At 43.0% G+C, this 125,047-nt stretch overlaps 5 protein-coding genes and 2 pseudogenes across 13 annotated transcripts; 2 read left to right on the forward strand and 5 right to left on the reverse strand.

Annotated features, from left to right (window-relative positions):
* The first annotated feature begins 2,042 nt into the window (after window positions 1–2,042).
* Window positions 2,043–13,417, forward strand: PEX19 (peroxisomal biogenesis factor 19). Of its 2 annotated transcripts, none has more exons than XM_023538264.1 (8): window positions 2,043–2,178; window positions 3,599–3,708; window positions 4,115–4,280; window positions 4,734–4,819; window positions 5,036–5,197; window positions 5,817–5,993; window positions 6,222–6,266; window positions 10,476–13,417. In XM_023538264.1, exons 1-8 carry the CDS (start codon window positions 2,109–2,111, stop codon window positions 10,485–10,487), a joined length of 828 nt encoding a protein of 275 aa, XP_023394032.1. In that variant the 5' UTR covers window positions 2,043–2,108; the 3' UTR covers window positions 10,488–13,417. The 2 variants fall into 2 exon arrangements, with proteins under 2 accessions (XP_023394032.1, XP_011371372.1); XM_011373070.2 differs by lacking the exon at window positions 10,476–13,417 and adding an exon at window positions 6,432–8,800.
* A 7,119-nt stretch (window positions 13,418–20,536) lies between these two features.
* Window positions 20,537–56,703, forward strand: DCAF8 (DDB1 and CUL4 associated factor 8). Of its 7 annotated transcripts, none has more exons than XM_023538305.1 (15): window positions 20,537–20,684; window positions 21,753–21,825; window positions 31,805–31,852; window positions 33,922–33,996; window positions 36,824–37,494; window positions 38,435–38,575; window positions 39,689–39,783; window positions 43,539–43,649; window positions 47,192–47,264; window positions 47,728–47,785; window positions 48,300–48,407; window positions 49,752–49,882; window positions 53,546–53,665; window positions 54,070–54,186; window positions 54,765–56,703. In XM_023538305.1, the coding sequence occupies exons 4-15, from the start codon at window positions 33,948–33,950 to the stop codon at window positions 54,879–54,881; spliced, it is 1,791 nt and encodes a 596-aa protein (XP_023394073.1). In that variant the 5' UTR covers window positions 20,537–20,684; window positions 21,753–21,825; window positions 31,805–31,852; window positions 33,922–33,947; the 3' UTR covers window positions 54,882–56,703. The 7 variants fall into 7 exon arrangements, with proteins under 7 accessions (XP_023394073.1, XP_011371374.1, XP_011371375.1 ...); XM_023538304.1 differs by lacking the exon at window positions 20,537–20,684 and adding an exon at window positions 20,691–20,860; XM_011373072.2 differs by lacking the exon at window positions 31,805–31,852.
* Window positions 56,704–57,047: 344 nt separating this feature from the next.
* Window positions 57,048–66,735, reverse strand: PEA15 (proliferation and apoptosis adaptor protein 15). Of its 2 annotated transcripts, XM_011373076.2 has the most exons (5): window positions 66,587–66,711; window positions 64,637–64,716; window positions 60,501–60,674; window positions 59,117–59,272; window positions 57,048–58,966 (listed from the first exon to the last, which is right to left on the reverse strand). In XM_011373076.2, the coding sequence occupies exons 3-5, from the start codon at window positions 60,670–60,672 to the stop codon at window positions 58,902–58,904; spliced, it is 393 nt and encodes a 130-aa protein (XP_011371378.1). In that variant the 5' UTR covers window positions 60,673–60,674; window positions 64,637–64,716; window positions 66,587–66,711; the 3' UTR covers window positions 57,048–58,901. The 2 variants fall into 2 exon arrangements, with proteins under 2 accessions (XP_011371378.1, XP_011371377.1); XM_011373075.2 differs by lacking the exon at window positions 64,637–64,716 and having other exon boundaries at window positions 66,587–66,735.
* Window positions 66,736–69,577: 2,842 nt separating this feature from the next.
* On the reverse strand, window positions 69,578–78,681 carry CASQ1 (calsequestrin 1). The gene is made up of 11 exons (XM_011373079.1): window positions 78,149–78,681; window positions 76,308–76,392; window positions 75,386–75,486; window positions 75,026–75,137; window positions 74,639–74,712; window positions 74,170–74,300; window positions 73,007–73,052; window positions 72,551–72,605; window positions 72,228–72,328; window positions 71,343–71,417; window positions 69,578–70,222 (listed from the first exon to the last, which is right to left on the reverse strand). The coding sequence occupies exons 1-11, from the start codon at window positions 78,425–78,427 to the stop codon at window positions 70,079–70,081; spliced, it is 1,203 nt and encodes a 400-aa protein (XP_011371381.1). The 5' UTR covers window positions 78,428–78,681; the 3' UTR covers window positions 69,578–70,078.
* Window positions 78,682–81,998: 3,317 nt separating this feature from the next.
* On the reverse strand, window positions 81,999–116,854 carry ATP1A4 (ATPase Na+/K+ transporting subunit alpha 4). The gene is made up of 22 exons (XM_011373078.1): window positions 116,705–116,854; window positions 116,466–116,525; window positions 111,502–111,705; window positions 110,788–110,901; window positions 108,929–109,063; window positions 108,525–108,642; window positions 101,225–101,493; window positions 99,573–99,771; window positions 99,246–99,355; window positions 98,919–99,053; window positions 95,661–95,850; window positions 95,352–95,524; window positions 92,101–92,237; window positions 91,560–91,710; window positions 91,090–91,258; window positions 89,710–89,864; window positions 89,443–89,566; window positions 88,081–88,226; window positions 85,220–85,350; window positions 85,008–85,109; window positions 82,617–82,708; window positions 81,999–82,323 (listed from the first exon to the last, which is right to left on the reverse strand). Exons 1-22 carry the CDS (start codon window positions 116,852–116,854, stop codon window positions 82,295–82,297), a joined length of 3,093 nt encoding a protein of 1,030 aa, XP_011371380.1. The 3' UTR covers window positions 81,999–82,294.
* LOC111747314 lies at window positions 96,430–96,548 on the reverse strand (annotated as a pseudogene).
* On the reverse strand, window positions 97,962–98,062 carry LOC111747292 (annotated as a pseudogene).
* Window positions 116,855–125,047: the final 8,193 nt, after the last annotated feature.

The raw sequence follows: 125,047 nt of genomic DNA on the forward strand, positions 1-125,047 counted from the left end.
TAGAATTTTATAGTTTAATACCATTAGTATGACTAATAATGCCAAATCATATTTTTCCTTAATATTCTTCAATATTCTTTGCCTCGTTTGACATTAACACTGCTTTCCAAAGATAAGTAAACCAAGTTTTAAACGTGAAAAAAAAAGTGCTGTAAGTTACTGTTTGCAACAGTGTTCACTATATATTAGAAAGGCAGAAAGTGAGTAAAACTACTGAGATGAGGTGTTAGGAGTATCAGTAGTAAAAAAAGCAGAAGCAAATTTGCTAATGCGAAAGAACCATGCTTGTTTTCAACTCCATCTTAATTTTCTCAATTACAATCTAGTATTTTCCTTATTAACATGATTGCTACTACATTAATGAAAAATGCCTGTTATATTTTTAAACATGCTTGATATAACTATAGTCATTTTAGAGATACACATGTAAGTTTGGAGTTGAATGAGAAAGTTAGCCTGAAATAGATTGTTACAGGTGTTGGGGGAGAAAGCTTAATCAGAAAAATAGAATTAGTACAGCCCAAATGGATCTGCCTTTTGACCCAGCAGTTATACTTCTGGGTATTTGTCCAAAGAAAACCAAAACGCTAATTCATAAAGATGTATGCACCCCAATGTTCATGGCAGCACTATTTACAATAGCCAAGAACTAGAAGTAACCTAAATGCCCATCAACAGACAATTGGATAAAGAAGTTATGGTTCATATATGCAATGGAATATTACTCAGCCATAAAAAAGAAATCCTACCATTTGCAATGACATGGGTGGACGTAGAGGTTATTATGCTGAGTGAAATAAGTCAGAGAAAGAAATACACGATTTCATTAATATGTGAATCTAAGGAACAAAAAGAAACTAAATGAAAACAGACAGAGGGCTTTCTAGTGACTGCCAGAGGGGAGGGGGTTGGGAGGCTGGGAGAAAGGGGTGAAGGGTTAAACAGGTACAAATTAATAGTCGAAAGGTGGTCATGGAAATGGGGAGTACGACATAAGAAATGGGTGATAGAGTAATTGGCGGGATCATTTCATAAACTATATAAATGTCTAACCGATGTAGTATATACCTGAAACTAATAAAATTTTAAAAAGATTAGAGAAGTTTAGTATTGAAAAGGATCTCAGGTTCCCATCTTTATTGTTACATATTTGTAATCTGAGTCCTAGAGTAGTGAAGGGTTTTCAACAAAGTAATTTTTTGACAGAGTTTGGACTAGAATTTAAGTCTTCTGACTTCCAATTCAGAATGTTCTCTCAAGCCACACTTGTGCTTGGAAGAATACAGTAGTTTTTGCACAGATATGATTTTATTAGTTTGTGCCCAATCTGTAAAGCAATGAGAAAGTACCTAATCTGGTGCTTGACACATTATTCAGGTGTGTGACTGGGAAGCTAAGGATGAAAACCACCACAAAGTGACCTTTTTCATTTTGAGGTGATTTCTCCATTTTAAACTTTATCAGACTTTACCCTTAACTCTTTTAAGACACTTACCTTGTGCTATTCTTACTGTGTATATGTCTGTTCCTACCTCCAGCCTAATTCCCAGTCAGCTATTTTACAGCAGGGGCTGCTCCTGATTTATCTCTCTATCCTCCACCATGCACGGCACTGGGTCATAAACCAATTGTAGATGTCTTTAAGTGCTAAAGTAGCCCCGACCCTAGTTGCCAAGAATACAGCAGTGAAGACACAGGACTAAAATCCTTGCCATCAAGGTGCTGAAATTCTAGGGTGGAGGAGTGAGGGCGGGGAAGGGGAGGCAATAAGTAATATAAGTAAGTAAACTATATAGTATGTCAGAAAGTGTTGTGTTGAGAAAAATAATGGAAAAGCTACTTCTCTGGATAATATGGGAAGTTGAATGAAAGCAGGCCAGGCTAGTAAGAAACCTAGCAAAAGATAACAGTAAGTTCCCTTCTGTGGGTTCCATAATTCCTGGCGAAAGTGAAAAAAAGAAAAAAAACAAACCCCCAAACCAAAGCTTCCTGTCCCTTTAAAAATGGCGGTTCCGCACTGGCCGAAATTACCATTGGTCTCAGAGGCGGAAAAGGCGGGGCGTGGCGCCGCGGAGTCCCGCCTCCTACGGCGAGTCGAAGGTAGCAAGATGGCCGCCGCGGAGGAGGACTGTCGGGTCGTGGCCGAAGCGGACCAGGAATTGGAAGAGCTTCTAGAAAGTAAGAGCTTGTAATGGAAAGGCCCGAGGAGGGCGAGTATGAGGACCCATTCATGGAGTCAAGTGAATCTGAGATATTTGGGGCAGGACGGGGAGGCTGCCCAAAGATTGGACGGGGGCGGAGTTTCTGACTGCGAGTCCGAAGATCTCTGAGTCTCCCTCTCCTACCTCTGCTGCGGGAGCTGGGAAGTTCACGTTGGGCCTCTGAGAACCCAGACCGTTGATCTCTCTGCGAGAGGGGAAGCAGTAACCCAGAGTTCTGCGTTTCACGATCTGGCTCTAATCTGGCCCCCAGCTTAGTTCAGATTAAGTTCTTGAAGAACTAACTTCATTCGGTTCTCGGTGGGCAGCGAACCGGACACTCACAGATTGTTTACATTAACTCTTAGCAAGCCTGCAGTGCGTCCTTCTATGCAGTGTCCTATCTTTCTTAACGCAAAAGACACTAATTTCCTTCTCTTAGTCCTTTCATCTTTCTCTCACCAGGCCTCTTTCCAGTTCTTTCATCAGGTCAGAGCTGAAACTGACTCTCTTTCTTTTATTTTTAAAAAGCGAGGATGAGAGGTCTTAGGGGAACACAGTTCACCCTCCCAAAAGAGGATGGATGTTCTTTTCTTCCTTAGCCCTGCCCTTCACTCATCTTGTCCTCTTGCCCAGAGTGGGGCCAGTGCCTCCCCCTAGGCCTGGCAAGCAGAATGAGGATAGGCTTTTCAGGCAGAGGTGAATATTTTTTGTCTCTTGCCAGGTCACAAAGATGTGGGCAGGTGTAAGGATAAACAGACACAATGAAGAGTGCCAAGTGATTCTGTGTGAATTGGCACATAGTTATTTACAGAGTTGGGGCCAGAGGGAGCTAGTTCAAGGAGCTTTGCCAGGGAAAGTTATGTTGGAGGATAAGAGATGAGAATTTGATGCCCTTCCATGGAGTACAGTATGGAGTCCCTCAGTTTGTACTAGTACCAGGGTACATGGGAGGCTAGATGAGACATCTTGTCGCTTATGCCCTTTTGTCAAAGATTATTCCTTTTAGGGTTCCAGAGGGAGTTCAGGGGGTTAAGGACATCTGTGTTCTCTGATCCTGTTGGATATTTGTGTGGCATTCCTAAAGAATCATGAGTGTGGCAGGGAAGGCACTGTAGATGAAGATGTCTCTGTAGAACTTCTTTTAACTCCTTCCAGCTCTGAGAAAGACACCTGTTCCACCTTAAGGCATTTCTTCCCCTTTGATCTTAATAAATTAGGTAATGAGGAGGGAATTGGGAGGCTTACTGAGCAGTGGGCCAAGAAAGGGAGACTCAAAAGAAAAATCTAGGAAAGCTGGCAGTTTGGAAGATTGTTCTCTCAATGCTTTGCTCAGAAACCCCTCAGCCTTCCATCATCGTCCATCTCCAACACACATACCATGTCTCTTATCTCTAAAGGTGCTCTTGATGATTTCGAAAAGGCCAAACCCTCCCCAGCACCCCCTCCTACCACCACGGCCCCTGATGCTTCGGGACCCCAGAAGAGATCACCAGGAGATACTGCCAAAGTATAAATTCCACCTGCTTAAGGGAGGGGGTGGGGATAGCATGCAGCTCTGAGCAGAGCTGCAGCAGGCCCCTGTGGGCCAGAGGGAGTGGGGGGCGGGTGCCTTGACCTCACATTGCTGAGTGCTCTTGCAGGCTTCAGTCCTTGTGAAACAAGGACTTAAGGTGGAAGTGAGAGATCTTAAAGAAGTTCCTTGAGAAAAGAGAAGGTCGAAATGGTTTGGGAATACCACTCCATACCCTTCCCTTTCTTGCTACCCTCATTAAGGGAGGGAGTTAGAATGTCCAATGGAGGCGAGTAGGAGAGAGGCACTACATTTCCTATAGCCTCTGCCTGTGGCTTTTGTCAGAGGCCAGGTGTAGTGCAGTGCCAAATGAGAGATTCATTTGGCTACTTCTCCCTTGCAGGATGCCCTCTTCGCCTCCCAAGAGAAGTTTTTCCAGGAACTATTTGACAGCGAGCTGGCTTCCCAAGCCACTGCAGAGTTTGAGAAGGCAATGAAGGAGTTGGCTGAGGAAGAGCCCCACCTGGTGGAACAGTTCCAAAAGCTCTCAGAGGCTGCTGGGAGAGTGGGTGAGGGGGGCGTGCCCAGACAACTGGAAATATCTAAACAAACCTCTTAAGTCATTGTTGCTTGAATACACCAAAATTCATCAAATTGATACAAATACATCAAATTGATAGCAACCATGAAACCACTGCCATGGGGTGGGGCAAGGAGATGGGAGGAAGGATGGGAACCCTTTTTAATGAAAGGGGTGAGATAAGTAGAAAGTAATGGGAAGGATTATTGAAACCTTTTAAAGGTTACAGTGTTATTTTGGATGTCCTCATGGAGAACAAACTGATATACAAGTTCATGTAGATTTGTGAAAATGACTATAAAGATAACCATAGAGCATTCAAAGATTTGGAGTGCTAGTGACTCACTAGTAAATGCTCCATATCTAAGCTCATAACCAGGCCAGTCTAGATAAGTAAACAGTTAAACTCCTAAATGACTTTGGCTCTTTTGATCTCTACTAGGCAGTGATGCGACTTCCCAACAAGAATTTACTTCTTGCCTAAAGGAGACACTAAGTGGACTAGCTAAAAATGCCACTGATCTGCAGGTGAGGGGGAGGAAGACGTAGGGGTCTACAAGGGGCCCACTCCCAGACACTTCACCAATAGAGTCTCAAAGATGGACTCTTTTGGGTATCATCTCAAGTTTGTCCCTGACACACTGTTTTGCTACAGACAAGTTTAAATGTTCTTTCCCACCTGAAAGGGTAGTAAGCATCCCAATGAGACGTTATACTTGCTCACCTCTCTCTTGTCCTTTCTAGAACTCAGGTATGTCAGAGGAGGAACTCACCAAGGCCATGGAAGGGCTCGGCTTAGATGAAGGGGATGGGGAAGGGAACATCCTCCCCATCATGCAGAGTATCATGCAGAACCTACTGTCCAAAGATGTGCTGTACCCATCACTGAAGGAGATCACAGAAAAGGTTTGTGAACTTCTATTTTTGCTTTTCCTCCTTGCTCTCCATTGTATCAATTCCTGTGGGCTACTTCGTCTGCTTAGAGCCTGCAGAGATAGAGAAATTTGAGTACACAAGTCCATTTGTTTTTTTTTTTTTTCTCTTTTGTTTATTTATTTGGAGTGGAGAGAATTGGAGAGGAATTATGTCTTTAAGAGAATAAAGCTACCACTCTGAGGATATATAAGGTAGAAGAGGAAATCCTTTAGCTCTAGTGTTCTGTAAACTGATTTGAAATTCTTTCATTGTCTGATCAACTCCTTGCATTTCTAAAGGTTGTAGATCCAAAACAAAGAAAAAACAAGGAAAGAAAAATGACAGAGACCATATGTGGCCCTTAAAGCCTAAAATATTTACTATCCGGCCCTTCACAGAAAAAGTTTGCTATCCTCTCATGGTCATGAATGCTCGCAAAGCCAGAGGATCTAGTTGGAGTCAGCGCTACTTCTCACTCTGAATTAGCTAATTTACCTTTTCCTTCTGCTCTGTCCTTCTTCCCTTCATACTTTATTTTTCTTCATATTTTATTGTCCCGTCTTACTCATCATTCACTTAATTCTTCTCCTCCCATTTTCTCTTTCCTTAGTATCCAGAATGGTTGCAGAGTCACCAGGAATCTCTACCTCCAGAGCAGTTTGAAAAATACCAGGAGCAGCACAGTGTGATGGGAAAGATATGTGAGCAGTTTGAGGCAGAGACCTCTGCAGATAGTGAGGCCACTCGGAAAATTCGTTTTGAGACGGTGCTGGATCTTATGCAGCAGGTAAGGCTTTCCTCTGCCTGCCTGCTGGTGCTGTCGCTTGGGTGTTTGGTGGAGGAAGCATCTAGAAAGGAGGCCATACTGCCAAACCCAGGAGGAGGAGGGAGCATAAGAGAGGCCACATAATACAGTCCTCGGGAGAAAGCAGAAAGATCATGGCTCAGATTCTTTGCGGCTGCTATATTCTCTTCTGGGATTTTCTCTGTCTCATTTCCTCTCCTTATTTTCCAGCTACAGGATTTGGGCCATCCTCCAAAAGAGTTGGCTGGGGAGATGGTGAGTATATCTTCTCCTAGATTTTAATCTGAGCCCAAGTTTCCAGAATTTTTTAACCTTTAGTGGTTCTACCTCAGGTGATAATTGTGGCTACTAGGGATGGACCTTCACATACTGTGACCTGAAATATGAGCGGTTGTCTGAGTCCCTTCATCTCTCCTCCAGCCTCCTGGCCTCAACTTTGACCTGGATGCCCTCAATCTGTCGGGCCCACCAAGTGCCAATGGCGAACAGTGTCTGATCATGTGAAACAACATGTTTTTTTCCTCGCTTCCCAGTCATGGGGAACATCTGGAGTCAGCAGAACTACTGGGAGCTGAGGCAGGAGTGTCATCTGCAGGAGTGGTCTGCTCATTGCCCTCTGTCATCCCACCCGAGATTGTGCCATACCGGCTGAGGCTTTTTCTCTGTCTTTTTAGGAATTAGACCTATTGGGCAGGCCATTTTTGTGAGCTCTTTCAATTGTGATTTCTGCTGCTAGCAAAGGTCCCATGACCTATGAGGTGAAGGAAGGCATCCCTTTTGGGGCATGAATCTTCCTTCTTCCAAAGTAATGTTATATTTGGCCACATTGATGTTCACCTTTGTACCCAGAGTCTTTGTGCTTTGTCTCTGCTTTCCCTCTCGGACCTGGGGAAAAGGGACAGAATCCTGTGACTCTATTTCTATGGTTTTCTTGGACAGAGTCTTAGGAAATGAATGGGGAGAAACAGCTTAGACTGGAGTTATAGGTTTGTCACCATGCCATCTTGCCTTCAGACAGACCTTTCAGAATTCCCTGAAGGGAAAGGAAGTGAAGGATTTTGCATTTAATCACAGTAAGGTTGAAAGAGACACCCTGGTATTCCTTCCTCTCTGGGTGCTGAGTCCTCTACTCCCTGTTCCAGCCTGAGAATTCAAGTTGCTGCCTTGATTCTTTCTACAATGCTGTGTGATCTGAGTGAACCCAGCCCTTGACCTTCCTTTGCCCTTTGCCTCTCCTCTTATCTCCTCTCTTTTAAAAAATACCTGTTTATTCCAACTCTTCTCTGAGCCCAAACTGACAAAGCAGGGCCCATCCTGTTTCCCATTCATCTAGTCCATCCACCACTCTCACTGGCCCCGTCTCCCTGGCAAACACATATAATTATAGTATCAGGTCTAGGAAATGAATGACTGTTCTTCCCTAGACATTCTGGCTTACTTGAGCCATCTCTTTCCTTTGAATCCTGTCCCTTGATTCAGAGAGGTAGTTTGGGAAAAGGGTTGGGGTGCAGCCTAGGTCCTTTTTCTTAACTAATAAATATTCTGAGTGAGGAGTGTGGCCTGTTTTTCATCCAGGTCTTTTTCTGATCTTCCTCAGCTTCTGTAAGCTGCAACTTGAGTAATGTTAGACTAGTTCGGCATAACTGCAGTGCTGGATTCCACCACCATCCCCTTTCTCCAGCTTGATCTGCACCTCATTCGGCAAAGGAGAATGGCCTTTCCTCATTTCCTCTGAGTATTTCAGTCTGGGAAGCCCTTTAATTTGTATTGATTTTTAACATTTCACGTTATTAATAATATATTATTAACATGTTTTCTAAATTATTTTTCTTTGAGCTGACCTTGCCCTCCTCTACAGGAGCCAGTGGATCTATGGACCTAGGCCGCCTTATGTTGGTATACTCTGGTCAGACCAGCTGGCTGTCCAGTTCAGCACACAGAAAATAACTACCAGAGCAAATTCACATTCATCATTTGAGTCACTTTGAGCTCCTGACATGTCACTTTCCCCTGGGATAAGACTTTTCACCCCTTAAGATCTCACATGTTCTATGGTATTGGCAAGGAAGGAATCATTCTTGAGCCCTCAGGCTTTTTGGGAAAGTCAAGCTGCTGCTCCTAATCAGAGTGTGGAAGAGCCCAGGTCTAAATCTAAGACTCCTTTATTCTCCATGAGATGGGAGACATACTGACAGATTTGTGATGATTGTTGTGGGCCTAAATGGCCCAAATTCTCTCCTTACAGCTCCAGCCAAAAGCTGAGTGAGGATAGAGAGAGAGGTGGGAGGGAAGCACAAAAGGACTCTGCCTCTTAAACTGTGTGCCTACTGTCTTGCCAGTTTTCATTTACAATTTCTCACTTTTTGCTGGTAGGGGCTTAATCCAGGAATCTGAATAGATGCCCCCATCCACTTTAGTTTTGTTCTCAAGCCATTTGTTTTCATTTTTATTTTGATTGAACATGAACAAATTGACCTCAGGGACTCTCTGTTCTAAAAGCATTATTTGAATTATTCTAGGACTTGTGGTAGAATGGAGCACTCCTCATACTGTCTGTGGTAAAGGACCAGGTTTTTTGTTTTATAGATATCCAATTCTTCATACACCAATGTGTGTTCCTATTTCCCATGATAAGTGTGCAGTTCACACTATATGCTCCCCACAACGCAAGTTTGTTAACACCCAAACTGACCAGACCCCATTTATCAGGATAAGTCCACTGATCAGGCACTTGAATATCAGCAATGTCAAAATGCTAAAAAGTTTCTAAACTCTCAATTTCTAACTCATGTTGCAGACTGGTAAAATGTTCACAGACCAGTGTATATCTTTTAATCACCTTTGAGTAGCACTACTCGGGGGCCCTCCTCAATCTCTGTTAGCTCCATCAGCCAAACATGTTTCTGTTTGTAGGTCTCTCCCTCCTAGGTGAAGGTTGCTTGTAAGTGAACTTTTTCTTCAGCAAGAATATGTCATTGTAAGGACATTATTTTTTTTTCTAGTTTGCATTTTCTGCGACTTAAAAATAACCATTACAAAGGTTATGTTTAAGCTATATTTGAAGTGTTCATGCTACTCTCAAACTTAAAGGAGGTACCTCAGTTCCAAAATTCTGTATGTTAAAAGGAAATTTGTGGTTTGGATTTAAGAATTTAGAGTCAAATTTCTACAGAAGTTGTGATAATAGGGGCATTTTCCTGTGACTGGAACATCCTAGCAAGGCCCCCATGAGGTGTTTATAACATACTTTGGAGATGGTTTTGGGGAGCTTGGGAAACGTGATGGCCCACAGTAAATGAAGTTGAGAATACAGACTGTACAAGAAATGATCAAAAAGTTTAGAGGAAGTGAGCATGTGAGAATTAATGTATATTATTATGGAAAAGCCACCAGCTGACTATATCCCTCAGGAAGGCCTGGGAAAAACTTAAAGGAAAGGCACTAAAAAAGGGATCACCAGCATCTTTGAGAAGTTTAGAAGTATCTGTCTCTGGGTGGAAGCTGATGGAAGGGGATGTTGTTTAACATCTGGTTTTCCTAGTAGCAGTGGGGATGACAGCTCTGGCATAGCAGAGGCCAAATGGCAACACTTAACTCTCAGAAGCAGGGTGGGTGGATTTCCATAAGGGCAGCATGGTACAAGCGGAGATGGCTAATGGAACATGGGTGGTCTTAGGGACTAGACGGGCAGCCAAGGAGGGTATTGATTTCAATATAATTAAAAGATCAAGAATGGTTGACCAGAACATTGAGGTCAGTAACTTCAATGAAAAAATAGAGTTCTCTGCCCAGTTTTTAGGCCTGAGAGAGTTCTCAGACTCAGCCTAGCAATTGAAAGAGCTGTTTACTTAGTTAACCATACGCTAGAGAAAGGACACCCAGATTTTTTGAGTTGGAAAACAGATAAGGGGTCTGAATTGACACTAACCACCAAGGACTCAAAGCACCATCAAAGCACTTCCCCTCCCCCAAACCCCGCACTCCACCCTTATTACAGTAGGGAAGTAACAGGATCAGGTAATAAGTGAAGTGCTTACCCAAATCTGTCTCGCAATTGGTCCAGAAAACCACTTTATGGTCATTTTTTCAGTTTCTAAATGTATAATCAGAATAGATATATTCGACGTAGTTTGAGAGAAAGGCCAAGTAGAAGCCCCTGAAACTGCATTCTCACCTCTACCAGAATAGTAAATAAAAAAATTTTACATTCTGGGGAAATGATAGATTAGTTCCACCCTTAAAACTTAAAAGGATGCAAGGTATTGGTCTCTATATCATTTACTTTCACATGTGTGGCCCTTGCAAAAACTGGATGGCCTATGGTGGATTACAGTGGACTTCTGCAAAATTAAGCAAGTAGTACAACTTCAGTCCTGTATTGGATGTGTTTTCTTTACTGGAGAGAGTAACATAGCTTCTGGTATGGGTATGTGGTATTAATATGTACTATCTGGTCCTTTACAGAAAGTTTGCTGACATTCCTGATAATAGTGAATACAGTAAGTCTTCATTTATTGATGTCAATAGGTTTTGTGACTTTAAGGGAAATGACATATAATGAAACCAATTTACCATAGGCTAATTGGTACAAACAAGAGTTTGATTCCTTTGGCATCTCATCAGTGTTATAACGAAATGTTATTTGAGGACCTGCTGTACTCTGGATTCCTTGGTAAGACACATACACTACAGAAGGTGGGAGACAAACCTTGCAAAGATGCAGGGCCCTGTCACATTGGTTAAGTTTACCAGTCCAGCAATCTGGAGCATTCTGCAACATCCTCTCCAAAGTAGAGGATAAGTTATTGCATCTTGTGTTTTTTACCCCAAGAAAGAAGTTCAATGCCTTGGTAGGCCTCTTTCAGTTTTGTAGGCAGCATATTCTGTACAGGGGAATGCAAGAAAGCTCTCTGCAGCAGGTCCAGGCTATGATACAAGTTGCCCTCCTGCTTGGGCCATATGACCTGGAAAATTCTGTGGTATTAGAGGTATCTGTGGAATGAAAAGATGCTGTGTGAATTCTCTGACAATCCACAGTACAGACTTCTAGGTGTCTGGAATAAGGTGATGTTATCTGCAGTAGAGAAAGTTTTACCATTTGAAAAGCATCTCCTGGCATATTGTTAGGTTCTAATAGAGACTTGGTGCATGACCACAAAATATCAAGTGACTGACCAGTTACTCATATAACAAGCTGGTTCTTGTCAGACCTACCAAACTGTAAGATTGGGTAGATACAACAGCCATCCATGTTACAATAGTAATTGTACATTTGGAAAGAAGCCCAAGCAAACTTGGTGGGCACAAGTAAGTTAATTGAACAAGAGGCCCCAGACCTCCCTATTACCTACATCTGTTGCACTGATACCTTTCTCTTAGTTCATACCTATAGCAACATAAGAATTCCTTCAACCATTTGACAGAGAAGGAAAAAATTCAGGTCTGGTTTGTGGGTAGGTTGGCTTGATATGTTAGAGCAAGCCAAATATGGACTACTGCTTCTCAACAGCCCCATCCAGAGTAATCCTGAAAGACAAAGGAGAAATTCAATGAGTAGGTCTTTAGACAATGTACCTGGTCATCCACTTTGTCTGGAGAGAGGAGTGGCCTGAGGCAAGGAAATACATATGAAGCACAGTCAGTGGGCTAGTTGGTCAGGGGCCCAGAGGAACAAGACAGGAAAATGGGGAAAACAAGTTCTGGCATGGAGCATTTGGGTGATCTTTGAGAGTGGGAGCTATTAAAGTATTCACCAGAAAAGTGCTAAATAATAACCAATATAAACAAGATGATTTCAGGACCACCTAACCTGTCCCAGTTCTTGTACAGTTTGCCCATAAGTCGAATCACCCCAGTAGCAGATATGGAAGCTCTTTACTGGCCTATTAGCAAAGACGCCTCTCTCACTTAAGGCTGACTTTGCTAGCGCTACCAACCTGTCAGCAACAAAGCAATGCTGATCCCTTAGTTCCCCTGCTCAAGAACAACCAGCCACTTGGTGACAAGTTGATTATATTGAACATTTTCCATTCTGAAAAAGGCAACAATTTATTCTGATCAGGACTGATATATGTTTTGCTTTGCCTATCAAACCTAAATGCCTCAGCTAGTACTACCATCCAAGGACTCAAGAGATGTTTGATCTACTGGCATGGAGGTCCTATATAATAATGCCTTGAAACAATGGACCCACTTAATGACAAAGCAGATGCAGCAGTGGGCACATGACAGTATGATCCGCTGTTCCTACCAAATACAATTCCATCCCAAAGATACTTGGCAGAGTAATGGAATGGCCTTTTGAAGGTGCATTTGTGGTGCCAGCAAGGATGGTGTGCTGTCCTTTGCAATAGAGTATAAACCTACATGACCATAGTAGGGTGCTTTATCCCTAGTAGAATTCATGGGCTCTGGAACCAAGGGGTGGAAATAGGAGTGACCCTATTCAACATCATCCCATTTGTGCTTCCCATTCCTGCAACTTTAAATTCTGTGGGTCTGGAGGTCCTGGTTCCCAAAGAGGGGATGTTTCTACCAGGCACAACATAAGAATCTCAATAACCTCAAAGATATTGTTGTCATCTGGTCACTTTAGGCTCCTAATGCCAGCAACTATCAAGCAAAGAAAGAAGTTACCAGATCATCTGGGATAAGTGACAATTCATTTTGAGGAGTTAGGGCTGCTGCTACATTATGAACGCAGAAAGTAAAGTGATGCACATGTGACCCTAGGATATTTCTTGGTCTTCCTATACTCAGTTTTAACTGTAAATGAGTAAGTAAACTATTATGACCTAATAAGGACAACATGTCCAGGGGCTCAGAACCTCTTCTTGTAAGTTTCTCCAGAAATTGTGACTAACCAGAACACTGAAACAACTGCCTGGATAGAGTAAACTTAATATACAAAGCAAATGTGTCTGACCGATGGTAGAGGTGGACTGTAGTAGACATTGCTGGTACCCTGTCTAGATCCCTTTGCCAGGAAGTTTCAGTGTTAGCTGCTAATAGCTTGCATCTGCATCCTCTTGAGAATTACCCTCTGTGTCAAGAGGAGCCATTTCTGGAAACTTCTGGAAGGTTATGCCCTCCCAGAGACAGCACCACAGCCAATGGTATAATGTCAATTCCTACAAAGCAGTCAGCTGAGAGTCTGATAGAGATTGTATTATCAGTGATGATATGTAATAAGTTACCAGCAAATGATACTAGCATACAAAATTCCTTTCCCCTTTACTCAAGGTGGGACAGATGTGCCATTTATGTGCCAAAAGTTCCCAGTGGGGGCTAAACTAATCAGCTTAACCCATATCTTTGTCTAACTTTTCCCCCTGTCCTATCTTTTTCTCTCACTACATTACAGGTTTTACTTGAGAGCACTCCATCAATAAACCACTTGAACAGAATCCCTTTCTCAGACTCTGCTTCAAGGGAATCCAACCTAAGACAGGAGAACAGTGGTGTCAACTAAGAGATAAGAATAGGAGCAGTCAGAGTTTGACAGAAAATAGAGCAAACGTGAGTTCAGTTTGGTAATGTTGATGTGCTATTCATTGAAATAGAAGGGAACATTCTCAACTTGATAAAGTGCATCTACAAAAAAGCTACAGCTAACATCATACTTAATAGTGAAAGACTGGATGCTTTCCCCTTAAGACCAAGAACTCGATATCAGCTCTCACCACTTCTAGTCAATATTTTGCTGGAGGTTCTAATTGCTAGTGCAATTAGGAAAGAAAAAGAAATGCATTAAGATTGGAAAGGAAGAAATAAAACTATTTGCAGATGGCATGATCTTGTATATAGGAAATCCTAAGGAATCCCCTAAAAAACTATAAGAACTAATGTATTCAGGTTGCAGGACATTAAGATCAATATACAAAAATCAGTTGTATTTCTATATATTGAACAATCCAAAAATGAAAATAAGAAAATTCCATTCATAATAGCACCAAAAAGAATACTTAGGTTAAAAAAAAAAAAGAATACATAGAAATAAATTTAACAAAAAATGTGTAAAATTATACTGTGAAAACTACAAAACTTTGTTGAATGAAGGAAGACCTAAATAAATGGAAAAACAGCTCATGTTCATGGAGAAGCCCTAACATCATTAAAATGGCAATACTCCCCAAACAATCTACAGATTCAATGCAATTACAGATTCAATACAATCCTAGCTGACTTTTTCTGTGGAAAATTTACTAGCCCATTCTAAAATTCATATGGAATCACAGTGGACTCAGAATAAGAAAATGATCCTGAAAAAGAATAAAGAAGATTCACACTTCCCAATTTCAAAACTTATTACAAAGTAATGGTAATCAAAACAGTATGTTATTGGCACAAGAATAGACACAGATACCAATGGAATAGAATAGAGCCCAGAAATAAACCCATACATCTGTGGTCAACTGCTTTTTTAAAAAATTATTATTTTTTTTTAATTTTTTTTTTATGGTGACATTGGTTAACGAAATCCAGTAAGTTTCAGCTGTACATTTTAACAGTAAGGCAAATATATATTTACAATGTGTGTTCACCTCCCATAGTTAGATTTCTTTCTGTCACCACATATTTGATCCCCTTTTACCCCATCTACCTCCCCTCTCCAATCTGGTAACCACTAGTCTATTGTCCAGGTCCATGAGTCTCTGTTTGTCCTGTTCATTTGTTGATTTTAGGTTTATATCCCATGTATAAGTGATATGTGGTTTTCAATTTTTTCTGTCTGATTTATTTCACTTAGCATGGTTATCTCGAGGTCCATCCATGTTGTCGCAAATGACAGTATTTCATCTCTTCTTTTGGCTGAGTAATATTCCATCGTATATATATATACCACAGCTTCTTTCACCAATCATCTGTCATAGGACACTTAAGTTGCTCCCATGTCCTGGCCACGGTGAATAATGCTGCTATGAACATCAGTGTGCAAATATCTTTTTGGATATGGGTTTTCAATTCTTTGGTGGGTAAATAGAGGGATTGCTGGATCATACAGTAGATCAATTCTTAGTTTTTTTGAGAAACCTCTATACTGTTTTCCATAGTGGCTGTACCAATTTGCAGTCTCACCAGCAGTGTATGAGGGTTCCTTTTTCTCTGCATCCTCTCCAACACTAGCTATTCTAACAGGTGTGACATGTTATCTCATTGTGGTTTTGATTTACATTTCCCTAATAGCAATGTTGAGTATCTCTTCATATGTTTCTTGGCCATTTGTATGTCTTCTTGGGAGAGGTGTCTGTTCAGGTCCTCTGCTTGTTTTTTAATTGGATTGTTTGGGTTTTTTTGTTGTTGTTGTTACTGAGTTGTATGAGTTCTTTGTGTATTTTGGATATTAGGCCCTTATCGAAGGTGGTGTTTGCAAATATATTTTCCCATTCGGATGTCTCTTTACCTTGTTGACGGTTTCTTTTGCTGTGCAAAAGCTTTTTAGTTTGATGTAGTCCCATTCATTTATTTTTGCTTTTACTTCTGCCTTTGAGGTCAAATTCATAAAATCCTCTTTAAGTCCAAGGTCCATGAGTTTAGTTTCTATGGGGTTTTTGTTTTTGTTTTGTTTTGTTTTTTTGCATTTTATGTTTCACATTTTATATTCAGATCTTTAATCCATTATGTGGTCAACTGATTTTCGACAAGGGTTCCAAAACCATCCTGTGGGGAAAGAATAGTCTTTTTAACAAATAGTTCTGAGACAACTGGATAGCCACATGCAAAAGAATGAATTCAAACCTTACTTTGCACCATGTACAAAAATTAACTCAAAATAGACCAAAGACCTAAAATTAATAAAACCATAAAGCTTTTAGAAGAAAACACAGGAGTAAAACCTTCATAACTTTGGATTTGGCTGAAGATTCTTAAATATGACACCAAAAGCATGAGCAAAAGGAAAAAAAAATAAATTAGACTCAACAAAATTTAAAAAGGACGCCATCAAAACAGTGAAAAGATAACCCATAGAATGGGAGAAAATTTTTGCAAGTCATATATCCGATAAGGGACTTGTATCTAGAATATATAAAGAACTCTTACAACTCAATAATAAAAGGACAAATAACCCAACTTAAAAATGGGCAAAGAATCTGACAGAAATTTCTCCAAAGAAGATAACAATGTTAAATAAACAGGAAAAGATGCTTTACATTGTTAGTCATCAGAGAAGTGCAAATCAAAACCACAATGACATAAACACTTCAGACCTACTGGGATATCTAGAATCAAAAAGTCAGATATCAAGTATTATCAAGGATGGTGAGAATTAGAACCTTTATACATTGCTGGTGTGTCTGTAGAATGTTATAACTTCTTTAGAAGAAAAACAGTCTGCTAGATCCTCAAATGATTAAATATAGAGTTAATCATATGACCGAACAGTTCCATTCCTGGGTATATATACCTAAGAGAAATGAAATGAAACATCCCCATAAAAATTGCACATGAATGTGCAATTTATAGCAGTATTTTTCATAATAGCCAAAAGGTAGAAACAATTCAAGTGTTCATCAATAGACAAATGGACAAACAAAATGTGGTACATCCATACAATAAATATTTGGTTATAAAAAGGAATGAAGTATGCATACATGCAACAATGTGTATGAACCTTGAAAACATTATGCTGAGTGAGAGAAGCCAGTCACAAAAGACCATATACCATATGGTTCCGTTCATACAGAAGCCCAGAATAGGGAAATCTGTAGAGATAAAGTAGACTCGTGGTTTCTTAGAGCTGGAAGGGATGAGAAGATGGGGGGCGGTGGTGATACCTAAAGGGTACTGGTTTTCTTTTTGAGGTGATGAAAATGGTTGAAAATTGACTGTGGTGATGGTTGCACATATCTGTGAGTGTACTAAAAGCCATTCAATTGTACATTTTAAATGAGAGAATTGTATGGTATGTGAATTTTATCTCAAGGCTGTTTTTTTAAAAGTGCCATTGTCAATCAGGTATGTGAGTCTAAAGCTTGAAGAAATCTGGGTTGGAAATAAAGACTTGGGAATCATCACTATGTTGATGGTAGTTTAATAATGAATAAATTCACTTTGAAAGAGCATGTAGAATGAAGAGAAAGAGAAGCTTGAAAAATAAATGGGCAGAGAAATATAAATAGAATTATGGAATATAGTGTCACAGAAATCAGTGAGATTGAATATCTAGAAGGGGTAATGATCACCACAACCTCAAATGTAATAGGAAAGCCCAAAATAAGAGAAGATTTGGTGATAACAACAATTAATTTGGCGGTGTCCATCAAAGCAGTGAGCATAGAAACCAGATCACAGAAGATCTTTATAGCTCTGCTAAAATCACTATTGTTAAGATGTTAAATAACTTCCATGTTTCCAAAGCAGTGGTCAATTTTCAGTCATTTTCAACATCAAACTCTCAAACAGGAATGACAGCTTATAGTGCCCTTCTGGAAACATTTAAAAAGTTTGTTTTATAAGACCCCTTGCTCTCTTGGTTTTTAAATTCTTCCTATTTCCTGGTTGCTCCTTTTAAATAAATTTTGCTGGATTTTCTTTCTCTCTGCCCTCTACTAGTCCAGTGCCTCAGAATTAGAGGCTCAGTCTATAGACAATTTCTCTTTCCTTCCACATTAACAAAGTGAGTGTTCCCCATCCCATGGCTATCTTAGTGACTCCCTAAACAATATCACCAATTGTCCCTTCTGTTAGATTCAGATTCATATTTCAATTGTTTACTCAGTAGCTCCATTTGGAAATCTAATAGGTATCTGCTGCTTAACATGTCTAAACTAGAATTGGATAATTCCCCCTCAAACCTGCTCCTGTCCTCCCACTCAGTAAATGGCATTGCTATTCATCCTGTTGAAGTAAAAAAATAACTGAGATATCTTGACTTTTTATCTTGCACCCAAAGTATATCCTGAATCCAACCACTTCCAACCACTTCCACTGCAACACTAGCCTTGTAGGTCTGCAATAGCTTCCTAACTGGCCTTTCAGCTTCTATTTTGCCTCTCTTCAGGCAGTCAAAGAATCAACCAAAGTAAATTTCTTCATTGATAAAAGATCATAGCACTCTTTCATGCAAAACTCTCCATGGCTTCCTAGCACTCTTAGGGGAAAACCCAAAGTCCTCTTTTTACTAAGTCCATAAGACATCTGGCTCCCATCTTGTTTCTCCAAATTAATTTCTTACCTGCTCTTTTGCCTTCCTTGCTATTCTTTGAATATGCCAAGCACACTCAAGGTTCAGGGTTTTTGTTGTTGTTGTTTTTACCTTCCTGTTTTCTCTGCCTGGAAGGTTATTTTCCCAGTATGTATGGCTCACTCACTTCAGATCTCTATTCAAATGTCACCTCAGCAGAGGGGCCTTCCTTGAATCCCTTATAAAAAAGAGCACACCCTGCTCTCTTTTCCTTTACAGTGCTCTCCATAACTTAATATTATCTGTGTGTCCCTCTCTTCCCCCTATACTCACAACTCCTACACTAATAAATAAGTTCCATGAATGCAGGAATCTTGATTTGTCTTATTTACTACTGCAGCTCCAGCACCTAGAACAGGACCTCATATGTAGTAGGAATTCAATAGTTGTTGATGGAATGAGTGAATGAGTAGGTAGAATGGTAGGGCATTAGATAGCTACTTTGTGCTTTGGCACTTTTCTAGATGTTGGGGTTAGAAGGATGAAAAACACAAAGAACCTGCCCTCATAGAGCTTATATTCTAGCAGTACAGTTAGATTTAAAAACATAATTATAGGTTAAATGTTACAGGTAAAAAATGTTATGGAAAAATGCAGAGTAAATAAATGCAGAGTAAACATGGCTGCCTTATGTTTAACTAACAGGACAAAAAAGGATGGTGGTGTAGGGTCCCATTTTAGTTGGAATAGTCAAGAGCTGCCTCTCAGAGGACGTAGCATTTAAGTAGAGAGCTGATTAAGCAGAGAACGCAAGTCTAGTAAAGATCTGTTAAGGGCTTTAAATTAGTGCAGCCACTATGGAAGAACAGTATGGAGCTTCTGCAAAAAATGAAAAATAGTTGTCATACGACCCAGCAATTCCACTTTTGGGTATTTATCTGAAGAAGACAAACTAATTTGAAAAGATATATGCATCCCTATGGTCATTTCAGCATTACTTACAATATGGAGGTAACCTAGGTGTCCATCAATAGATGAATGGGTAAAGATGATATGGTACATACAATGGGATATTACTCAGCAATAAAAAGAATAAAATCTTGTCATCTACGACAATATGGACGGACATAGAGGGTAGTATGCTAAGTGAAATAAGTCAAAGCGACAAATATTGTGTGATTTCACTTATATTTGGAATCTAAAAAAAAAAGTGAATAAACAAAAAACAGAAACAGACCCATAGATACAGAGAACAAGCTGATGGTTGCCAAAGTGGAGAGATGGGGGGAAAAGTTCTGTTTTGGAAAATAAATAAAACCAGTGTTCTTAACTAGTATACTATGATTAGATATGTAGAAACCCAAATGAACCTACAAATAAACTATTAGAATTAGTGAGCTTAGCAAGGTTGCCGGATACAAGGAGAGTACACCAAAATAATTAGCATTTCTAAATATCAGAAGAAAAGATGAACATTCCCCAAAGAGGGAACACGTGCAAAAGCCCCAGGCCGCAGCATGTTTTGGTTGGCGTGACAAGGGGAAGGCCAATAAAGCTTGAGCAGAACTGTGTAGCGTGAGAGTCGATAGGGGAGAAATAGGTGCCAGATCACGGAAGGCCCACCCTGAAAGCCATTTTCATTTTTATTGTGTCATGGGAAGCTCTTGGAAGTTTTGAGCAGGGAAATATGACCTTGCAGTTCAAAAGGGCACTCTGGCTGACTTATGCTGAACTAGCATGACAATAATGGAAATACACGAAACAGCTAGGTGTCTATTCCAACAGTCTAATACATGAGTTATAATAGGAGGGTAGCAGTAGAGGAGGTGAGAGACGGGGTCATATTCTTGCACCATGGCCTTCTGGTAAAAAAATCCCCCAGCTTGGCAGCTGGGAGTAACTCTGTCAGGGATCTTCTGCAGCTTCCTTAAGGTGTCGGAAGCAGAGTGTACATCACTGGGTCCATTCTTGGGAACCTTCAACACACCACCCCTCTTTAGAGAAAAAGTCTCGAGTAGTTTAGCTGCACTTCAAGCTTCTGACTCCCTTCTTTAAAAATGGGTAAATGGTGATTCTCAGGGGGAAGTCGGCCTCAAAGGTATAGAAACCACTTAAGAAAATCGTCTTCATGGGAAATACGGTTTTCAGAGAAAAATTGGCGAGAACTGCTGGTCCCAGTATTCAAAAACCGGGCAGAAAATGGAAGTCACCTGCCTGCCCGTTAGGAATGAATTTTATTATCACCACAACTCTGAGAGGGCCTTAACTCGCGTTTGTTCTTAATATCGCAAGGGATGCGAGCCTCCCGAAGGACTACAAAAACGACGTCGCCTCCTAGGTAATGCGCACGCGCCCCTCGCCTTGTTTTCCGTTGGCCTTAAGCCCCGCCCCTTACGCATCCTTCGAGGAGAGTTGGGAGCCGTGAACTCGCGCGACCACTCTTGCCTCCGTCTTCTCCAGCACATCGTCGCAAACGGGGCCGGAAAGCGTGGCAGCGCAGGCGCAAGCGCAGAGAGCGGAGGAGGTGGTGGTGGCGGCCGCTGGCCAATGTAAGATGGCGGCGGCGTTGGTGGCGGCAGTGGACAGGGCGGCTGGGCCTGGAACAGTCGGAGCAGCTGCTAGCAGAAGGATGACCCGAAACGGGAAGCGGGCTGCTGAGCCTCGCCGGCTCACATGCTTGTAACTGCCCCAGCCGGACACCCCCCCCCACCCTTTGACCTACCCGGTCCGTGTCTTGTTCCGGCTTGGCCTGCCCCTCTCTACCCTGGCCCATTCCCCCTCAGGATAGGTTTGACTTCTTTCCTAAGCTCCTAGGGCTCAGGTCTTCTTCCCTTGACTCAAGTCTCCGATGGGAGGACTGGCTGCCCTTTCCTCCGGTCAGCCCTGGGGTTGCCCCCAAGAGCCTGCCCCACAATCCACTGGGACGTCTTCCCTCGTTGGGTGACCCATTTGTGTGTGCTTTTTCTCCCTCTTAGATTGAGGGACGCGGCTCGCCCTACGTTTCCCCGTCACCTCGGGGCCACCGGGCAATGCGCCCCCTCCCCCATCCCGAGTTCTCGGGCCCAGCACCTTGTACGGAAGGCCGAGGTCCAAGAACCCCGGAGCCAGTTGTTGCAGGCTGTTCTTGTACCCTTTGTAATATAATTTTCTTAGTTTACCTTCCTTCACCCTGAGATCTTTCAGGACACCGTAGAACGGTCCTGTTTGGTCCCTGTTAGTTGGAAAGCATCTTGTGGCTTGAATTTCTGACTCACGATTGTTGCTGGAGTCTGTAAACAAACCGGCCCCAGCGCTATCACATTCTCTCCAGGATTCGCCCCCACCCCCACCCCCGACTCTGTGGCTTTTTGAGAGGTTTGGTTGTGGGTTAGGGTTGAAAAGATTCAGGTTTTCCTTTTAAATGACTTTTACGTGTTAATGGAGCTGGGAGATGACTTGCCTGGTTCATTTTATTTCTGTAACTTTGTAGGTTATGTACTCAATAGTAAGAATTAGATAAATTACTCTGGTTTTAAATAATTCTGAGGTCTAAAAATACTAAAATATAGGCATAAATATTTTTTTATTATGTTTAGTAGAGGAGACACCGTTGCCATTTAAACTTTAATTTTTCTCAGTCCTTCAGTGAATCTACAGGCTTATTTTCTCAGGAGCTCAGCTTGGCCCTACTTCAGTGATAAAGGAGGAAAGGTGAGTAGGAGTTGAGGGCATTTAAATTCCTGAGTTCAAGATAGAGCCCCTACCCTGGTGCTCAAGTGCTGACCACTAAAGTCACAAAATTCTTACCACAAGTTCCAAAAGAATTGGGATATTGTTTTTGGTTGTGTTCCAGCTCTGGTTAAATTACTTTTACGGGTTTAATTGGCTGTTGGCGTCTTGACTTTTTCTGTCCAGAACTATTGCTGTATATCTTCAAATGACTCAGGCCTAGAAGTGAATGTTTCCCTCATTTGCATTTTGTTTTGCATTTGTGTAGATCATGTTTCTCACATTGTTAAAAGCTGGGAATTAGTTTGCCTGAGTTCTGTTTAGCCTTTTGCCAAATCAGATTTCTTTGAAAGCTTTGCGTTGTCATTCCTTGCACTTTAGAGGGTAATATTTAGCTGCTTGTCAGTCAAAACTGGGGAGTGATGAGTGATGCTACCTTTCTTTAGTTGGTGTCTGAGTTCAGTCCACCAACTTTTCAGGACATAGTGGTAATTTTTGGGTAGAAAAAAGTGGCTGCTTTTTTGTAGCTGGTATGAAGAATTCTTGGTCAGCAGAGGAATCATCCTGTACATTCAGCAGCATGGACAAGTGCCAAAGAAGGAGTCAGAACACACTTGTAAATGTAATTTTTGTAAGACTTTTGGGTTTTGGTAGCAGAGAATAGTGCTATGGTGGAGGTTCGTGGGATGTGACAGAAGAGCTGAGTGGCTCTGGGAGGGAAGCCTGGCTGATTCTTAATATCTTCATGATTTGTAGTAGGAAAAGATTGAGTGTGACACTGGTGAGCTTTATTTCACACGACGTTCTGATTAGAAAATGCTCGTTATGAACTGGAATAAGGTTATTATTGGAGGTATGTATTTGTATCAGTAAGATATGAAGGGAAAAAGTACAGTCTTTAGAGCTAGACAGACCTGAGTTTAAATACTGTACTGAGATTTATTAGCCATGTGACCTTGGGCAAGTTACTTAAACTTCTGTCTTAATTTTCTCTAACGGTAGGATAAATACCACTTACCTCTTAAGGTCATTGTTAGTATTGTATGAGGGAACCTATATAAAGCTCAGATTATGCCTAGCATATAATAGACAAATTTTTTTCCTCTGTTTTTTTGTACATCATCGATATGGCTTTGACTAAGTTAGTTTACACTTATTTGCATTTTGCTTTTTGAATGTGTTTTCCTGGTTATTTTTTCAAATTTGCTTTTAATCGGTCAGCTTAGATGTTTGCTTTGTAGGTGCTCACCTGGGATTGGTTGTCTTCTGAGCATGCTTCAGTTCAGTTTATGACCACAGGACAGCAGGAATATTAGATGTTGGTGTATGTATATTAAAATACGTTTTTAAACTACACATTGATAAGTTTCTTTTGTTCATTTCTTCCTTCCTCTGGTCTCTCTATTAGTACACCTGATCAAAGTTGACACAAGTATTGTGCAGGCATATATCAGAGAGATTATGGGTTCTGTTCCAGAACACCGCAGTAAAGCCAAAATTGCCATAAAGCAAGTTGTAATCCTTTTGGTGGTAGAGAGTCTTGTCTTTAATTTGTAAAAAACACAACATCTGGGAAGCACAATAAATGAGGTATGCCTATAATTCCTTTTCTTCCTGCTTCAGTGTTGTTCACCACCTCTGGTCCAGCTACTACGTATGTTTTTTCCTTTTTTGCCATGCAGGGAATACATTTTTTTCTAAATGTTGGGCTCTGTAGTGATCTTCATCAATAGATTATCAAAGAACTAGACCATGAAAAGGTCTCCTTTCTCTATGAAGTGTCTCTGGGCTAGAGAGTTAGGAATGCAGAGTTTTTTATTTCATCTCCCAGCTAGACCATCTTAATAATATGACAGCACAGACGAAAAGTTTTTAATCTTATTGGCTTTTTTCCACATCTTTTTGGTGTAGGTAAGGGCACGTGAAAGTTAAAGTGTTGATTATATTGTGATGAAAGCAACTATATTCATTCAGGCCAGTGATCAACTTAGAGTTGATCAACTAGCATTACCACCATGCAGGGTCTAAGTTCTCTCTATTGAAAGGTAAAGCCTTGAGATGAAGAGTGGTGAGATGGGCCAAGACTGCATTTTTATTGTTTGTGTTTTTACGAGATCTGGAGATCTATGTTGGGCCAGAGTAGAAAAGAAAATATATTGAAAGAGGCGTAACTGTTCTTTATTACTTTGTATGTTGGTTAAGATTCCCCCTCCCCTGTCCCCGAGGAAGGGTTCACATAGTAGGCTCCAGGTGACATCTGTGTATACAATGAGTCAATATTCTTAGTCTGCAGACCACAACTTTAAGATTCTTATCTTTCCGAAGCTATTTCATATTTCAAGGTGTTGCATAAGAATTATCACATCTTATTAGGAAGTATTATGGCTGAATGGGAGGCTGGGTATACTTGTGACCTTAATTTCTAGCCTGACATGACATTTTATGTAGCACTCTATTAAATGTATAAGATTCAGTTCCATTGCTATGATCCTTAGTGTCGACAGGGATCAACCTAAGACAGAAGTTTGTCTTCAGAGAGAGCTAAAAGAAAGCAGCTTTTTTTGTCGCCAGTTTAAAACAATAGTGGCATTTCAAAAGCAAACAGACGCTATAAGAAGGCATTGTATAGAAATGCACCCTGTTGTGAGAGACAGAGCTCTTCAGAGTTTCATACTCTAGGTCCTGTATTCTGTCAATGAGTTCCAGGCTTTTAAAATCGTGAAGTGACTAGTTAAACATTGTTTTCAGTAAATAGATTTATTTCTGGATATTATCTACTGTAGAAAAGTTATTCTAAACATGTCTAGGAAATGTCCAGATTATAAAAGACAGAGTTAGTTATCCAAGCAGAGCTCTTTATTTAACATTGGTGTTAGAGCTAGTTTTTAAGATCGAATTAAGATTTTTTTTTTCTTAAGAAGATTATCAGTGAGCCAAGATAATCTGTTATTTATCCTTACCCATTTGGAACCTAGGCAACTGAAAGAATTGAATCAGCAACAGGCATAGAGGTAGTGACTATGCATATCTTAATTTCAGGGCCAAATGTCAGTGATTTTAGGTTAGCTATACAGTAAAATGAAAACTTCATCTTTCATTTTCGTGAATGTACCCAAGAAACTTCATCGCTGTTAAAATTGGTCAGAAAAAGGGGCTACCTGTCTCGTTTACTGATTCAGTTCTTTTGGAGTGAGAAGAAAGTCCTTGAAAGCTCTTTAAAAATTAGTGTGTGATGAATTTTATGAATTAGTTGCTTCTTTACAGCAGTCTTTTATCTCTACCTCTATAGGGCATAGTTTCTGGGCCAGAAGCCCAGTTTCTCAAGTACTACCTTAACCCCAGGAAAGTGTATGTGAGAGATAAACTAATGAACTGAGTCTGTTCTATGTTTGCAAATTGAGCATGGTGAGTGATTAATATGACAAAGATGGCATTTTATTAATGAAATATGTTATGTCTGATGGATTGGGTCATCTCAAAAAATTTTTGTCGTTGTATCTGAGAGGTTAGGTATTTGCTCTTATCCTCTGAAGATACTGTTTAAAGAGGTTTGGCCAAGTTCTAATATGAAGCATCCATGCTTGTCTCACATGTCATTTTGTTGTTGTTCTTGGTTTATCTTAGCTATCTGGAAAGCTACTATAGGATTTACTTCTAGTGGTAGCCAAGAGACTGTAGTTCTTTAGTGTACTTTAAGCACTGCCACAATGTCAGGTATGTCTTTAACTTAATTCTGCCCTTTAACCTAGGTAGGAGGGTACTTCTTGATGTTTTTAGCCTCTCTTTCTTTATTATTTCATTGTAAATTGTACCTTTGGAGTATCACCCTTTTATCTCTCTAGTGTCTTTTCCAGCGATTTGAGAAAAATTTAGGATGTGAGTGGCAAAAACTGGTAATGGGGACTGGGTTCTGAAATAAAGGTAAATCATTTCATAGTGGAAACACAGTGGAATTTCCTCAGAAATGGATTTTCTTAAGAATCATTTGAATTGAGATAAACGGGTTTAGCCATTATAAAAAATTCCTTAGCTTTACATCCGGAGACAGCATAAAGGGTTAGAGTTCATTCCTAACATACCGAAATACTGTTATTGGAATTAAAACCAATAAGCTATAAACACAGGGCATTTGGTACTATCAACAGAGAAAGGAAGTATTCATCCAAAGGAAGAACAAATTTCCTTGTTCATAGGATAGTTGTTGTAGGACTTCCTTATCTTTCTTATCATCATCTGTGGTCATTGTTTTGAAGTTCTCATCTTAGCTATCCTTTGAACCTTCTGGAGGAAGAAGACCTTAGTGGGAGGGTTATATCGTGGGTTTCTGGGTATATCGCTTTATCCTGGTTCTTAGAACATGAAAGTGCTCAAAAGATGATGTTGACAGAGCTCTCTGAATTCTTTAAAAGGCCAATGAGAGCAGGTAAGCAGATTTCATAGATTCGAGACTGTGTCCTAAGTTTTGTACCATGTTTGGCGGATCATTGCTGTGTGGCAAAGAAGCCCAGGCTTCTCTAGGAAATGCAATCTGGAACCAGAGATGAGAGGCTAGAAAAATAGTATAAATGCTACCATGTACAGACAGCCTCTTTGCAAACATCATCTTTAATCCTCAAAACCAATTTCTGCAGGGTAATGGCATCATCCCATTTTACAGAAAAGAAACACTCAAAAGTAGGTGGGAGAAATAGAAGTCAAACCTGGGTCTGACTGACACTAAAGCCCTTTTCTTTCTATTATACCGTATGCTATCTTTAAATATGGCTGTTCTGCCAACTGATGAAGCAAATGAGCTGAAAGGTAGAATTCAGTATATTTTTAAAAAGCATATATAAGTTATAAAAGTTCTGTCCAAATGACAGCAGGAATAAAAACGTTTTTGAATTGTTTAAATGTGGGACTCAGGTTATGATTAATTGGTAAGCCAAGGAATTTTTTAAGGAAATAATTTTAATGGACCTAATAACTATACTGAAGAGATGGCCTAATTTCGTTTTTAATCCTTGAATAGGGAGAAAACAAGGATTCTCTCTCTGTAACTGAGGTAATCCCATAGAAAAGCTGTTCTAACTCTTAATGGCCTTTTCTCAGTGTGCATCTTTCTATATTTCTCTGTAGCATTTGAAACATAGACCATCCCTGCCTTCATGAAATCTTTTTATCTCTTGACTTCTAAGGCATTTAACACCCTCATTATTCCTTCTACTTCTCTGAGCATTTCTCTATCTCCCTCTCTTTATTTCCTAAGGGTAGGTATTCCATAAAATTCTTTCCTTGGACTCTCAGAGCTTTCTTGGGTACTTAATTTACTTATTTGTTTTTCAAGTGAGATATTATTTACAAGGTATTTGATTTTGAAGCTTCTCTGTGCAAATAATTTCCAAGTCTGTCTCTCTGGCTGTAATTTATTACTCAAGTTTTCAGGCCATGTAAGTCTAAAATCAGCTTTGATTTTAAACAATTAAAATCAAATTCATCTCTTCCCCCATGTGCCAGCTTCTCATTTTTGGCACTTGATTCCCTCTGGACATCCAGACTCAAACTTGTCTTTTTGACTTTTTGAGCTTTGTAACAGCTTATTGAGCTAATACTATTAATTCTTCTGTAATGTTTCTTACATTGATCCCCTTTTAATTTTCTCTGTCATCAGTCTAAGACAGGTAGGAACTTCATTGCTTCTTACCTCAGCAATGTAATACCTTTTAAACTTGTTTCTCCTTTTTCTGTCCATTTCAGTACACACACCCACCCACCCTTCTACTATACTTCTTAACTAATCAACTACACCCCACCATCTAACCAAACCAGACTAGCCATGTATTTTCTTGAACGTATTAGATTTTTCATCTTTCTTCTCTTTTCTCATTCTCGTCCTGGTGGAATGTCTTTGTCACTCTACTCATTAAAAGTTACCTATTAGCTTTTAAGACCAGCTGAAAGCTAATTTCTCCAGGGAAGCTTTTCCTTTCTCCCTGAAACTAATTCCTCTGTTCAACCACAACTGAATTTATATATATATCCATACATATATATATATATGTGTGTGTGTGTGTGTGTGTGTACATATATAACTTTTTTAATGATACTGATACTTGTATCTCTTGTATCATAGTTGTGTACTCGTTTTTTTCTAATTGATTATTGGCTACAAAAGGATGGTAACTGCCTTGTTCATATTTGTAGCTCCTGTATTGTCTTTGTACATTGTTGCATTACTAGGATGTCTATGTACAGATGGGCCACTGGGTGGTGCCAGATGCCTCTAATTTGGATAAACAAGGGAGGTTAGAGCAGTGATACATTGGGTTTCCCTGTGTTGTCAAATCTGCACAACAGGAATAGAGATGAATTTCCATGATCCAGAAACATTCATAATTTCTTTCTGCTCCTCTGTCCAGTTTACCAGAGGAGATAGTGTAGTATATTTTAACTCCTCCAAGTACTTAATAGAGAGTCACAGAACTAAAGGCCTGTTCCCTTATAAACATGTTTTATATAGTCTCAGCTTCCTGGGGCGGGGGGTGGGGGCCGCGGGTCATCCTTTGAATTTGAGTGCCTGAGGGTCTCTGTCTGATTAATAAACACTGTATTATTAGAGTGGCTGGGTGCCCAGAGGAAATCAATGCCATAAATAGGAAGCTGGCAAGTGGCTGGTGGCAGGAGTCAGGAAAGTTGGCTTGGAGAAGTGTTTATTGTAAAGTAGAAAAATAGCAAGGTAAGAGGAATGAATTTAAACCTCTTTCAGCTTGAAAACAAAAATTGGGCATGGGGAAAGTAGGACTGGTTGATTCCAGATGGACTGTGGGACTTAGGACTGAAAAGCAAATTTGTACTTTGGATGGATCTCAGCCCTGAACAACTGTTCAGTTATGAGTGGTATGGGACATCTGTCCTCCCAAGAGGAACCAGGGACTGTGTGGTTCTCAGATATCTGTCTTACTAATAATGGAAGTATTTTCTACCATTACCGTTTAGTTTCAGAAGAAATTCTAAAACTTTGTATCATGTAAATATGGATGTCTATGTAGGAGACTTGGGCACTTGAGTTGCAGAATGAAGGCAGCCAGACAAGACTGCTGGATTGGCTTGAGAGAATGCTGGGATTATGTAATGCATGGGAACTCACTGAAAATGAGTTTAGATCTTAGTAAAGGAATAAAGGATTAATATTTTAGATGATGAAGTTCTATTGGGCATGAGGTAAGGTAGAGTTATCAGTTTTCAGAGACTATAGACTCCAAAGGACTTAAGATGAACTTGAGAGAAATTTAAGAATAAAAATGAAAAGCATAAGTATACAGAGTGCAATCACTAGAATGACTTTGAACTATTTTAAGCCTCTGATTGTCTTAGTTGTCCATAAGATTGGATGCCTTACGAGTTCATCTTGCCTCAAATGTGATTGTTGCTAAATCCTACAGACAGCTTTGGTTGCAGCAAAAATAATTCTGCACTTTAATTTTTAAATAAGAAGACCTGACATTTTTCTCTCATTTACTGTAGCATATTGACCACTTTAGGTAACTTCTGTTCATAATCACAGCCTTGACAATTTAGTATTTTTAATTGTTGGGTTTTATCTGTCATTTAATACTTTGCATGATTTCTCCCCCTTCTTCCCCTTCTCTCATTCTCTCTCTTTCTCTCTCTCTCTCTTTTTTTGGCCAGATTTATTGGGATATGATATATGTACAGTAGAATTTACCCTTTTTTTAGTGACCCATTCTGTGGATTCTGACAATTACATAGTCATGCAATACCACCTCGAATGAGGCATAGAACATTTTCCATTCCAAAAAGTTTTCTTATGCCCACTTCCCCCATCCCTAACCCCAAGCAAATGATCTGTCCTGTCCCTGAAGTTTATCTTTTCCAGATTGTCCTATAAATGGAATCATATTATGTAGCTGTTTGAATCTTGCTTCTTTTACTTAGCATGATATATTTGAAATCCACATGTGTTGCTCTGTGTATCAGTAGTTCATTCATTTTTATTGCTCAGTAATACTCCATTGTGTGGATGGACCACAGTTTGTTTTATTCATGACCAAGCTGAAGAACATTTGTTTCTAGTTTTTGATGAAGCTAAATAAAGCCACCAAAACATTCACCTACAGGTTTTGGGTAGACATATATTTTCATTTTTGAGAACATGCGTGAATGGGATTTCTGGGTTGTATGGTAAGTATGTTTATAAGAAACTGTCAAACTGTTTTCCAAAGTGACTACCATTTTGCGTTTCTACTAGCAGTGTATGAGAATTCTAGTTGTCCTACTTCTTGTTAGCACCTGATAAAGTAAGCTTTCTAAAATTTTAACCATTCTAATAGGTGTGTAAAGGATTTTCATTGTGTTTTTAATTTTTGTTTCTCTAATGACTAATAGTGTTGAACATCTTTTCAAGTGATTATTATTTAGTTGTGAGAGATTTTAAATATATTCTGGTTGCTGTCCTTAATTAAATGTTTTTTGCAGATGTTTTCTTCCAGTCTGTAGCTCATCTTTTCATTTTTTTAACCGTGTCTCTTGAAGAATAGATTTTTAATTTCTATATATCCAGTTAATTAATTTTTTCTTTGATGGTTTGTGTTTTTTTTGTATGTGTGTCCTATCCGAAGAAATATTTGCCGAACCCAATGTCATAAAGCTTATCTCCTTTGTTTTATTCTGGAAGTCGTATTATTTTAGCGGAAGTTGTATTATTTTAGCTTTCACATTTAGACCGATGATCCATTTCGAGTTAGTTTGTGTATACTGTACAAATGTAGGAATTAAGTTTTTTGTATATATGTTTTTGCATTCGGATGTCCTATTGTCCTAATATATATAGTCTGTTATACCGATCTTTTATCTATATTAGGGAAAGGAAGCAGTCCCATTAATTTTAAATGGGAGACATTGACAGAGTATGCTTACTTATTGTACTAACTCCCTTGGGATTATGTAACACATGGGAACTCACTGAAAATGAGTTTAGATCTTAGTAAAGGAATCCAGGACTAATATTTAGATGATGAAGTTCTATTGGGCATGAGGTAAGGTAAAGTTATGTTTTCATAGACTACAGAATATTACTTAATATTTTGTCATGTATTTGGTTAAAAACTTAAGGCCTTTTTAAATTAAGACAAGAAAAATTCAGATCACTGGAATTTCTTAGGTAGAAATTAAAATGACACCTGCATCTTTTTCTCCCATCCCCCAATAGCTTAGGCTTTAACCTTCAGTTTGACAGGGATTGTAGTTATTTTTAGAGTACAGGCAGTAGAGCCAATCTAATTTAAACTCCCCCAGCTACCTGGGGCAGTGAGCTCATCAACTCTTCCAAGCTCAGATTGGTTTGCTCTGGACTAGATTTTACCTGGAAATTAATCAAGCATTTGTTGGGAATGTAGTGCATTAAAGAATGAGGAAGATAGTTTGGGTCAAGTATGGTCCCTAACCTCAGTTTACAAATAAGGTGGTATTTTTGGTGATGGATGAGATTCTAGAGTGGCCCCTATACTTGAGACAGTCATAGCATCTTAGCTTGCTTTAATGTGGGCACTTAGGCTCTTAATTCCTGCCTTAGAGTTGAGAGTGTTTTAAATTTCTTCATTTTGAGGAGTTTATATGATAAGAGTAACAGTTCACCCCCTAAGCAGTTGAATTTTACTATTGTCATTGTTCTTGGCTTTCTAGAGAAGTGGTCCCTTGAAGTGGGAATGTATGCACCCCAAGGGGTATAGAAGATGATCCAGTGGTATACAGAAAAAGTGTTGAAATTTCTATTTTTTCTAGAAAAATTAAGCTTAATATTTAATGTGAATTGATTAAATGTTTGTATGTATACACATATTGAAAGTTCATGCTCAGAGTTTTCACTGATGGAAGTTTATTAATCAGTTTTGAGACCACTGCTCTAGAGCATCCTTCTGCAAAAGTTTTAACATGTAATTCTGTTTACCTTTACCATCTCCAGAATTACTGATACTATTGTACAAAAGAAGAAAATGAAGTCCAGAGACAAGTAAGCAGCTCATCTAAGGTCACAACATATGTTAATGGCTTAGCTGATACTAGAGTCTTGGACTTTAAATTTTCAGTCTAAGACAATTTTGCTAAATTCTGTGGCCCCTAAAATGCGATCTTTAGAAGCTATCTGCCTATCGACTTACTGATTAAACAGAGTTGACATAAGCATTCACAGGGTTTTCTCTGTTTCTGAATTTAGCAATAAATTTGGTCAACGTTTTTCCTCAAAGAGGAGATCTCTTCTTGCAAGAACCTTAAACCAGTATCTCCAAAAGATGAGGTCTGCAGCCTCTGGGTGTGGGTTAACTAGGCTTTGTTTTCTCCTGGCCATGGTGGCTGGGAAAACAAATGTGTTTTCTAGAGCCAGTGAGTCTAAAGTTCAGACAGTCCGGGCTTCTATAGAAGTTGATGAGATTCAGTTTTGAGAAAGGTTCTCTGGAGCTGATTTTTTCTCTGAGAGTGGATAATAGTAGGGTGAGAAATATAGTATGGTTGACAGTTTTGATTCTGAAGGTGAGAAGACATTAGATGTGTTCCCAATTGACCATGTAAGCTTATGACCTTATTTTTTAATCTTAACAGTAGTGCAGTTTCCCCCATTTTTGCAATTAATGTAATTAATTAAAACCCTATGTGAGTAAGAAGATATTGCTGAGATACTAAAGAATATAAACAGGGACTTCTAAGAGGGAAAAACAAGTGCAATGTGAGGAATGCTGTACAAAAATATATCAGAGAAGTAGGAGGAAAACAGGTTGCTCTGCAAACAGCTCTTCACTGTTTTCCTTTATGTTGCTTCACAAATCTGTTCTTTTTTTTTGGCTTCATCTTTCATCATCATCCTTCCAGGTGTTCCTCCCTCAAATTCAGCCTTGGTCTTGCTCTTGCATTATTTCCACTCCTCTGCCTAGGCCTACTATGAGTAAGCTTTGGGCAGCTGTCTCTTGGCAGAGGACACTTTTTTTGGATTTCTGTAAGGGAAAGGAGGAGATAAGGATAAGGATGGGGATGGTTCTGTGATAATTATGGGAATGAAAAGGCTTTTGAAAGATGAGAGGCCAGAGTGCCTGGGTATAAGGATTGTAGTCATAATCATATTTTATCTTTTACCCAGTGTCTTTTGTCCAAGGCAGTGAAAGGGCTTAACAAAATTCTGGTCTACATAATATTTTTCTTTGCTCTAGGGGAGTGAGGCCCTGAAAAAATAATGTGTTACAGTGACAGAAAAGAAAAAAAAGCTGATTCCTAGTGAGGGCTTTGCCAGAAAGACAGATCTGTCGAAAGTTAGTGGAATTAGGTGAAATAATGATTGTCATTTTATGAAATAGACTGAGATGGTTTAATGGAAATGTCACCTTTTTCTTCAGTTTTGCATTTGGTGACTGACAATTATTAGTCGTAAGTGCGGGGGGGACCCTTTATGTTCTTTCTTAGGTAGGGGGCTTCTGAGTTCTAATTAGGCTCTACTTCGTATAATATCGTTGCCCATAAGTTTCAAGCTAGGCATGTGAGTGAACATAAAGCCCAAGCTCTTACTCCTTGAGCTTGATTTCTTTGATCTGTCGGTTTGTGTAAAATGATATAGTCTGACCTGCCTCTTCATGTTGTGAAGACAGTGTTTTATAGAGTTTGTGGATACATATGACTAATATTAGCAGTGGAAGATTCTTGCCTAGAGGGCAGTGCTGAAGCTAGCTTTTTGTATTGAGTTAAGGCTCTCTTCTTGCAGTACCTGTCACATGATACATGCCTGCTGTTCCAGGTTTTATTTCAGTTCCCTCTTTTCCATCTGAGAAAAACACTACCAGTTACTCAGTGAGTAAAGTAAAGAGATTGCAGTTGACTTCCCAAAGATATGTCTGTCTCTTTACAAAGTTTATACATGGAGCGGGGGGAAGGGAATCTGGTATGATGTTCAGCCAAGAAGCCCTGTTTAAGCACATACACAAAAATCATTTTTATAAAAATGACAAAGGCTATACATTGTTAAATCTCATTATTCCTTTTATCATCTTTTCCAGATTATTTCATGATTGTTTCATTTTCTTCCTCTTCCAAATCCAGGCTGGCTACAGTAAACGTCATTCAAGATGTCCAGCAAAGGGAGCAGCACAGATGGCAAAACAGACTTAGCTAATGGTAAGGGGCCAAAATGAAGGAGAAGCTATTTTTGCTATCAGCTGAGGTTCTCTTCCCCTAGAGAGAGTGGAGACTTGGATTTTAGTGGAGGGAGGGAAACCTTTCCTAAGAACGAACCCTTCTTGTATTGTTTTGAGTACAGGAAACTACACAGGAAACACCTTGCACCGTCTGGTACTTTTGCTCCTTCAACTTTTATCTGATTGTTTTCAGAAAATCAGTAATAGAACTGTGCCTCTAAGAGGTCAGATGGTTTGGAATTCTGAAAGGTAGTAACGGTGGATCAAACCTAGGAGATGCTGTTAATAAAGATGGTGGGAACAAAGGAGTGGCTGGGAAGGTGAGGTTCCCTAGTTATGAGAAGTCTCTTTCCATGATAGATCATAGTTTGATAGAGATGTTAGAGGAGAGATGAAATTATAAGGTAAAACAACTAGAATTGATCCTGCCGGCCTGCCTTTCTCCCTCCTCCCTCCTTCCCTTCCTTCCACCTTTTGCTGCTGCTACTAAGTGTTAAATCAATGGGTCTAGGGCAGATTTCAAGGCAGGATATCAAGATTCTGATAAAGTTAGCTACTACCTGGGTTATGCTACCAATGCTTCAACTCTGAGCCAACTTCTAAACTAGAGAAATGTCTTTCAAATGGATGATATATTTGGGCAGCACAGCGTCCATCCCTCAGTACTTTGCAAGGCAGGATAATAGGCTAAAGTCTAGTCGATGTGATTGGCAGAGTAATGAAATTGAGGAAGGAAAATGAGATTTTTCAACATGCTGTTTTAGTGCCTCCTTTTTCTTACCACTATTTATTCATCTTCTGTAAAGGAAGGTGATTCAGATTTTTCACTGGACTTAGTTGCAAGACATGGGGTTGTACAGGGGTTTGAGGTGTACAATTGATTTAGAGTTTGGCCATTACCTAGATCAGGGATTGGCAGACAATGGCCTGCAGGCTAAGTCCAGTTTGCCAATGTTTTTATAAAATTTATTGGAACACAGTCATGCCCCATTATTTACATAGTCTTTATGATTGCTTTTGTGCTACAGCAGTGGAGTGGAATAGTTGTGACAGAGATCCATATGGCTACCTGGCTTTTGTCAGAAAAAACTTACCAACCCTTGAGCTAGATCTGGCCATTGACTATAGGGTCCTCTTGCTGAGCTTGTGATATGCTCTGGCCTTTATGTTAATGTGATAGAGCCCCCAAAGTTGATCATAATTTTAACAATAAATGCTAGGAGTTCTGAAGTTTTATTTTTCCTTCTCCACCTGAAGTGGTAGGTGTAGTACTTTATCTCTTCTCACCACTCCCAATCTTAAATCCAGTTGCATTTAAAAAAACCATACTATTAGAAACAAAAACAAAACAAAGAAAACCATACTATTAATCTTTCTCAGCATATATTTCAGTCTCAACAAATGTGATTCCTCAGAACAAATTGCTGCACTTTTCCTCTTCTTAGCCCATTTGTTTTCACACTGTGTTCTTAGTTGAAATGCTTTTTGAAGAGAGCTTTGTTTATGTGTCTCCCAACCTTCTATCAGTATTTGAACCTGTTTTCTTTATTGGGTCTTGCCTAAGAGTTCATTGGAAAGTGGTTTTATTGCTGCAGATAGTTTCAGAAATTACTGCTGTAATCCAGATGACTAAGCAATAAGGTGCTTCAATCTGTCGAATCCTTAAACATCAGTGTAGTATTAGAGTTGAATAGCTCATACCAGAGTCATCCATAGCTGGTCTGCGTTTCCTAACAGCCTTTACTTTTGGCAAAGATAAAATTCGTAGTCATCTAAGGAAAGAAAGCCTTGAGCATTGTTTAAAATTCTCCTTCCCCCATCCTTTCTTCACACCTTGACCTTAGGCTAGAAATTGTGGTCTAGAACATTGCCAAGTGTTTATTGGAATATGATTTGGCTGTTGTTTGATAGCAGAATGCAGTATTTAATTGGAAGGGACTATATCACTCAAAATGACCCAGTTATTTTTTAGCTACCAACATGGCAGACCTAAAGATGATGAACTTTTCTCTCAGGTACCACTATAGTACCCTTCCTTTTTAGCATTTTTATGTAGCTTCCTGATAGAACTTTGTCTCAATAAACAGTTTGTATAACTAAAAATAATATTAAAGTTATTTAATTAATGGAAGTAAGAATACATTTATTAGCAAAAAGTGAGCAAGAACCCACTCAAATGATCACAATTCTCATTTGTCACTTCTACTTCCTTCTGGATTCTTAGTGGACTTTTAGGACATTGGGGAAAGAAACTTTAGGATTTAGGAGGCAGAAAGTAGTAGTGGTGCTTTCTTAGGTGGGAAAAAGTTCAACTCCACATCCACTGTCAGAGTGATTTTAATCAGTTGTTTTCCATCCTTCTCTAAGAAGATGGCTATGCTACCTCTTGTGAGGATGGCTGTTCTTTTTCTTATATTTAGTTAAATTATTTGCTGTAACTAATGGATGCCCATCCAGCAGAACAGAGCCTAAGGTAGTTGTATCAAGCATACTTTCATCCAAATCTGCCAATGCTTTGCCTTTCAAGAATTTATCATAATCTTAGGTTCTGCATTTCTTCACTTCTGTTGAAATACCTTTATTCATGTGTGGCTTTGGTCTTAATCGTTTAAATTTCTTGTCCTTTACAAGATTCCCCCTCAAAAGGTACTCTCTATAAGCATTTGTAATGAAAACTCTTTGAGCAAAGTTGGTTTCTGGGCTTTTTCATATGATAATTTCTTAGACTAAGGAGAGAAAATGCTTCTGATCACTTTTGTATTTCTTCCTTTTTTCCTCTCACCTACCCATTTTTCACTTACATGCAGGAAGCCTGTCTAGCAGTCCAGAAGAGATGTCTGGAGCTGAAGAGGGGAGGGAGACATCTTCAGGCATTGAAGTGGAGGCCTCAGACCTCAGCTTGAGCTTGACAGGGGATGATGGTGGCCCCAACCGCACCAGCACGGAAAGTCGAGGCACAGATACAGAGAGCTCAGGTGAAGACAAAGACTCTGACAGCATGGAGGACACTGGCCATTACTCCATCAATGATGAAAATCAAATCCATGATCGCTCAGAAGAAGAGGAGGAGGAAGAGGAGGAGGAAGAAGAGCATCCTCGGCGTCGTGTACAGCGCAAGCGGGCCAACCGTGACCAGGACTCATCAGATGATGAGCGGGCCCTGGAGGACTGGGTGTCCTCGGAAACATCAGCCCTTCCCCGACCTCGCTGGCAAGCCCTTCCAGCCCTTCGGGAGCGGGAGCTGGGTTCAAGTGCCCGCTTTGTATATGAGGCTTGTGGTGCAAGAGTATTTGTGCAGCGTTTCCGCCTGCAGCATGGGCTTGAGGGCCATACTGGTTGTGTTAATACTCTGCACTTTAACCAGCGTGGAACTTGGTTGGCCAGTGGCAGCGATGACCTGAAAGTGGTGGTTTGGGACTGGGTGCGGCGGCAGCCGGTACTGGACTTTGAGAGTGGCCACAAAAGCAATGTCTTCCAGGTGAGGCAAGGGAGCCAAATAGCTATTTAGAAAATCAGGCATGAGTTACACAAACCTGAGCTGTTGCCTGGAGTGGTAGCTGATAGTCATAGGAATTAGACATCAGAACTCAGTCCTACCTTGGCTCCCATGATACTCTAGACGAGCTAAATACACTGAAAGACCAATGGCAACCTTTTGTTTTCTTGAGCACAAAGACTGTCAGAAGTCTCATGATAAGTAGGGTGCTTGGAAATCATCAGGAAGGTACTTAACTATACATGTGCCCTGGTAGGAGGCACTTGAGCCAGACTCCTTGGGTTTAAATTCTGGCCCTACTCCTTACTAGCTTTGTGAATTTAGGCAAGTTATTTAACCTCTGTCTTCAATTTATCTATAATATAGGGCTAATAACAGAATTTTAAGGATCAAATAAGTAGAAGCTAAGCATTTAGTACTGTGCTTGGTACTTAATAAACATTTGATAAATGTTAGTTAATGTTGTTATTCTCTAGAGGTTTTACTCATCAGCCCAATAAATCATACTGGTTCTGGCCATTTATTCCTAAGTAAGTTCTCTTTCCTCCCCCAACATCCTCTCTCGTTTTCTTTTCCTTTGTAGTGAATTTGTGTTTGCTTCCTGAATCAAGAGTTTCCTCCTTTTTTTCCTTACTTTTCTCCCCTAGTAGGTAGAGTTCTAGTTCACCTGAGCATTTATTCTATACCTGCTTAACCTTCCAGAGTCAACTAAAATGCTCTCTTACATCAGAGAAGTTTTTTCTTTTCGTCTCCTTTAAATCTTGGAAGGAATTGGACTTTAGCCAATTATGTGAGAGTAGGAAAGCTAAATTTCCAGCTGTTGTGTAACAAAAGGGGGTGAGTTGGGGTTGTCATCACATTTTTTCCTCTCAAAATTCACCTCAATTTCTTGTATGACCTTTTTTTTATTCTTAACAACCAGGCCAAGTTTCTTCCTAACAGTGGTGATTCCACCCTGGCCATGTGTGCCCGTGATGGGCAGGTGCGGGTAGCAGAGTTGTCTGCCACACAGTGCTGCAAGAATACAAAGCGTGTGGCCCAACATAAGGGAGCGTCCCACAAGGTAAGTAAGCCTTTGACTCAAAGGATGTGAAATCCAGTACCTCTGGATCTCAGCCAAGGCCTTCTCCTATCTCTGCTCATTGTGTCCCCTTTGTGTGGTCACCTGCCTCCCTCCTTTCAGTTCTAAGATTTGTAGATTGGAAGGGAAGAAAAGCAACCACCACCCTAAACTTCTCGGAAAACAAGTATTTGAGAGATCTGTAGATCTTACACATGCAGTATTTAGTTGATTATACCTAATCCCTAAGGTGAGCCAAGGGTTTAGTTTGGAGATGCTTGAGGTCTCCTAGGCCTTCCAAACCTTTAAACTTTACTCTGATCATATTTAGAACATCTTATTAACAACTCCAAGGTGCTAGTGGTTGGCTTCTCGTAAGTAAGAACTTCAGCTTTTCTGCTTACAACTCTTAGTGTACAAACAGCACTGTTTTTGGAAGCTCTATATTGACCAGGGAATATAAGCCAAATAGTCACGGTGGCAGTCAGTGAGGAGCTAAGAGCTGTCTAGTTTCAGAGTGGGTACCAAGTTCTTTCATGCCATGGAAAGAGAATGGTCCTCTCTTCTTACAAAGCCTAAGTAAATACATAGTTGGACCTAGAGTATCCTTTTCTAGATGGCTCTGGCAATGTGGAAATTACCTGTTTCTCTGAATCTTAAGCATACCTCCAACCCACTAGGTAACTAATTTTTAGAACTGAGATGTAGGGAATGAAACTTGGGTGCCATTTCTCTTCCCACCTGAGGGTGCGGAGCTGATTTAATTTGAGAATGAGCACTAATGGCTAATGTTTTCCTTTAGTAGCACTGTTTACAACCTTTGGGTACTTAGTTAAAATAGCTAATCAGCTGTCCTTTTGACTTAGAGTAAATAAGAGTATAGAGTAAATAAGCTGTAAGTAATTCACACGGAGCCAGAGAGGGTGAGCTTATTAAATTATCTCCTTTCCTGAGATTTTACAAAGACATTTTTCTAGATGAGACCTTTTTTTTAAAAATTTTTTTTTTATTTTTTTACTTTTTGATGAGGCATTTTAAATGCAGCTCTTCCTAAAGATAAATGACCTCTAATTCTAAACTTTAAAAACCTCATCCTTTCCCTTTTTTCTCTTTCAGTTGGCCCTGGAACCAGACTCTCCCTGTACGTTCCTATCTGCAGGTGAAGATGCAGTTGTCTTCACCATTGACCTCAGACAAGACAGACCAGCTTCGTAAGTATAGCAACCATATTTTTACAGAAGTGGATCTCTTGGCCTCAAAAATATTCCACGTGGCCTAGGTAATGCTCAACTTTCTGGTCCATCAGAATGGTCCCTTTGTGCCTGTGATAAGAAGCAGATCAGGGGTTAGGGGAATTCATTACTTCTTTGTTCTTATTTGTCTGTTTGTCAGCAGTGAAGTATTATTCAGTCTACCTTTATTTTTAAAGCAAGGTTCAGTTATCTTATATGTGGGCTTTAATAACTCTATTCACTTAGGTACAACTTAACTTCTCCACAAGAAGCATATTACTCTACAAAGCAGCTTAGAGATATGGTCCTATGTAGTTATCAGTTCAGTTACCTATAAAATATGTAAACAAGTAAATGATAAATTTTGAACAAAAGTATTGGTAGCTATAGTAGAACTCTATTATATCATAGTTCATTTTTACATGAATTTAAAACTTATGGGATAAATTATATCCCTTTTAGCTGTGTGATATCATAGCATCTTGTTTGGATCCAGGCAGTCGTGGGTGGGTAGGTGGGTTTGTGGGTGGGTGGGTGTGTGTGTCTGTCTGTCTGCATCTGTGTCTCTCTCACGTAAGAGATTCAAATAATAAAATATATGGACAAAATGTAAACGCTCCCTCATGCACACCTCCTCTGCCCCCCACTTTTTGGGCTACTGGTAATCATTGTTAAAATTTTTGAATTTTGTATATTTTTATGTATCTTAATATATGCATTTACACTTTTCCCCATAAATGGAATACTTATGTATACATATATAAACATGTATGTGTATAGAAACATGCATGTTTCTGCAATTTTCTTTTTTCATGTTAGCATGTATTTTAGAGCTTTTTCTCCATCAGACTGCAAAGGACTACCTCATTTTTAACCATGACATATCTGTTACAGCATTGGCATACTACAGTCTGTTTAACCATGACCTCATTGGTGCATCATCTAGAGTACTTATTGTCTTGTTAGTCTTAAAAATTATAATGACAAATCTCGAATGTCAATACCAGTGTTGAATAAGGGATGCCATTGATTTACGTAGCATACATGTAAAAGACAAGTTAATTTAGAGAACATAATCTTAAGACTGATTAATATTAGATATAAGTATAGAAGAAGTTGTCTAGGGAGTGGAAGAACTTAAAAAACTGATTGAATGAAGGAAATGTTCTAGGTTTGCGGAAAGGATATAGTGGTTACTTATATAAACTTTTCTTCAAGAGCATGAGGGTTGAGAGATACTGGGTTTATACTGGAAAGGGAACAGGCTTGGGTGACAAGGGATCTGCCTTCTAGTACTATCCTGCAGTTATTTAGCTTTCAGAAAACCATTTATTCTCTTGAACTGAATGGTGTTATTATCCGTTCTAAAGTTCTATGGTTCTGTGATGATAATGGGACATTAGTGAATTTTCAAGAGAGGAGGGGAAGGGCAAAGATGGGAAAAATGGTAAGAGTTTATTTAGTCTGTTCTGGTAGAGAAAGTTGTGAAACAGAATGAGATCATATTCTGTGGATCAGGGTCTGAGGAAAACTACTGTTAGGCCACAAGGAATTGGGAATCTGGTTCTAGTGATGGGAAGAGCAGATAACTTTGGCAGATTATTGAATTTGGAATGAAATGATGTAGGCAGAAAAATCTGGCTGAGAGATGACCAATGGGACTAGAAACTAAGAGGGGAAACGTAGGAGAAACTTACAGTAGGAAGAGGCCCAAATTCTGGATTTGGGAAATAAGAGACAGCCTTCAAAGAGATTTCGTTTTAGGGGTTGTAAAAGTGGTAGAAGGCTAGAATGAAGTGGGAGGACTGAATGTGAAGGTCATGGCCAGAAAATTTAAGCTATCCTTGTGTGTTAAGCTGATGCCTGCCTGACATCTGCTTATCTCAGAGGCATTGTGTGAAGTTGGCATAAGGGAATTTTTCTTTTGTGTATATGATAGCTGAGTCTCTGGAAGCTGGTGAAATTGGCTAACATCTCAGGAAAAAGAGTTGGATTTGGATCTGTGGGTAGATAGTCCTTCAGCTAGTGGAAGCCAGTTTCAGATATTCTTCAAAGGAATCCTTTGGTCTGATCTATAATTATTTTTCCATTTTTGCTGTAACATACCTGCTCATTAAAAAACTACAAATTTTAAGGCAAAATTTGGTAATTTATTTTATATGGTTTAATATGCTGCCTTCCTTTGCCATGATTAATTATTTTTATAGCCACTCTTACGTGTTCCCTAGAGAGCTCAAGATACTCTGTGCATTTTACATTGGGAGAGAGAATTACTTGTTTTAGGTGAGTACGTTGAGACATGGAAAGATTGAGCTCTTTTTCAGGATTATATGACAGTGGAGCAGGTACTTCATAATCAATTCTTACACTTTTTTCATTTAGCTTTCATACTTTTATATTTGTCCGACCCTCTCCAGAAAATCCAAATTGCTGAGGAAATAAGATGGTCTTGTGAAAAGGAGCAGCTTTTGCTCCTACTACTTGTCCCTGTCTAAAACCTGACAGAGCTACCTCTTTTCCATTGCTAGTTGTGTTCCTGAAATTCTTTTTTCGATATTTTCTGCCTATTGTTTTGAGGGGTGTGTGTGTATGTGTGTGTTGTCTGTAATGACATTAATTTTTAATGACTTTTATACACTATTCTTTTGATGGAAGGCTATAGAGATTTTAAAATCAAATAAAATCTCTCCACTTTGCCTAGAGCAGGTCTAGGCTGGAGTGACTGACCATGCAGAGAGGATGCTAAAATTGTTTCTTTACAAGAAACTTGTTGTCATGGTTATATTTCTTTCAGTTTTCATAGCAACCAAAAATGAGCAAAACCTTAGATTAAAAACGAAAGCTAAAGACCAGTTCCTTTTTTTTCCTGTCTTTCCTTTTCCGTAAATTTATTAATCTTTATGATGTCATATTTGACTGGTTGAACACTTAGATCTGGGAAAGTATTCTTAGTGTTACCCTTAAGCTGGAACAAATTATAGCTGAAAGCCAGAATTTTCTGAAACTCTGGAATTTCATAGTGTTTCCTCAGGGCCCCATGCTCTTCTAAGGACCTCCCCCACCCCCTTTTTTTGTGGTAAACTAGAAGAATAATTTAGAAATTATTTTCCAGCCTTAAGAACAGCTATCTTCATAAGAACTTCCTCTTTTAACTTGTTTCGGATAAGGGAAGTAGAATGCTATTTTCCTTTGAATTGCCCTTGTGCTAGAAAACTATAGCTTGTCATTTCTCTGCATTTTTAACACTAAATTTTAAGTGACATTCTTCTGGAATCTAAGAGATAGACTCTGACCTTAAAGGTCTTTTATGTCCACTCTGTGATTCATGCTCCCCTCACTCCATGCTCCCAGATGATTGAGAACATGTATTTATAAATGAGGGATGGGAAGATGTGGATAGTATTGTCTGTTTAATGATTGGTTATCATGTTGGACTCCAGCTATACAGACTACTTGAGGAGCTATACTTTCATATACCTTTAACTTATACTTCTTGAGGAACACCAGAAAATGATTTCACTACTTTTTTTTCCATCCCCAAAGTAGTAGTAAATATATGTGAAGGCGGTTTTTGTCTTCCTCCTGTGTTTAGAACAACCATAACCACTTTTTTCTTTTTTTCCAAATGAAAATAAGAATATTAGCCATGTCTGCATTACTCTCTCTGCTCTCACTTGCTGTGACCATCTGGATCTTTTGAAGAATATAACTTTTATGCTTTTCTACTCTTCAAGGAAACTGGTGGTGACAAAAGAGAAGGAGAAGAAAGTGGGACTGTATACAATCTATGTTAATCCTGCTAATACCCACCAGTTTGCAGTAGGTGGACGAGATCAGTTTGTAAGGTGAGTCTGTGGCTCTTTTGTGTCTTTGAGAGTTTGAGACTCTGATGCATTGTGTACTACCAGGTGTCCCTTATGGAAAGGTATGAATTGCCTGTGAATCCATTAACCACCATCTTGAGTTTTTTACCCTTATGAGTTATTCTCCCTAATAGAACAATTTCTGAGGGATAACTTAACATAGAGATTATCAAGTTTTAAAGAAGTTTATTGAATTGACCAAGGTCCCCACATAGCATAAACCCAGGTTTACTAGCAAGTGCTATATTAGTGAATATCTTCTAATACTTTTCAAATATATGCTAACATGCACTAGAAATTTCGAATGTTGGTTTCATGTACAGAAATGAGGTGACTTGGGAGTACTCAGTGTGAACTCAGATTTTTGGCTCCCATTAATTTGAACTATCCGTAGTGATATTTTTGTTACTGTGAACACTGTGTAACACTGGCTGTTGAGGCTTATCCTAAGGAAAACAGTTTATGGATTTGATCCCCATGTGTACCAGTTTCCTTTTGGTCCTTAGTCACAACTGTATCCCATCCCTATCCAATTGGCTTATTTTTAACTATATTTTTTCTTTTGCTGAGAGATTGTCAGTTTGAAAGGGAGGAGGGAGAGGATCATTAGAGAAATGAATGGCTTTTTGCTTTCCTGATGGTAGGTGAAAAGCATTATCTTTTTAAATGACAGCACATTTTGTACAACTATATTCTGAAATTAATTTTATTTAAAAGAAAGGGCAGAGAAGGTAACGATTTCCCCATAAAAAAGAAGGACAAAGAGCATTAGATACTGAAAAACACAGAATAGTCCATACAGCAAAGTATTAAATATTCAAATTTTTAAAACTAATTTGCTGACTTGCTGAAGTTTATGATGGCTTAGTGACATTTAAGAGCTGTGGTTTAGACTTAGTTTAGAGGGGGGGAAAATCTGATTATCAGCTGATGTATATTTGCTGAAGAGTAGTAATTGGTAGTATAGCAGTACTATTTTCTTTTTCTGGTTCATTTAGAACAGCAGTCCCCAACCTTTTTGGCACCAGGGACCAGTGCTCCTCTGAGAATCTTAATGCCTGACGATCTGAGGTGGAGCTAAGGTGGTGAAGCTTTGCTCACTAGCTCTCTGCTCACCTCCTGCTGTGTGGCCCAGTTCCTAAGAGGGCACGGATTGGTACTGGTCTTCAGCCCAGGGGTTGGGGACCTCTGATTTAGCAAATGTTTCCTGGATATTCTCTTTATTCAGGATATTAAACAAGGGATTGGTGGAGAATACAAACATATATTGATTCATTTATTAATCTAGCATTTACTGAGCATCTATTGTGTGCTAGATAGGCACTTGGCTAGACGTAGTCTCTGTCTTCAAGGAGCATTCTGGAGAAACATATAAGGACTACAAATATTAAGTAAGTACCCAATATTACTCATCTAGTAAGTGGCAGAGTTAGTATTTGAACTCAGATCAGACTCCTTAAATATGATAGAAACCATTTCACTATGCTGTTCTTCCTCACAGAGGAAGTATTAAAGACAAGATTGAGATATTCAAATTAGTATTGATATTCAAATGAGAAATTAGTATTTCGGATAGAGGAACAATATGTGTAGAGGTAAGATTACAAGATGTGACATGGTATATTCAAGGAGCATTGTTTTTGTTTTTGTTTTGATTTTTATATAATGTATGAGATCTGTGAGTATTGGTAGGCAGCCATACTAAGGAGTTTAAATTTTATTTAATAGAAAGTACAAAATCACCGAAGAAATTTAATCAAGAAATTTACATAAGATTTTGCATTTTGGTCATAATTCTGGTGACAATATAAGCAACGAAATCAGTTTAGTCATAATTCTGGTGACACTATAAGCAACGAAATCAATATAGCTGCATATAATTTAGGCAAAAATTGGCTAAGCTTGAAGAAAGCAGATACAGTCAAGAAATACATCCAGGTAGTTGAATTGACAGGACAGAAATTAGTTGCATAGGAAAGAAAGGACCTGATTTCTTGTTCGACCACCTCAATTTAGGATATTGCCATTAACAGATTCAGGGGAAGGGGTAGGTTTAGTTTTAGAAGTAGCTTTAGTTTTAGAAGAAAGAGAATGAGTTTACTTCTGGGCATCCTATTACAACATTCATTTGGCACGTAGATATGAATCTAGAGCTCAGAATAAGTGTGGGCTGGAGACACATTTATGAAACATATGTCTGCATATAGGTGGTAGTTAAATTCCATTGGTAATGGAATTTGATCACCAAAGGAAAGTATTAGAATTCTTTTCCCCACTACTCTTTTGATTCTGTGGTCTCTTTGAGAACATAAGGAGAACTGATCTCTTCTCCCTAGAAAATGCACATAAGCACAGTTTCTGGACATTCACATACTAGTTGGATGCTAGGTTACAATTTCCTTAGATAGAGTCAGTTGAGAAGTTAAGATCAAAAACCTCAGGGGAATGTCAGCATTTAAGGGATGGACCCAGAAAGACAAGCCTATGAACAACAGAGTGGTTGGACATCAAGGAAAGAAAGTGTTTCAGGGAAGGAGTAATGAACAATGTCAGGATGAGAAAGGCCTGAAAAGTATCTTGTTGGCATTGGCAGTTAGGTTACTGATGACTTTAGCCAGAGAGGTTTCAGTGGTGAGTAGGTCAAAGCTAGATGAGAATGGATTAAGAAATGAGTGGGAAGTGAGGAAGTGAAAATATTGAATGTAGATTATGTAATTTGACTGCAAGGGGAAGGACAGAAAAAGCAATAATAGGAAAGGACAGTCAGTAGAAGGAGGATTTTTAGGAAATGGGCAAGGGGAGTGATGAGGAAGAGGTTGAGAATGGACTAATCAAACAAGATCCTTGGAGGGATGAGCAGCTGTGGAGAGATGAGACTCTGAGATTGGAGGAGATTGGTAGATGAGGACAGTGATTAGATCTATCTTGCCCTTCACCGTATCTTCAGCACCTAGCATAATACCTGGCACGTAATATGTGTCATAAAAAATTTGAATACATGATTAAAGTTTGGATTTGGAGAGATGAGGGAAAGTTTGATGCTTGATGAAAATGAAAGGAAGAGAGGACTTTTGGGATATAGGTAGTGGTTTATAATAGTTGTGCGGTATGAGAGGGAGAACTGGCCAAATGTTTCAAGAAGAGATTGAAGATCTACTGACATGTAAAGCATGATTTCTTCCCATGAATAATAAGCCCAATTGGGCAGGTAGCATACACACAAAAAACTCTATAATAATGTTATTTCTATGAAAATAAATATTGATATAAAAGCTGAGAGGAGGGCTAACCCATTTTAAATTGATATAAATGAGGCTTGATTACCACTTGAAATGGGAAATACTTGGTTAAAAGAGTTAGGGTTTGGAAAGGGGGAGAGAGAGGAGGACTTTCCGGCTTGGTTGGGGAATGTTCTTTATCTGCCCTGACATCCACCTGACAGCTGTTCCTCCCACTACATTGAATTGCATCTTTTTAAGGGATCAGTTTGTAACTTGACATTTTCATTGCTTTTTCCACCACAGGATTTATGACCAGAGGAAAATTGATGAGAATGAGAATAATGGAGTACTCAAGAAATTCTGTCCTCATCACCTGGTAAGATTCATGAAGGGTCAGTGGCTCCAGGCTTCCCTGACTCGACCCCAAGGTCGTGCCCAAACTTGTTGGTTTGCTGGGAAGAGCTTGGACATTCAAGTCAGATACCTGGATTTGAATCCTGGCTCTACTACTTAACCAGCTTTGTGATCTTGGGCAGTCACCTCACCTCTGTTGGCCAGTTTTCTTATCGACAAAATAGAGATAATTGCCTTGTACTGTGATGGTAAGGCCTAAGGAGATAATGTATATATAAAATGGCTAGCACACAGAAGACAACCAACAGAAAGTCGTCTCCCCCCAGAGGTGGTCACGTTTCATCAGTTGTATTCCTTTCTCTGTCTCTCTCTGTCTCTCAGTCTGGGAGAAGATAGAGGGGAATTTGAAGGAAAACCTGTTTCCTGAAGATGGTATAACAAATGGGGGGGGTGGGGCATCAGTCAGTATCTGCTCCTTATTGCAGGTGAACAGTGAGTCCAAAGCAAACATCACCTGTCTTGTGTACAGCCACGACGGCACAGGTACGTGAGCAGGGCCCAGCTCCTAGGCTGGCACGCCCCCTCTGTCTGGGGAGCTGCTGAGCAGTGAGGCATGTGCCCTCCAGTGCTCACTGCTGTGCTTTGGCTCCAAGTGGAGCAGCTGGGGAGTAGTTGCTGATGGTGAGCACACAGCGGGAGGATGCAGCATATGACCCTTGGAGATGCCAGGCACCACTTGCAAGAATGCTGCAGATGAGATTTAGCAGGGCCTGTCCTCAAGTCCAGGCTATTTGCCTAAGCAGGTTCTTAGACCTTTGACTCATTCCTGAGTTTTGGGTGTGATCTTTCTGAGCATTCTGCTACCCCTGGGTTGGCAGCGTGTTCCTAGTCTACTCTAGACACCTGACTTGCCTGCTATTCCGGTTGTAAGATGGGCGCTATATACCTGGGTATTAAGAGGGGGCACTACTGGCAAGAAGCCCCACCCCAACCCCCAGCTCCTGATCCTAGCTTTTTTCAGCCTTTGCCTTCACTGCTGTGTGCTTGTTCTTGGCAGAGCTCCTGGCCAGTTACAATGATGAAGACATTTATCTCTTCAACTCCTCTCACAGTGATGGGGCCCAGTATGTTAAGAGATATAAGGGCCACAGAAATAATGCCACAGGTGAGGCTGTCTTTCTAGGTTTCTGTAGCCAAGTCTGTTGGCTTGGAGAACCACAGGTTCTCATTCAGGTTTTGCAAATAGGAACTACCTAAAGGAGTATACTGCTTGCCACTGAGGTTGTAGGAGGGGATCCCTAACTGGGCTGGAGTTGCCATGGGCTACTGTGCTAGAGGAGAAGGCTCAGGGGCATCTCTCACCACTGCAATGACATTACTTGGTTTGAGCATAAGGAGACCGATTTTTCAGTTAACTTCAGAATTAAAAGGCTTGTAGGGAGTCCGGGAAAGCCCTCCTCAGTCAGTGGTATTGAACTTCCTAGAACATGGTGAGCTTATACCTCTAGGGAGGAGGAGGAAGTCATTCTTTTGAGTGAGGCAGAGGAGGAGGAATGGTGCAATCCCTTTCCCAAATTTGCAGTGAAGATTGACCTTTTTTTGTTCTGTCTGTGGTTCTTTGCTGTGCAGTGGAGCCACCTGACAATCATAAAAATACTGATGCCTGGCTCCTATCCCCAGGCATTCTAACTTAATTGATATCGGATACAACCTGATTGGGATGTTTAAACTCTCTATGTAATTCCAGTGTACAGAGAAGTTGGGAAATCACCGCCCTTTGTTGTTGCTACCACTTCTAACAAATGTGTCGTAATTCTGACTTGGAGAGAGCAGTTCATTTCTTTTTTCTCTTAGGCTGGTGAGATTAAGAGGGAAAAACCTGTGCTTGGGTCTTAGTACTTGGGCAGACTAAAGGAGTATCAGTCTCGTGACTGGTATGGGACTGGACATTGTAGTTGGGACTCCTGGCTTCTCTCACTAATTTCAGAGAGTGGAGCCCTGTTGTTCAGAGTCTTGGTAACAAGCAGAGTTCAGATGCTTCTTAAAGGTAGTTGTGGTGTGTATCCCTCCATCAGTCTCAGGTCAGCTGATGACCCAGGAAGCATTGATAAGGTACCAATGAAGTACACATCCCAAGGATAATCCTAGGGCATAGGACAGTGCTGGCAGAGCTGGGGCAATTCAGGTTGGGAGAGTAAGGCACTAGTGAGGCCTGTGGTTGCTTCCTAGGGTGTAGACTAATGAGACTTAGGCTGTTGCTGAGAGACTGCCAACTTCTTAACCCTTGGAACTCTTTGGGGGAATAGAAATAGTCTCAGGGACTAGTGTGATTCTTGTTATATCTGTCTGTTATACATGCATAATCCTTTGATTGTTTTGTGAAAATGAAAGGAATTCTTTGGCTCTTAACTGATTTAGAGTTTATGAATAACTAAGTTCTCTATGAGGTAAATATATATAGGCCTGATGCCAACCCTCATGTGGTTTATTCCCTCATTTATCATTTCAGTAAAAGGCGTCAATTTCTATGGCCCCAAGAGTGAGTTTGTGGTGAGCGGTAGTGACTGCGGGCACATCTTCCTCTGGGAGAAATCATCCTGCCAGATCATTCAGTTCATGGAGGGGGACAAGGGAGGTGTGGTGAGTATGATGTGCCGGGCTGGCTTGCTCCCTACTCTCTTCAGTCATTAAGGTAGGTTTTGGCAGGGCCACTGAATTCCCACTGTGACAATGTAATACCATGTCTTACAGGGCTAGCCAGCTAAGAGGCAGTGTGGTCTGGGGGTGCTAGGTTTTCGATGGGATATTTTCTTCCTTTTCCTTTCTTCTGCCCCTCTAAAGCACAGTTTATTGAGAGGAGAAAGTGATCTTAGGGAAGAACCTGTGGCCTGACTGAGATACCTCTAGGCATAGATCTCCCAAAAGAAAAACATTGGAGTTGAGGGCATACCATCCTACACAGTGCTAAAGCTGTCTCCATGTTTTACGCCTGATGAGCAGCTAAATAGTGATCTTGATTACAAGATTCTGGACCAGCAGATACAAGTTGGAAGGAGCATTGTTCGGAATATTGGGAAAATCAGAATATGGTCTATACATTAGATAACGTGGCATTCAATGTTAAATTTATTTAATGTGATGATAGCATTCTTTTTATGTAGGAGAATATCCTTGTACTTAGGAGATACATATTAAGTAGGATGAAGTAGTGAAGTGTCATGCTTACATTCAAATGGATAAAAACATAATGTATATGAATATACAGGGAGAGAGTAAATATGGCAAAATGTTTTTTTTGTTTGTTTGTTTGTTTTGAGAACGACTGAGTAGCCTGCTGTACAACCCATGATCACATCACAATCTTCCTGTCCTTTGACAGACAAATAGGGCACAAAGGAAGCATGAGGATTCTTGAGTTGAGGAGTGAAGCATGGTCAGCTCTTAACATGTATCTGGCTAGCCATGTATATTTTTTCTTTTTTGAGACACAGCATCAGGCAGGAGTTCAGTAGCTTTCAGAAGATATGACAGAGACAGTTTAGGAGATTGCATTACAGTGATTACCCAAGATAGTCTGGCTGAGACAGCTTAGGCTCTCTTCCTTTTCATCCTTCTAAGCTGTGGGGAATTGTAAAGAGCCCAGCCATCTCTTGATGAGTTTTATCCAGAGAGTGGTGTTAGAATTTAGAAGGATTTCTTACAATCGATACCCCATTCCTTGTGTGTCTTGCCTTGGTATGAGGCTGAGATTTTCTTTTGGTTTCGTCTAAGTTTCTGGTACCTGTGACCAGAATAGATCCAAAGCTTTTATGGCCTGAGTTTAAGTAGAGAGGACTCTAGAACTTGGAGGTGTATCTCAGTGTTGCCTGTTTCATTTCCTTCTCCTCCATAAGTTCTCTTGTATCAGCTGCAGTGAACAAACCCAAAACACTGGAGTATTAATGAGAATTCTACAATAGGCATGTAGTCAGAAGGTAGTCAAAAGGGGCCATTAATCCTTTCTTGATCAAACTGTCGTGTTGAATTCTGTTCCAGAGAGATTTAGGGCTGAATGCCCTCCCCCCCGGCCAGTACTTGTCCGTTCTCCAAAATCACTTTGCAGGCCAGTTTGTTTTCAGCCTAGCCAGTATTAGGGTTTGATGATTAAACTAGGTGCTCAGGTGGGGAGGGCATCTGCTTGGGATGTGTGGGCCCCAGACCTGAGTTTTAGTAGTCATAAGAGTGAGGGTCTGTACCAAGAGATATAGAGACTGTACCCTGAAGTGAATTTCCTGGCTTATTCTCATGTAAGCTGAGTGGTCTGTGTGATCCTCACTTGACTTCTTTTGTTGTTTTGTTTTGTCTTAACCTCCCAGCAGTGAGGTCACCAGGCACCAGCCTCAATGCAGACTCACAGCAGTTCTGTATCATAAAGTAGAATATTAGAACTAGAAGGGACCTTAGAGATTGTTGTCTACCTTGCCTAGGTATCTTGACTCTGTTTTTGGCTCAAACACTAGTCGTTTCTTTATTCCCATTCAGGGACAAGGGTGGGAGATGATATCAAGGGACAATTCTTTGTCTCCCAAAAGCACTTTGCTGCTTCATCTCATTCCCTGTATCCCCCAGCCTAGTCCTTTAAGGCCAGAGATCTTTTCTCTGCTCAGGCATTATTGACAGGATAAGTCCTGGCATTCAGACAGGTCTGGTGAAGTGACCAGGTACCCTGGCCCAGAAGCTTTCTGTCGGCTCCCCCTGCAGGCTCCAGCTCAGGTACTGTATGTAATTTATTGTTGTTCCTTTTGTCATTGGCTTTGTCCTTAATCTTAAGTTCCAAGGATTTTCTTCTCTGTGCTTTTTTGTTTTACTGACTTGTCCAAGCAGAACTAGGTCAGAGTAGAGGAGTAATGGACTTATCAGGAGGTGGATGAGTGAATGCAAGTTTGTGTGTGTAAGTTGTCACATTATCTTTTGGTAATGTTCCTGAGCAATGGAGTTTCTCTCTAGTGCCTCCTCATGCTCCAGATGCTGGAACCTCTTCCACACTGCCTTAAGGAGCCCAGTAAAAACTGCATGAGCTGATAATGTGGAGTGAGAGAAGAAGAAGTGGGGAAATGAGGTTTCTACTTTACTCATAGGCTCAGACTTAGCTTCCAGCCTTTTCTCAGCATTTGTTTATTTGTAAAATGGAAGACAAAGAAGATTGGAAGTCTGTAGGTCAGTTTTATTTTCCATACTGGCCCAACTTCCCCTCAGCTGCCTTGTGTGCGCAGGCAAGGCAGAGGTGGTTGGTCCAGAGAGAACTGAGCGAGGCTTTTTGCCAAGGGTTGTTTTCTTAGACTATAGGGCAGCTGCAAGGCAGGGTGGAGTGAGGTGAGGAGTGGGTAGAACCACACCTTCCTTTTGGGTGCCTTTCCTGTCTATTCCTCATCTGACTAAGAGACCAAAAATGCTTTAGCAGCCCGATCTGGACTAGCTCTTTCGGTGGGGATGGGAGCTGCCTTGTGCTTGCCCTGCTTTGTTAGGAAGGCTGAAATTTCCAAGTCAGACAGCAGGGGGCATGGAGGCCTTCAGACAGAAGGAAGCTGCTTAAGGCAGAGGCCTGTCCTAATTCATTTCTCCTGCTGAGCGTGGCTGAGATTGAGGCTGGGGGCACCCCAGGAAGCTGCCCTGCTATGCTGTGCCACCTTATAGCTAAGCCTATTGTGCTTTCAGGGCAGGTAGCAGGATGCTGTCCCCTGAGATGTGCAGGGTCCCCAAGCAGATATGAATGTGCCTCTACTGCCCCACTACTCCCCAGCTCAGACTCTTCCCAGCCTGTGCTTTCCTCCAATTCTAGTAAATAGTGCCAAGTGAATGTAATTGTTCTCTGACTCTTCTCTGGGGGCTCAGTGGCAGCTTCTGCTTTCTTTTTTAAAATTTATTTGCCACTTGGTGAAAACCACTGAGATGGTTTTTTTCAGCCTTGGGCAAATTGGAGCTGTGGACTCCATAGTGAATGAGGTCATCTGGACCTCATTGCCTTTTTGTGAAGCTAGCAGTAAGCTTGGCCAGTCACCCCTTACCCCTAGGGCTATGTCTGGGGATGAGGCCACTCCTGCCTATATGTAGGAAGTGAGAGATGGGCCTGGTATTATATGCAGTCTGTGTCCAAGGTTTCTTCCACCTCCAGGGTTCTTTGGCCTAGCCTCATAATGGGTGGGCCTACCTTTCCAGCAGCTGCCCAGTTCTTATTGAAGATAGTGGTTTGGCTCAAGGTGAGTAGAGGTTTTTAAACCGTGCTCCCACATACCTCAGCCTGTGCTTTCCCTTCCTCTCAATCAGGTAAACTGTCTTGAGCCCCACCCTCACCTGCCTGTGTTGGCAACCAGCGGCCTAGACCATGATGTTAAGATCTGGGCACCGACAGCTGAAGCTTCCACTGAGCTTACAGGTTTAAAGGATGTAAGTAGCTGACTGCAAGTGTTCTTTTTCTTTATTTGCATACTGTTATGAGTCTTCATTGTCACAAGAGAGAATGACTTGCTGCCCAGTTTTTTTAAGGCACCGATCTAACACCCTCTCCCCCACACTTCTAGGAAGTCCTAGTCCAGGGGGCAGCTTCGAAGTGCTCCTAATTCGTGCTAAAGTGGGGATAGGGGGCATTTTTAGGAAAACTCATTCTATTTTAAAGCTGCCTACCTTCTCAGTGGATGAGCCTGTGGCATCATTTCCTAAATTAGCTCCACATCGGCTTAACAGTTCCTAAGGGAAGTTTTTATTGGGATAGAACACCAGCCTTTTCTGATCAGGTCCAGGGTCCCTATTCATTACCTATTCACCACATCCCCAACCCTTTTTGGTTCTAGGTGATTAAGAAGAACAAGCGAGAGAGGGATGAAGATAGCTTGCACCACACTGACTTGTTCGATAGCCACATGCTCTGGTTCCTCATGCATCACCTGAGACAGAGACGCCACCACCGGGTAAGCTGGAGTATAGGAAGTAAACTCCCAAGTTCCAGTGCATACTTAAAGAGGAATCAAGTGGTCTTGGTTGGGTATCCATTGTCCTCCGTCCCCATCAGAGCCTTTTGTAGCCTTAGAAGAGCCACCAGCAGAAATGGGTGGGATCTGTTTTGTTCTGTGTGACCATGCATTCACAGTGCTGCCTTCATAAAGGCCAAGGTCATGAGGGCGGGGAAGGAGTTGAAAAGGATTAAGTTTCAGGGTGACCCTTCTGTTTTTCCTTTCATGCTAGAAGAGGTCTAGGGCAGAGAGGTTAGCAAACCATGGCAGTTTGTTGGCTGCCTGTTTTTATAAATAAAGTTTTATTGGAACACAGCCACACCCATTCATTTATGTATGGTCTGGCTGCTTTCACACTATAACAGCAGAGTATTTGTGACAGAGATATGGCCCACGAGTCTAAAATATTTACTCTCTGGCCCCTTAAGAAAACTTCTGCTGACCCTTGGCCTAGAGCATCTGAATTATAGCTAAAGCACTCAACAGGCTTATCCTCGTTCCAGGGAAGTTACTAACAAGCCTTTCCCATTTTACAGCGCTGGCGAGAACCTGGGGTTGGGGCCACAGATGCAGACTCGGATGAGTCTCCCAGCTCCTCAGACACATCAGACGAGGAGGAGGGCCCTGACCGGGTGCAGTGCATGCCGTCCTGAAGCCTCGTACCCAGGAGGGGCGGGCTGGGGCTGCCAACCCGATCCTGCCTGGGAACCCTTTCCTGTCCCAGGCCCTTACATTCAGCAGAAATGCACTTTGGACTTTTTGCTTTAGATAAAAGAAAGACATCCCAGGAGAAGGACAAACTGGAGAGGAGTGAATCTACAGAGAGTACCTAGGAGTGGGGTTGAGCCCTGGAGTGGGGTTCCATGGAAAGGTCCATAGGACTGAGCAGAAATGGCCTCTCCCAACGCCTTTTTTTGGGAGGGAGCGGGTTGCCTATCTTGTTAACTGCTTTGGGATAGGGAATGGGGTTTCCTTTTCTTTAATCTCTCTTGTTTCTTGGGTGGGGGTTGGGAATATAACTGGCTGTTCAGTACCAAGGGGCCAGAGTGAGGGTGGTAGAAGTGCCACTGTCTCTTTGGTTTAGGTTTTTTGACTTTTTTTTCCTTTATTTTTAAAAAAAATCTATGACAGTTTTATTAATCTTCCTCCCCACCCCCCGCCCTAGCAACCCCATCCCAGGATCCTGTTTTCCTGGGAAGTCCTCAGAGCCCCTAACTATCCCACACTCTTCACTTTCTTTTCCACCCCATTCATTCTCTGTACTTACCACAGTGTTTTGCACTTGATTATGTATCCTTTACTCTCTTCTCTTCATCCCATCACCCCCTAAATATGTCTGGTGAGAGAAATCGGGGGCAAATGGGAGGAGGGGCAGAAGTGGAGGAAGAATAGGAAGGATGTTACCTCTTCTGTTACTTAAAAAAAAAAGTTTGATGGCAGCAATCTCCCCATCCCTATCACTGTTAGAGGCCTAATTTTATATCTATAAATATATTAAAAAGCAAGTCAAACTTGGCTGTATGATGTTAAAATTACTGTCAAAGTTTAAATACCTATATATTCTCAATGATTACAATAAAAGGACTTAAAGGAGAGAGTGAAAATAATGATGTGGACGTGACACCTGGGGTCAATGTACCCTCTCTGTATGGCCATTAGAGGTTGGGGTTTACTCCTTAGGTTTTAGGAGGCTCAAGAATGGAAGGATCCTCAATTTTGCCCTTCCTTCCTTTCTTGCCATGGTTTCAGGGTTCGGGAAATGGGAAATTGCTTTCAGCTCTTTGCCTCAGATCTACCTCTCCTTAAGTCTTGTGGATGTTCCCAGGAAGGTTCTTCTAACCAGAAACTGGCTTGTCTTTAAAGCTTGACCGAACTTTGACTTCAGGAAAGATCTTGCCACTGCAGGCTATCTCTTTTAATATAGTGTGTGACAGAAGACATTCACTCTGAACCTTTAGCTGCTTGATTCTTTATGCCATCCAACCCCATACCAGCTTCCTTCCTAATAATAGAAGAGTATATATAGGAGACGACCTGTCGGATTTGACTTTATACCTTTTCCATCTCTTAATATCTAAGGATTGATTAAGATAGATGGGCCTTGGACACCTGTCTTATCACTGATCACTGAATATGAAAGTCTCAAATGAATTCTTGCCCTTAAATGCTTTTGCTATTTCTTTGCGCCCCAACCAGGAATGCTGCATTCTAGGACAGTCAGATTCTATTAGAACAGGCAAGGTAGGAAGGGAAGAGTAAAAGGATGGGATTCCCTGACACATCATCTTCTTCCTGCCCCTTTTCCTAGCAGCTTTCATACCATATGTTAGCTGCTGTAGTTCCTTTCTGAGGTGGGGAATGTGGCATCCGAATGGTCTGTGCTCCTATTGCAAATGGGGTGATGGAATGGGCTAAAAACCATGCACTCTGGAATTTGTTGTATATTTTCTTTTAGTAAAGCTTCCCACCCACCCACCCCCGACTGCTGCTCTGTGTGATATGTGAGCCATTCACTTGTGATGGGCTAATTTTGCTCCTTCTAACATAGGTACCTGGCTCTGCCCTTATTATGGTGTTAGGAAGCCCAGTCTGAGATAGCCATGTTTCCAGTCTTGGACTCCAACTGGAGACTGCTACATGTGGAATAGGCCCCATAGCTCAGTGATATATAGAAGATCGGGGACTGGAAAGGTACTATTAGGAGTATTTTCCTGGCTTCTCTTCAGGCTGTAGTGAGGAGTTTGGAGGTAAATATTGCTCCCCCGACCCCTTCCTAGTTATCCAAAATCCTGATCATAAAAATTCTAGAATAAGTCAGGTACATTTACAGTCAATCACCTTTATTCCAGGGTTAGAACAAGGCCGTGCACATCACACGCAGGAGCACAGGACGGAGCAGTCTCACAGCAGTACAGGGGTGGGAGGGCAGATTAGTCTTTTTAGATTATTTTGCCTTACAGAGAAATTACTAGACTGCTAAAAATGACTCTGTCTTCCTTCTCCCATCTCATCCTCTCCTCTCTTCAAAGGAAGGCTCCCTATTCTCATTCATGTTCTCTCTCTCTCTTGCTCTTTCATATCCTGACTGGAAAGACAATTCATTTCCCCCTCCCAATTCTATAAGTATCTCTCCTTGAGGGAGAAGCCAGACAGGGTTGGGGGAACTTGGGGAGGTCCTTTAAGGCAAAACTGGAGAACTCGAGGTGCATGTGTTAAGGCAGGTGTCCGCAGCAGTGGCCAGAGGGGACAGACAGGCTGGGCTAGGGTAGGAGTAGAGGGTGCTCTCCAACCAGTCTGGCTTCTTCCTTCTTCCATCAACTAGCCCTCCCCTCCGACTAGAGTTTTGCTCCCACATCCTAAAAGCCCCTAACTTGAACTTTCTCTGAATAGTGTCTTGAGATTGCATGTGAATTTAAAGTTTAAAAGTTTTCTTTTTGTTTTGACTATGTAGCAATTTGACTCTGCCACTGTGGCATTCCCCCTCCCACCTCCACTCTGGCCTGGACAATAAGTTAATGCTAGACACCACAAAAAAGGGCAGACATGGCAGTGCGGGTTTAATATACATATATGTAGAATATATATGTACACACAGTTAGCACGGTCAGGATAGGGAAGGGCATCCTGGAACAGGCAGGAGGCTGGGGTCACTGTACTCTAGCGATCTGTCTCAGAGGCGATCACAAGCCCAAGTCGCCAGAGTATTGGGAGAGTGTTATCAAGTCCCCTACTGGATTGAGCTGGGGATCGGTGCAAAGGAAACACTAGTTAACTTCTTCCCTTCTTTCGAGCTTGCAGTGTTCTAGACCAGGGAGGAAGGGAAGGTTGCCTACAAAACCACACCAGGACCCTGTAGATGGGGGCAGAATTGGAGTTAAATCCTAGGAATCTCATTCCCCAACCTCCCTAGGTCAGTATGTGCAACAGTCTGAGTAGGAATAAAGGAGTGGAAAAGGGGCTCCCTCTCTGTCCCTCAGCCCCAGCTTGCTCAGTGGGGCATTCTCTCAGCAGTCTCTCCAGGGCAGAGGTGGGCGGAGGGTTACCTAAAGATGGGTGCTCAGTGGAGTTTGAACTTTGGGGCCAGGAAAGAATCCAGTGGTCTTCTGTCATTAGATCCCTGGCTTATACCCAGCCTAGGCCCCTAAGAGGGGTACAGTGTGGGTTACCGACAGTGAACTCTGGCTTTTCTTTGCTCCTCCCCGGTGGCGGTTGGGTAGCCTCTTCACCTTCCCTCCCACTGCTCTTTGTTAGATCCACTTACCTCTCCTGTACCTCACCCCCACCTCAGCTGCTCAGTGTAGGAAAATGCAGGTCCTTTCTGCTCCTACACTTGAGAGATGTTGGGGAGAGTGGAGGAAGGGGCAATAGGAGGAATATGCCCATTTCTGTATGCATAGAAGTAGCCCCTACCTCCCCCTAGAGTGGGGAAACAGTCCCCCCAAGCCTCTGACCCCCAGCCCCTCACGAGGAAGAGGAGCTAAATGAGCTAGACATGTAGACAGACAGCCAGAGCGTGCGCACACGCACACACACGCGCACAGTAAGGGGGTTAGGACCAGGTTAGTAAGTGGGTAGATTTAGGGGGGAGGGTTGCCCTTGCCCCCTTCCCTGCAGGATGGGAGAAGGGAGTGGTCCAATGAAGGTCCGACCTTCCTCCTCTTCCTCCCCCTTGCTCAGGCTTTCTTCGGTGGAGGAGCCAATTTGATGATCTCTTCCTCAGAGGGCTGCCGGATAATGTCTGGGGGCAAAAAGGATGTGTCCAGGGGCAGAAGTTGAAGATACCAGGCAGGCCCACTGAACATCAGCGTTCATGCTCCCAGAATTCAAGCACTACAAGGATCATCCCTGGGAGGGGGCAGAGGTGCGCAGTAAAGGCATGGCCTCTTACCTTTGTACTTCTTGGCACTGGGGATACGGGTTAGCTTGGTGTCCAGCTCATCCTCCTCGGAGATCTTCAGAACACGGGTTCTGTAGTCAACCACCATAGTAAGCAGGTCAGGACGGCGAGAGATCTCAAAGATGTGCTCAATGTAGGAGAGGTTGTCTGGAGCAAGGCGGGAGACTGATGGTCAGAGCGAAGCTGCAGAGGTCAGCTTCCCCCATTCTCCCAAACCAGGCTTTTGGAACCAAGGCTGAGTTGCCCGCATTGGTTATTGGGGCAACACTGGAAGAAGAGAGCCTACTAAGCCAAGAAAAGAATGTTACGACATCAAAAAACAGTACAGAGGACTGTTCCATGAAGGGCAGACCATCAATCAGTGGTTTCTAGATTATGGGGTTAGCATGAGGTTTAGCAACCCTTCCTGCTAAATCTACCCAATTCTGACATTGGGGGCAAGGCAGAATTAGAATTAACTGGACTTCAAAATATCCACCTCACCCACCCTGTCCCTCTTCTACTTTTCCTCCAAGTAAGCATTAGAATTTCCTGATAGCACAGGTGGGACTTGGAGTGGTGGAATCTCTAGGCAACCTGGAGAGCTGCTGGGCCTGGTGAGAAAGGTAATTACATATCGGAGAAGGCACGGCCATGATCACAGGATGATCTCCATTGCTTGACCAGTTCTAGGAGATTGCAGGTACCCTTGGACCTTCTTCCCTGGCCTCTCTCTGACTGCTGCAGTAGTCTTCACCTCAGCCTTCCTCCCTGTTATAGTCAGATTCATGTCTCTGAAGGAACCTCTGGTCACTTCACCTATCAAATATCCTATCATGCAAGGCCCTTCATAGCAAGCCTTAAGTTACCTTTCTAGGCACTTCTAAACATACCCTGTGCTCCAGCAAGCTAGGCAGGACCTCTTGCTTTTCCGAAGACGCCAGGTACTCCTCCACCTCTGTGACTGTGGTCCTTGGCTGGGCATGCCCTTCTTTGGATCCTGCCTCTGAAATCCCACTTGCCTTTTAGGCCATTTTACATACCAATTCTTCCATAAAGCCCCTCCCACAGCAGTGGTCTCTAAAAGTGAATAAGAAAACCTTCCAACTTGTGGTTTTATTTTAAATCTATCACTTTTAACTTCTACTTTAGTGTTTTATTATATATGTGCTAATAGCACAATCATATCTGAATAACATTTTTTACCGACAAGTGACACATTGAAGAATGTAAAGACCACGGCCCTAGAGCCCCTCCAGTGGTTAGAGCATCCCTCTTCTGCCTTGTTGAAGAGGAGTGCACGTTGTAGGTACAGGAGCTCTGAGCTCATTTCTATTTGCTGAATGCACTGAGCCCTGATAATGGTTGCTGGCAGGATGCCTTTGTTCTCCCCCACCTTTGTCCAGCTTGTTGTGACTCTCCAGGAAGCTAAACCAAGCACTGCCTGTTGTGATCTCCTCACTCTTCTCACTGGGGATGTCCTCCTTGCAGGCTGATTTGAGCTGCTCCAGATCTTCAAGAGTGATGTTGTTGGTCAGATCCTGGAGGAGGGTCCCGTACTCGGCCATGACTGGGGTTAAGAGGAACAGAGGGAGAGGAGACTGAGCTTGAGGTTTGGGATCTGGTTCACTCACTGGCACTTCCTACCCCCTACGCTACCAGGCAAGTGCCTATAACATGCCAGTTGGGGAGGGCCAGTGCTAGAAGGAGAAAAGACTGAAGGGAGGTGGGAGTAGGAAGGAAGATACTTGGAAGCTAGGGACCAGGCTGGAGCCTAGAGTGACAAGTCACACCTCCTTCCCCCATCATTTTCCTTCGTCTCCCCCCGCACCACACACACCGCCATAGTAACCCTGGCAACAACTTTCCTGACTGAGGAGGCAGTTACCATAACAACCAGCTCCAGACTTTCTCACCCACTGCCTCCAAGTTCCCCCCAGAATTGCCTCACCCACCTGCAACGCCCCCCATCAAAAAAAAAAAAAAACCAAAAAAAAAAACCACTCCAAAACAACCACAGGCAGAGGCTTGCTGTGGCAGTGAGAAGCTAAAAAGAGGGGCCTAGAGGGGATTGATTAGATCTCATGTGTTCTAGCTTCCATTCTTCCACAGAAGCAAAGGGGTCTCACTTCAACTCCCCTCCACCCCATGAATGACTAATTCTGGATGGATGCCTAGTTGCTTGGTCTAATGGCCCCCTGGCCCCTCTATGCTCAGCCTTGTATTCAGTCATTAGGGCTCAGGGGTGAGGGCAAGGAGTGGCGAAAGCAATGAGCCACCCCCACCTTTGTGAAGCCCATTTTCTCCTTTGATTGCTGCTGGGCCTCCACACAGCCCTCTCTCCTAGCCTTTGTGCTGTGCTTGCAGCCCCCGCGCCCAAGAATACCAAGCGGCTGCCTCTGGCCCCCTGCCCAGTTCCCAGACTGGCTGGGTGGCAGGGGTTTTGATACAGCTTTGGGAGAGTCTGGCAGGATAGGGGCTGCCACTCCTGCTTGCATCAACATCTGGCTGGCACTACCCTCAGCATGACCTCCCAAAAGGGGCTGAGCAAGGCTAGATCTCACCTAGGTCTTTTCCCTACCCCTCTTTCATGAAGATCCTTGGGTGAAAGGTAGAGAACATTCAAGGCCCTCCTTCCTCTCACTACGGGAAGAACTGTGGCTAAGACAGGAAGGTCAGACCTTAGAATGAAATTTCTGGATTTGATAAAATGTGAAACTCTAGTGGTGAGTTTAAAAAGGGGGCTTTTTTTCTCACAATGAGTATTTTGTAATCAGAAAAGTAAAGCATTTTAAAAAGTAAATTGTTATAAACACTCTGATTAGACCAAGGGGTGAGACAAGGAGCTAGATGACCTTGTACTTAACTGAGACTGCCCACAAATCATCCCAACAATGGGCTGAGAATGTGGCAGATAGAAGGAGGCTGGTTGACACCCCCATTTCCTTTATTTCTGGCCTATAAGCAGGGAAACTGAGGCAGAGAAGCATGGTATAATAAGAGGCATGGAACCAGAAGTCCCCATTCCCAGCCCCCTACTAGGACCAGAACAAAGACGCTTCCCTTGGTGGCAGGCACTGTGACACAAACAATGAGCCAGGCAGCAGGGCCAGCACGACCCCCACAAGAAACAGGCCCTTACAGACACGCTCACTTGCACATCCAGGTGCAAACAAGGGCCCAGCGGTGGCCCCGCCAGGCTGGCCCAGGAACAATGCTCTCTGACTGTCAGCACCAGGAACCGTCTCTGCCTTGAAATCTAGGTCACAGCAGCAGGCTCTGGAGCCCAGCTGCCCCCTCCACTGATAATCCGAGGACAGAAAGGGGCAGTGCAGAGAGGAGGACAATAATGGAGGCGGGAGTATGAGAAGCGCTGAAAAGGAAAGGACAGCACAGGAAGGAGGCAAGATGCCTCCGTGAAGACCCAGCCCCAATGAAAGAGACCCTAGGACCAAGTCCTCAGCTGGAAAATGGGACAGAATTTAGGGTTATTCTGCCCTGCTTTCATATGAAAGGGTTTGTAAAAGGACAGATCTAGTGGGTGGGGAGAAGAGAGTGAGAGGGAAGGAAGGGTGGGGAGAGAGAGAGAGAGAATGTGTGTGTGTATCTCCTGGGAGGAGTTAAGATTTAGGGCTCTGAATCTAAAACAGATTTACAGGGGAGGTGGGAGGGAAGGGATTAATACGTGTGAGACTCACCCACACAGGCTGGGGGGTGGTGCGTAGGAGCTTTCTAAGAGTGAAACAGATACAAGGAGGCCTCTAAAAGGGAGGGTGGGCATGTTAAAGTGGCAGGGAGAAGGAAGCATGTGCTAGGGTTCCACTGATGCTCACCCCTGGGTGTGGGCACAGGCATGGGAGGAGGCAAGGCTTGTTCAGTGGGTGTGTGGGTATACTAGCAATGGATGTGTGTGTGCTAGCACTGGGTAACGTGTGGCTGTGAGTGTATGCAGTCTGTGTGTATGTGTCTGAACCAGCTGAGAATATGTGTAAGAAGGTAGATAACCACAGATTCACAAGGAAGGGTGAGGGGATCCTATGGAATTGAGGAAGAGCTGGGGTTGAGAGAGGGAAAGAGGCTGCAAATGAGGAATGGGGGAGGAGGGCAGGGAGCAGAGTCCAGGAGAAGGCTACCACCTCAACTCAGTGGTTACCGTGGCAACCTCTGTTCTGGGTGCTCCCACCTCAGTCCTTGGGACGATATCACTGGAAGGAAGGGTGTGGGGAGTTGTAAGAAAGGAGAGAAAGCAAGGGTAAGGCCTTTGAAGGAGCATGTACAGGCCCCTCCCTCCCCAGAGAGCCCATTTGCCCAGGCTTTGGTGAGGCAGCAGAGGAAAGAGCAGGACAGTTCTGGGGGAATTTTGGGGGTACAAGGAGGTGGAATCTCCTTACATAGCTCTCAAGTCTCGCTGATCATGGTTCCAGGAGTGTTCTGGCCATGCTGGGGCTTGACAGAAGTTTGGCTCCTTCACCCTCCATGTCACTTTCCTCACTGAGAATCAGATTCCCTGGGGCCTATGGAGCAGTCTCCAGCCCTCCTAGCTCTGAAGAGTCCTCCTGATCTCTAGAGCAGTGCAGAGGCTGCCCATGGAAACACCAGGCAGCCTGGGTGGAGGCCATTCCTGGGACAGGATACCAGGGCAGGAACCGGGAACCGGAGCTGAGGCTGCCAGGAAGTCAGCCCCTTCCCTCCCAGATCATTCTGTTCTCTGCTCGCGTGGCTTCCTATACCTTCCTTCCTTCCTTCCTTCCTTCCTCCCTTTCCTTCCTACAGGGCCCCAGGTGAAGCCCTTTCAAAGGTCCAACCAACTTAGGACATTGAGGCAGAGGGGCATGGCGTAAAGACCATTATATACTAGGCTGTAGGGGAGGAGTTGGGAGTATGATAGGTGCTCCGTGGGCACTGGGGGAGGAAAGAGCAGACCCTGGGGGGCACTCTGAGAAGCCTAGTAAAATGGGATACTCACCTGTGGAGGAGGTGGCATCACCAAAGTATTTGTGTATTTTGACATTAATTCATGATTATCCCCTCTCACTAGCATTTGCTTCCAAATCTTCAATATATTTAAGAAAGCCTGAGGATTAGGAGCTGCTCCCCACCCCCACCCTCCACATCTGCTGCAGCTGCCATCGGCTGTGGAGAGGGCCTATCCCACACAGCTGCAAGGGCCTGGAGATCCCCGCAGTGGGCAGCAGTGGGCAGGAGGGGGCTTGTGGGCACTCAAGTCTGTCAGTCCTGTGTGTGTATGTGTTGTGAGGTGGGGCAGTGGTAATCAAAGAGAAGCAGAGGGGTGGGAAGGGAGAACACAGGCTTCTATTATAAATTTTATCTGGGCCCCAAATTCAAGCAGTCCTGTAGTTCATCCCTAATTATTCCATTAATATGATACTCAACTGACTTCTTCCCTTAGCTTCTATTCAGCTTTTTTTCTTTTTTTGAAAGTGGGAGGGGGGGGTGGTCTTTATTCCTGCAACCAAGAAAAATAAGGCTCTAAGATTCTACAGTCAGTGAGAGTGAGGGGAAGCAGGATACCTGAGTCTCAGGATGTTCAGTTCAGTCCAAGAAGCAAAATGGGTCATCCTTGGGCACAGGGACAATGCAAAGCCCTTAGTCTAAGAGAAGAAAGACCAGACCAAGATGGGGCCATCAAGAGATACTTAGCATTGGACCAGGCAGGACAGAGGGGCCACCTGATGGTGAGGAGTGGGTGGAGCCTGTGCTGTTCTCCCCTTACCTGGTAGTGTGTCTCCCTATTCCTGTTTCTCTTCTGTCTCTTCCTCAACCATTTCCTCTCTCCCTAGTCTCTCAGTCTCTTCCTCCTTTCCTTTCAATGGGCTTTCATCCTACCTCACTTGGTGGTAGTCATGGATACTGAGGACTCCTGGGTTCTGTGACTCAGTGTCCGCATCTGAACACCAGCCTGTTAGGAAGGAGTGAGCTTGCCTGCTGTAGAGAAAGTCTGTGAGGAGAAGACTGGATTGGCTGGCTGCATACAAGTTGGTGATGTCCCCATTGCACTGTGTGTGTGAGAGACTGAGGGGATGGCATGGCAGGTCATGACTCTGCGGCTCTCCATGCCTGATAATACATTACACTTGATGGACACAGGTGTCATGGAAGTGAGGACGTAGGCAACAGGGGCAATTGGCAGCCTAGGGCATCTCTGGCAATTTCCCCAATACAGTGTTTAACCACAAAGGGAAAAGCAATTAAAGCTAATCGCTCTGACAGCCTAGGGGCAGACACTGCAGTAGAGAGAACACACAGATTCAGCATGTTTCCCCTTAACTCCCTGTGGCCTCACTCCCATCCCGCTTCCCGTCCTCTCTGCTTTCTGACCCTCTGTTGTCCATTCCCCAGCACTCATCCCATTCCTCTGACCAGCTCTGTCTTTCACTTCCTCTCCCTATTTCCTGATTGTATCTCTGTCCCTCTCACACACATTCCCCTCATTCTCTCTGACTTGGGCTCCATCCTTGGCTGACTCATACTCATTCTTTCCTTTTCTCCCTCTCCTTTGCTTCTACTCCTCCCCTCCTCCATCCGCTGGCCACTCTGATGCCCAGAAACCAGCCACTCCCAGCAACCTAAGCTCTAACTGGACCCAGCAAGACTGGCCAGCAGCAGCCCCTACTCTCCCTGCTCACCCAGTTTCACAGCACCAGGCTCACTCACACTCACCATCCCGTCTCCCTGTCCTGAAGTGAGACCAGGATTCTCTCCCATCTTTCCCCCAATGTTTTAAAGAGGGGCAATCTGGGAGAAGATGCCCAGAAAATGAGGGTGGACTTGCGGACAATGGCCCCCATCCTGCTGTCCTGTTAAGACTGATGTTCTTCCAGGAGACTTGCGAGTGGGGTGAGGTGGGGGTAGGATGTGTAGTGCAGGGACGTTTGTGATCTGCTGTGTGCAAGGAGTCACATGGGCGTGTGTCACCGTGCGTGCTGGCGTGTCTCTTGTTGGTGTGTGTCCCTGTCAGTTTTGACAAAGATTATATGAAATTAATTAGGGGTTTTACGTTAGCTACTTCAGTTCTCTACACCCCCAGCTCCTTCCTTCCCTCCGGACACGCTGTCGCCAATCCCACCTCTTCCCAGGTGCAGAGGGGGCAGGGTGGGGGCTCATGGTGCCAGCGGCGCTGCCGGAGGGCTGAAGCGGACTGGGACAGGAGGGAGGCCACCCCCGAGACAAGTCCGCAGCCAGACGAGGGGAGGCGGTGGGAGCTGGCTGCCAAGCCGGCTGGGCGGGAAGCAGGCCCGTCCGACTCCCAAAGCTGGCCAGCGGGGACTGGTTGGCCGGAGCCGCGTCGCCTCTGGCACATGCTCCGGGCGCCCCGCCGGGGTCGAAGCCGGGGGGCCTGACCCCGCGGACCCGCCCGGGGCCCCACGCTCCCCGCCTGCCCGGGCGTCCCGACACACACCCCTCCAAACCAGACGCGAAATCGGCTCCCTCCCCGCGACTCGCCCCTGTGCGCCCTCTCACCGCCTCGGGGCTGAGTGCGCAGGGCACGGGCACTCCGGCGTCCCCGGTTTCTGAGCAGCGTCCGGAGCCTCCTCCTCGGCTCCCGCTGCCGCGCCGCTTCCGCCCGCGGAGCCCAAGCCGGAGCCCAGCGCCGCCTCGCCCCACCCGGCTGGCCGTGACGTCAGAGCCGGGGAGGGGCGGGGAGCAGCGGGGGGAGGGGGGACCGAGGGGCTGGGATTCTGGAAGACTCCTGGGAGGGGGATGCTACCTTCTCCCCTGAACCTCGGAATCCAAATCTCAAATTTCTTTCTCAACAGGACACCCTCCTCCCATGACGACCTTCTATGACGACAATGGCTAGGACCCAGGAAGGCGCAGAACAAGTTATGGTCCAGGGGTTTGGAAGGCCTTTGGCCTCTGGGTCCTCTTAGCTGTCTGATTTGGTATTTGGAAAAACCTCTTTTCCCCACTTATGGGTCAGGGGTAATGACCGCTCAGACTATCCACGTTGGAGGGTGGGAGTGGAGGTAGGGGTGGGGGCCAGAAGCAACACTGGAGCCTTCTTCGCTGGACCTGGAGCCACAGAGCTCCCTCTAGGATGAAGCCAGCTGTCCCCCTTGTGTTCTTCTCATCTTTCCCAAATATACCACCCTACCGCCTTCCCCCCACCATGATGTCATTTTATTTTCTGGGGAGAAAAAGAGCAGCAGTGAGCTCAGTATGCAAATATAGACAACTTGCAAGGCCACACTTAGCTCTGTCTCCTAGCTCTGCCCCTCTGCCAGGCCTGGTATGACAGCTCTCACTTCCTTTCCACCCCAGGGACTTTCCTACCCCAGATTCTCAGCCAGACTGAAAGGAAGGAAGGAAGAAGTGGGGAAGAATCCATTTTCACCCCTATCTCCAGCCTAAGGAGTCTTGCCTCAACTCCAGCAGAGTCTGACCCTGGGAAGAAGAGATCTGAGCCCCATCAGTGTCTGGGACAGCCCTGGCTTTCCCTCAGTTCCAGCCTGGCAGAGACCCCTGAGGAAGCCACAGGCAAGCACTCCTTTCTAGAGTCCACACTGCCCCTAGAAGAGGCTCAGGCTCCTGCTGCTTTAGCTTTCATACTCCTTCTCTTTGCTCTTCATTCTGTTCCCTAGTGTGCCCTGTCACTGCCCCTTCGATGGGAACACCCTCTTAATTTGCCTTTGTATGCATCTCATCTGTTCTGTGTGGTAGGGCCAAAACGATTTCACTGACCCGTCTTTGAGATTCAAAGAAACTAAATGACTTATCTGTATTAAAGGAAGGGTCCAGGTTTTCAGAAGCAACCAGATACAGGGGACTTGGGTTTCATGCTGCCTCTACTCCTTTCTCAGGCAGGTTATCCTTCTGAGCCTGAGTGTCCTTGTTGATAAAATGGGGACACCGACGTCTATCTTACAGAGTTCTTCTGAGATTTAGAAATTGCCAGTCTCTAGGGGCTGGCACATTTGGGGGCTTAAAACGTGGGAGCTTTTGCTTAGTCCGGGCCTTCCACTGACCTATTGTATTGACCCAATGATCATGCTATGTATTAAACAAGTTGGATGAATATACATGGTTTCTACTCTACACTTCTGCCACCTTCTCCAGGAATACTTCCGGGATTTGTCTGTGGGGGTGAAAATTTCTCTTACCTCAGATTTCATTCTCCCACACTCAGAAATCCTCTAAGCCTCCCAGCAACACCCTTGCACCTAATCCGTGAAAACTGTTAGTTATAGTTATGGGCTTGTTCGGCTGCTTGGTTCCCTGCCCCCACTCCTGACTCCTTTACACATATACTGGCCTGGGCTGTGCAGGAGAGAACGTGGATCCTCCCTCTCGGGAACTCCCTCGCGGGCCCAGGTCTGAGGGATCCTCAGTGTACAAAACTCAATACCCCTTCTCCATTCCCATTACCACCACTCAGGTTCATGTTCCCCCAACTTCACTCCAATTACTATTACAGCTGGGCCCCCTACTTCTGGTATCTCTGTTGTCTCCCCTCTCTAGATCCATCCTGCCCATGACTGCCAGATTAAATTTTGCCTTTCCTCCCCAGCTCACAGGATCCAGTTCAAACACCTCTACAGCCTAGGCCCATCATGCCCACCCCATGTCACTGCTACCACCTGAACGTCTCTTCTTGTCTCTCTGGTCTCCTCTGTGGCCCCAGTAGGGCACATGCATTCTTTCTGGTGCTTTTGATGTTTTCACTGACTGAAATGTCCCCTCCCCAATTCCTTTGCCCTTAATCAAATTGCACTCTTTTATTTAAGACCTATAAAAATATTTACTTCTTTTATGAATCTATTAAAGCCCACTCTGATCTCTCTCTTCTGAGCCTGTTCTGTTCTTTTCCTTCTTTTAACCAACATTTCTTAAGGACTGATTTTGTGTGCCAGGACCTACGGACACAGAGTAAAGGCTTGGGTTCCTGCCTTCAAGGGGGATGCAGTCTAATGCGGAAGACAGACATGTAACTGAAGACTTAGGATAGAATGTGCTGAGTAGTAGACTAGAGATGTATAGAGAGGGTGCATTGTGAACCCAGAAGAGGGAGATGTGGAAGGGGCTGCCTCTGGAAAGGCCTCACTGAGGAAGTGTTATTTGGGCTCAGTCTTGACATTCAAATAAGAGCTGCAGGGAGGGTGCTATCAAGCAGCATATAATCACTTAATTACATATTGCTTTGTATTTTTCTTTAATTGTTTAGAGTGCTTGTCTTGACTTCCCAGTGAGGCTAATCAGCTCAAGAGCAGGGACAGGCCTGGCACTCTCTGTTCTCCCAGAATCTAACTGCGGTGCTGGACAAACACCATGTGTTCAGAAAAGGCTTGTTGACTTGCAGCAGATAAATAATCCAAGCTTCTCTGGGATAATTGCCTAGAGGGATCCCCTACCCCTTGCTATTGCAGCCCCTAATAAGGCACTCACACCTAAGCCCTCCTCTGGCTGCTTCTCTCCTGCCATAAGGACAAGACCTCACCTGCAGACACTTGCTTAGCCGCCCCAGATCCTTTATTGATGCCTCTCATTTGACCCAAATACATTAACAACAGATTGCTGAGATACAGCCCCAACTACAGTGCCCCCCCTTCCTCCTGGCCAGAGAGAGAACCATCGGAAGGATACAGGATTTGAGGGAGTGGGAGAAGAGTGTGTATAGGTGGAGGAAACAGAAGAGAGGTGGAGGCCCAGAGATATGGCAAGAAGAAAATGACAAGAAAGAGTTCAGGGAGTAATGGAAGAAACAAATAATAGATACAGGGACACTGTGGGACAGGAAACAAGTTGGATGAGATAGCTAGGATGATGTTCAGGGAAAAGTAGCTCATTCCTCATTAGGTGAGGGGGACCAGAGTCTGAGCACTCAGCATACAGATTCCCAGTGGGCCCTATGACAGAAAATGAGCTAGTGGCCCTGGGGGAGCTCCGGCAAGGACAGGGAAGGCAGGAGGGAGCATGAGGAGAGCAGGTGGGGCAGGGAGATGGTTGTCATAGCAACTAATCATCATCGTCATCCTCGTCCTCCTCATCATCGTCTTCTGTGTTGATCTCGCCCGCTAGTACATCCTCCAGCCAGTCTTCCAGCTCCTCAGCGGAAGGCAGGTCCTCTTCATCATCCATCTCCATCCATATGCTGTCCGCCTAGGACATGGCACAGACAGAGGGCCGGAGCTAAGCCTGACTCAGGTCTTTGAAGCTGTCTTCCCACTCACTCAACTCTGTATATCCTTCCCTGCTTCCTCTGTCCCCTCCCTTCATGTGTCAGTGGACAGGGATGAAGGTCTAGGTTAGAATTAGTGACAGTGGGAGTAGAAAGAATGGCTGGATTGGCAAATAGAACTTCTCCCTTCAATCTTTCTTCCGTTCTCTTGTGAGCTTCCTAAACAGACCTATCATGCCCTTGATGCAAGACTGCAGGTGTCTCTTCATAGCCTAAGGAATAAAGTTAGAAACACTTCAGCATTCAAGGCTTTTCATAACCTGCTTTTCTAGCACTATCCTCAGAAATCTCTAGACTCTCAAGCCATGAGAAACTACTTGCCTTTTCCTGAACCTGATATCCATTTTCCTACTTTCGACATTTTGCACTAACTTTTCCATCAGTTTACAAATGACTTAATTTTCACTTGTAGAACAACTATATATTGTACATTCTCCACTTTGAATACTGCTCCTTTAAACATTTCTCTGATTCTCTCAAGCAGAAATCATTTTGATTTCTGTGCCTTCCTAGCATTTTATTTGTATCTTTATTACAGATTTTATCAGATCGGGCCTGGTAGTTAATGGAATGCTTGGCTCTCTAGTTAGACTGAGAATTGTATGAAAGCAAAGACTGTGGCTTATTCAATTCAACCTAACAATTTCAAAGTGTGAATGAGAAGATTTCTGCCTTCAAAAAGCTCAAAGTCTACTGGCAGAGACACACATAGTACATAAATAGCCATATGAAAGTCATGTTCTCAACGCCAAATGGGATCTGAGAGTTCACGAAAGGAATGATTCCAAGATCTTTCCAAGATCTGGAAAGACTTCACGGAGAAGAGAGGATTCGAACTAGGCCTTGAAGGATGAACAGCCAATTCTAAAAGGTGGAGATAGGTGTGTTCAGGGCACAAATTTCTCCCTCTATCCAGCCGTTAGAGTGGGATGTCTGATTCCTCTGGAAAGCACTCAGCTCCTTGTTAGCAGGGCAGAGGAGAGCCAGCTATGCTGGGAAGCACAGTTGGGGGGCAGCTGGGGGTGAGGAAAGGAAACTTACATCAGTAACATTGACAACTCCTATTTGTGGAGCTGACAAGTCGATATCAAATGTCTTCTCCCAGTACGGAACCAGCTGTAAAGAGACCATATGAAGCAACTTAATGGAGTCGATGAGCACATGAGTCCAGGAGAGGGTCAGCCCAGGGACTAAGGGGACACTATGCACCCATGGTGGGTGGGGGATGGGTCTAGCTGGAGGGCCTGAGGAAAAGGGTAGAGTTAAGCAGTTAACGGGTAGAAATTCCAAAGGGAAAGTAAGGGGAGGCTCAGCTAGCAACACCGACCCCTCCTTTCTGAGGAAACTCGATAGGAAACCCCTGTTCTGATCCTGGATCTGCTACTGTGTGACCCTGTGACTTTGGGCAAGTCACTTCTCCCTGGTCCTCAGTTTCTACATCTCTAAACTAGGTAGTTACACCTGGTAATTGCCTATTTCCTCACATTTCTGTTTATTCATTCAGTTAGCCTTTCAACAATGAGTGCTGGGTGTTGGGGATTAAGCTGGGAACAAAGCCAATCCCTGAGACATGGAAACTCTTTGCTTTGATTCTATAATTGTATACAGTCACATGCAGGGTTAATGTGACTATCTGCTCCCCCGAACACTGTTTTTCTCTAGGAGTGAGCCCTGGGCACATGAGTTCCCTGCCCAGCCTCTGCCTTTGGAGTTGTGTGGGTGATGTCTTATGTGGTTCACTTTCTATCCTGCTCCCCTTTCCCAGGCTCTCTCCATGCCCACAGTACCCTTGAGCACACAGCAGGCATAATTTCCCAGGGCCCCCAGCTGGGAGATGAGGTAGGAACTCTGAAACAAGCACCCCTTAGGACATGCCACAGTCTAGGCCCCACCTTAGGATAGCCTTGCATGAGCGGCGCCTCTTACCAGGGGGAAGTCATCAGGGTCAATCCAGATGATGCTAAGATCAGGATTTTCAGTGTTATCTTGGGCCACAGCCTTGAGAATCTCTAAGAACTCATAGCCATCTTGGAGGGAACACGAGGGAGAAATGTGAGGCGGGGCAGAGGGGAATGGGACACAGAGGACACAGGAGTCCAAATCACTTTCCCTGCCTCCTACACTCCACATTTTTAGCCCCAGGCCACTTGCACTCTCCTAGGAATGCCACCCAGAGCAAAGACTATGCTCTAGCTCTGTCTCTGCCTTCTATCACCCCACCCCCATCCAGTCCAGTATTCCTCCCTCACCTGGATCAGCTTCCTCTGCAAAAGCCACAATATGGATTCCATCCAGATCATCCTCCTGTTGTGGGGGGAGGAGGCGCTTAGCTATACTCTCGGAAATGAGAGAGCCCAGAATGGACTCTAGATCTTCCTTGAACCTAAATTTTATGGAAATTCAGTTTCTGGATAAGGTATATTCTTGTGGTGGTGACCCTTTTCCAAGTGACACTGCCCTGTTCAGCTCCAGGGCTCCATACCTCCTCTGGCATACCCTTCAGCCCCAAAGCTTATGGCTCCTCCCTTTTCTTCTTCACTAACTTATGTGTGACAGTTCTTTAGAACAAAAACCCCCAAAGTTTGCTGGTGCGTTGTCTTTTCTACAAGTGAGGCATGAGGAATAGCAGGGTGAGATGTCTCTAGGACTTGAGTCTGCAGCTACCCATGCTCCCCCAGGGCCTGGCCCCATCCAGGGGCACTCACCCAGGTCTCATACATACTCTCAGGCTTCAGTTTCCTCAGGGTTGACCTAGAAGAGAGACAGAGTCACTTCTCAATGGGTGAGAAGGACACCCTCCCCAGAGGTCCCCACAACAGAGGCTGCCTCTGGGTCATGCCTAGGGCACAGACAGCTCGTAGCCCCAAACAAAGCCATCTGGCAAAGTCTAAGCTCTGGGCACCAGGCCCAGATCATTGCATGGTTAAAGCAGGTGAGAGAACAGAGGGTAGACAAGGGGACTACATAAGAGATTTTTGAGAGAAAGGTAAGAACTGGACATCTGGGTATTAATTTGTTCATTCACTCATTCTTTCAATAAAATCGAGTGTCTGGGATGTTCTAAGCCTTGTGCTAGGGGCTGTGTAGATAGAGTTGAATAAAGCAGACATATCCCTGCCCTGATGAACAGGACCATAATCTAGGGGCAGAGTGCTGTGAATAAGTGTGGTTTGCATCAATGAAAAGGTATTTCCAGCTGTGGAGTACTGCGAAGGAAGAGAACTATGTGTGAGTACAGGGCAGGGTTTCTCAGCCTCAGCCCTACTGACATTTGGGACCAGGTAATCCTTTCTTGGGGAGGCTATTCTGTGCACTGTAGGATGCTTAGCAGCCTCCCTGGCCTCTAACCATTTAATACCAGCAGCACTCCCCCCAACCAAAAAATGTCTCCAGACATTGCCAAATATCCCCTGGAGAGCAAAATTCTTCCCCTACCTCCCCAATACTTCCACTCCTGTTGAGAACCACGGGTGTAGGGTAATGTATAAGAAAGAACACAGGCCAGATCTGGGTTGGAATCCAGTTCTGACCCTTACCGACTATGGAACCTCTTTAACTGAGGTTGTTAAAAGGATTAAATATAATAATAGATATGGAAAGCACCTCTCAGTTCCTGGCAGACCACAGGCACTCATCACAATCAGCATCACAATGAACTATGCACATTTATGGAAGACCTCCTATGTGCAGGGCTCAGGGCTAGATAGAATGCAAAATACTGTGGGAAAAGGTCAGCATATCATGAGCACTGGCACCCAGAAATGTATTATCTCCAAGCGAGAGCAGCTCCCTGGTTGGCTGAGGTTCCCCCAGCCCATGTCACAGGCGGGTGTTCCAGCCTTGCTCAGAGGGTTGCCCCTGCCCCCACCTCCTGTGCTCTTCCACGAAGTTGACAATCTCCTCTTCACTGTTGGGCTTGTCTGGGATGGTCACAGGCTCTTCCATGAAGGCTTCATAGAAATCGATCTCATTCAGCTTCAGGGTCAGCTTCTTTGCCACCTTTGGGATGGGGTTGGGGTGTGGGGAGTGGAGCAGGGCATGTGGGATCACAGTAAGAAGCAGTATTATGGAAGAGCAGGTATTAGGAAGGGAATCAGATACCCTCGGCCCTTGTCACTGTCACTGGGACATTGGAAAAGTGCACTTCTCTGGCCTTTAATTGAACATGAGAGGAGTGGGTTAGATCATCTAAAACCTTTGGGGTGGGGGAGGCCTGAGGTGGGTGTGGGGAGTGTCACGTGTAGGGAGGGACCAGGTCCCCCATGGATTCTGAGAGAGGGGCTGGAGGACCATTGAGGAGGGTGAGGCAGACCCCATGTGGCTTCAGGGAGAAGAACCTTGCTGTCGAAGGTGGCGAAGAAGGGGATGTATGGATGAAACTCCTCCGCGGCGTCCTCGTAGGCCTTGAAGTCTGAGGGGGGAGCAGAGTCAGTCTCTGGGGCAGCAGGGTCTGCCAGGGAGCCATTTCCCCTGTCTCCCCCAGTGCTGCTTTGGCAGGTGGGGTTCATTCTGAGACCCACCCCCTCTAGCTCTCTGAGAGTGATTAAAACATGATGTGGGGGGAGGTGGACTGCTGGTGGGGCCTGTCTGGGAACCTCCAGAGTACAGATCAGAGCAGTTGATAGAACTGACCGTGGCAAGAGGAGTTAGGAGGCAGAGAGGCTATGCAGTGGGTGGAGTGGGGAACCCCGGGAGGAGAACCGCGGCATCTCAGGGTTACCCACGCTCTGAGTCTTTGTTTTTGAAGTAGCCAATGAGTTTGTTCTCATCCTCGATGTTCTCAAATGCCTGCAACTCTCGTTCACCCTCAATCAATTCCACAGGGTCCTCTAGAACCTGGAAGAGCAGGGACATTGAAGGAAGAGGGTGAGTTTCTGTCTTCACTGGTGGAAGCAGGTAGAGGGATGAGGGAGAAGGGGGCTGGGGAACGGAAGGAAGGGACTCTCCAGGGTGTGTGTGTGTGTGTGTGTGTGTGTGTGTGTGTGTGTGTGTGTGCGCGCGCGCGCACGCGCACAAACGCACGTGCGTGTAAGGTTGGGGTTGGTCAGAGATGGGCATGCAGGTCCAGGGTAATGAATCCTCACATCAAGCAGAAACTCCACCAGGGTGTCAGCAGAAAGCTCGCCATCATACTCAATGACTTCATCTCCTTTGAACACATAGATGCTGTCTTCTTCAGTGAGTCCTAGGGAGTGGGCCAGAGGTGGTCCATGATCTCAACCTTCCCGCAGGGCCAAGGGTCCAAATCCAGGGCTGCAGCTCACTCCATAATCCCACTGGACCCCACATCGTCCACCTCCCCTTCTCAGCCTCGCTCACCTCCACTGCCCCTGAGATCTATACCCCATTCTGGTCCCTAGATTTACCCGGGCGGCTTCCCTGGCCCCGGGGACACTCCAGGAAGAAGCTAGGATCAGGTAAGGGTGTTAGGGGAGGACTTAGGGAGATATATAGAGTCTAGCAAGATTTCTCTCTTTCTGTGCCTGCCATACTAGAGAGAGACATTCATGTTAACCTCCTCTGAGGACTCCAGTGGCAGCCAATCCCCAGTCTAGCCCTTTAACCCTCTGCTATTACTGACCAGATGACTTCATCACTGATTACCCCTCCCCCATCCACATCCGGAGTCCACTCTCAGGCATGTGCTGCCCCCTGGTGGCGGTGCTGTAACACCCTAGCTACACTCTAGAGGGGGAGGAGTGGGAAAAAGATACTGCAGTCTTCTCCAGTCCCACTTATTTTTTCTGATTCCCTCCCCTCTCCTCAAGCACCTAGCCCTGAATTTTATTTACCTCAAAAACATATAAAGAAGGCCATGTCCACCTCTTTTTGAGATTTGAGCTTGGGTCTCTATAAGGAATAGAAGAGAGGCTGGGATCCTCCCAATTTTAGCATATTCTCCGCGCCTTTCAGAATAGTTATGATGGAGTCTCTAGCCTATGCAAGGGCTGGCCTTCTAGTCTCACATTCCATCTTCCCCTCCCTGCATCCCCATCCATCCCTTACCTAGTTTCTTGGCTACAGCTGCATCCTTCTCAGAGTCCACCATCCCGAAGCCAACACCCTTGTCTTCTAGGACTTGGGCTGCTAACTGCAGGGAGGGTTAGCGTAAAGTCAGCCCTGGAATTCTTTGTAACCCCTCCTCCCCATCTCATGCTTTCAAGTCGGGTCATTTGGGATGCAGGGGATTGAAGAGTTGACCTTGATGCTGTGCAAGTTAGATCCAGAATATCTCCACTTCCCCTATAACCACACCCTTTTGATCTTTAGCTCATTTTTAATCCCTGAACGTTTATTGCTCATTTACATGTGCTTATCATGATGAACTTTGAGGCACTATGCATGATACTACCGGTTCCTTGGGGATGCTGAGGAGTCTGGCTTTGGAGGGACTGGGACCGTTCCCTGGCCCAGGGCTGAGCAGTGTACTCCATCCTCATCAAAGGCAATGCTGATTATGGGGTGCTGTCCCTGAGATTCTCCCCAGAGCACCCCCCAGTGGTAAGAATTTTGGAAGGCTGGAGGATGGTAGGGGTCTGGTCACATTGCTAAAAGAATGGAGAACTTCAGAAGAGCTGAGAGTAGAGGTCACTGTGGCCAGTGCTCGTCACCTTCAGAGGGAAAGAACCAGAGACTAGAGGTGAGACAGGGCTGGCTCTCCTCATCCGGGTGAACTTTCCCCTTCACTCTTTACCTCGGCCCGTGTCTCTGTCCCCTTAGCCTGCTTTCAGCCCTGATATACTCTGCCTTGGGCACAGCTTGTGGCTTAATACAACTAACACAGGCTCGGCCTCTAGAGTCTCAGGAGGATGGGAAATGAGGAGATTGGCAGGTGGATGGCCTCGGATGCTGAGCACTCGGGATAAAAATACTCAGCTCATTAATCAGATAGCAAGTTCCAGCACCCGGCAGCACAGAGAAGTGAGAGCCTGTGGTCCTGGTGTCTTGCCCTGAAATACTCCTAGCTCAGGGCAAGCTGGGGCCTTTCTGTACTGCCAAGCTAGAGGAGGAGCTGCCAAAGCTTGGACAATGAGCCACTAACATATGCTGGTGCCTGGAGAGGTGTGTGTGACTACATAGTCTGCCATCCCCAAACACAGGTTTTTTTTTTTTCCTTGTTACAATAGACCCTCTCTCCTTTGGGCCTAAAGTCAGCTTGGGGGTGAGAAAAATCTTCCCACAAAGAGAAGTTGGGTCATTCTGAAGCCTCCTCCAGCCACAAGAATTTTCCGATCAGAACTTCTGGCTTGAAAAAATATAAAAGAACTCTGGCTTGATCCAATGGGGGAAGATGGGGAGTTAGGGAGGAGAGGAAGAGAGAAGTCAGTGGGGGGCGTAGTGGTCTCGAGTAAACCTTTAGCCATGAAATAAATGACATGCAAGTAAGATATTAATAACATTTAAATTTATACTTAGTTTGGATCTCTTTGGGGTGCTGCCCCTACAGTATATGGAGAGGGGGATGCTCTGGCTAGGAAAGTAGATGGGTGAGTGTAATCCCTTTTTCCCCTGAAGAACCTCTCTTTTCCTTTTTTATCCCCCTTCCAAGGACACCCCAGCCCTAGCCAAGCCTCGTACAACCAGCCTCCTATAGCATGGAGACATCTTGCAGTCCTCCTCTTTCCTAAAATTGCCTGACTGGTGGTACTTTTGGATACCCAAGTCTCTGTTTCTCAAATTGACTAAGGCCACATGCCACTTGGGTCCTGTTGGTCAAAACAGGGGTCCTGCCACAATGCACCTGGCCCCCAGATCACACCCTCAAAGACCTACATGAGGTTGTACGATGGGGGAATCTCAGAGAGGGGCTTATTGTGTTCTGCAGATCTGCAGACCCCACCACTCACCTCCAGGGTCAGCTCTTCCATCTCAAATTGTCTTTGTGAGGCCTTGTCATCCTCGGGGGGCTCGTGGTAGAGCAGTGCCAGCACCTCGTACTTCTTGAAGACATTTTTGTAGTTCTTTGCGTTGACATTGACCACACGGTCCACACCATCATACTCGGGAAAGTCCAGCCCATCCTCCCCTTGGACCCCTGACTTGGGTGTCCCAAGCACCAGCAGTAACAGTAGTGCCAGCCGCAGGCCCAGCACAGCCCTGGCCCCCATCCTGTCTGCAGCACGCATGGAGGTAGTGCAATCTGAGTCAGCTCTCCTGGTCCAGAAGAGGTTTGCTGGGATAGGGAGGGGCCCCTGGGTCCTGAATCCTGAGTTAGGGGCTCACAGTGGGGGTGGGGTAGGGAATGGCCTAGAGCAGTGGACAGAGGACACTGCTGGGTCCTGGAGAAACTGTCAGTAGAGCCAAGAGAAAGAGGGTCAGGGGGAGGAATAGGAGCAGGGGGCGGGGAGGGAATTGGAGCTGCCCCTGAGACTGGCACCCCCTGGCCCCACCTGGTCCTGTCTAAATATGTCTCTGGGGTTGGCAGGAGAGATGGGTAACCTTCTGAGGCCAGGACAGCTCCATGAGGCAGGAATTCTCCCACCTCCTGCTCCTCTCCTCCAGGCTCCCAGAGCCTCCTTCCCCTCCCCTTGCTACAATGTTCAGGGCTCCTCGGCCCCTGTCCCCACACTAGCCTAAGAGCTCAACTCCATATTAAGAAAGGAAAACGCTGGAGCTAAAAATAAGACCAGATGAGTCTGGAGATAAATGAAGCTGGGGCTGGGGGAGGGAGAGGTTGGGGTAATTAGGAGAAGTGAGGGAGAGCAAGGGGACTGAGAGAGAAGGAAACGAGGGTAAAGAGGAGGAGATATTCTGGGTCAGAGGTTAAATTCATAATACAGGAGAGGAAGGACAAATGCAATGTTGACTCTAAGGCTTAAAACATGGAATCTCTTCCAGGTGAAGTCTGTTTCTTTGATCTTGTGAAGAGAGGGCAATAAAAACATAACCCAGGCTATAGGAAAGAGACCCCCTGCACTTTCCTTTAAAGAACAAGGACCAAGGATGAGATCATTCTCTGCATAAAAGATGGAGGCTTGTCCGGGGCTGGCAACCTGGCTCAGCTCCAGACTGTTTCCTTTACTTCACTCAACACTTCTACCTTGGGAATGCAGGTGAAGGACACACGTGGGGTTGGAAGTGCCGGCCACAGTCATCCTGTAGAGGCATGCGTTTGGGCTTCATATGCTCATGAGGAAGGAGAAAGCCCTTCGCTACTGCCTCCTGTCTGAGCTTGCAACTGATCCTATGGGCTTGGTTTTCCTGAGGTGCAGAGGGAAGAGAGGGTTCCCAGACCAAATGGTTCCAAGGAGAGGAGTAAATAGTGGCCATTCATTCCTACGTCTTTGACAAGGAGGATCAGGTATAAACACTAGGGGAAAAATTAACATTGGGAAATCGTGAAGAGGTGGGCTGTATGTCCGCAGGCAAGGATGTCATTTAATTCTGTGCACCTGAGAGCCAACTGGCAAATTGAGGCATGAAAGAGATCATGGAGGGGGTAGATCATAGTCAGAAGCCCCTCCATCTCTGTCCTGAGATATCTCTGATTTTTACTGTGGTGTTTTGCATGCAGACAGTGGCATGAAATTCTGTTAGAGTAACTTTTAGAGTAACTTTTCCACATTCCCATGGGACAGACCTTACACGGCTGAATAAGGAAGGCCATGGAAAATCTCAGGATCGTGGCAAGAGTCGGTCCAAGAGGGACAGCTATCACTGGAGCTGGAGATGCTAGAGCTAGCCTAAGAGAACATACTGGAGCCAGAAGGCCTCAGAACCCATCTCCTGGTCTCACAGGAAAGTGACTAACATGTCCATAGCCCCACAACCAGAGTAGACAGCAGGACAGATGGGCAGACCCACCTGGAAGTAGATGACCTAGATGACATCCGGCCCTGACTTTTCGCTTCTGCCGCACTCTGGGGGAGGGGAAACATTTGGACAGAGACATTGGAACATAAGACATATCTATGTTGTGGCTGACCTTCTGTACCTCCAAGGGTGTGAGATGGGACTAAATGGTGGCTCAGGCCTGCTCCATTTCCTCATGCTCTCCTGCAGCCACAAGACCTTTCATCCCATCCTGCTCCCTCTCCTTGCCCTTAGCTCTCCAGCTCTGCCTTATGCTTTCCCCCTCCATCCTCCTCTCTCTGATGCTTTGCTCTCTACTCAGTCTCTTCTCTTTGGGCCGCTGCCTTCAGGCCCTTGGACTTAGCAGGCTCAGCCACTGGTATCGAATGACACTGAATTGGGGCCTCTGTATTTTTAACCCACCAGACACCCGAAGCTCCTGCTCCTGAAACCTGAGGAGCTGGCCCCTCCACACCTCACTTCCACACACCCTGGCCCTCCATCTTCCAGGGTCTGGTTCAGCCATGTCAGCAGCCAGAAAAGGACCCCAGACTGATATAGTCCTGTCCCTAAGAGACCTTCCATTGGAGGAGGGAGGGGAGCATGGGTGGGGAAACCTCTGAGGAGGGGCTGATATAGGGGAAAAGAGGCTGACTATACTTTACAATGGCCTTCTCTTTGCTAGCTCATGGCTTCCCATCCTCCAGACGTGTCTGTGGCCCTTCAGACTATCCTATTTTGTTTTGTTTTGTTTTGTATTTGTATATTTCTTTGGCTCAGCTTTCATTGTAAGATTAGTCTGAGAAGGCCACAAGTTCTGGAATCAGACAGACCTTGGTTTCCTCATCTATAAAATGGGGTGGAGTGATAAGAATATATTTGTTGTGTGAATTAATGGATGGTGTGTGTAAGGCCCTTGTCCCACTGCCAAGCATAGTGAGCAGTCACCGAACACATGTGCTTTGTTTTTGGTGACAGTCTACGATTTCCCCCTGCTTTCCTTAGCCTTTCTCTCTTGCTCCATATGCTTTTGGTCACAGCCAGCCCTCTCTTTTAAAAGAGGCCTGAAAATGAACTGACCCACGGGGCAAACTGGACCAACTCACAAAACAAAAGCCAGTGAATGAGTGAAGAAGAAGGAAGAACTGCCACTAAGGGTGGACAGGAGAGAGAGTCTCCCTGGGGACTCCTCAACCTCCTGAGACACAGCAATGTGTGTGTGCTCAGGCTCAGGCTCCAGGCATTTGGGACTGTCTGTCATCCCTTGTGAGGCCTGGGGCATGAGAGGGTGTGGTGCTTCACCTAAACTAGAGGCTACGGGGGTCCAGAAAACATTGTTTCAGCCTCTCTCTCAAGGGACAGAGAAAAGGGACGGAGGGGTGGGATGGGTCACGATGACTCCATGATGGCAGGGGGTAGAGGGCAGGGACAACTAGTGCCCTCCTCAGAGGAGGAGCTGTGGCCCCACATTCACCACTCATCATGTGACCCTTCCCAAGTCATTTAACCTCTCTAGACCTCAGATTCTTATTGATGAAATAAGGTCTCTTCTAGCACTAAAACTTTGATTCTATAAGCTGATCTGAGGAACTGAATTGGGGGCTAGATGAGTCCACTTGCCAACACTGGATGTAGGTGCTGGGGTCCCTTTATAGGTTGTGGCTCTGCTGATCTTTTCTCACCCCACTCTCATTTCTCTCATTTGTCCTATCCTTAATCTCCATTGGGTTGGAAAGTGGCTTTAAGATGGGGATAGCCCTCCAGGGGCAATGATGTTTGATTCTGATCCCCTCCCAACCTCGACTGTGGTCCCTGACTTCCCCAGCCTGGCTGCCATGAAGACAGACTGAGAGCATCACAGTAATCCCCACTATCCCCAAATCAGATGTGACGCACCCAGCCAGGTGAGAGATGTGGCAAACATTTACTCTCTAGACTGGCTACTGATTCAACAGGACAAGGCCCCTCCCTGCTGGGCTCCAGTCAGATGTAGGCTGGGCTTCTTCCCTCTCAACCCACTCCATCTCCTACCCACGGTGCACTCAGTCCAGCCCCAGGATTGCCTGTCTTTCTCATCCAGTGTGATTCATCCCAGCATCATTCTGTCCCAACTCAGATGTCGTGCCAAACTCATAATTTTTAACCCTGTACCCAGCCCTCAGGACACCACTGTGTCATGTGAAGCTCTTCTTCTCCTGACTTTAGTAGTATGTCTCCCTCTCCAGCCAGCCTGTGGAAGAGAAGAGATCAGAGTGAACTGGAGAAGGCTGGAAGGTGGCAGCAAGGGGAGATGGGCAGAAGGGTAAGCAAGGACCCGGTGGGAGGCCTGAGGCTGGAGCAGAGGGCACTGAGGATCGGCAAGAGCAGAGTGGTAGAATAGAGGGCTCGAGGACCGGGTTCCATGCGCAGGCCAGGCAGTGGGAGGGGTAGAAGGGCAATAGGCCTGGAAGGACCAAGCGGGATGGGAGAACTATTTAGGAGGCTTGTGACCACTCAGTCAGAGTGGGGTACAGGGATCCTCACCGCCAGGATGACGACGGATGGTGAGTTTTCTTATTTCATCATAGATAAAGATAAGAAGGCTGTAGGGAGAGGCACAGAGCCACCATAATATCCTGTAGAGAGCAAGAGTTAGTCAGCGTGGCAGAAGACAGAGGGACCAGAGTAGAGCAGGCACAGAGAACAGGCATTGAGTGTAGGGTTGATCCCCACCACTGAGAAGGTCAGAGCCTGGGGCTGAGGGAGGAGAGGGATAAATGCCACATTAGAGGTAAAGGTAGCCTTCACAGAGATGATCTACTGAGTTTGTGAAGTTGCTAAGAGAGGTCCCCTATGCTTTCTGGGAACTCTAGGTCTTGTACCCACCAAGAGGAAGTTGTCCAAATAGGAGGGGTCTATCTGAGAGTTATTTCTCCAGGGAATATATACACTCTTTCATGTTGCAAAGATGGGGAAACAGTTTCTTCCTGAACCTCTTCTATAATTAGAGAGCAGAGAAAGATGGACTGTGGGGAGAAGTTGAAACAGAACCATATTTGTTTTCTTGGATGACAGAGAGATGGCCTAGACCAGCACTGTCTGATGGAGACGTATTGCAAGCCACATGCAAAATTTAAGATTTTCTAGGAGTCACATTAAAATAGATAAAAAGGAACAGGTGCAATTAATTTTAATAATATATTTTACTTAACCCAATATATCCAAAATATTATCATTTCAAAATGTAATCATTATCAATGTTGTTGATGAGATATTTTGTTCTTTTAATTCTAAGTCTTCAAAATCTCTTAGCACATCATGAAGTCAGACACTAAATTTTCAATGGTTAAAGGAAAATGTAGTCCAACCAAAATAGCAAAGTTGTATTTAATAGGAAAAATATTTGACACTGCTTTAGTTTTTAACTTTAAATTTACTAAAATTAAATAAAATTACAAATTTAGTTTTTCCATTTTACTAGCCATGTTCCAAGAGCTCAATAGGCACATAAGGATAGTGGCTACTGTATTGAACAGCACAGGCCTAGGTCATGGTTTCTTCCACACACACACGCATACACACACACACACAAATATAAATAGTTATAGACATACAGTCACCCATTTATTCAGCAACAATCATTGTACATCTACTCTGTGTCCGTGTTAGGTCCTGGGGAAATAAAACTGATGACGTGATGGTCTTTGATCTCAAGGAGCTCAGGTGATCAGAAAAAGAGGATAGAGAACCATATAAAATAAATAATCTCAATATTACGTGATGAGTTTTATGGTCAAGGTATATATAGAGTGTTTGGGACACAGGTAATGCTCAACTGCACTTACTCTTACTTACATATTGGCATTAATGGCAACAATAACAGAGCTACTTTTAACAAAGTGCCCACCATGGCCCAAGCTCTGTGCTTGGTACATTATATGCATTTCTATATGTAATTCTCACAACGATCCTCCTGGTTTGTATTATTGAGACTTTGCTGGTGAAACTGAGGCTCAGAATGGTTATGAAGTTGTCCAAGCTCCCAGAATAATACACCATAGAGTTGAAATTCAAACCTGGGTAACTGTGTATGGTGGCAGATGGTTCCTAGACTTATTGTGGTGATCATTTTGTAAGGTATGTACATGTTGAATCGCTATGTTGTACACCTGAAACTAATATAATATTGTATGCCAATTATAATAATAAAATTAAAAAAAAGAAATTCAAACCTCATGTCAGTATCTAAGGTCAATGTCAATGTCTTTTAGTAAACATTAATTGAGCACCTACACTATACAAAGCATTATGTAAAACACTGTAAGAGACAGAAGAGTGAGCAAAGTATGTACATGCATAGAAAATGAGCTGGAAAAATACACACCAGCTCATTAACAGAGGCTACCTATGTAGGGGCAAGGGAAGTGAGAGTAGAAGTGGAATGGGAGTTTTGCTTTTTTCTCTGTAAACATATTAAATAGAATTTTTCATAAGCATATACTAGTGTAAAAAATAAAAACAAAAACATGGGACTTGAAAAAACAAGGTACCAAACAATGAGATTTTCAGTATGCCCACTCACATAGAATGCCCACTCACATAACAAATATTAAAACATATTTGCCTAAGTACAATAGAATTAGCCATGCATATTGAGCTAATTTTATGATTACTTCAGCTCCAAGCAATATGTATTCTTGGGCAGCTAACCACACATCATCATAAAAAGATGCCACTTTGGTAAGTCCTGGTAAGTCTGCAAATATTCATGTCTAGTGATTTGTGATCACTTGGCACAGTCTCTAATCCCTCCTTAAATAAGCAGCATTTGTCAGATGATTCTCCTTACACCACTGAGTGTAGCCCTGCTAGTAGTCCCCAGCTTGGGACTTCCCTGTTCAGGCACCCCCTTCCTTGCACCCTTCCCTTACTCACTTGAGTGGATACATTCGCAGGGCCACATCCATGCCTGGAGTGTAGGACAGAAAAGCAGCCAGTAATGTCTCCTCCAGGATCCCAAATATTAGGATCTTGTTCCTGGGAAGAAATGTTTCAGGGTGTGTTGGAGACAGGGAGGGAGAGGTAGGGATAATGATATGGCCCTGTGTGCAGGTTTGGAAGAGCACTGGGACTCTGGGGGTGCTCACTTCATGCCCTGCTGGAAGACTGAGTTGCGACGAGTCTTGCAGATGATGAGGTCGGCCCACTGCACGATCACGATGCTGACAAAGAAGGCTGTCTGGCAGGTGAACTCCAACACCTTCCGCTGCTCAAACGTCTGCAGGAAGGGCAGGCAGTGTCAGAAGGGATTCAGATATACCTCAAAGACTTCTTTCCTCTCCTGCCTTCCTAGACCTCAGGGCTGAGGTAGGTCTTGAGATGCTCATAGCACTTTGTTCCTATATCTGTCTTAGCACCTTTCATGTCATATTATGAGTGGCTTATATGTTTTCCTTATCCTACTGAGAGAGTTAGTCATAAGACATGTCTTATTTATCTTTGTGTTCCTCTCCACATGCTTAGTTCAGTGAATGGAATGCAGTATCGCTCAATAAATCCTAAGTTAATAAGAAGGGTGGTGTAAGAGAAGAAGGGGGACTTAGAGTGGGAAGCAGGGTCCAAAGAAATAGGTCAATAAGGAAGGTGGGGCCAGAAGAGAATCTGAATGCAGAGGGAGAGGAATGTCTGAAGGGCGGGACCAGATAGGAGACATAATTCACCCATTTATTCATTCTTTCATTCACACTTTTCATGTAAGGAGCTTAGACTCTTGTGGGGAAGATAAATATGTTATGTCAGCACAATAGGTAGGATATAAGAGAGAGATCACAGAGGGTTATGGAAACACAGAGAAGTGTCTAAATGAGACTGGAGAAAAAGCCCATGTTTTAAAAAAATAAAATAGCATGTTTATAAATAACTTGTAGATTGAATAAAAAATTTGAAAATATATAGGACTGAACAATAATGAGATACTACATACAGAACCTCATGGGATATGGTCAAAGTTGTACTTGGAGGGAAATATAGAGCCTTAAATGATTAGAACACAAAGGCTGAAAATTGATAAGCCAAGATCAAACTTACAAAAACCAATTAGCTTGTTAGTCTGCATAAGATTTCACCACCACTATCCTTCACTGCATTCAAATGATGGCACTCTCACCATCATTTCAAGAGTTCAGTGTCTGACTCACTGTCGCTCTAAGACACTCCTGACCTCCTTTTTGGAGATTTAAATATCCATGTTGATGATCCTTCCAACACTATGATCCTATAGTTCCTTGGCTTCTTTCTCCTCTAGTGGTGTTATCTTCTACTCACCTGGGCTGCTTGCTCCTGTGGTTAAACTCCAGATATTGTTCTTTCCAATAGCTACAATTTCTTTGTAATTTCAATCTCAAGCATTTCTTTTTCTCTGATCACCATCTTTACTTTTCCATCTCACTGACTCTAATATCTCAATTCCAACACCTCTTGGACTCTACTTGGATTTACAATCCATTGACCCAATATGTTCTATATTTGGTTATTTTCTGTCTCCCTTCTGAGTAGTTATCCTTGACTAGAATATAAGCTCCACAAGAGCAGTAACTTGGTTATTTTTGTTTACTACCATATCCCCTGGGAAGAACAGTACCTGGTACCTAGAAGATGCTCAAGAAATATTTGCTGAATGAACGGATGAGTGGTGATCAATGGAATTACTGCTGAGAGATATTTAGAAGGTAAGAAGCTAACTTTGCTTCTAGCAGTATGTAGAGAACTTCTTGGGTGAGCAGCTCTGTACTCGATTGTCTAAAAGTTACGGCAATGGAAGAGATCTGCCTCTTTAGAGTTTATGCCTCAGGGTGATCTTAACTCATTTTTCAGTACCTCAATATATTTTTGATGTAATTTGATGTTACTTCAAATTAATTTTAATTACCTTTAATTTATTATAAATGAATGTATGTCAAGCTGCCTCTTGGCAACAGGGAAATGGTATCAAGATATAAAACTAACAAATGCTTGAGTTTAAGATTGAGGTGAAGTGGACAGGTGCACAGCAATGAGGACTCTGAGCATCACTGGATCCTGGAGCAGTGTTGGAGGCTGGGATCATTGACATCTGATGGCCTCATGAGGCTCAGCCAGTACAAGCCAAGTGTGTATGAGGGGCATCTTTCCAACAACCCAAATTTTGACCTGTTTTTGAGAAACCTGAAATTCTCTTGGTTGGAGGTGTGAAGGTGAAGAAGAAAAGTGCCAGGCAGAAATAAATCCAGAATTCTGGTCCAACTCTTCTAGGATTCACTATGGGACTTTGAACAAGTCACTCGATCTTTCCAGACTCAGTTTCCTCATTTATAGAATGGTGATAGTAGACTATGTGTCCATTATGGTGTTACGATCATAGCAATAACTGGTGTCACATATCCCACTGTCTTAATACTTGGGACAGAAATATTCACAGATACAAAAAAAAGCATACTTGCTAAAATTCTTAAACACATAGTGTCAGTTAGAGGGCATCAGTTTGGGCTTCATTTATCCTGAGTGTTAAGAAAGACTACTGCAGAGAGGCATCTTCTAGATTTAAAAAGTTTAAAATGACAAGGAAAGGATATACAAAGAAAATAGGTTTTCAGATTTAAAATCATATCATTTGAACTCCCATGGAGGGAGGGAGCATAATAGGAGAGAGAGGACCCGGCACTCATTTCTGGGGCAGTGATAGAAGTTAGAAAAACAGAAATCAGACCCCAAAAGTTGACATGAAAAAGCTGACTTCCAGGTCCAAGTAAGCCAAAAAGAAGACAAGGACAGACAACAGACAGTAGGAAAGAACACAAATGAAGTCATTGTAAACAGAGAAGAATATTTGCTTACATCAGAGATTGAGGTCAAATGTTAGAATGCTCGGATAGGACTGAAAATAAAGCATCAACTCTGTGTGGCTCCTCTAGTCTCCCACTCTTCAAAAAAATTGCTAGTCACTATCTACTACCCTACCCCTTTTACTCACCCATTGCTGTCCATAGCTATCCTCCAAGTCATTGAGGTATTTATTTTCCCAACTGAGGCGGATGCCCAGCAGATCTAGAGGCTTAAAACCATTTTCAGCCAGGATCACAAAGTAGGTAAAGAACCCAGCTAGAGCCTGGATCATCCCTGTGAGTGGTAGAGTCACAAGACAAGGGAATCTGGTTCAGAATGAGACCTCAAAAGGCAGACTTTGGAAGGGGCGGTTCTAGCTGGGTTGGTGTATGTTGAGCTGTAATGCTGATCTGATCTCATGATTTCTGTAGGACTGGCCTCCAAGCCTCAACATTTGTTTCTAACCCAAAGTCATCTTTCAATCATATAATCTTAAAACTTGAAAAGACCTTAAATGGGATTTCTTCTCTTTCCCCACTGAGTGCTGGACTCCTCTCTCTCCATTTCCTCTGACACTAGGACACTCAGCAAGTCCTCTCCTCCCCTCCTCTCTCTGCCCTTTGCCTTTCCCTTAATCAAAACCTCTGTCCCCGGCCCCCATGCTTGGAACACAGTGATAACCTACTAACTACAAAGCTACGCACTGTATAGGTACCCATGGACACTGACCCTCACAACAAGTCTGAACTATTACTTACATCTCATAAGTGGGAAAACTGAAGCACAGAAAAGATTCGGTCATTGTCCAGGGTCATGCAAGTAGTAAGTGGTGAACCTGGGATTCAAACATAGGTCTGCCTCCTATGTCTGTGCTTTTTCTATGAGTTTCCTCCTCTAGATATTGGGATGGTTTCCCCTGTTCTCAATCTCTTTCTTGTCCATCCCTCAACCTACTCCTTGAAACACCTCACTGAACCCGGCAACTCAAGAACAAAGACCTCTGATGTCTCTCAAGTGTCTTTCACGGCTGGCCCCAGGATAAATGCTACTTGCATCTACAGCCTTATTTTCCACTACTCTTTATTCAGGAACAAGTGTTCCACCAAACTGATTTATTCACTTTTCAACAACTAGGTCATGTGAATTTCCCCTCTCCCCTTGACCCCATACCTAGCCTTATCATCCAACACGTTTTAAGTAGTTTCCTCCGGAAGGCCTCTCTGACAGTCCTCATGATTGGTGAGTCTGCTCACTTTGTACTCCATTAACATTCCTGTCTATACTCATTATTTGGCACTTTGAAAGATGCCATCATGTCATCTATGTTTGTTCCTTCTTGACTAGAATCTTAAATCAAGGGCAGATCAGAGATCAATTGTTCTTAGTGTTCTCGGGGCCTAACACTGTTGTTAAGAAGCTATCTCCCTGACTTCCACACCAAGAAGGCTCCAGTTACTAGAAAAGTGCAGGCATCTCCCCTTCCCTTCACCCCGCATTCCTTTGGCCGCACCAATCTGTCCATAGGCCATGCCGATGAGACGGTGGTTCACCAGATTATCAGTCTTTGGATTCCGTGGAGCCCTCTTCATTATGTCACTTTCAGCTGACTCATAAGCCAAGGAGATAGCAGGGACCTGGAGAATGGAGGGTGGGAGTAACAGGAGACATACAGTTCAGAAGTAATCGAGCTCTGTCCCTCTCCCTGGACAGAGGTTCTTCCTGTTGCCCAGTCCACCTCACAAGAGCTGCATGAGCTGGCCCCCAGTTTGGTCCTCACCATGTCAGTGCCCAAGTCAATGCAGAGGATAGTTATGGTGCCCAGAGGCAGGGGGATGCCGAGGACGATGAAGAGCAGGAAGGGGGAGATCTCGGGGATGTTGCTGGTCAGGGTGTACGCAATAGATTTCTTCAGATTGTCAAAGATAAGGCGGCCTGGGGAGGATGGTCAACCTTTTGTGAAAAACACAAAGAAAACACACCTCCCACAAGCCAGCTCCTGGACAGAGAGACCACTACAAAGCAGTGTCACACTCCATGAAAGGCTATGGAGAACCTATACCTGGGCAATCCCAGTTTTGTTTCTAAATTGTGACTATTGATTAGAGCCAGGATTTATTAGCATGCCATATCTGTGTACTCTTTGTTCTTGGATTCAACATGACTAATGTTATCTGATCTCTAAAAAATTAAGCAGGGTTAGACCTGGTTAACACTTAGAGATGTCTGCAAATTCCAATACAAAAGCCATTGGAAGATTAAGGCTGAAGTGGAAAGAGCCTGGGCTTGGATTCCAGTCCTTTTTTCTGTCATAACTGGCTTGTGACCTTGAGCACCTCTCAATTTTCTGGACTTCATTCCTCCTGCCTTGCAAGATGGCTTAAGACCTTCTCTGATGACTCCTTCTAAAACTGTAATCCCTCCCTATACTGTCTGCTTGATTTTTTTCATTGCATTGAACTTCTTTTAATATACTATGCAATTTACCTTACTGTCTGTCTCACTCCACTAGAAATTAAGTGACATGAGAGCAGGGATGTGTGTCTTTTTAGTCCCCACTGTCACATCTCCTAGAATAGCACCTGGTACATAGTTGCTACTCAAAAAGTCTATTGAATTGAATGGATACAAAATACAGGATCATATGAGATCTCAATAAAACGGTAATTATTGCTGTTATGTGAATTGTCACAGGTTTTAATAAGATAGCTCCAGTCAGAAAGCAGGGAGACTGGGGTGCAGTCAACTTATAGAGCAGGCTCCAATAGGTCTTAATATGTTAACATCAGTCAGGTAGCAGGTCCCTGGGAGCGGGGGGCTCCTGACATTTATGGAATAAGAAGTAGTCCCAAGAGTATGGCTACATCTTGGAACTTACCGTGGACCTACTTGAATCTCCATGAGAGAAGAAGGAAGATACAATATTTTGTCATAGGCCTAGTCTCCCTAGCAAATCTGAATTTCCTCCGATCTAATAAAAATGAGCTCCTGATAGTGATGTTCTAAGTACCTGAATTTAATTTGCAAAATTTTGTCTTCCAGTGATTTTCCCCAATCTCTTCAGGATCATGGAGGTTGGACAATGGGCAATGGAAATGAGAGTACTGCATACCACCTCTCACCTGAGTCTGAGAGTCAAGTCCCAGCCCTGCTTCCTCACCCTCCTCCACGCCCGTGACAATGGAGGCGAAGTTGTCGTCCAGCAGGATCATGTCAGCCGCCTGCTTAGAGACGTCAGAGCCGGCGATGCCCATGGCAATGCCAATGTCTGCCTTCTTCAGCGCGGGGGAGTCGTTCACACCGTCCCCTGTCACTGCCACGATGGCTCCCTGGGGGTGAAATAATTACTGTGTCAGATTCAAGACACGTCCCAAAGATCAGTTTGATTTCATCATCTCTAGTTTCTTGATGTAATCATGCTTAATTTCAGCCTCTTAGCCCTTCCTTCTCCTGCTCCTCCTGATAGTAAACTCTCATGGAGTCCCCAAACTGATGCCTAACTCTGGGGTTCAAGACAGTATACTCTCTGGAGTCTCCTTTAGCCCAGCACACATTCCTCTGCTTGGTTTAAGGCTGGCCTATGCCATGTGACTTCTGCCAGATTCCCCAAGGCTCCTTTGTCTCTCTTACCAGCCTTTGACATCCTTCTACAATGATCAGCTTCTGCTGAGGGGAGGTTCGAGCAAACACAATCTCCGTGTGGTTTTGGAGGATGTTATCAAGCTCCTCTGAGTTCATATCCTTCAGTTGCGAGCCATGAACCACAATGGCTGTGGCATCCCTGAGTGAAAAGAATTTTAAAAGTTTAGTTCAGAGTGTTGAGGATTTACCAGGGGTCCTGGTGCCCTCTAAGCAAGTTTACTATGACCTCCTCATTTCGCCTTTCAACCAGATCTCCTCATTTGTCTCCAGTCATTCACTATCTCTATATTGACACATTTTATCCCTTCCCTTTTCCAACCACTGCTTCCTGTTTTCTGCCTCTTTCTTTGTCCCACTTCCTCTAAAAACCTACTTGGTCATTTTTCTATTAGTTTACTTTGTATTTATGTAAACCCCGCACATCCTAGCTACTGAAGGAGACTTTAAGAACTTTAGTAACTGGGATCTGGGTGGGGCAGGCTGACAATGGAGGAAAGAATAGCAGATCTGATCTCTACAAGAGTCTCACCTGGTATCGATCTGGCTAACAGGAACCTTGAGCCGGGCAGCAATATCCTCTACTGTCTCAGCGCCTTCTGAGATGATGCCCACACCCTTGGCAATGGCCTTGGCTGTAATGGGATGATCCCCTGTTACCATAATCACCTGGGTTGGGAAGGGAAGGGAAAGGAGTAGAATCATCTTTAGGAAGGTCCTGGATCCTTCATCTTTCTCTCTAAGAACTCGCAGATCACTGCTTTCATTGCACAGAGGTTTTAGTAGCTTATTCCCAAGAACTTGTGCTTCAACCCTTAGGAGTGGGTCAGGATCATCAGACCATAAAACTTAGGACAATCTGAGTTCTATGTTTCACAGGAATAAATCAAAGGTTTAGGTAAATTTCTATATTCAGAATTTCATTTAACTCCTCCAGAAGCTATTCTGCTTCTTAAAGCTCAAAGACAGAAACATCTACACATAGAAGAAGTGGTAATAAAGGAACGTCTAGAATAATCCATCTGCCTAGCAAAATTTCGTCTAGGCGCAGGTACATTCCGATCCTACTCTTCCTCTCTTCTTCCCATTGCCTCCCTGAACCCCTGGACTCCAGCCTTTTTTGGATATCTAGTACCAGCCCTAGCTTGGTCTCACTTTTTCCCAAAGATCAGGTGCCTGTGCTCTGTGCTTTCCTAGCATTCTCTACTTTCCATGTGGTGATTGCTTATCTGTCTTTCTCCGCTGCTGGACTGAGAGCTCTGTGAGGGTGGGGCCATGTCTATGACTCCTTGTTAAGTTTCCTGCCCTACACAATGCCTGGTACATAGTACTCTGTCAATAAACAATTATCGAATGAAGGAATGAGGGAATGATGCCCTCCAAGTATGATTTTCCGGCTCCTATAGGAGGAAGAAGGAAACTATCTGATTGTGATTGAACTATCCAACTGCTTGTGGGAACAGAGGTCCTGGAAAGGTCAGTCTATGTACTTTCCCAAAAATAAGCCTTGGAGGAGTTTTCCCATGAACCCTCATCATTCCATACTGGAACCCCTGGCTGGCTGGAAGACGAGTGAAGTGTGACTAAGCTGTGATTCTAGAGACTGAGGAAAGTTGCACTATGAGTTTTTACCCACACCACTAATTTTGAGCTTTCTGGCTTAATTGTGGGGCACTGGATCCTCACCAAGCTTGGGTAACTGGTGAGAACCTGGGAGAGAACTGCAGAAAAGATTAGAAGATTCCAGATGTGATTCAGACTGAGCCCTCAGTGATGTCTTTCAGGCTTACAGTGCCCTGACCTTCAGTAGTGACCTGGGACCTATAGGACAGGTCATCTGGATGTATGCCTAGTACATATCATCTGGATGTATGGACAGGTCATCTGGATGTATGCCTAGTACCTAGACCAGTTTGACCATTCAAATGGACTATTCTGTAGAAGTTCCTAGCAGTATCGCCTCCATGCCAGCTTGGAGAAATGGAAACACAAAGTCAGTCACCCAAGAGTAAGTTTCTAGTACCGTTTCACAGTTTCACAGACAATAAAAGTGTGATTCTATAGAGAATGGCTCCCTTTGAGGTAAAGGGTATCTAGCAGTTTCTGGGATTCGTTAAGTACTAAGGAAATTTCATTTCTAACTTCTTGGTGCTGACTATATGCAGTCTTGCAAGCTGCCCTTTTCTTCTCTTGTACCCTCTTCCTCCAGGCTGGATCCATCAAGAGGAACATTCCAGTGTTGGCGACGTTGCTGTAGGCCTGCACTGCTTGACTGCAGTTCTTAGAGGCAACCAGGTTCATAGCTTTGTACTACTGAGAGCCTCAGGTAGTGGCAAATGTAATGGATTAATTTTATTTTACTTTTTTAAAAAGTACATTTATTCTAAAGACCTGAGCACATGGCTCTGCCTGAGAAATACCAGGGCCACAATTATTTCTTGTAAAAATTTGCTGCCATGCAACTGTTATCAGACCTCTTCCAGCAGCTGTGTAATGTTCTTCAGCTCTGCGCCAACACCATTATGGAGTGGAGCCTAGAAGGCTCTACCCTGTGCGACAACCCCCTGTGTGTCCATTACATTTTGTCCTTGAAGGATGGCATCAGGGTAAGACTTATACTTCTCTGTAAGGAAAAGGGATGAATCAAAATTCCTCACCAAGTTTGCCAAATTTCTGTCAGCTTAGGGTCCAGAAGAAGTGAGAAATTATAAGACCTATAAACCTGTGCCCAGAACAAGGACCGGCCCAGAAAGCAGAGGTCTTCTGCTTCTTCACAAGTCCTCCTAAGACTATCATGGGCTCACTCTGCCTCAGGCTGTGACCACCTCTGATGTGGTAGGCATCCTGGCTAAAATTACCCCTTTGTTTCTTGTTTAGGCCTCCCCACTTGGGGGCACAATTGTCACTTCTTCTTGCTAAAGGAATCCATAAATTCCCAGGTGAGATCAATTTTAGACTTCATCCACAATGTTATTCCTCACTCTAACAGTCCACTTCAAAGCTCAGAAAATTCAAATGAAGCCCTTTCCCACTTATTTCCCACAATGTGATGTGGTAGCTTATAGAACCATGGGAGACTTTCAGGATAACATGGCTATCCTGGGAAGGTGTGTTATAATAATGCCATCTATGCAAAGAACTATATCACCCCAAATGTCTTATAGTAATTAGGGAACTCAGAACAATTTCTTATGTCCATTCCTTGGCTCCCACTCTAGTGACCAATCATTGAACTCAGCATGGCCCAGCCTACCCCTGGACAAACTGCCAACAGTCAAAGGTCTAAGATAAAGCCAGCTTTAACAGATAGCATCTCATTCTCCTTAAAAACCTTTAAATGACCTCTCCGCCAGTCCCACTGTAACCTGCCTTCCCCTAAGTCTAAGATCCAACATATCAGGTATGAGCAGGGAAGGTGTCAATATTCCCTACACATTAGTTTGAGAAGCGCTGTCCTAGGACACTGGTTCTCACACTTCTCTGCACATTGGAATCTCTAGGAAAGTTAAAAATTACAGATTCATAAGGCTTACCCTGAGAGGTTCTTATGTAATGGGTCTGGGGTCTGGCCCAGGCATTAGATTTTTAAAGTTCCCTTGGTGATTCTAATGTTCAATGCAAGATAGGCATCTAACTATAGAGGAAATTTACTATAAGGTTACCTCTTAAGATAAAAAATCCTAAACTAAAGGAAACAGATTATTAAGAACCAACTCTATGCAAGGCTTTCTACTGTTGCTTCAGTTTGTGACAGGTAGGCTTCTGGGGTGGTCAAGGGTTTACCTTAACCCCTGCACTGCGACACTTGCTCACGGCATCAGGCACTGAAGCTCGGGGAGGGTCGATCATGGATATGAGTCCCACAAAACAAAGGTCATTCATGGGAAAATTGAGTTCATCTGTATTAAACTTGAATCCCTTGGAGAAAGTGTTAGGCAGATTCAAGAAGCAAAACCCTGAAGAGAGGCAGAAGAAGAGACCAATAGTCATTTAGCTATTTGTGTCCCTATCCCACTTACCCCAACATCCTAAATTTTTCATCCCACAAATTATAACCACATCGATGCCATTCTTGCAAAGTTTTCCTCTCACCTAGCACACGTTCCCCCAGACCTCCCAGTTCCAAGTAGGCCTTTTGGAAGGCTTCTCTCATTTCGTCGTCCATTGGGTACTCCTGCCCATTCAGAAGGTAACTAGAGCAAAACTCCAAGATCCTCTCAGGAGCTCCCTTCATCAGCAGCACATGAGCCTGGGAGCTGTCTTCCCGAAGGTGGATGGACATCTAGGGGGAAGAGAGGATGTATGGGTGGAATAGGAGAGAGGGGCAGGGGCAGTGGGGCAAAAAAGCAAGAGAAAGCTTTTTGAGGGTAAAACAAACAGGGGACCTGTTTCATATCCCTCCATTTTCTTGGTCCTCGAACCCCAATACAGCCCTTTCCCTCCATTCTTCCTCCTTTCCAGGAATCCTCCAGGCCTGGTATTATTTGCACACACATTTTAATCTTCTCAGCCCCACTGGAAACTGAGGGCAGAAGCAGGCATCCTCACTTTCCCTGCTTCCTCTCTGCCTGGATGGCTAGAGAGTAGGAGTGGTGGGGCAGACAAAGACAGCAGAGTGGGCAGGAGAGAAAGCTTAGAGCCCACAGAGGTGTGTTCTAGGGCCATCACGAATATTTTATGACCTCAGGTCAATCCGTTTGACATATCAAAATCTTGGTGGCTTTGACAAAATGGGAAAGATTCTGTGATGCCTACTTCATTGTTTTTTTTTTTTTTTTTTTTTTGGCGAGGCAACCCTTGGTTGCCCTCACAGATTGCAAGAACCTTGTCAGCTTACGATCCCTTATATTTTTATTTTTTACATCTACAGCACCTGGTCTTCCTAGGTGATCTCCCATGCAAATACTATCCAAGCCCAACCCTGCTTAGCTTATGAGATCAGACAAGATCAGGCACATTCAAGGTAGCATGGCTGTAGACCATTGGTTTTTATGAGATAATATTTGTAAAAAGTACTTTAAAAACTGTGAAGCACAATTCAAAAATAGGCTAGTTGTTTTAGTCCCCTTTCCACTCTTTCCTAAAAGCATGAGAAGTTTCCTGAGGGAAGGTCAAGGATCAGAGTCAGTGTGGCTGGTGTGGGGAGGGCAGGGAAGGTTTGTGAAAGGAACCTGAGGAGACAACACACACGAAGGAGAAAGAAATAAGGCCAGCTTCAGTTTTGCATTATCCCTTGATCTCTGATCTGTGAAAAGGAACTCTCCCTGGGGTCCCTCTTAGGGTCCATAGGAAATGCCTGCTACACAGCCTGTCGGGTAACGAACCAGCACATTGGAAGGAAGGGAGCTGGCGCAGAGGCGGCCAAACTACACTGCGAGGTGAGAAACCTCTATGTAAAATGTGGTTAAAATCGTTCCATCAGGAACTTTCAAAAAACTGTTCAATTATACTCAAAATATGCTTAAGCAGTTAAGAGGAAAAGCCTTAACTCATTTAAGTGGAAAGCTGCAAAAGGTTTAAAAGTTTAATATTCTGAGTGCTTAATACATATTTTTGTAGGCTTTCTGAAATTGTTGGAGTTGACAGCAAGACCTACATAAGCTAGTAATTTGGTCACAGAAAAATTACATCTTGATAGAAAATTACAGATAAAAATCTGGAAATATCAGAACAGAGACACTTCTTTTTTTCATTTCCATCTCAGAGGGGGAAAGAAACCAAGCTCTGCAAACCACCAGCAGGCTAAGAAGTCCCTTGCAGTTGGGAGCCTCTAACAAGCCGTCTACCAGAATAGAAGTGGCCAGAGGGGTTTTCCTGGTGTCCCCTCCAAGCAGGCACCACCAGAACTGAGCAGAGCTGAGCAGCTGGCGGGCTGGCTGAGCACACTGAGTGCACCATAGAGGTGGATTTTGTTGTTTGAATTTGATATTCAATAGCTTGGAAAAGGCACTAATGTAGTCATTTTGGGGAAAGTTGCTATTTTGTTGGACATCCCAACAAATGTTGTGGCTATGTTTTGCTTTTTATCTGAATCTCATAGAGGGAAAGGTACCTAATTCTTTCTGGTCAAAGGCTTTAATCAGGCCCTGCCTAGCACAAAATTCCTGTCTGGTTAGTGAGGCCACTAAACGTCAGAAAAAAATGGAAATAAGTTTGCGGTTTGGGCCTAGGAGATCTATCTTATTACACTGACTAAAAGCCAGTTGAAATGAAAAACTATGGATCTATTTCTTTAACTCTTACTTGTTCAGCGTTCAATGTGAAAATATAGGTAAATTGGGTTTTTAAAAATCTATATAGTTTTTGCTGTTTTCGGTTATTATTTTTAGTTACAAATATTTTTCTTGTGATGAAAGCTTTTAACATCTACCCTCTTAAGCGGCTGTTGAATATAAAAATATGAAACAATTCACTAATTTGCATGTTATCCAGCGTCCATGCTGATCTTCTCTGGATCATTCCAGTTTTAGTATATGTGCTGCAGACATGAGCACTAATATGTGTTTTTTAAGACACAAAAACAAACTGATTTTTGTGAGTCCAGTTTCTTCTCTGTTACCTGCATCCGAATGTCTAACCTTCACAGGAGTGCATGAACTTGGAGAATCCCACTCCCCTACAAGCAAATCACAATTGTCCCATAGAACTCAGACCTTAGCTGGTACAATACCAGTCATGGCAATGCTGCTGCTTCCTACTTTTCACCATAACCCTCCTTCAAAGTGTCCCAGGATTCTCACATGAGAGAAATACTGTTTTCTGTCCCTGTTATGGATTTTATTGTTGGTGCCACCAGTGTCCCTCATGCATTTCTCCTTCCCTTGTCACTCCTCGCTGGATAATGGTTAAAATGCTCCTAGGAAATTAACTTCACAAACATGCTGGAGACCCCTGATCACCTACCTGACAGCAGCTGCTAGAATAGCATGCATGGAATGAAAATAAATATTTGATGATTAATGTCATAAGGCACGTCTGGGAAGTATTATGTAAATCTAACCTTATTCTTCTGTGGCTAATCTTGCAGTAGCCAGAGATGCCTCCTAACAGCTGCAGAGACTGTACCATGACTTACCAGCCTTAAGAGAGCATTTTATGACTTGCTCTCTCCATAAATAGCATAGCCTGGAGCTTCTGCTTAGGACTGAATGCCTCTTCCTTTATCAATTGCTCCTCTTTGCACCTGTCACTTTCTCTTGAGGTGAGCCTTCCTCCTAGTTGGGATGCTGGTTTCACTGTCTATCCTACTGCTCAGAGATGAGGTTGAAGACCAATGCAAAGTTTCCATTTCCCCAAATGATGAGCCTATTCCCCACCCCCTACCACTCTCCTACCTTTTCGGTTCTGTACCTGGTACTTGTTGGTAGAATTAAAGGGAATCTCTGCCACCTTGGGGCTTTTCTCTCTCATTTCCTTCACAGAACTGTAGAACTGCTCGATGAACTTGAGGAGGGCTGACTCAGAGGCATCCCCTGCTGTTGCCCGCTGACAGGATGGGATTTTGTATATAAGCTAGAGGGGCAGGGCACCTGGGCTTGCCCGTGGGACAGGGAGAGGGGCAGAATGGAGAGGGGGTGCTTGGGGAAATCACTGAGCACCAGGAAAGAGATTTTTGCGGGGAAAAGATAGGTTATACTCTGGACACTGAGGTACCCACTATCCCCTTAGCCCTGACACCTTAGCTATGGGAAGGGTCTCCTGATTAGCCTTAAAGTCAGCCCGGTTGCAGAGGCCAGCGATTTGGGCCAGGATAAACCAGGTATCAGAGCCTTTGTCAAATGTATTCCCTAGAGAGAAAGAACAGACTGTGAGCAAGTGAGAGGGAATTATTCCCATCTTGTTCTATACTCCAAAACTTCATAGAAACAACATCTCCTTTCCTCCACACCCCGCTTCTCTCACTCACTTTCCAGCTATCTTTGTCTGAACTCACCATTCCCCCTCAACTCACTCATCACATCCCCCAAATCCATCCACTCTTAGCCCACCAATGCTGCTAGTCACCAATATGTTCTTCGCTGGTGTCGGCCTCATAGATGGTCTTATCGAACCATAAGTGGGCGACAGTCATGCGGTTCTGGGTGAGGGTGCCCGTCTTGTCGGAGCAGATGGTGGAGGTGGAGCCCAGCGTCTCCACCGCCTCCAGGTTTTTCACCAGGCAGTTCTTCCTCACCATGCGCTTGGCAGTCAGGGTAAGACAAACCTAAGGCCATGAACAGGTGAGACAATAAACAGAGAGAAGATATTGCTTCTCATACCACTTTTTTGATATCTAATTTTTTTTTTTTGCTATTTTAATTTTTTTTGTAGTAACTTCCCTTTTGTTCTCACCTAGTCTTTAGAAACTCCATCTGTGGCTACAGTAAAGAAAATTGGGAAAGTGATTTTGGTTTGTGCTTTATGGCACAGTTTCAATGCCAGAGTGTATTCCTTCATCAGGGTATAATAGATTAAGATTTCCTTATTCTCCCTGGAATATTCCACTCCTCCACAATCCTTTCATCTTTTTTATTCAGCAGCCTCTTTTTCATTCAAGTTCAGGTCACACCACTTTCTCAAGTCATTGATGGCTAAACTTTTATTGTGGTAAAGATGCTGTGTGTGGAAGGGGGTTGTACCAAAAGTTTTAAAAAAGGGAGAGAATGATTAAATTGAGAAGGGATATTGCAGCACTAAAGAGGATTTGTGGAATCATTTAAGCCAGAAGATTTTTGTTGACCATACACTCAATAAAAGTCAGGTGTGTGGCAAGGTTGTTTTAAACGCTAATGAATTCTTGGGCTGTGGTTATGTAAATGTAGAATTCTAATCATGGGGTCATGGTTTACTTACATAATATCACTAGTCTTGATGTTTTTGTGCTAGTCCAACCACACTCCAAGTATTATTCTCATTGCCTTTTAGGAAGGGTATTGGCAAACCAGAGCATACCCTAAATAGTTGATCAGCAAGACAATGGGCCTGAAGAGAGAGTCATATGGCTAAGGGAAAGGGATTATTTCGCCTCACACCTGGAGAATGTGAGGGGACATAATCACTACTGCAAAAAATCTAAAGGGTGGTTTGTAGGAGAGAGAATTAACTTTGTTTTCTTCAGATGGGAAAACTGGGACCAAAAGTGGAATATATTTCTGCTCAAATAATGCAATCAAACTAGAGCAACTCAACAATGAAATGAACTGAGACAGAAAGGGGTGGGCCTCCCATAACTCGAAACAATTATCATCTCCAATGGACTTTGTATAAGACAGTCAGCAATGGTTGGAAGGTTGAATTTATATGAACTTTGAAATCCTTTCCAATAAGATTCTGATTCTAAATCAATCTTCTTTTATAAACTGTTGAGTAAATTGAGTTCTGAACTTAAGCGATTTGGTCAAGTTCACTAGCCAGTACACCCAGGACTGGAATTCCCTTCCAGAGACTTATAATCTCACGCTTTCTGCATTGTAACTCATTTCCTTTCTCATTGAGAAAAAGAAAAGTCACCAGAAAATATGGGTGGAGGAAGTCAACATAATCTGGGAGCTAAATGATTTGTACACATGTCAGGGGTACACTGCGCTTGAGCAGTTACAACAAAAGTGATACTAGTGATTTCATTTCTCTGCAGTGGTTTGTCTGCCCTGAGGTTACCCTCCACCCTGGCTACTCACAGTGACAGTGGCCAGAAGCCCCTCAGGCACATTGGCCACAATGATGCCAATAAGGAAAATGACAGCCTCCAGCCAGCTGTAGCCCAAGATAAGGGAGAGCCCAAAGAAAATGACACCAAGGAAGAGGGCCACCGAAGTGATCAGATGGATGAAGTTCTCAATCTCTATAGCAATGGGCGTCTTGCCAACTTTCAAGCCTGATGTCAGGATGGCAATGCGGCCCATTATTGTAGAGTCTCCTGTGGCGATCACGATGCCTCGGGCTGTTCCTGCGGACAAGGGGACATCTGAGTGAGGAAGGCTGTTGGGTTGGTTTCTACAAAGAGAAAGCTGTCAGTGTTCAGAAACAAGGTAGAAACTCAAGGTCCTCTGAGAGGTTATGTTCTATTTCCTTCATATTTAGTTTATGCAAATAAGGGTCTCCTAGTCTGAAAAATCTCTGAAGAGATTTCATAGCTCTCCAAAGATACCCAATTTTATTGCCTGATTGCCTTCATTGTCAACAACTTCATTACACTTAATCTAAATATCTTGTTGTCTGTATATTTCTTATATTGCCTTCAGCAGCTGAAAATTTCTAGATCCCCAGGAATAGTGGTTACCCATCTGCTAGAGTCCTATGTTCCAGTATCCCCTAGTCCTTTAACCTACTAGTTCTCAATTGGGGGCAATTTGCATTTAGCAATGTCTGGAGACAGTTTTTGTTGTCATAACTGGATGGGAAGGGGTTGCTATGACATCTAGTGGGTAGAGGGCAAGGGGTGATGCTAACCATCCTGCCATCCTCAGAGCAGCCCTTCTCTCCCCCTACGATGAAAAATTATCCTGCCCAAAATGTCAATAGTGTGAGGTGGAGGATGAGAAAAATGGCATAGATGATAGAGGCTTTGTTCATCCCTCTTGCAACCAAATCAAAGTTGTGACAGAAACATGGAGAAAACAGCAAGTAAAGTCACCTGGGATCTAGATGAACAGAAGCACTACAACTAGGGAGAGAAATAAGTCAATCTGCAATAGTAGAAGGTAGGCGGGGGCGAAGACGTGAGGCTGCCCAGACCCGAGAGGCTGAATGGAAGAGAGGCTATGGCAGTGGCAGCCAGCAGCTGCAGATGTTTCTTAAAGGGGCCGTGTGCGCAAGCGGACTTTCGTAGTGTTGTACCTGCTTGCTCTGAACACCAGTGCCAGATCGGCTTTATAGGGAGCACCAGGGACTTACAGGGGGACATCGAGTTGTCAGAGTGAGGGCCTGAGACGAGGCTCTCTTGCTGGCAGAAGTGCCAGCATATCCATTGTTCCTCTGTTGAGCCCTCTTTCAGTTTGTGGACCCAGCAGAGCCGTAGTGGAGACGTCATCCAACTGGATAACAAAGGTTGCTCTGCTCAGAGGATTCTCTTAAACTCTGCCTCCCCCAGCTTGTGGCCCCACCCAAGCCACATTCAGGTGTGTCCTTTGCGAGTCTGGTGCTCCTTGCTGAGCAGCACTAGGACTCACACTGGTGGCAGCTGGCCTCGGTTTCTGGTGTGGGTTCTTGAGGCAACTATAAGCACAGCATCTGTGGATTGCTTGCTGAATCTTAACAGGTGGCCCCGGAGGGGCACAGACTGGGGCTAAACTTGGCCTTCAGCTGAACCCCTCTCAGGACTGTGCCACTGAATACTCACTACACAAAGCCATGTTAATAAGACCGAGAAACTGAAGAGCTTTGCTTAGTACATAGAAACAGACACAGAAAGGCAGCCAAAATGGGAAGACAAAGAAGCAGAACCCATATGAGAGAACAGAACAGAGATCCAGGAATAATGGCGTCAAATAATCTAACAGATGCAGAGTTCAAAACACTGGTTATAAAGATACTGAAGGAACTTAGGGGAAGTGTAGATGAATTCAGTGAGAACTTTAACAAAGAGATAAAAAAACATAAAAATGAAAATGGAAATTATAAAAGGGAACCAGTCAGAAATGAGAACACATTATCTAAGATGAAGAGTATATTAGAGGGAATCAACAGAGTGGATAAAGAAGAAGATCAAACCACTGATATAGAGCATGGGAAAGCCAAAGACACCTAATCAGAAAGGCAAGAAAAGAGAAGCTAAGACTATAATAATAGTTTAAGGAGTCTATGGGACACTATTAAATGTAAAAATATCCATGTCATAGGGGTATTGGAAGGAAAACAAGAAGTTGAAGAGCTATTTGAAGAAATAATGATGAAAAACTTCCTTAACTTGGTGAAGGAAATAGACATACAACCCCAGGAAGACCAGAGAGTCCCAAAAAAGAGGAACCCGAAGAGGCCCACACCAAGATACATAATTAAAATGCTAAAGGTTAAATACAAAGAGAGAATCTTAAAAGTTACAAGAGAAAAGCAGTTAGTTACCTATAAGGGAGCACCCATAAGACTGGCAGCTGATTTCTCAAAAGAAACTATGTAGGACAGAAGGGCTTGGCACAACATAGTCAGGTGATGAAAACTTAGAATCTACAACCAAGAATACTTTATCCAGCAAAGCTATCATTTCGAGTCAAAGGACAGATAAAGAACTTCCCAGACAAAAATAAGCTAAAGGAATTTATCAACACCAAACCAGTATTTGGTGTTGGAGGGATTTCTTTAAGAAGAAAAATGTTGGAGGGACTTCTTTAAGAAGAAAAACATGTATGAAAAACATGAATAAAAAATGGTAATAACTACATTCCTATCAACAAGTACCTCAAATGGAAAAGAATTATGTGCTCCAACCAAAAGATAAAGTGGCTGAATGGATAAGAAAACAAGACCCCTACATATGCTGCTTACAAGAGACTCACTTCAGATTAAAAGACACACACAGACTAAATGGAAGGGGATGGAAAAAGATATTGCCTTGATGAACCTAGAGGGTATCGCACTGAATGAAATAAGTCAGATAGAGAAAGACAAATATCGCATGATTTCACGTACATGTGGAATCTAAAGAACAAAGTAAACAACAACAACAAAAATGTAAATGAACTCATAGATACAGAGAATATTTTGAGGGCTACTAGATGGTTGGAGGTTGGGTGAGATGGTGAAAATGGGCAAAAGGGTTACGAAGTACAAATGGATAGTTACAAAATAGACATGGAGATATAAAGTGTAGCATAAGAAAAATAGTCAATAATGTGATAGATATGTAAGGAGGAAGAAGGGTACTAGATTTAGTGGGGTGATCACTTTGTGAGTTAGATAAATCTCTAATCAGTATGCTGTACAACTGAAACTAATATATTATTGTATGCCAACTATAATTGAAAAATAACTAATTGAATTGTACAATGTAAATAGAAGCAACTAATTGTCTGTTACATTCAATAAAGCAGGAAAAAAAGTGTGGTGAAAAATGCTGCTCAGACCTGAATCCTCTCCCTGCTGTGCTGGCTGGAGCCAGTCTGACCCCTGCTGGGTAGCATAGGTCATCACAGCCGGCCTTCTCTGCTCTTACCTCCACCAGCACTGTCCAGAGTCAGAAAGAAACTGGGACATATCACGTTTAACCTTGTACATACATGATGCAGGCCACTCACTTAAATGGCTTGTAATGAGGGGCCTGGAAAGGTTCTTTGCTCAAAACAATTTTTCCTGCTTTACCATAATGGCTGAAATTTCTACCATTAAAGTCACAGCCAGAGTTGCTCAGAAAAGCAACATATTATAGAAATAGTACTTATTTTAGGATCAGAAAGACTTAGGAAGTTCAACTTTCCAATATTCTAGCTGTATGGCTTGGGATAAGTTGCTTAAAAGCTCTGAGACTCAGGTTCCTCATCTTTAAAATGAGATGAAAGCTCTAAGGAATAAATATTTTTAAAACAGCCTAGAAGAGGGTTGAGTACATAATAGGCACTCGAATACTAGTTTTTTTTCTTCATTTAGATGAATATAGGGCCTCCAAAATCACACGTGCAATTTGTAGAGACAGCTCCAATCTAGGAGCTCCCATGAACATTGTAACATAAATTCCTGAAGTCACCTTCAGCTAGATGAGTCTGAGAACAGAGTCCTGGCTCAGATAGCAGACAGGTCAGGCCAATGTTAGGTAGAAGTTCTGGAAAGGTTCACAGTATGAGCCATTCTACAGATGAACTTCAGACTGGTTGCCAGAGGCATTCATTGAGCCTTGTGAGAAGTACTGCTTGAAGGGTATTGTATTTTTTAGTAGGGCGGCAGAGTATGGTATCACCTTTATCTATTTCACCTTTATCTTTAAGACTATTCCATGGTTTAGTCTAGTTCTTATTTTCATTTTTTCTGTTGTGGTTTCCCCATGCTTGGAGAGATGGGATTTAAAAACTAATGCCAATGTGTTTAGAGACAGGGCAGGTTGATGGCAACCTTGGGGAAAGTTAAGAAGGCCAAGTCTCCCCTATCCCAGGCCAGACTGAGTCCTCCATAACCCTCTATATAATGCCAGAGAAATAGTTTGGAACCCCCATCAAGATGCTTGAGAACCCAAAGAGTGATGTTTGTACCAGCAGCCCTGTAAAAGTCCACAGAGATGAAAGCAGGGAGACAAAGTTCTAAGATAAAGGTTAAAGTTATGCTATTAGTTTGCAGATAGCTCAGAAATCCCTCAATTTAATAGTCAACCTAGCACCACCCTCTTGGCTACATCTTGGTCTCTCTAGTCTCCTATTTAAGCCTCCTTCATTTTAGCTAGATCCTCTTTCTCAGACGGAATGCCATTACCCACTTTCACCCTTACCTGAAGCATATACTTTGCTGATGCAAACACTGCTTTAGAAGGACAAATTTGAGCAAATGTCTTCCTAAAACTTGGTAATAAAAATCTAGTGCTTTTTGGAGAAAGCTTGCTAGCTTGTATCTTTTTTTCCAATCACATTTAAAAAATTTTTATTTTAATCTATATTTTATTTTTCAATTAGAGTCTTCTTCAGTCTTTTTTTTTTCATGTTTCTCACCCTCTTTGAACACATTTTCATTCAAAATCAACTGTCCAAAGTTATTTGACCTTTACAGAATAAAATTTGTTTATGTTGAAAGCTTCTTTTCTTTCGTGGTGTTTCTTTTCTGTGGATTTCTTCTCACCTGCTGGTTTCTTGGTAGCTGCAGCCTTTTTTGCCACCAAAGTCTTCTGCTTCATAACACCAATAATCTTCTTTCCTTTCTTTCCCACCACTGGCTTCTTGTCTGGAACCCCCTTCTCATCTGATTTGGCTTCTAGTGCTGCTGCTGCTTTGTCCTCCCAGAGCTTACTGTTCTTGGCCTGGCAAAGAATGACATTCCAGTGAATGGTCTTTGCATATGGATTTAGCTTCAACGTGATCCTCAGGTTTTTCAGTGGATTCTTCTTCAGGACTATGCGGTGAATCTTGTTGTGTGGTGCTTGGAGGGCTCTTTGGGACTCTGGGCTTTTCAGGATTCTGCTAAGGCTGTATTGAGCGTCTTGTGTATGGGAAGGTGGTAGTTACTCTTGAGGGAGGCGGTGCCATACAGATCATCTAACTGGTGGAAAGGACTTTCAGTCCAAATGGCCCACATGCCCACCAGGAGCAAGGTTCAAAATGTTCAGTTTGCTTACATTAAGCAGAGTAATTCCAGGTATTTTCGGAAGGCTTTAATGATGCCATTTCCTCATTATAGATGATGCAAGGTCTCCTGTGCTCGATATAACTACGGTTTCTCCTTTTGCCTTTGCCAGCTCTCATTTGCTGAGATGTGTAGACCTTTTTGATATCATTCCAAGCTTTAAATTTCTTAAGAAGCAAAATAACTTCCTTGATCTTCTTGTAGCCTTCAACTTTACCTTCAACCATCAAAGGAAGTTTAAGAACTTCCTTAATATGATGATTTTTAGATATGATCAGTGCTGGTAAGGCTGGAGCAGACAGGGCAGAGAAGATGGCATATCACTTCTGTGTTGTGTTCACTCTGCGGTGCCAATGGCGCGAGGTTTTAATTGATGCAAACATGTGACCCCACAACACATATTGCCAAAAGCACGCTGGCCAGAATGATGAGTCCCACCACTTCGAACGTGGAATTCGAGCTACAGCTCTGCCAGTACTCCATGGCATAGCGCTGGTTTGATGACCTGCTAATTCACTGACAACATAGGGCTGTCTACTGTTTTTGCATAAGGTGGTGTGAACAAAGTTCACAATATCTGGCTGAATGGGAGTCTTGAACACAGTAGGCAAAAAAGTGACATTTTTGCCAGATGATTTCCCCTTTTTGTACTACACTGATATCAGTGGACAAGTCCAGGCCGTGGCAGGGAGAGAAGGCCACGCTCCCCTCAACCTGGTGGCCCTCACAGGAAAAGGCTTCTTTAGTTTTAATGTTACTCTTATCCTTTAGGGTAATTTCAAATTAACTAATTTTACTACCAGAAGAATCATTAGGAAGCTTTATTCCAGAGGGGAGACCATGGAAAGAGCATGGGCTTGGGAGACAAACCTGCATTAGAATTTTTGGTCCTCTCCTTTTCTATCAAGTTGTGCTCTTGGATAGTGCGTTTAATTTTTTGAACCTTAGTCTTTCATGTGTAAAAGAGGGGTAATATCTGTTGTATAGTGTTGTGAGAATCAGAGCTATCTATAGCACTTGACACATGCAATTAAAAAAAAAAGCTATTTCTTAGATACCCAAATATTTATTCTTAAGTATGAATAATGGTTTAAATTGTGTTCCAGAGAGTCTTGCACATCTCCTTAAGATGAAAAGATGAAGAAATTGACATAATGTTATTGAGTCACTGTTACCACTTTGGCCGGAGCTGTCTCCCAGTTCAAGGATGTCCTAGATACCAGGAGCAAAGCCAAAATGTGAGTGGCACCCCTGGGAACTCAAAATTCCAATGCCCATACCTTCTTTTGGAATAGTGAGAAGATGGGACTTACTTCAGGAGAAGAATGACCTAGCAGGGCTGAATAATTTTCAGGCTAAATAATTTTCTTCCCTTCTGTGCTGTTTTTCAGCTCATAGAGCATAGTCTATTCATTAGCTAGAATAATAATAGCTAGCAATTATAGGGCATTTATAATGTATTAGGTCTTGTGCTAAGCATTTTATGTATATTATTCCTTTAATAAACATAAAAATCTATAAAGTAGTAACTTTTAGTATCTTCGTTGTACAAATGTGAAAATGATGGCTTTGACCTTTTACCAAAGGTCATACAGCTCATGAATGATGGAGAGTCTAGACTATTTACCAGCCATTACATACCCTACTACCTTTAGAAACTAGAGAGTTCCTGAAATCATTCAATCTCTGCTTTTGAATTTAGTCTATTTATGATGCCATATTCACCTTCCACACAGTTGGTGGAGAAGAAGCAGATGTTTCGAGTCTCCAGAGGGTTCTCATGTGTGAAGTCAGGGGAGCGTGTTTGGGGCTCTGATTCTCCAGTCAAGGATGAGTTGTCCACCTGGGATGGGAGGGAGGACGGGTTGTAAAGTGAAAATATGGGGGAAAAAAGATTTATCTATTAAGATGATACATCTTTATTTGGTACCAACATTACCATTATTGACATGCAGAGAGAAACATAAATTTACATGCCAGCACCTTATTGTCTTTAATCTCAAATTTGCACTTGTAACTTCTCAAGATTCTGGAAAATAAGATCATACTTTCTTTCACTGAGCCCAGGTCACCACAGTGCCCTAAGGCCATGCTTGGCCCCCTCCCCTAGCTTTCCACATCCCACTCACCTTGCATCCTTGTGCAGAGATGAGCCGGAGGTCAGCGGGGATTCGGTCTCCACCCTTCACTTCTACCAGATCTCCCAACACCACATTTTGTATATTGATCTGTATCTTCTCTCCACCTCGAATTACCAGAGCTTGCTGTGGGAAGATAGTGTAGGGTCATTCCCAAAGCGTTCTGTTCCCTTCCTCCTGCTCCTGGCCTGCAACCTCCTGTTCCTGGTTTCCTTCCTCTAACTCCAGCCTTTCTTACATTGTCACTCACCACATCATTCTTTTTTAAAAAATTGTTATTGTTAAATGTATTAGGATAACATTGGTTAATAACATATAATTTTCAGGTGTACGAGATTATAATTCTTGAAGGGCTCTTTGGTAGTTTGCAAATTCTTACCATTGCTGTCTGCAGTGCTTTTGCAATGTGATTTTGATACTTCTCCCACTAAGAGATGGGGTTTACCTCTCTATATCCACACATAGGCTTAGCTATAGTTTGCTTTGGCCCATAAGACATTAGCAATTGTAATGCAAGCAGAGGCTTAAAAAGTGCTTGCACACAGGGGCTTGCCCTGTTGTTTCTGGGAACCCCTCTGCCACCACACTGGACAAGCCCAAGCTAGCCTCCTGAAGAAAGAGGGATCATAAGGAGAAAAGCCCCAGTTGTCCCAGTAATCTCAGCTGAGGCCCCAGACATGTGAATGAAGTCATCTTAGACCACCCAGCATCAGCTAAGCTCAGCTCAGATCAGAAAAATACCCCAGCTGTAGAATTATGAGAAATAATATGTTCGTTGTTTTGAGCCACTAAGTTTTGGGGTGGTTTGTTAAGGCAGCAAAAGCTAACTGATAGTCTCCAAACTCCTAGTTTATTCTACAAAAACATTTCCCTGAAACTTTACCCAAGGAAGATATTAAGTTATGTTCATATCAAAGGGAGACGATGATCCTGGGTTACAATGCTAGAACATGATCATATTGTCAGAAATTTCGGAACCTGTTCCATTCCTTTCCAACTTTCCAGCCCTGTGCCTGGGAAACTGTTTTCTACTCTCATATTATTTCCAGGTATTTAAAAATACTTTTTATCTGAAAATAATCTGAACCTTTAGAAAAGTTGCAAGAATAAAAATTGTACCAAAAACACCAGTATAACCTTTACTCAGATTCACCTATTAATATTTTATTTCATTTGCTTTCTCATTTGTCCTTTGTCTTTACATATGTATGCATGTGAATACATTTTTTCCTGAACCATTTAAGGGTAGGTTACATACATCACGATCTTTCATTCTACATACTTCAGTGTGCATTTCCTAAGAATTCGGATTTTAAACAACCATAACACAGTTATTAATTTCAGTAAATTTCAAATTGACATAATATTTTAATCTATTGTCTGTATTCCAGTTTTGTCAATTGACCCAAAATACATTTTACAGAGTTTTTTCTCCTCCAGCACAGGAGTCAGTCTAGGGTCAGATATGCCATTTAGTTGTCATGTCTCTTCACCCTCCTTTAATCTGAAACATTTCCATAACTGTACTTTGTCTTTAAGGTCATTGACATTTGAAGAATCCAGCCTCCCCAAACTCCTTTGTCCTTTAAAAAAATAGAATGTTCTCATTTAGGGCTTAACATAATGCTCATTAGATTCAAATTATTCATTCCAGAGCAGACTACTTCATACATAATGCTGTGTCTTTCTCAGGGTACTTTTAAGGCCAGATAGAATAAAACCAAAGTGAACCTCACATTCATAACCAGCCTCACTCATTGTAGGATATAATTCCTCCAAGGGACTTAATAATTACATATTTAGTCACATTCTATACCTCCTCTCACTAGATCCTCCCATACCAATCCTACCTGAGGCACCATGTTCTTAAAAGACTCCATAATCTTGGAACTCTTGGCCTCCTGAGAATAGGAGAAGCAGCCAGTGATGACAACCACAACGGCTAGTACAATGCCCAGGTATAGCTGGGGGTAGGGAAAGAAAGGACTTATGAGTAGGTCTTTCTCTTCCTCTTCATCCTCAGAACACTGCAAGAAGATTTGCCATTTCTCCAGATGCAAGAAACCATAAGACTCTATTGAAGAGTACAGGAACTGAGAAGAGTCTGAGACAGGGCTGGCTTACTCAGCTTCTTGGTGAAGGAACTCTGAGCTACAGTGAAGTAGCAACAAAATTCCAGGTTAATGATGGTCTATATTTTCCTCTCCAGGTAGGCTATTTATGGGGTGGGGGATGGATGGTGAGGGAGATGGAGAGGAAGTTGGTGAAGAGATTAAACTTCTAGGAAAGAGAAAGGGGACTGCAAAGTGCTTGCGATGATCAGTTGAGAAGATAATCAAAGGAGAGCAAGTTTCTGGGGGAAACCATGCATCTCAGGGAGCCGAATCAGTAGCTTTTCAAAGAAAAAACTAGAGAAAACAGGAGGGACCGAAGACTCCCTTAGAAAGTCCTGAGAGTACTATGGATTTGGATCAGAGGGCTTCAGGAGTGCTAGGCTGCTGAGCAGAAGAGTTTCAGGAGCTAAGCAGAGACTAGGCTCGGCAGTAGTAGTTGAACAGACTCACATTGTCTTTAGTAGCCTCCTCATTGAAATATCTCTGGATGCCATAGGCCACAAAGCAGAGAATGGCACCAGTCCACAGGAGGATGGAGAAGCCACCGAACAGTTGTTTACAGAATTTGACCCATTCTGGAATGGTGGGGGGTGGGGTAAGCACATTAGGTCCATCTCGAATCAGGATTTTCTCTGCCTCTTCAGGGCTAAGTCCCTGTGTGGAGAAGAAATAAGGATGGGTAGAAAATCACAAAATAAGAAACAGCTATAGCAAAACAGAATCCCACTTCAAAACTCAGATCTACCATTATAGTCCCAGGATGGGTCTAGAGACCAGTGGAGTTCTCTGAAAGTCAGACTGGGAGTTCTTTCTAGATAAGCAGGATTTTAAAATTTGTGTTATAGAAGAGATATCAGTTAGCATGCTAACATAGGATGAAGTTTTAGTTTATGGATTGATTTACAAACCTTTTTGAAAACCTATCTTGGGCCTGGTACTGTGGTAGGATACCAAAATGAGTAAGAATGGTCCTTACACTTATGGAGCTCCAGTTCTAACAGAAACAATTCATAATACAGAAATAATGTACAAGGCTAATGTTAATGATGGGATAAAATACAGAATGTTGATAATATATGAACTGTTCATACTTTTGACTCTATAGCTTAGAAATAGGAAAAGCCCAGCTAAATACATGAATGCATAGGCTCTCACTTTAGGCTTGTGTACTTTTTTCTCTGAATGAAAAGGACATTAGAACCTATTCAAGTATTGTAAAAGAAACTCTCCTTAATCCCTATCAGCCACTCCAAGCAACCTTATCAAACTCTCCCTAAAAAACACACAATTTTAATAAAAACAAGACAAGTCTCCTATGCTCCTCCTTGGATACCAGATGAAGAAATTCTAGAGCTAAGAAGGGCTTACATTTTGAGGGCTTATATTTAAAGTTTTTTATTTGTGGTCACTGTTTACAGTAGTAGCAGTAGTAATAGTAATAGTGTAATATATGATTTTACAGTTAAACCAATGGTTCCCGGTGTGGTCTGGGATCCATGGGGTCCCAAAACCCTTTCAAGATGTCCACAAGTTCAAACAATTTTCATAATAACACTAAATAGTTGTTAGCCTTTTTCACTCTCATTCTCTGAGTATATGCTGGAATTTCCCAAAGACTGCATGACGCATAATATTGTAATAGATTTAATACTGAAAATATATGAGAATCCAATTGTCTTCTATTAAAAAGCTAGATATTAAAGGTTTGTAAAAATTTGAAATGCCACTAAATAGTTTTATTTTGAAAAACATAGTTTTTTTGTCATAAAAATATTATTTATACTAATATACAATGGGTTTACCCTTCTTTTATTTTTTATTTTTTAATAGTCATAGCCTTTATTTTTATATATATTTTTAATTTTTATTTTTAATTTTTTTCAATTATAGTTGACATATTGTATTAGTTTCAGGTGTACAACACAGTAATTAGACATTTATATAATTTATGAAGTGATCACCCCAATAAATCCAGTACCCATCTGACACCATACATAGTTGTTACAATACTACTGAGTGTATTCCCCATGCTATACTCTACATCTTTATAACTATTTTGTAACTACCAATTTCCAAGTCTTAATCCCCCACTTCTTCACCCATCCCCCACTCTCCAACCTGACAACCATCAAAATGCTCTCCCTATCCATGAGCTTGTTTTTGTTGTTTATTTGTTTACCCCGTTCTCTGGATTCCACATATGACATTTGCCTTTCTCTATCTGACTTACTCCACTTAGCACAATACCCTCGAGATCCATCCATGTTGTTGCAGATGGCAAGATTCTATACTTTTTTATGGCTTAGTAATATTTCATTGTGTGTATATATATATATATATATATACCACTTCTTTATCCATTCATCCATTGATGGACACCCAAGATGCCTCCATATCTTAGCTACTGTAAATAATGTTGCAATGAAAATAAGCATTCACACCCCTCCAAAGTAGTGTTTTGAGTTTCTTCAGATAAATACCCAGAATTGGGATAACTGGATCCTTCTTTATCTCTTGTTATAGCCTTTGTTTTAAAGTCTATTTTGTCTGGTATAAGTATTGCTAACCAAGCTTTTTTTATTTGTTTCCATTTTCATGAAACATCTTTTTTCATCCCTTTACTTTCAGTCTGTGTGTACCTTTCAATCTGCAGTGAGACTCTTATGGGCAGCATGTGTAAGGATCTTGTTCTCTTATCCATTCAGCCACTGTCTCTTTCAACTGGTGCATTTAATCCACTTACATTTAAAGTAATTGTTGCTAGATATGTAGTTATTATCATTTTATTATTCATATTTTTGATCTTTTCTTTTTCTTCTTCTTAAAGAAGTCTCTCTAACATTTCCTTTGTAGTGGTGATAAACTCCTTTTGCTTTTTCTTGTTTGGGAAGTTTTGTCCTTCAATTCTAAATTATGGTTTTGCCGGGTAGATTGATATTTCTTGTAAGGCCTTGCTTTTCATCAGTTTGAATATTTTGTACCAAGCCCTTCCAGCCTGCAAAGTTTGTTGAGAAATCAGCTGACAGCCTTCTGGGAGCTCCCTTGTAGATAACTAACTGCTTTTCTCTTACTACTTTTAAGATTCTCTGTATTTAACCTTTGGCACTTTAATTACGATGTGTCTTGGTGTGAGCCTCTTTGGGTTCATCTTGTTTGGGACTCTCTGTGCTTCCTGGGCTCGTATATCTATTTCTTTCACCAGGTTAGGGATGTTTTCAGTCATTATATCTTCAAATAGGTTTTCAATTCCTTGCTCTCTCTCTTCTTCTAGTATCTCTCTGATACGGATGTTGGTATGCTTGATGTTGGTTCCAGAGGCCCCTTAAACAATTCTTCTTATTATTTTTTAATTCTTTTTCTTGTTGCTGTTCTGATTGGATGTTTTCTGTTACCTTTTCATCTAAATTGCTGATTTTATCCTCTGCTTTATCTCATTTACTGTTAATTACTCTTAAGGTATTCTTCATTCGGTTATTGTATTCTTCATTTCTGACTGGTTCTTTTTTATGTTTTCTATCTCCACTTTCATGTTTTCTATCTCTTTGTTAAAGTTCTCACTGAGTTCATCTACTCTTCCCTTAAGTTCATTGAGCATCCTTATAACCAATGTTTTGAACTCTGCATCTGGTAGATTACTTGTGTCCATTTTGTTTAGCTCTTTTTCTGGAGCTTTGTTCTGTTCTTTCGTTTAGGTCATGTTTCTTTGTCTTCTCATTTTGGCTGTCCGTATGCATTTCTTTCTATGTATTAGATAGAGCTGCTATGTCTCCCAGTTTTAGAGTGGCCTTATATAGTAAGTGTGCTGTGGGTTCCAGTGGCACAGTCTTCCCTGGTCACCTGAGTCGGGTGCTCTAGGTATGTCCCTTGTACGGGTTATGTGTGCCCTCCTGTTGTAGTTGAAACTTGGCTGCTGTTTGCTTATCAATGGGAGGAATTGACCCTTGGGCTGACTTGTTGTGATGACTGGCTGTGACCAATAGAGAAGCTATTGTGCAGGGGCTGACCCTATAGAGCAGGACTCACTTTAGCAGGGCTCTGGTCCCTGCCCACTCTGCCCAAGAGGCAACCTAGCATGAACCACCAAGCAATCCGCAGATGGCTACCACTCACCCTGAGCTTGGAGATGCCTTGAGAGGCCATGCTGCAAATTGAAGCTGGCTGCTGCTAGTGCTGGGCTTGAGGCTGCTCAGTGAGAGGTACTGGGTTTGCCAAGGAGAGATTTTAGAAAAGTCTTCAGCATGAGCCAAGACAGGCTGTTTGTATGGAAAAACCCACTAAAAGTAGCTTAGATGGGACCGCATGCTGGGATGGGCAGGGTCTCAGAAAATCATTAGGGTGGGGTGACCAGTGTTAGTTAGCCAGGTTGGTGGAGACTCAGATATGGTGTCTCCCTGGGTCTGCAACCCGGGTAGGGGAGGGCTCAACAAAGGAACAATGCCTTCTGCCAGCACTTCTGTCTGGGAGAAAGCCACCACTCCAGCACTCTCCCTGAAGCCAAACAACTCAGTTCCTCCCTGTGTGTCCCTGGTGCCTTTTGAGCTACTGCCCCAGTGCTGGAGCTCAGAGTGAATGAGTCTGTCAGTGGGTTGGTCCATGTGTGGGCCCCTTAAGAGGAAAGTCCATGATTTCTTCAGCCCTCTGTCTCACTCAGCCACAATCTCTGCTAGTTTTCACAGCCAGAAATTGTGGGGACTTATCTTCCCAGAACTGGAACCCTGGGAGCCCAGTGCGGAGCCAGGACCCCTTGCTCTTTTGAGGGGACCTCTGCAGCTGAGGTATTTCTCCCAATTCTCAGTCACCACACGTGGGTATGGGACGAGCCTGTTTTGCATCTCTGCCCCTGCTATGAGTCCTGAGGTGGCCTCTTCTATGTGTCCCTAGTTCTAGGACTTCTGTTCAGCTAGACTTCAGATGACTCTAAATGATGGCTATTCCGTAGTTTATTTCTAATTTTGATGTGGTTGTGAGAGGAGGCAAGCACAGGGTTTGCTTACTCTGCCATCCTGACTGGAAGCCCCAGGTTTACCAGTCTTTTAAAATGAATTAGGAAATATTTTTAAATTTCTCAATTTTAATTTTTAATACTGTAATTATAGATGATGTAACACACACACACACACACACACACACACACACACACCCCAAAAAAGATCTTTGGGTTCTTTAATAATTAATGATTGTAAAGGGGTCCTAGGGACAAAGGTGTGAGAAGCACTGCCCTAAACTATTCTTATTCTCTGATCTAATTCTGAGCTCTCTTTGGGAACATTCCAATTATCATCTTTTTCTGAGTGTGTGGCCTGAGAAACTTGATTGGGTAGAGGTTAAGAATGGAGGTTAGGGGGCTTTTATCCTGGTAGCCTCAAAGTTGGGACAGAGACCCTCGGCCTCCCTCAAGAAGTTCCTTGACTCACCTTTGTCAGGTCCACGGAATACTTGGTGCTCAGCTGTTCCAGAGTTAATTTGTGATCATCCTGAGGAGACAGCAGAGTCATTGAGGGAGAGGTGGTGACTCCTGGTCATTTCCAGGAAAGGGAGAGAGATACTTGGGGAAAGAGGGATGGCTCTGGCCTGTGGGTAAGATGTTAAAAGGCTGAGGGTTGAGGAGTGTTTTCAGAGGGCAATTGGTCAGCATCCACTTGGGTGTTCTCACCATGACCACTTCCTTCTTCAATTCCTCCACATCTATCTTCTTTCTTTTTTTCTTCACACGTCTTTTACCCCCTTTCAGCCTCCTTCTAGGTTTTGGGCTTGGATTCTGCTCACGAGGCATCGCCATTCTCTTTTTACCACCAAGTCCCATAGTTGTCCCTGGATATAGCTGACCCAGCTCAATTTGTGAGAAGAAAGTAGAGTGAGGGGGAATGAAGGAGCGAAAAGTAAGGAGAGGGTGAAGGGATGAGAATGAGAGAAAGAGGGGAGGAAACAGGGCACTGAGAAGAATAAAGTGATGGGGATGAAAAGAGGTTGCAGAGAATAAGTAGAAGAAATGGAGAAGTTAGGCAGTGAAGACCAGGGAAAGGGGAGAGAGGGAGAAAACCAGAGAGAGGAGTGAAGAGGCCAGAGGAGGGAGCCGTGAAAGAGGAGAGAAGGGTGAAGCCATCAGAGGTGGGAAGAAGTGTCATGAACAGGGAGGGAAGGGTGAGAGGAGCCTAGGGCCTGAGGGAAGCTTGAAGGGTGGGGGGATGGAGTTGAGAAAATGAAGGTGAGGATCTGGGGGTACAACAGGTGAAGGGTAACTGCGCCTTAGTGAAGATGCCACAGGGTGCTGAGCAAGTGGGAAATGCAGAGGGAGCGAAGGGGCCAACTGGGCTTCAGGGCATACCCACAGCCCCAGGCCCTGTGGGTACCTTGGCAACAACCAGGTCTACCATCACAAAGGCCTCATGAAAGTTCTAAGAAAACTCAAAAGTCATAGTCTCTGGGTGTGAGGATGATTGGAGCAGGTTCTGCCACAGAGAGAATTTCAATCTGAGGGCGAAACTAGAACAAAGTCTCAGCTTGTACTTAGAGGTACTTTAGATAGCTGACTCAAAAAATAAAGCAGGCCCTCTGTGTGCAAGTGCACTTTTACTGAGGCACACTTCTCCACCAACAGTGACTTTGAGCTTTTAGTTTTAGGAGATCAGATAGCAAAATAGGTCAGATCTTGGGCTTTCGAATCAGTCCATGGGTCTGAATCCTGGCTCCTGTGCTTACCAGCTGCATGGCTCTAGGCAAGTTATTCAACCTCTCTGTGCCTCTCTTTCCTCATCTATAGAGGAGGACACCATCTACCCGCAAGACGTCAATAGCAAGAATTAAAGTGAGGTGCTCTATGTAAAGCACAATGTCTAACATATATAGCATGTGTTCAATAAATAGCTTGAATTAAATATTATTAGTTTTATTGTGGCTTAATGTGCAGCTTTTCTCAGTGGAGGTATAATATGCTTTTCTATGTGATAGCACTGCATTTTTCTCATTTAATATGATATATTTATCTCTTCCAATCATTCTTTGGCATGTAGGTAAGTGGTTTGACCGAATTAACTTCACACATGTTTTACGTGTAAGTTATACTCTCCTTTCTTCCCAAAACAATCTGAAGCAGCTATATATTTCTATCATGTTTTTTTTCAGTTATGCATGTTGCATACATTTTCCCTTTTTATTGTTTAATATTTAATTAATGGTGTTTTGGTTTGGCGTGCGATTTAAAAATATGACTGTATCAGACATATCAGACAACGTCATCTTGGTGCTGACGAATGCTCTGTTGATATTCAGAAATAGAAATGTTGCCTTCCCAGCTGGGAAAAATGATAGCCTGTTTCTTTAATAGATTAGATTTTTCTCCTTTATTAAAAATGTATAAAATAAAAACTGAAAGTTTTACTTTCCCTTCCTCTAAACGTAGATTGCTCAGCACAGACATTACTGCCACGGACAGTGTGCTGCACAGCCTTCTAGTCTTTTTTCTGTTTATACAAATAGATATCTAAAAGGAGATACAGTCTTAATTTTTATAGAATCATTCAACTTTCCTTTGATTTATCGATCTGTCATATTAACATCTTTTTTTTTTTTTTAGTGTCTATAAGGCATTCCACATTCTGTAGTGACCATAGTTTATTCAATCATTCCCACGACTGATGGATTTATAGAATATTTTCCACTTTTATCTTTGACCATTAAAAATTTTAGTGTAGTGCCATCCTTATCTAGAGCTACCTTTAGGCCCCTGAGCTTCAGTTTCCATAGAATTGACTTCTGTTGCTGATTCAAAGGATACTCTCATTAAAAATCTTAAAAGATTGTACCAGATTTCTCTTCAAAAGAGCTCTTCCCATCTGTATCCCAGCTACAAGTGGCAAGGATGTCTACTCCCCACACCTTTGATTACACTAGAGATCTTGATCTTTTACATTTTTACCATGGTAATTGGTGAAATTTGGTATGATATAGTTTTAATTTGCATTTCTTTATTGGCTAGGGGAGCATTTTTTCTAATATTGGCTTTCTGGATTTTATTTTTCTTTTTGTGAATTGTTGTTCATATCATTTGCCCAATATTCATTGTTTTCTTTTGCTTACTGATTTATAGGAACCCTTTGTCAAATACATTACAAATATCTTCTCTCAGTTGTTGTTTTAATGTAGACCATAAAATCCTTAAGCATGAGGTTAGAATTAAAGTTCAAATCACCAAGTTCGTCTATGCATCATTCGTATGAACAGCATTCAGCCCAGACTTGCATATATGAGGTCCCTCGAAGCAACTTTATTCACATATAATCCACTGAAATTATTTTTGGAAACCCCATTCTATTCTACAGATCTTAGCTCAAAAGTCTGCCTCTTCAGAGAGGCCTTCTCTGCTTGCCAAATCCAAAAGAGCTCCTCTCACACACAGCCCTCAATCCATCACTTCACTTGTGGTCTTCACTGCACTTTCCACTCTCTAAAATTATCCTCCTCATTTATCTGTTGACTTGTTAATTGTCTGTTTGTCTATTACCTTGGGGAACTTTCCTGGCTTATTTATAACTGTGTACTCAGACCCTAGAATACTGCCTGGCACAGAGTGGTTGGTTTACAACCACTTCCTCCTCCTCCTCCTCCTCCTCCTCCTCCTCCTTCTTCATGGAGTCCCTTTAACATTTCTTATAATACTGGTTTGGTGGTGATGAACTCCTTCAGCTTTTTCTTGTCTGGGAAGCTCTTTATCTGTCCTTCAATTCTAAATGATAGTTTTTCTGGGTAGAGTAATTTTGCTTATAGTTCCTTGCTTTTAATCACTTTGAATACTTCGTGCCAGTCCCTTCTGGCCCACAAAGTTTCTGTTGAGAAGTCAGCTGACGGTCTTATGGGAACTCCCTTGCAGGTAACTAACTGCTTTTTTCTTGCTGCTTTTAAGATTCTCTCTTTGTCTTTAACCTTTGGCATTTTAATTATGATGTGTCTTGGTGTGGGCCTCTTTGGGTTCATCTTGTTTGGGACTTTGCACTTCCTAGACTTGTATGTCTATTTCCTTCACCAGGTTAGGGAAGTTTTCAGTCATTATTTCTTCAAATAGGGTTTCAATTCCTTGCTCTCTCTCTCCTTTTTTTTTGGTACCCCTATAATGCAAATGTTGGTATGCTGATGTTGTCCCAGAGGTCCTTTAAACAATCCTCATTTTAAAAAATAATTCTTTCTTTTTGCTGTTTTGATTATGCTGTTTTCCACTGCCTTGTCTTCCAAATCTCTGATTCGATCTTCTCCTTCATCTAATCTGCTGTTGATTTTTTCTAATGTATTCTTCATTTCAATTATTATATTCTTCATTTATGACTGGTTCTTTTTTATGTTTCCTATCTCCACTTTTATGTTTTCTATCTCTTTGTTAGAATTCTCATTGAGTCATCTACTTGTCCCCTAAGTTCACTGAGCATCCTTATAACCAATGTTTTGAACTCTGCATCTGGTAGATTACTTGCGTCCATTTTGTTTGGCTCTTTTTCTGGAGCTTTGTTCTTTTCTTTCATTTGGGACATGTTTCTTTGTCTCCTCATTTTGGCTGCTTCCCTGTGTTTGTTTCTGTGTATTAGATAGATCTGCTATGTTTCCCAGTCTTAGCAGTGGCCTTATATAGTATGTCCTATGCAACGCAATGGCACCGTCTCCTTGTTCACCTGACTTAGCTATGCCAAGGGTGTCCCTTGTGTGGGTTGTGTGTGCCCTTCTGTTGTGAGGACTGGCTGTGACTATAGTGGACAAACTGTTGTGTGGGGGCTGACCTTATGGAGCAGAATTTGCTTTAGCAAGGCTCTTGTGCCTGCCGAGTCCATCCTTTGGGTATGTCATTTGTGGAGGTGGTTAGGTGGTGTTTTGTTGTGGTCTGAAGCTAGCCACCAGGCGTGTTGGTTCTGGGGTCCCTTGGGAGGGGCTCCCATGCAGGCCAAGGTCAGCTGCTGCCTGGGTCCAGGCCAGGGCCATCTGGAGGAGGTACAAAGTGATTTGTCATTGGTGGCTGCCTGTGCTGGGCTTTGTAGATGCCTGGGAGTGGTTATGCTGTAAATCAAGGCTGGCTGCCACTGGTGCTGGGCTTGAGGCCACTTAACAAGAAGTACAGGGTATGCTGAGGCCAGCTGCTGCTTGTCTGGGGTTTGTGGACCTTTGAGAGATTTTTGGAAAGTTTGCAGCTTGGGCTCAGGCTGCAACTTGTGTGAATTTGCCTCTGAGAGAGTTTTGGGCTGGGCTTGTAAATTGAGTGGGTTGGGGTCTCAGAGAATCACCAGGGTGCAGTGAAAGCAGTGCTTTGGTTGACTTTCTTGGATTTTTTTTAGATATTTAATTACGTTGTTTACCAAAATATATGTTTTTATTTTTTCTAGTTTGCTTCTTTATTTAAACCATTTAAATTCAAACTTCTTATCCAGAATTTCAAATGTGATTATTATCTCTTTTGTTATAGTTGCTATTGTTATTAGTTGTCTAGGCTTAACATACCCCTTCCTCTCGTCTCTGAACATGATTACATTTTCTTATATGCTTTTTTCCTCTAACATTTAAATCAGGAATAGATGTTGCATTTTGCTGATAACTTTCTCAACATTTTTTGAAATTATTTAATCATTTTTCTAGTGAACGTTAATTGTTAGTTTTCTGTATAATGTACTCTGTCTCTGTCTCTAGCATTTCACTATTTGGTGATAGTCAAATTATTAAACATATCTTTTATTAAATTCTATCAAAACTGTACTTGTCTCATAAAATAGGCTGGGGCAATATTAAATTATACATATTTTCTATATTCTGGTACAGTTGAAATAACAGAAGAATGTTCTTTGTGGAATTTGGAAAAAATTTTCCACTCAAATCATGAAAGCCAAGGATGTTTTTGAAAGACTCATTTTGTATTAAATGTCTTCTTTTGATATTGATTTAATCACTTATCTATCTATCTATCTATTTATTTATTTTTTGCTTCATTCTTAACATTGTGAATATTTAGCTTGTCATCTGTCTCTGATGAATCATCACATTTCCTATTTAGTAAATAAAGGGGAAATGCCATGAAAAGCATTTCTGCTTGAGCCAGAGGTTGGCCTGATTTAACAGTATATCCAGTAGTAAGATTCTGTCATCTTTTTGCTAAGATTCTCTAGCTGATTGTCAAGTGTCTTTGTATCTTTTTTCCTAACTCCTTACTTCACCTTTAAGATCATGCCCTCTCCCTTTCTCAGGTTCTGATCACAGGGTTCATTTCTACAGTTTTCTGGCTCCTTTTGCAGCCTCCCCAGTTCACTGAACCACAGGGGGCTGATCAGGCTCCTTCCATGTCCACAGATTTCCTGTGCCTGCGGCTGCAGGTGAGGGTGGCACAGCGGATAAGAGGGCTGGCCCTGGAGCCAGACTGATGTAGGTTTGAATCCTGATGCTTGCCACCTCTGAAACTTTGAATACATAATTTAACCTTTCTGAGCCTTAGTTTTCTCATCTATAAATTAAAAATAACAATAGTTTTCATCTTATTAGATTATGAGGATTGTTTTAGTCATCTCCCCCATATTTATTGTCTAATATGTGTCAGGGATTGTGTTAGGTGCTAAAGATAAAGGTGGTGAATAAAAGAAAAAGAATCTTTGTGTGCATGACACATATTCTGAGGAAGGAGTCAGGCAAACAAGCCAAAAAAGTATAAACCAACAAACTAACAACAACTATATAGATATTTGAAACGTGTATATATTTTTATATATTCTCTGTCTCTGTCTGTCTCTCTGCTCTCTGTCTCTCTGTTTCTCTGTCTCGGCCTCTCTGTCTCTCTGTCTCTCTCAATTTAAAATAGTAAATATTTATGAATGAAAACAAAGAGAATGGGGAAAGAGGTGCCAGAGTGTTATTCTATTTGGAGTGGTCTTTGAAGATCTTTCTGAGGAGGCCAAGTTTAAGGAGTGGCCTGCAGGAAGTGAGGAAGCCTGGCTTGTGAATAAGTAGGGAAATGTGTTCCTGGCAGAGGGACTATCAAGATGGAAGGCCCTTGAGGTGGGATTAAATGAGACTATACAAATAAAGGTTAGGTATAATTATGGCACAAAGTGAGCTGCTGTCAATGCTCTCACAACTATTGCTATAATTATTATCACCATCATTGTTAGAGTTGTAATAAAGGGGCCAAGAACCAATTTCTGACTGCTATGTCAAGATCCTGGCATAGGGTTGTAAGTGTTGGTGTCTTCTCTCCCATTCCCAGGCACTCCTAGAAGAATGCATACCCATACACCCCTCCTTCTCCAGCACACAAACATCCCTTCCTCCTGCCCATCACACCCTGTCTGTGAAGATTTCCAAAGTCTGATACATGGTGAGCCTCAAGGATTGCATCTACTTCATCCCCCAAAGACAGCACCCAGAACAGGGCTTTTCACATACTATAGACTGTTAATTGGTGCTGACAATTGGGGCCCCTCAGCTTGAGAGTGGCCTGATTTTGGTCTGAAACAGAAAAGGCAGAAGTGGCCCTGAGGATTTGGGCCCAAATAGACTCATAGGCCCTTCCCCATCCTGGACAACCCTTTGTGGCCCTTGGGGTAGGTTCAACAATGAGGAAGGAGGCCCTACTATATTTTTTTCTAGGTAATTTTGCAACCTAACTTCTCCATCTCTAGCTTTCTCCACTGACATCATCTACTGGATTATTTTTTTTCTATCCGTATCTCCTGCTCTCTCTTTATTGTTTTCTCTACAAGCCAAGTCCTGCCTCAGCACTTATTTCAATACCACAATTTTGGAGAGAAGCAAGTATTAAGTATAGAAATCTGAATTATGGAAGGGATTTTTTTTTTCATAAAGAAATGCAACTTTATTATTTTCAAGTACATATACAGTGCTCAAATTAATGTCTTACAAAAGGTCACCAAGTAAAGGTCTTGCAGATGTTTCTTTAACAAACGCATAAGAATTGATGATAATTAGCCCATATACTCACTACTTCTAAATAGAGATTCCTAAAGTGCCAGAAAAGTATTGTTTTAGGTAGACTCAATATGCCACCCTTAGAAATATTGTTTATGCTCCTAATTTACTAACAAATGCCATTTTTATTGATTGCATAAGGATAAACTTTTGCCCATAGTCAATAAATCTCAAATTAATCAGGCCCAAATTATTATGGTTTCCATCTCAGTTTTCTACACCAAAGGCAATGACTCATTTATTTCAAGGTACTTCTGATAAAGTAGAATTCCAGTGTAATGAAGTAACAGACCTTGGCAGGTGGCTTATAGGCTTGCTCTAACACTTGTCTTATGTACTTTCTTTCTTTCTGCCTTAGGTCTTCCATTTTCCCTAGGTGTCTCTTACTTGTTTTGATCATCTAGGTCTCTCTTTGTAAGATATTCCCAATGCCTTCTAAACCAGCCTTAGAGAATGAGCAGAGCTGCCTGCAGAGCAGAAGTGTTAGGTGGGGAGGGAAAAGAGAAGAAAAAGTATCTCTTGTAGAAACCGGAAACCAACCACCTATCTCAGGGAAAATGAACATCAGCATGAAGGGCATTTGCCTGGGAGGAGCGACCTTGCTGACTGAGAAGTCAAAGGCAGGTCTCCTAACGCTTTACCTCTTGTCCAGAGGTTCTGACTTTGTTCATGACCTAAGCTAATTCTGCATGTCCCTGCAAGACAGGAAGGTTCTGGGAATCTCTCTACCCCAATTCCAGCTGTTGGCCGGGAACATATGGTTTGGCAGTGCCTAGGAAGGAGGCAAGTTTATCAGCATAGGCATGAATGAGAAGAAGGTGGGAGTGCCAGGGAATGAACTGGCAGTTATCCTTTTCAGAACAACATGGAACTTCTGAGTTCTTAGCATTCTAAAGGTGTTACAAAGCATGTGTGATTGAGAGAGCTGGAGCATCTGTGACACCTGGGTCTCCTGGACCAAACAGACTACAAAGCAAGGGTCAGTGGGAACTCTGTGGCACAGGGGTGTGGAATCTCAGTGAAGCTCCCCAGATCACCTCTGGTCCTGCCTCTG

This window comes from Pteropus vampyrus, unplaced genomic scaffold (genome assembly GCF_000151845.1).
Source record: "Pteropus vampyrus isolate Shadow unplaced genomic scaffold, Pvam_2.0 Scaffold217, whole genome shotgun sequence".
Classification (NCBI taxonomy): Eukaryota; Metazoa; Chordata; class Mammalia; order Chiroptera; family Pteropodidae; genus Pteropus; species Pteropus vampyrus.

Bases quoted from the DNA above. Each gene is read 5' to 3' on its own strand.
- CASQ1 (XM_011373079.1), bottom strand. From the start codon at position 78,427: ATGCGTGCTGCAGACAGGATGGGGGCCAGGGCTGTGCTGGGCCTGCGG. The intron at 74,713-75,025 runs GTGGGTAACCCT...CTCCCCCCTCAG, and splicing joins CAAAAACAAAGACTCAGAGC to ACTTCAAGGCCTACGAGGAC. The intron at 70,223-71,342 runs GTAAGTTTCCTT...GCCATGTCCTAG, and splicing joins GAGTTGTCAATGTTACTGAT to GCGGACAGCATATGGATGGA.
- PEA15 (XM_011373075.2), bottom strand. From the start codon at position 60,672: ATGGCCGAGTACGGGACCCTCCTCCAGGATCTGACCAACAACATCACT. The intron at 59,273-60,500 runs GTGGGGGAGAAC...GCCTTGCTCCAG, and splicing joins TCACAACAAGCTGGACAAAG to ACAACCTCTCCTACATTGAG. The intron at 58,967-59,116 runs GTAAGAGGCCAT...TTTTGCCCCCAG, and splicing joins CAGTGCCAAGAAGTACAAAG to ACATTATCCGGCAGCCCTCT.
- PEX19 (XM_011373070.2), top strand. From the start codon at position 2,109: ATGGCCGCCGCGGAGGAGGACTGTCGGGTCGTGGCCGAAGCGGACCAG. The intron at 4,281-4,733 runs GTGAGGGGGGCG...GATCTCTACTAG, and splicing joins AGAGGCTGCTGGGAGAGTGG to GCAGTGATGCGACTTCCCAA. The intron at 5,198-5,816 runs GTTTGTGAACTT...CTCTTTCCTTAG, and splicing joins TGAAGGAGATCACAGAAAAG to TATCCAGAATGGTTGCAGAG.
- DCAF8 (XM_023538305.1), top strand. From the start codon at position 33,948: ATGTCCAGCAAAGGGAGCAGCACAGATGGCAAAACAGACTTAGCTAAT. The intron at 33,997-36,823 runs GTAAGGGGCCAA...ACTTACATGCAG, and splicing joins CAAAACAGACTTAGCTAATG to GAAGCCTGTCTAGCAGTCCA. The intron at 39,784-43,538 runs GTAAGTATAGCA...CTACTCTTCAAG, and splicing joins AGACAAGACAGACCAGCTTC to GAAACTGGTGGTGACAAAAG.
- ATP1A4 (XM_011373078.1), bottom strand. From the start codon at position 116,854: ATGGGACTTGGTGGTAAAAAGAGAATGGCGATGCCTCGTGAGCAGAAT. The intron at 91,711-92,100 runs GTGAGACTCTTG...CTTTTCACTCAG, and splicing joins GTTAGCCAGATCGATACCAG to GGATGCCACAGCCATTGTGG. The intron at 89,865-91,089 runs GTGAGGAAGCAG...CATCCTCCCCAG, and splicing joins TGTCACGGGCGTGGAGGAGG to GCCGCCTTATCTTTGACAAT.